Source organism: Acanthochromis polyacanthus, chromosome 9 (assembly GCF_021347895.1).
Source record: "Acanthochromis polyacanthus isolate Apoly-LR-REF ecotype Palm Island chromosome 9, KAUST_Apoly_ChrSc, whole genome shotgun sequence".
Lineage (NCBI taxonomy): Eukaryota > Metazoa > Chordata > Actinopteri > Pomacentridae > Acanthochromis > Acanthochromis polyacanthus.
Window position 1 is genome coordinate 16,950,825 of NC_067121.1, and position 120,526 is coordinate 17,071,350.

The 120,526-nt window shown below is 39.2% G+C and overlaps 1 protein-coding gene across 1 annotated transcript; it reads left to right on the top strand.

Annotated features, from left to right (window-relative positions):
- Nucleotides 1-17,255: 17,255 nt before the first annotated feature.
- Nucleotides 17,256-114,234, top strand: LOC110964492 (collagen alpha-1(XI) chain-like). Its single transcript, XM_051953671.1, is given in 68 exon segments — nucleotides 17,256-17,658; nucleotides 24,350-24,514; nucleotides 27,934-28,141; nucleotides 29,777-29,939; nucleotides 40,380-40,508; nucleotides 44,609-44,698; nucleotides 46,451-46,549; nucleotides 48,880-49,053; nucleotides 49,055-49,186; nucleotides 50,674-50,739; nucleotides 51,693-51,737; nucleotides 52,135-52,197; nucleotides 55,775-55,816; nucleotides 55,818-55,850; nucleotides 56,142-56,225; nucleotides 57,573-57,629; nucleotides 58,888-58,941; nucleotides 59,056-59,109; nucleotides 59,483-59,536; nucleotides 59,672-59,725; nucleotides 61,064-61,117; nucleotides 61,220-61,264; nucleotides 62,040-62,093; nucleotides 62,187-62,231; nucleotides 63,284-63,337; nucleotides 64,318-64,362; nucleotides 64,812-64,865; nucleotides 64,967-65,011; nucleotides 65,806-65,859; nucleotides 65,954-65,998; nucleotides 66,919-66,972; nucleotides 67,072-67,179; nucleotides 68,338-68,391; nucleotides 71,318-71,371; nucleotides 72,394-72,438; nucleotides 72,632-72,685; nucleotides 73,104-73,148; nucleotides 73,525-73,578; nucleotides 73,713-73,766; nucleotides 75,368-75,421; nucleotides 75,885-75,992; nucleotides 78,760-78,849; nucleotides 81,646-81,699; nucleotides 85,697-85,804; nucleotides 85,903-86,010; nucleotides 87,068-87,121; nucleotides 87,829-87,882; nucleotides 91,626-91,733; nucleotides 94,549-94,602; nucleotides 96,110-96,131; nucleotides 96,134-96,165; nucleotides 96,301-96,339; nucleotides 96,609-96,662; nucleotides 97,846-97,955; nucleotides 104,383-104,392; nucleotides 105,240-105,294; nucleotides 105,297-105,346; nucleotides 105,782-105,835; nucleotides 106,111-106,162; nucleotides 106,852-106,961; nucleotides 107,219-107,272; nucleotides 107,365-107,400; nucleotides 107,505-107,558; nucleotides 108,029-108,290; nucleotides 109,402-109,514; nucleotides 109,779-109,847; nucleotides 110,141-110,374; nucleotides 112,507-114,234. Coding segments are annotated over 68 exon segments (5,247 nt in total). The 5' UTR covers nucleotides 17,256-17,543; the 3' UTR covers nucleotides 112,654-114,234.
- Nucleotides 114,235-120,526: the final 6,292 nt, after the last annotated feature.

Here is a 120,526-nt window from a genome sequence, read left to right on the forward strand (position 1 = left end):
AACTCGGGTGTAAGCTGCTTTTCTGTGTTTGTTATGCACCCATTCATCCACACTTTCCTCATTCTTCCCAGATGTCCATTCCTTCTATCGCTGAGTGACGTTCCTCCAAATCTAAACGGAGGTGATCCAGTTTCTTGCCACGGGAGGAAATGAGCGTCCCTCCCTCCACTCCCCGTCCTCCCGGCTGTCGGTCTTTTCCTGGCTAAATCGCCATGAGGAAGGGATAAATAATTAAATTCCATTAGGAAAGTAATCTGTCAATGGGAGTGAGTGAGTGCTGCTGGCCCTACAAGGATGGAGGAGGCGAGTTAGCAGTCGTGGTTCCACATCATTGTCATAGAAAACTGAGGCAAAGTTTTGAAACGCTGCGAAAAATGAGTTTGCTTCCATTATCAGCTTTGAATGAAGGAACTTGGTTGTGTCATGGAGGTACAGAAACAAAACCGGCTGTTAGATAAAAACTCCCCCAAAGAAAAACAACAGTAGAAAAATGAAGAGAGGTCTTCGGAAATAGTTTCCAATTAGGCAAATTGAAATTATTTGTTAATGTGAGGTAAATCTTCAATACACAGTAAACACAAGAAAGGCACCCAGAGAGCGCAGCACTCCTCCAAGGCTGCTCATTTGTTGTGTCGTTTCCGAAGGTGGAAATCTTGAAAAAGTTCATGGCAGAAACCACGGCAACATAGAATGTGTCCGTGTAATATAGATGTACCCAGAGAGAAAATGACCTTCCAGGCGCGTGTTCTGCATGTGTACGTTATGTACGGATACCGAATCACGTGACCTAAATACACCCCTCAAACGCTTTAGGACACTTTCTCATTCAAATGAATGAGAACCCGTCTCAAAACTTTTGACAGGGGGTGTATGTAGCGGGCGGCGGGAATTAACTCCCACAATTTAATCAGTTGTTCCTGGTATCATTTCTGATGGATAAGTCCTGATAAGTCTATAAGGATTCAAAAACTGTCAGAAAATGACTCAGATTTGGGTCAAAATGATTCAAAACTGGTTCAAAACAACATGAAACTAGTCCAGATTGAGGAATATGCTTAGAAGTAACTTGAGATTTGTCCAAATGTACTCAAGATTTTGGCCTAAATTATTCAAAACTGGTTAAAAAAAAAAATCAATTTACTTTAAAAAAAATTATCCAAAATGACAAAGAAAAGCCACTTTAATGATTTGAGTTTCTATAGAGGTGAAAACTGAATCACAGAAAAGAAAAATGAGTGAAAAACACAAAAACTGCTGCTCAGAAAAATCAGAGTACGGCTCGTTTTTCTGACACATCAATTCAAAATGTAAATCGAAAAACATCAGAGAAGCTGAGCTGCTGAACGTGTTCATGTGTGGATATCTGGAGCTAAACAAAGACGAAGGTCACAGAACTCAGACGGCAAGAACAAACCCAGAGGTGAAAAATGAACAAGATCACGTGGGGGAAAAACCGTGCTGTCGTCTTCATTTTAACACAGAGTGGCGTGGCGGGGCAGAGGGCAGGAGGCTGGGAGAGGAAATACGAAGCAGAGAGGACAGGAGGAGGCCGAGAAGAGGAAGACAGAAAGGAGACACAGAGACGTGTGAAAGCGACAACTGAAGATGGTCAGAGGTCTGCAGGTGTGAGGTCGGAGAGGACAACATCTGCAACCACCAGGCCTCGGCCCCTTCTTGTCCCCTCGGGGCCACCGTACCTCCTAATCGGGTTACGTCTGACTGCAGATGCTTCTCATCAAGGAGCCAGACGCTGGCGAGCCGGCGACACATCTGCACATGAGGGCAGCTGGCTATTATTAAAAACTGGCTTTGTGATCTCATGATTCTCTGTTTTTGTCATTTTCTGTACAGATTTGCTTTACTCAGACTTTTTACTACCATTTTTTATCAGTCATTTTTGCACCACATTTCTGCAGGATTTGCATATTAGTTTCCTTGTTTTTCTTAAATGTAACTTCAATCTGGGATGAATCCGTACACATGTGCTGATTGATGTTATTAAAAGCTGACACTGATCTCTTGATTCTCTGTTTTTATTGTTTTCTGTATGGATTTACTTTACTTAGACATTTAAATACAGTTTTTTTTTATTGTACATACACATAATTTTGCACTTTTACTGTAAATACCAGTCGTTTTCCATGGTATTTCTGCAGGATGTGCATGTTAATTACCATTCTTTTGCACATTAGTTTCCTTAATCTGTAACGAATCTGCACATCAAGGCTGCTTGACATTATTAAAAAGTGGCATTATGATGCTACGATTCTCTGGATTTATTATTTTCTGTATAGATTTTTTTTTACTTAGACTTTTTAATGCAGTATTTTTGTTGTAAATATAAATAATTTTGCACTTCTTTTGTAAATTCCTGTAATTTTTGCACCGTACAGGATTTGCACATTTGCTTCCTTATTTTTCCTAACAAACATCTATCTGCACATCAGGGCTGCTTGATGTTATTAAAGACTGACAGTGATGACATAATTCTGTTTATTTTCTGGATAGAATCACTTTAGACTTTTTAATATTGTCTTTTAATTGTAAATACAAATAATTCTGCACCTTCATTGTAAATACCAGTCATTTTTGCACCATATTCTGCAGGATTTGCACATTATTTTCATATTTTGACAAAAATCTCTGTATTCTACGCTCCTGGTTTTAGTAATTATAAAAAATATAGAACTTTCTCTGACTTGATTCTGTTAAAAACAAAAAAATTCTGCATTCCTCCCTGCAACCACAAAAACAGCCGCTCAGCTGTGACCGACAGTCATGTGACAAAAATTCTGGCACGGAGACACACACTACAGTATGAGGAGACAAAGAGAACAAAAACAACACTGAAAAAAACAAAATGACACTAAACAACAAAAATGAGACTCAAAACGACAAAAACAAGACACAAAATGACAAAAACGAGACAAAACAGTCAAGACAAAATGACAAAAACGAGACTCAAAACAACAGAAACAAGATACAAAATTACAAAACAAGACACAAAACGACAGAAACAAGACACGACAAAATGACAAGACACAAAATGACAGAAACAGACACAAAATGACAAAACAAGAACACAAACAAAAATTACAAAAACAAGACACAAAACGACAGAAACAAGACACAAAATGACAAAAACAAGACACAAAATGACAGAAACAAGACACGAAATGACAAAACAAGACACAAAATTACAAAAACAAGACACAAAACGACAGAAACAAGACACAAAATGACAAAAACAAGACACAAAATGACAAAACAAGACACAAAATGACAGAAACAAGATACAAAATGACAGAAACAAGATACAAAATGACAGAACACAAAGACAAAACAAGACAAAACGACAGAAACAAGACACAAAACGACAAAACGAGACTCAAAACAACAGAAACAAAACAAAATTACAAAAAGACAAAACGACAGAAAAGACACAAAACGACAGAAACAAGACACGAAATGACAAAACAAGACACAAAATGACAAAAACAAGACACAAAATGACAGAAACAAGATACAAAATGACAGAAACAAGACACAAAATGACAGAAACGAGACACAAAATGACAGAAACGAGACACAAAATGACAGAAACAAGATACAAAATGACAAAAACGAGACTCAAAACAGAAACAAGACACAAAATGACAGAAACAAGATACAAAATGACAAACGAGACTCAAACAACAGAAACAAGACACAAAATGACAGAAACAAGACACAAAATGACAGAAACAAGACACAAATGACAGAAACAAGACACAAAATGACAGAAACGAGACACAAAATGACAGAAACAAGATACAAAATGACAAAAACGAGACTCAAAACAGAAACAAGACACAAAATGACAGAAACAAGATACAAAATGACAAACGAGACTCAAAACAACAGAAACAAGACACAAAATGACAGAAACAAGACACAAAATGACAGAAACAAGACACAAAATGACAGAAACGAGACTCAAAACAACAGAAACAAGATACAAAATGACAGAAACGAGACTCAAAACAACAGAAACAAGACACAAAATGACAAAAACGAGACTCAAAACAACAGAAACAAGACACAAAATGACAAAAACAACACACAAAATGACAGAAACAAGACACAAAATGACAGAAACAAGACACGAAATGACAAAAACAAGACACAAAATGACAGAAACGAGACACAAAATGACAGAAACAAGATACAAAATGACAAACGAGACTCAAAACAGAAACAAGACACAAAATGACAGAAACAAGACAAAATGACAAAAACAAGACACAAAATGACAGAAACAAGACACAAAATGACAGAAACAAGACAAAATGACAGAAACAAGACACAAAATGACAGAAACAAGATACAAAATGACAAACGAGACTCAAAACAGAAACAAGACACAAAATGACAGAAACAAGACACAAAATGACAGAAACAAGACACAAAATGACAGAAACAAGACACAAAATGACAGAAACGAGACTCAAAACAACAGAAACAAGACACAAAATTACAAAAACAAGACACAAAATGACAGAAACAAGACACAAAATGACAGAAACAAGACACAAAATGACAGAAACGAGACTCAAAACAACAGAAACAAGACACAAAATGACAAAAACGAGACTCAAAACAACAGAAACAAGACACAAAATTACAAAACAAGACACAAAATGACAGAAACAGACACAAATGACAGAAACAAGACACAAAATGACAGAAACGAGACTCAAAACAACAGAAACAAGACACAAATCACAAAAACGAGACAAAACTACTCAAATAAGACAAAGCAGGTGTCATGATATGAGCCTACAGGCCACTGTAGTGTCTGCGTCATCACGCACTTACGTAAACAGAACTGTGTCTGTTGTTGGCTCGCCTGTAACGTACCGCAAATGCTGCCCAGTAAAAAGCACTGTTAAGAAGTTAAGACGTCTCTTCCTTCATGTATCATCGCTGTACACGACATGGTGTCAGAAGTGGCCGACAGGACGCCTGCATAACGGAGCAATGGCAAAGTTCGGACCGCCAGAGCAGTTTGATTTTTCGAAGCCGGCCGAATGGACAATATGGCGCCGCCGCTTCGACCGCTACAGAATAGCCTCGAAGCTTAATAAAGACAGCGGCGAGGTTCAAGTAAACACACTTCTCTACGCCATGGGAAGAGAGGCAGAAGCCATATATGATTCGTTCATGTTTAGTGACAGCGAAGATTCAGAAGCAGACGAGGAAGAAGAAGGTACGGAGAGAACACGTTCAAAGTTGGACTACAGTAAAGTCATTCAAAAGTTCAGCGATCACTTTGTGCCGAAGCGCAACGTTATTCATGACCGCGCATGCTTTTACAAGCGAGTACAGAAGCCTGGTGAATCTGTGGAGGCGTTTGTGAGGAGTTTGTACGAACTAGCCCAATACTGCGAGTTTGGAGCCATGAAAGACGAACAAATCAGAGACAGAATTGTGATAGGCATATCAGACAGCGATGTGTCTCAGAAACTACAGCTTGAAACTAACCTCACACTCGAGAAAGCTATTCAAATAGCAAGACAAAGCGAACAGATAAAGCAACAGAACACCACTATGCGCGCAGACTGCACACTAGATGCAATGAAACAAGGCAGGAGAAGGTCCTATGATAAGAAATGGACTGCGCACAGCCAGCGAGGGAGAGCTGAGGACTGCGAGCCGAGTTCTACAAGCTGCACCCGCTGTAAAAGACAACACGGAAAAACTCAGCCCTGCCCAGCAAGAAACAAAAAGTGCAGGAAATGCAACAAAATCGGACATTTTGAGGTAGCTTGTTTTTCAAAGACTCTCAAGGAAGTAACTGCTGTTCCCTGTGAGCTGGACACTGATGATCAGTTTTTCATTGGAGCAGTGAACAAAGACACTGTTATTGAGCAACAAGGTACAGACGAGGAATGGTTGGTGAACTTACCTGTGAATGGCAACATGGTCGAGTTCAAAATAGATACAGGAGCCGACATTACAGTCATGACACAGGGTGAAGTTAAGAAGCTACAACACTGCCCCCGTCTGGTCGCTCAGCATAAGTCACTGCACGTCACAAGCCCAGGAGGAAAGGTACAATGCTCAGGCAAATTCCTGGCCACAAGCTACTACAAAGGACAAAAGTACAAGTTTTGGATAACTGTTATTACTGGCCCTTATGCACATAACCTGCTTGGTGGGAGTGTAGCCAAGAGAATGGGTCTAGTAAAACGAGTTGATGGCATAAACACAGAACTGTTGGAGGATGTTTTCGGGGACATTGGCCTTCTCAAATGTGATCCGGTCAAGATTGAACTTAAAGCCAATGCAGAGCCCTACTCCTTAACCACACCGCGAAGAGTGCCTTTTCCCCTTTTGCCAAAAGTTGAGGCTGAAATAAAACGTATGTTAACACTGGGGATAATCGAAGAGGTCACAGAGCCCACTGATTGGTGTGCCCCAATGGTACCGGTTGAAAAGAAAAACAGAGAAAGAGTTCGGGTGTGTGTTGACCTCAAGCGTCTAAATAATGCAGTCAGACGTGAAAGGTACATGCTGCCGACGCTGGAGGACATAGCCCCAAAACTAGCGGGAGCAAAAGTGTTCTCCACATTGGATGCATCCTGTGGATTCTGGCAGATCCCGTTGGAAGAAAGCAGCAGAAAACTAACTACTTTCATCACACCTATGGGGCGATTCTGCTTCAAGCGTTTACCTTTTGGGATTACGTCCGCCCCTGAAATTTTCCAAAGACAAATGTCTGAGCTGCTGAGGGGTCACGATGGTGTAGTAGTCGTGATGGACGACGTACTGGTATATGGCATGACAAAAGAAGAACACGATAAGCGTCTGAGCAGAGTTTTGAGAACTATCAAAGAAAGCGGACTAAAACTCAACAAGCAGAAGTGTCATTTTGCACGATCAGAAATACAGTACTTTGGACACATTATCAGCGCTGAGGGAATGAAACCAGACCCCGACAAAGTCAAGGCCATAACCGAAATGCCAAGCCCAACAAACGTGGAAGAGCTCAGGCAGGTCCTAGGCCTCATCAATTACGTGGGACGGTTTCTCCCAGATCTCTCAACCAAGCTCCATCCAATCACAGACCTGCTCAGGAAGGAGAGCAAGTGGACTTGGAACTACGCACAAGAGCAAGCGTTCAAAGAAGTGAAGGAGATGCTTGTATCAGCGCCAGCGCTTATGTATTACGATCCAAAAAGAGAGACTATCATTAGTGCGGATGCCAGCAGCTATGGTTTGGGAGCCACTCTGCTACAGGTACACGAGGGCAAGTTAAAGCCAGTAGCTTTCTGTTCCCGCACTCTAACAGACTCTGAGAAAAGATACTCACAAATTGAGAAAGAGTGTTTGGCAGGAGTATGGGCCTGTGAGAGATTTGCACGGTATGTACAGGGCATGGACAGTTTCCGATTACAAACAGATCACAAACCACTGGTCCCTTTGATAAACACGTACGATTTAGACAGAGCTCCTCCCAGGTGCCAAAGACTTCTAATGCGGCTTTTGAGATTTCAGGTGATTGCAGAGCACGTCCCGGGGAAGCAACTAACTGTGGCGGACGCTCTCTCCAGAAACCCACTGAGCAACACCAGCGACAGCAGTACTGATGACGAGGTACAAGTTTACTTGCAGTCTGTTGTAACGAACGCACCAGTGTCATCTCAAAAACTTAGAGAAATTAAAGCAGCCACACTACAGGACGAAGAGTTGGCAAAAGTCATCAGCCTAATACAAAAAGGCTGGCCACCCAAACGGTCACTGCATCCTTCTCTTCATGGCTATTATTCAGCACGCTCACAGCTTTCAGAGGCAGACGGACTAGTACTGTATCAGGACAGACTGGTCATTCCTGCAGCTCTCAGGCAAGATGTTCTAAAACGCATCCATGAGGGACACCAAGGACTAACGAAGTGTCGCGCCCGAGCAAGGATGTCAGTGTGGTGGCCACGCATCAGCATGGATATTACTCAGCTTGTTTCTACATGCAGATTCTGTATCGAAAATAAACCTTCACTAAGACACGAGCCTCTTCTCACTACTCCCCTGCCAGAAGGACCCTGGCAGCGCATTGCGGCCGACCTATGCGAGTTTGAGAAACAAAACTATCTGATTGTGACTGACTACTATTCCAGAGACATTGAGATTGGTCACCTGTCAAGCATTTCAAGTAGACAGGTCATCGGCAGACTAAAAAGTTTGTTTGTGAGATGGGGAATACCTCTGGAGTTAGTTACCGATAACGGCACACAATTCACTTCAGACGAGTTCAAGCAGTTTTGTGCGGAGTATGGATTCTCACACGTAACTTCCAGCCCGCACTTTCCACAAGCAAACGGGGCTGCAGAGCGTGCCGTCCAAACAGCAAAACATATCCTGAAACAACCAGACCCTCATCTAGCACTAATGTGTTACAGAGCTACTCCGAATACTGCAACTGGTGAGAGCCCAGCAAAGATAATGACAGGGAGACACATTAGAACCACACTGCCAATGCTAGACAACAAAATGCAGTTTGAGCCTGCAAATAAACAAAGCATTCTGCTAAAGGATGCTCAAACCAAATCATCTTACAAGTTTTTCCATGACCGCCATCACTCCGCTCGACCACTTCCCGAGTTACTTCCAGGACAGGACGTCAGAGTAAAGTTGGACGGAGAAAAAGTGTGGAAAACTTCTGCCAAAGTTCTCAGCAAATGTGATGAACCGCGCTCATATTTGGTGAAGATGGACAATGGGGCGGTATCACGCAGGAACAGGAGACATCTCCAACTCATTCCTGATCCAGATGTGCCACAGATACTACCACTGGAGGGCTCCCCAGTAAAACAGCCCAGTAGCCCTCTCAAAGCTGTCCCTGCTGAACAAAAACTGGATACAGGACAATCCAATGAGACTGTTAGACAGCCACAGCACTTAACACCTCATAACGCTGTGCGAGTGACCTCTAGGGGTCGAGCCATAAGAGTTCCCCAGAGGTATAAAGAGTGAGAATGTTAAGAAAAAAAAAAAGGGTTACTGTTGGACAGGAAAGAAAAAAAAAAAAGATACAGTTCTTTTGTTTACATTGCTTTGAAAATGTATGTTCTCATTGTAGCACTGAGGTAACTTTAATCCTAGCGTGTGCAATATATGTTAGTACTGTTGTACAAGTATTCTGAACGCAGTTATATTATAAAAGAAATAACAGAAAAGAGAAAATTGTTTCTTATGATAAAATAATCTACTAAGAAGGGGAGATGTCATGATATGAGCCTACAGGCCACTGTAGTGTCTGCGTCATCACGCACTTACGTAAACAGAACTGTGTCTGTTGTTGGCTCGCCTGTAACGTACCGCAAATGCTGCCCAGTAAAAAGCACTGTTAAGAAGTTAAGACGTCTCTTCCTTCATGTATCATCGCTGTACACGACACAGCTCAAACACCTTTGCTGCACAGGTGGTTAAATCTCACAGTTTTCTATCCAGAGCGATAGGATTGAGACATGAGGTTTTGAACTTTTCTTGTAAGTTAGAGAGAAAGACTGTTTGCATGTTTGCATTTATGTGTTTGTTCAGTGTATAGGCATTATCAAAAGGAGGACACATAGAATAGCTTGAATACAATATGCTTGAAATGTATACACTATCTGTGCATTGTATCTTCCCTTCACTCTATATGTGACATCCTGCTGCTAAATAAGTTATTTTCATAAACTGATTAGCCTGCACATTAAAATCAATGACAGGTGAAGTGTTACTGATGGGTGATCATGTTACAGTTGAATGTTCTGCTGGGAAACTTCGGTTCCTCAGTTCTCATTCATAAGGATGCTATTTTTTCATTTTTTATCCACCTAAACATTCTGGCAGTCCATACACACCTCCCCATGGCAACCCCACTTTTTTTTTTAAATACAGATTTTTACCAATAAAATGAACATAATGTGTTGAAGAGACCTGCAGTTAATCATGCCTAATGCTAAAGACAGGTTGTTCAGATTTTTTGTGTGAAATTGTCTATTCTATTACAGGTTTATGCCAAACTGCTATCTCATTTGTTGGTTGCTCTTACTTGTCTTTCTTTTACACTAGTGAGTAATGACTTCACAATATGAAAACAGGCAACTTTACAAAGTCTGAAAGTGCAAATACACCTCCGCAATTCTTAACAAAGTCCCACTAGGTGAAACTGTCTGGGCACCACATGTACCTTTCACAAACATGCCCAGACAAACATACATTCCACTCAGTGGTTGTGCGGTCTGCAGTGTCTAGAATGCATCCCTCTCCACCCCCATCCAGTCATGTGGTGCTTTCTGGTTTGATATTTCATAGTAATGAGCAGCTCTTGAGGCTACATCAACTTGAGATATGTAATGTGAGTGTGGTAGCACATGTCTGGTTCTAAATTTGTTCATGCTGCAGCTTTTGTAGGCATAAAGATGAAGGGAATCCTCATTCAAGCAGAAACCTGGGTTCGAAGTCTTCTTGTCATCCAGCTGAGGAAACTCTGAGCACCCACTGAACTTCTACATGCTAGAGGGTTGCTGACTTATATGTGGCAGAAGAAAATGAAAAGCGATTTTTCCACAGTCCTCAAGTGGAAGCATACTAAGTGACTAGAGGAAATTCTGCTTTACATCTAGACTGAAGAAGTTTCCATTACACTGTACAGAATTTCACAGAGCTTCATACTGATCTTTTTTTTACAGTGGTGGCAGGAGTGCCAACAAGTTTTACAGATGGTATCGCCAATATTTAGTGGTGTTACCGTCAAATATCAGTATATGAGCATTAGCACAAAAAGAGATTAAACGAGGATGTGTGAGGAGGAGGATGAGCCCATGTCATGTGTGTTTTGGGGACTATTTCTTTAGTAGAAAGAAAACTGTGGAAAACTTGTTCTCTGCATGAGGATTGCTTGGAACAGAAATGACGTACTTTGTGGTACAATCTTCAAATGATGTTCAGAAAACAACCAGATCTTTTCCACAAAATAAAATTAGATAGATAGCTTATATTAAGTCTAACCAGATACAACTGCCAAATGTGAAACTGTTTTCGTAAACCTCACCTGTTTGTTGTGCAATAAGCTTTTAGACGCAGAAAGGTATATAAAATTAAGATGACATATTATATGGTACTGCAGTGCATGTGGACTAACACAAGGGTTTTTGGCAGAAAAATATCAGAACTGAATTTAGTCAATTTATGGTACATTACTTTGGTAAAGCAGAGATTCTTTAGCAGTAATAGTGAACACCTCTATAACACACAGCTTGGCTTTCTCACTTACCTGGTTAATGTTGCCTTAAGGGTGAAAGCACGGGAAGAGGAACTTAGCTGTGCATAGCTTGTGCTGCGAGCTTTCAATGGGCAGTTTTGAAGTGTTTAGTTAGTTTGTGGAGTCAGTTGTAAACTACCAGCATTGGCACCACCCCAGTCTGCACAATTTACACAATGCATCTCATTCTTCTCTGTATTGTATCTTAGCCAAGGAAACTACTCTAACCATTCAGTTCCAAGTACATTTGTTTTTGCGTCGCCTGTCTCCTGTGTCTCTCCTGCCTTTTCTGCAGCACTTGTAGATGTGTTTGGAGCAAAAGGAGACTTAATTAGACTTGATTTCATTACTGCCCACAATACAGAATGTCTTTCATTGCTTGCTGCTACTATTAATGTAAAGATGTTGCTATGATAACCTTGCAGAGATAGTTTCCTCATAGCTGTGGCTGTAGCTTTATTATTCAAAAGTGATGTTTGTGATTTGTTGCAGTTTCCCCATTCTTATAAAAATCACTCACATTTAATATATTATTGGTTGCAAATCGCATAAATACACAGAACAATATCTCAGTATGCCTTCAAAGAGCTTTCTTTCTTGAACTGAAATGCCGCAACTCAAGTGACTCTAAATTTGCTGACATCTAGACTTGTCTACTGTTTCTGGCAGAAGAAGAAATTTAGTCTGAAACTTGAAAGCGCTCTGATTAAAAACTGCTTCCAGTAGAAAAACAAAGTTACTGGGCAACATTTTTAAGCCCTTTCTGTTTTTATAGCTGGTCTGGGCTGAACCGTGCATAGAGTAGAAACCTATTATAGAATAATTATACAATGTCATCTTGGTACACATTGGTAGTAAATGCATCAGTTGTAATCATATGCTTTCAGCTGCAAAGAGGGCAGCTCTAAAGCCAAGCCTTTTTGAAAATTGTAGACTGGTCCTGAAACAAGCATCTATAAGCAGACACTGGATGTCTGTCACTACATTTTGTCGGCTGACTGAGCCAGGCTGAAAAGGACAACTGAAGACTTTCGTTTCAGTTGTTCACATGTCTTCTCTGCCAATGCGGGCCTATTCAGATCAAACCAAACATTTTGGGCTACAGTCCCAGGAAATGACATGAACAAGAGGTTCTGACATTCTCTGCCAAACAGCTTGAAGAAAATAACAAACAAACAAAAAAAAAACAACCATCTGCCAGAAACCAATACCCAGCATGCTTTCAAGAAAGTTTTCTACTGCTGAGCAAGCACAAGTTCATCAAATTTTGTCACACATGGATATTGCAAATGATTGAAACAGTCTGTTAGCCACGGAGCTACTTCAGTCACACTTAAACAAGCATTTGACACAAGAGCCATCTTTTTTTTTCAGCAAATCTGTAGGCCAAAGTGATTGTTTTTCATCACTCATTCACCATTTGACTATAAAGGCAAGACAGCAGCTATAGTTTTAATTTCTCTGCCCAAAAAATTATGCCAGAAAAGCAAGTTACTGTATGCATCTCCAGGTCTATGTGCATGTCTCTAGCCCTCTAGCAACCTTCACTACTGGTTGTGTGGGATGGTTAGGCTGTGAACACTGGACACCTTCTGGCTCTGTCACCATAAAGCTGGCAACTGTGGCTCTGAGAGAAGGATTTCTGTGAAACTGGGTGCAGACATGCATTCCCTCCTCAAGATGACTTGTGACACTATGCTCTGACATTACATCTGGTGGCATCAGTATAGTCAAGTTATTCCTTTTTTTTATTTGTCTGATACATGGGTCATTCCAGGAAGACAAGTTATTCAAATTTCAAAAAAAAAAAAAACGTTCTCTTTTACAATTGTCTGCTACATATTCATCAATAATAGGTAATAAACAATCAAAGACTTGACTGACTCAGCTTACACATCAATGGTACCATTTTTGTTTCGTGTTTTATTTGTTGTTTGCTATCCCAACTCTAATCACAGAAGCAGGATTGCTAATCCATGCTAATGCTAGCTTTTTCTTCACCAGTAGAAGCTAGATATTTAGCTAGTTGTTACTGCTGACCACGAGGACAAACTTACAGATGGAAAAAAGTCAAAGAATTAGTCTTATCCTGAAAATATGCATAACAGGATTGCATGAGGGGGAGTGAGACATTCAATCAATGTTATGAAAATATGAAAAATAGAAGAGAGGACATAGCTTTGCTCTACCCATCCTTTTGGAAAAGTGTTTGATGATAATTCCAATGTATCATGTGATTCACTGTTTTGTCCTTCTTCTACAAGCTAAAAAGGGTATGCTTACAGGGTTGGGTGCATGTTGTGGGACACACGTTCCATGCATAATAGTTGTTATTTAAAATTTTATGTTGATTAAAAAATGTTCCCACATTACAAGAGTCACCAATCTAAAAAACAAACAAACAACTAATACCAAAAAAGGGAGTTTTAAATTTAATTTTAACTGTTTTATTTGAGATTCAGTTTGGTCACCAGGGAGGTGGGACAAGAAGAAAATGGTAGTTTCGGGGGAACTCTAGACTTATTTGGTATTTTAAGAAATATTTTCAGACATTCTTTTCTCTTGCTTTTTTTTTAGATTTGGTCTCAGGACAATCAGATTTACACAACAACCGCATGTTTTTGTATTTTTTACATGGATTATTTGAAATTTGATATGTGGGATGTAAAATGTCCTCCAATTCTGGAATGATCCACTTCCGTTTAGGACCTGCATCATAAATGTATTAACATTCACGTCAGAAACAAATGTGCTGTGCTTAAACACATTAATAAATATCAGCCTGACAATTTGGGCTCAAGGTTTCTTCCTGTTAAAATGGAGGGTTTTTTTCTTGACGCCATTGCCTTAGGGTTTGCTCTGGGGGTTCAGGCACAAGAGTTCTGTAAAGCATCTTGAGACAATTTGAATTGTAATTAGCACTCTATATATAAAATTGAGTTGAAGTGAGTTCAATAACACACTTAGCTAACATGAGAGACATGGAAAACTTTTTATCTGCTCAATATCAGAATGATACCATTGTCTCTATGTCATTACCATGCTGACATTAGCACCTGGATACCTACTTAAATATTTAAAGATTCACTAATATGGCTATGGACACTTAGTGTTGTTATCATTATCAGTACTTAGGTTCACATTAGTCATTTTGGCTAAAATTCACTTGACTTGACTTTGAAAGGATGTCTAGGCATGCTGAATGGTATTTTTTGGAGTCTCCATCCCTTTACTTGATCCAAACCATCACAGTTTAATTACTCACACCTGCACCATGCTGTGCAAAACTCTTCACTCCCTCAACACACTGAATATCTGCTCAGCCTATGGTTCTAATTTCTGCCTTGTTTAAACACATTAATACCAACAAATTTTCTGGAAATGTGTTTGGCTTTGTGTAATAATGGCTGTTGCACTGTTAAATCCATCTTTCATTGTATACAAGAAATAACAAATCAGGGGAGGAACTCTATAGCTACCACCTGTGGTTCCATTCATTGTTCCAGTCAGCTTTTTACCATTAATTTGTACCAGCCCTCAGAAGCCCTGCTGTCAGAAAAAAATAAAATCTTTTCTCCTGGAGGAAACTCCTACAGTCTGGAAAACATTTCATTTTGGCCATTGTGGCTTTTATATTAGCAAGTGGCCCATACCGGGGTTATTCAGACTCTCGTTTCACATTCTTATGCTTTCAGGAAACGTCTAAAATAACAGCTCCACCCCGTCGCTTAATTTGCATTTGGTGTGTTGAATTTATTTCAGTGTCCCTCCTCCTGTATCTTTTTCCTTTCCTATTCTTACAAGTTGGTTTTTCATTGGCTAAAATTTAAGAAACCAGACAATTCCCTTTATTTGCAGTGTTATTTTTTTGTGTTATTGTCCTTCATTTGATAAAGCCATGGTTAAAGGTGCTGCTAGGGTTCTGGTATCTGTAGGATACTGCAATGGGTCTAGTAATTGGTTTGTAGAGATGTGATGTTCACAAACGAGTCAGTGGTTTGAACGGTTCTTTTAAGTGAACACTGAGAACCGGTTCACAGTTGCGAGATGTTCATATGTGCTAATGGCCCATGATTTCTTCACGTCACCTGTCTGCCCCATGAGTCTGAGTTCACACTGCCTTCATGTGAACGACAAACGATATCGCTGAGTCTGCATGATCCACAGCACACTCCATTCACATGAATGCATTTATAAATGCAGCTAACTTAGAGGAGGAGGAGGAGTGTGAGTGCTGTCTGAGTCCAGCTGACTGGAGACTGGAGAGGAGCCACATTTACTGCTTTATCAGGGAGGAGGAGATAATAGCAAAGACAAAAAAAAAACATTAATGAGCCAGGAAATGTAGCAGGATTTGGATGCACTTTGCTGGGGACAACACGCAAGCTAGAGCACAATGCAATATTTGTCAGAAAACATCTCTTTCAAGTCCTGGTCAACAAACAACGTACAGTGCCATATATCATAGATATACACAACCGTTCAAAAGTTTGGGATTACTTAGAAATGCCCTCATTTTCAATGAAGATAATAATAAATGAATCAGAAATGCAGTCTGGACATTGTTAATGTGGTAAATGACTATTCTAGCTGGAAATGGCTGATTTTTAATGGAATATCTCCATAGGGGTAGAGAGTCCAATTTCCAGCAACCATCACTCCTGTGTTCTAATGCTACATTGTGTTAGCTAATGGTGTTGAAAGGCTAATTGATGATTAGAAACCCTTGTGTAATCACACTGTGAATAACAGTGTGAGTTTTCATGGAAAACATGAAAGTGCCTGGCTAACCCTAACCCTAACTTTTGAATGGTAGTATGTATATATATATATATATATATATATACACACACACATATATATATATATATATATATATATATATATAAAAACAAGAAAAGCACTCGGAGTGCAGTACTCCACCAACACTGCTCAGTCGTTGTATAATTTCTGATGGTTAAGTCCTGATAAGCCTGCAGCTGTGAATTTGCAATCATGTGATCATCAGCAGGCAGCTGATGTAGTGTTCACTTATTGTCATAGTTACAGTGATGCTGTGCTGCTATCTCATATTGATACGGAAATCCTTAACATATCCAGACTATAAGACTCATCATTGCCAAAATGTAATCAGGTGGTCCTTGTATTATTTCTGTCCTTTCCTAAAAATTTCATTCCAAACCCATTATTCCATTTTTGTGTAATGTTAGGCACTGACAGAAAAACGTGCACCGATTGTCACACAACTCCACCGCGTTCCTCGACGGAGGAACAATAACAAAAACAATGTAAACCACATAAGAACATTTTAAAAATATAAGAAAAACTATAAAAAATAAGAAATAAGAAAAATGTATATATGTATATAAAAATATAAATAAAACTCAATAGAGTATACAAAGAGTTCATTTGCAAAAACAGGAAACTCCGTTTTATAAATTTCCTGAAAACTCATTTTTTTATTGTTTACTTGAGATAATAATAATAATAATAATAATAACACTAATAATTTATTTTTTCTCTATTTTGTCATGTATTTTTCAACTGAGTCAAATCCACTCAGCTTCAGTTTGATTGGTATTATCACAAGTAAACAATAAAAAAAGTTTTCTGAAAATTTATCAAAACAGAGTTACCTGTTTTTGCAAATGAACTCTTCATATATTTGTGGGATGTGTCAGTTTGAATTACTCTGATCCACATCCATATTTCATAACTGCTACCAGAGATTGCTTGATAAAAAACAGATCCTCCTGGTTGACTTGTAAAAAAAAAATGAATATAACAAGGAGCCAGTCTTTTGAACGGCTCTTTGAAAGGAACGGCTCCTCAAGATCCGGCTCCCTTTAAAGAGCCAAAAATCCCATTTCTTTTTTCTCCTGGATGTGGTGATGCTCTGCTTCACTGTGTGTAGACCTCTTCTAAGGCATTGGGGGCGGGCTCCGAGACAACTTTCCCGACTGGTGATTTGATGAACGGAGGATTTTCCAGTGTCAGTATCCTACAGTCGGTTCAGGTTCAGAGTTGCGGCGTTTGTCCTGCCTCCTCACGGTGCGTTTTTCATGAAAACCCTTCACCATCAGTGAGAGAGCTGGGTTTAAGGGGGAGCGGATCTGAAGGGCCCAGTCTGGCTGATAGAGGCATCCATATACTTTTACACATGGCGCTGTAGTATAAGCACATTTTCTGTGGATTGTGGAAGGGACCTCATTTTCAAGAAAACCGCCCGTTTTCTGTACAGCTGCGGGCGCTCACCATGGAGACGAAAAGATGGACAACCAGGTGGAAAACGAAAAAGTGGCTCTGGGATTCAACGTTAATCTCCGTGGCCACATTAATTTTAATCCTACAAGCTGCCAGTGTCCGAGCAGGTAAGAAGCTGCATGTTGCTTCAATCACACCAGTCCCTCTGCCAACTCCAGGGCATCCCGGACTCTGAGAGCGTCCTGCAGGCTGGCAGACGGCCCATAGATGGCAGCAGGCGTAGCGACTGGCTCTTCACTTTTATTCCAATTAATGCCTGTCGACATCAGTTACACCCACCTTAACTCAGTTTATGCACACTTTCATTTTCTATGTTTGCTTTTTTACGCTATCCAAAACAATTTTCCATTTCTGTTTTCATTTTATGAGAATGGCTCCAAATTGTAGCTTTTCAAGTGTGCCACTGATTGGCACCAAAATGAAACGATATCATGCGACTGCAACCTCAGCCATGATTTAAGAGCCGTTTAATAAATGGGTCTGCTGTGACATCAAGGGTTGTTTCTCTAAGCCTTGTGATTGACTTTATAGCAGTTATATAGACACTTACATTATTCTTGAACTTTACTCCACTGCGAGTAATCTTTCCAAATTCCTTTTGGACCAGAAGTGATTTAAGCTTGGCACAAACAGACAGAGATGCCTCTTTTGTCTTTCCTCTGTGGGTAATATCTGCCATCCAGGTGCGGTCAGCGAGGAGAGGGGAGGAGGGGGCTGACAGCGTTGATATCTTTGACACAAATACTCTGCGTAAAAGGTGCGCGTATAGTCAGTGAGCAACAATGACGCTCATTAGTGATGCCAAAGTTGGTGTAATATACACTCCGCTGCATCGTATATGACCCTAATATGAACAGTGTGACAAGATCATTTTACGCACCTTTACACACGACATTTACGCACGACGTTTGATATTATAACCGGCAGGATACACAGAAAACATTCATATCTTTAATAATAAAAAAAAGTGAGGGCACTAAGAGCCCAATAGTTAAATCAAATCCACCAAAGCTGTAAAATTGGCACAACATATTCCTTTGTTATTTTAATTGATAAACCATAGGTTACCTTATTGATATCATAACTTGGCAGATGCCCTTCTGTAAATTCTAGTCCGCTTTAAATATTTATGTTTCGTGATGGATAATGGAAGCTTCTATGAAAACTGGGCTCACGACTGTGGAATTCTGGGAGTGAAATTCATATTCAGACCTGAAGGATCACCATCTTTCCACATTATCCAGGCTCCCACTGCTTCCAAGAAGGGGCGTTGATGGAAAAATAGAAAAAAATCAGGGCATTTTCTTTGCTTTATAAGCATATGTGGGTCACAATGAATTCTTTTATTATTTCCTTTGTCTGGAAAATCATAGGGACATCCATACTTTGTTTTTGCCAGGATAAAATTGTGTGAGTTAAAGCTGTGTGTCTATTTTGAACATTTTGCTTTTAATATTTGCAGTTTTGACGTCCCATTAAGACCAACATCATCCCTTGTCTTTAAGTACTGTGCATTTTTTTTGATACTTCTTCAACAGACGGCAAATTGCAGAGATGCAAAATTAAAAGAACATGAAAGCAAATACCACAGTGGCATGGTTAGCCCATTGCCAATCTTTCTTCACTCTGACAGATATTTAAACTAACCATAATTGCATGATGTGCTAGCAAACATTTGCAGGCTCTCCGATGTACTTTAATTGCCGACTATGCTGCCAACTCTCAGTAGATGGCAGTGACACGAGAAAGACCGACAAGACATCCCAAGATGCTGCTGCATGACCACAGAGCCACAGAAACATTAAGTCAGAATATCATAGATTTAAAAGCTAATCACAAATGTAAACCTAAACATCAAACCGTATGACTCTGTTGAGTTATGAGATGAGGAGTGCAGGAATTTTTGCCTATAGAACTGTAAATGGTATTTTAATGTGTTAGGGTGTACTGGTGAAATTGCTTTAATGATTTTAACAGAGTTTTCACATGTCACTACATGCTTTACTGCCTCAGGGGAAATCACTCTCCTTAGGAGCTTGTTAGCATGGCACATACTATATCACAAGTCCCCCAACAGCAGTCAGGAAGATGTGTCATTAAAAATCAGAGAGACTGACAAATTACCCCTCAGACAAGATTGTGGAGAGTCTGAAACTGCTTTGGTACCTTTGGCACGAGAAAACTGTCTCCTCTCTCTTGTGGTTTTACATCCTTATCATTAGAATATGGTGTATTTCTTTTTACGGGAGTAGTATGGGAGTCTTTTTGTCAGGATGTTTTGAGGGCATAGCGTGTTGGCTTGACCTCCTACAAGGCTGAAAAGTTTTTCAAAAGCTGTGCCTACTCATTTGGGGTCTTTAATGGTTTTTGGATATTGCCTGTTTTTCAGGGCTTCTGTGAAGAAATGGTTGTGGAAGGAGAGGGACTGAAAAGTCGGGGTGGGGGGTGCTGGTGGGTGGGTCTGTGTGTGTGTGTGTGTGTGTGTGTGTGTGTGTGTGTGTGTGTGTGTGTGTGTGTGTGTGTGTGCGCACGCGCGTCGGGGGTGGGGGTGGGGGGGTTCCTGGCCAATTCAGCACATCTGGAATATATGAGGCCTTGAGGTATGCAGTAATGCAGAAAGGCATTCTGAAACTCACAAAGAGACCTTTAGTCCAAGCTTTCTTTTTTTTCAACAACCAGTAGCTCTGTACTCAGGACAATATTCAGAAGAGCCACAGACTATTTTCCTTTTTATGAGGCATTTTGTGTGAAGTTTAAAACTTGGCATTTGGTATTTCACATTTCTACTATATTCTGTCTGTGCTCACGTCAGAGGTCAGACTGGCAGTCTGTCTATTGAATTGCTGTTTGTGGGGTGTCAGACATTAAATCTTTTCTCTCCCTCTCTTGCCCAGATGATAAACATTACTATGAGGATGACTTCTTTAGTTAGTTTAGTTTAGTTTAGTTTATTTCAGTCAGCATCCAAAACAACAAATTAACAATAAACAATTACTGTTGGGCAACGACTGAAAAGGCATAGGCTGAAGCACAGCTTATATCGCCTACCCTTATCACAACTTAGATTTTCACACTGAAAAAAATAAAAACAAAAATCCAGAGAAGAATTTTACAGAAGCTTACATTTTTGCCTTACAATAAATTTTTAAATAAGATTCCATTAACTTGGCTTTAAGCTTTCTCTAGAAATCAAATCAATCAATAGAAATCAAAAGAAAATTAAGTCTTTGCTTGATCTTCCAGTAGTGCAGCTTATTGGATGCTTATACTCTCACCAAATCAAATTCATAAACTGAGGCATCAAGTCGGCATAACTGACTCCACTCCTGCTCGTCACTTAAAGAGCAGCTCTTCACATGATCTAAGACTTGAGACAGGACCCTTGAGCATGTGCTCAAATCAAGAGGGTTTGATTCAGCTGTTATTTTTTTGGTCACAGGAGAAGCAGCTACAGGGATGAGGCCTTCTCACTTTAGTCTCATGTATGTTTTAGTTAGGGGGGTATAGGGAGTGGTGCCAGTGCCATAATGGTTTCAGCATGTGGACTTCTAGCTCCACCCATCACCCCCTACTGATCACTGAAAACGAACAGGAACTGTATAATCAGCACTTCCTCAAAGGGAAATGTTGTGAAAATAATGCATTTTCTGTAGATTAAAGTTGAAATATTTTGAGAAGAGGCCCCACAGAAAATTGTGGTAAACACAATTAAGGTTATATATTTTTCCATAAGGAAAGAACATATGATTGTTCCACTGAGTGGAAAGGGGTTACAACACTATTTCCTTAAATTTTATTTCTTTATATACAACTGTCACCCCCAGCATATGCTATTTTGGTTTGTCTGTGTCTTCTCCAAACGTTCCTCCTGGTTTTCCTCCTGGTTTAATGCAGTATTACAAGGCCAATGAGGAGATTTTCTCCTATGTAGATTTCAACAAAGGCTTTAGTCTGATCTCTTTAAATTATTTTCCCACAAAGCTGTCTTGCTGGTATCAAACACGAGTCTACATTTTCTTCTATAAAGACAGATTTTAACATTAAACATGTTATATTTTTGGTATTATAAGCTGACCGTTCAGACATTGTTTAGCATTGCAGGGCAATTGAAGAAGACTCAGCATGTCTCTGGACTCAGTGAAAAGACAAATTAGTGACAGATATGGGATGTCTGGAAACAGTTATGCTAGTTTTTTGTTATCATAGTTTCTTTAACAGTTATACAAGTAGCTTTTAATGCTTTGGGTGAACTAAGTTTGGCTTGGAATGGACATTTATTTGCTTGTCATTTTATTTTCTGCAGAATTGATGTGCAGAGGTAAAGTCTTTGTTTTTACTTCAGTATATACACTACCGTTCAAAAAAGAAATGTCTTTATTTTTGAAAGAAAAACTTTTTTCAATGAAGATAACATTAAATGAATCAGAAATCCAGTCTAGACTTTGTTAATATGGTAAATGACTATTCTCGCTGGAAGTGACTGATATTTAATTGAATATCTCCATAGGGGTACAGAGGACCATTTCCAGCAACCATCACTCCTGTGTTCTAATGCTACATTGTGTTAGCTAATGGTGTTGAAAGGCTAACTGATGATTAGAAAAATCGTGTGCAATTATGTTAGCACATGAATAAAAGTGTGAGTTTTCATGGAAAACATGAAATTGCCTGGGTGACCACAAACTTTTGAACAGTAGTGTACATTGCATTACAAGAATGTACAGATGATTTTAGATGCGGTGTACGTCATTAAATTACCAATTCCAGTGCTTACCAACATTGATAGTAAGCGATCAATTTATTGAACTATGCATCTTCTAAAAGAGGATGTAACTGCTTTTCCTCTCAGAAAGGAAAACTTGATTTCATAAGCAACACAATTCATTCTTTCTCATTTCACTACACTTAACTACATTTGCTATTTCTATCTACAATAACACTCTTAATGATCTTACATTAATGACCACTCCCTACTGTATTTTTGAACTAGTGCAGCCTCAGGCACACATGCATTAAGTTTAGATGACGTTGTACTGTACGTCAGCACTCCTGTTTATACACCGACCTTAAAGCATACCCTATTAGGTTTCCTAAATCCTCTCATAATCACACTGTAACTAAGGTTGTGCCTCGAGGAACTGGAGAAGGAGGTTTAAGAAGAAGAACAGTTTCACTAGGAGACAGAGTAAAATACTCGAATGCAGCAAGAGTTGGACAACAGCAGGACAGACAAAAAATAGGAAACAGGGAAACAGACCCAGTGATCAGTAGCAATGAGTTTTACCACCCAATAGATGCTATGGCTTTTTGGCTGTGGGGCTAATGGTGGAGGAGTGGAGGGGGGCAATTATGTCTGCTGAAAGGTTCTTAACAATTTTACTGCTTCTCTGCCAAGGCAGCTCATAAAGGAACAACTGGTTGAACTGACAGATTTGGCCAACAGTCCCTGAACAGGCGCAGGCCGTAATGTTTGTAATGTTTGATTTATTATCAAAACGCCAGGCTGATTACATTCTCTATTAACTGCTAAACTAAGTCATCAGTGTCCTATACAATGACATGCAAAATATGCACTAATAATACAACAAAAAACAAAAAATGTCAAGCAAATGTCATGCATCATGTTAATTTGTCTTTAATTATATATGTATGCATTACTTCATTTGGTTTAATCTATACTGAATTATTAACTTTCTTTATAGTAGCGCATACATCTAGCATGGTATTAGCAGTCAGTTCATTCTCTGCTTACATGATGCACTAAGCCTGTGTTTCCAGCAGACTGAGAATTACTTGACTTGTAAGAGTTGACTTTGAAATAATACCATACTGCACTAACTGTGATCTTTAACAGCTTGTGAATGCAGCATCAAAGGATAAATTTTAAATAACCTTAACTTTGATCTGCATTTTCACATACACTGTTTACAATAATATAGGCAGCAGTGAGATAACTTTATTATTTATAACAATTAAAGACTAGAAAAGCGCTCAGAGAGCGCAGTACTCCAACAAGGCTGTTCATTCCCCCATATGACATTGTCAAAAATGCAGCATTTTTTTTTTTTAGAAATGCAGCATTTGTTTATTAGTTATTGATGATCATAAATCATGACAACATATAATGTGGCCATTTTATATAGATGTACCCACAAACAAAATGACCTTGTGGTGAGCACAGGGATATGTATGTTATGTACTGATACCGAATTGCGTGACTTAAATATATAGCAGGCGGCGGGACCTGATGGAACTTGGAAACATCCCCACAATTTAATCAGTTGTTCCTTGTATCATTTCCAATGGATAAGTCCCAATAAGTCTGCAATGGCTGATTTGTAGTAGGACCACAATCATGTGATCGTTAGCAGGTAGCTAACATAGTGTTCACTTGTCATAGTTGCAGTGTTGCCACTATATCTCACAATGATACAGAAAACTCCGTGGATCCAGAATATAAGCCATATCATTGCCAAAATGTAATGACTTGATCCTTGTATCATTTCTGACCTTCCCTGAAAATTTCATACAAATCCATTCATCTATTTTTGAGTAATGTTGCAAACAGACAGACAGACAGACATACCAACGCCGACTGTCACATAACTCCACCACATTCCTTTGCGGAATAATGACAAAAACTATCCCCTCCGTGAAACCATTTCTTTCCTTTGGCAAAAATGCTGTTTGCGTGACAGCTGAATTCTACAAATAGCTCATTACTATGCAAATGTTATTTAATTTTGTTGCTCATGTATTGTTTGATAATATAATCTATTCACTGTTCTACTCCAACAGCAGAACCAGTGGATGTACTGAAGGTGCTAGACTTCCAGAGCTCTCCTGAAGGAGTACGGAAAACACCAGGCTTCTGCACAGTCCGGAGAGGATCCAAACCTGACATAGCTTACCGAGTGGGAAAAAAGGTTCAGATCAGCACTCCAACCAAAGAGCTCTTCCCAGGTAAACTCCTCCACTCACAGTTTATGAGCATTTTACACTAAAACTGAATCAGGAAGCTGTCTAAGTTGGTTCTTCCAGACAGAAGAAGAATATCTCAGTAATGTGCATGGAATTAAATTGTTCACAGGATTTCCCAGCTCATCTTAGTATCTTATGCTATATATGAAAGAACTCCAAAGATATGAAAATAGCAGAAAGTTGTAATGCTTCTGAGTCTTGCTGATTCCTCATTGTGCTGTTCAGGAAATAGCATTTTACATTATAGCCTGTGTCACACTCTGAGGATGACTGAATTTAATATAGTCAAAGTTTGTGAAATTAAAGGATCTCAGTGATGGAGGTTGCTGTCGTATTTGTATAGAAAATCTCATAAAAGCAGTTTGTGTGCAGGAACACTTATAAAATCTCACTGTAGGATAAGCTGTTCTGCCTTTATGCAGGACAAAGAGCAAATGAGGATGTGCTATCATGCTCACAACTGCAATGCTCAGTTGTTAAAATTAAGCACATATAATGGTGAGTTTATTACTTGATTAGAGTAAAATGCAAACTATAGGTGAAACTGATGGGAATGTCATTCATTTTACAGGGTTTATTCAGGATATATTGAAAGACCTGATAGCAACTTTGGATGAAAAGTCAAGGGATCATCAGGCTTATTGCATTTATTAAAATATTATGACATATTAACCAATAGTGGTAGAGATATTCTATTCTAGACCAAAGTACTACAGTGACAGACATCTCTGATGCCACACTGCTTGCATAGCACCTCAAACAAAGAACAGTTTAAATGAAAGTGGGACACTTTGATGATGGTTTTTGTTTATTTGTCTTTAACCACTTAATGGCAAAATAAAACATCCATCCCTCCATTCATTAACTATACACCGCTTAATCCTCATTAGGGTCGCAGAGGGGCTGGAGCCTGTCCCAGCTGACTTAGGGTGAAGGCTGAGGACACGCTGGACAGGTCACCAGTCTATCACAGGGCTACATAGAGAGACAAACAATCACAATCACATTGACGATGAACAATTTAGAGTTACCAATAAATCTCAGCATGTTTTTGGACTGTGGGAGGAAGCTGGAGTACCCAGAAAAAACCCACGCATACACAGGGAGAACATATCAACTCCATGCAGAAAGATCCCGGGAAGGCCAGAACCCAAACCGGGGATCTTCTAGCTACAAGGAAAAAGTGCTAACCACTGAGCTACTGTGCATCACTTTAGTGAAGCTCTTCACTACAAACACCTGTCTTCTACGACACAGTGCAGACTTTCTGCAATCAATTCTAAACAGTCCTCATGAGCTTCTGTAGTGTTCTGGTGGGCTCCAGGAGACCACTGGGGATAAGAGTCACTGTGGAGTATGAAATATTATGTAAACTCAAGCTGCGAGTTACGAGAGCTAAAACCAGATATTTGTCATTTGATATTTTGAGGAAACCCACACTTATTACAGAAAAATAATGATATGATTCCTTTTAATTATGTTCTGTGGGTTGATCTTGTCTGCTTAAGTGTCTGGTCCTAGGTTTGATTGTTAGCAGATTCAAGTACACATGTGGTTGCAGTAGTGAAATCTCAAAGAGCTCTCAGATTATATGTGCATTACTTGACTCCAAATCTGCTGCCTGACTATTGTTGAGAAATAAATCCATTCTTATTTTATTAGGATAGAGTGTGGTCAGAGGAATCAGCTAATCAAAATGTTCAGCAACTAACCACTGAGGATAAGACCTTTAACAGATGTAAATTTGCTGTTAGTTAATTTACAGTGTTATTGATGAAATATGAAAAAAAAACATGCTGTGTTACCATAAACAAGTATAGAATGTATAATGAAATACTAATCAAATTAATCAGTTCTTTCTTTCTGGGGCAAAATGCAAAAAAAAAAAAAAAAAAAAAAAGCCACAAATTGCTCACCTACTTAAAATGACTTGGCAAGAAAGTGTAGAGAGGTTTATTAGGAACTGAGTGTTTTGAAATAAATTGTCCCAGTCTGTGCAGCATTTGGATGGATTTCAAAGACCAAAAAAGTGCCAGAAACAGTAGTTTTAGGTATTAGACAGTACGTGTGTGTAATTTTTGGCTTCAACTGGCAGCACACCTTGCATTTTCTCGAAAGGAAATTTGAGGAATATAATTGGGTTTGAGAGGTGAGATGTTGGAGGTGCCCTGAAGTAAAGTGTCAAAAGGCCCTCAGTCAGAATAATTGGACTTTTATTTGATCAGTATTCGTCATTTTTTCATTGAACCAAGCTGTTCTGGTTTTAGAAATATGACATTTATTTGAGTTGTTGTATTTACATCCCTCATAAAATTAATGTCGCTGCATCACAACTATTGGCCTCTTTCAGGATATGCCAAGGTCTCTTTCAGCTTCCTTAATAAACCCTGCTACAGGCCCAGTCGTCTAGACTTGGGGGTTTATTGTGAAAAGAGAAGGTTGGAGAGCTAATAAACTTACCATTATTCCTTTTAGTCATTACAATAAAATTGCCCTTGTAATGACATTGGTAGAAGATGTGTAAAAGACAGGGTGTAAGATGAAGGGGAGTCTGCATGAGCACATATTGCTTCCCATTAGAATACTTTTTGTACAGGTTATGTGGAGAAGTTCTGTTTTCAAGGCAGTACAGCTGTAACATTTTGAGGAAGATGCCTTTGTCTGTCCTTACTGAGAGTCAGGAGAAGCATGAGAAGACTGATGGCATTTCAATGTCTGTACAGAAATATGAAGCACCAGTAACCACTTAGATAAATAGCTAGCCAAAAAACAAAAAAAATCTACTAGCACATCTAAAGCTATTTAAACAGTGTTTTAGATTTCATTTGTTGCATCTATACAAAAATAACACAACGGCAGAGTTATGTCATTAAGTTTAATTAAAAACACTGTGGTTATACTGCAGTTTCCTCTTGTGTAATTGAATTAACCCGAAACAGAGCATTGTTGTAAAACTTGTTCATTTACCATGATGAGTTTTTAACTACACTACCGTTTCGAGTGACTTAGAAATGTCCTTATTTCTGAATGTAAAGCAGTTTTTTCAATGAAGATTCCATTAAATGAATCAGAAATACAGTCTAGTTAATGTGGTAAGTGACTATTCTAGCTGGAAATGGCTGACTTTTAATGGAATATCTACATAGGGGTACAGAGGAACATTTCCAGCAACCATCACTCCTGTGTTCTAATGCTACATTGTGTTAGCTAATGGTGTTGAAAGGCAAATTGATGGTTAGAAAACCTTTGTGCAATTATGTTAGCACATTAGTAAAAGTGTGAGTTTTCATGGACAACATGAAATTGCTTAGGTGACCCCAAACTTTTGAATGGTAGTGTACATATCTGCTGATCTTCAATGAAATACCGACCTACATGCCTGCTGGTTGTTTCACCTTCAGGGGGAGTTTTCCCAGAAGATTTCTCTATCCTGTTTACCATCAAGCCTGGCCTCCAGTCCTTCCTGTTGTCTGTGTACAACCAGAAAGGCATTCAGCAGCTGGGTGTGGAGTTAGGCCGTACCCCCATATTCCTGTATGATGACCAGCATGGCAAGCCTGCCCCGGAAGAGTACCATTTATTCCGCTCCATCAACCTTGCTGATGGCAAGTAAGTGACTCTAGAAAGCTTTAATATACTGGAGGGCAGATGTGGGTGTCTGACGTTTTGGTCCTCTGGATCTTTGCTTTTTCGTATCCCATTGTGTAGTTAGTTCTTGAATTTATTATGAAGCTTGTGAGATCAGCTCAGAAACAAAACAGAACATTTTGAAGCCCATCTTGATCATTTTATCAAGATTTATAGGTCATATTTTATGCTTAACAAAACCAATCTGGTTAAAGTATTTTCTCAAGCACTCAAAACATGCTTCACCGATCTATCCTGGTGAACTGACACACAATCCAGCCCATTTATTGTCATCATATGTTTGTTTAGTCATTAATATCATTTGGAACAAGTCAGACAGTAATGACAAATAAATGGCTGGCAACAATTTATGACAGCTTTTGTGTTTCTGAATTATTTACTGCTGCGGTATAGTGATATGCAGTAATGGGCAGAGTCTTCATAGAATGCATAGTTGTCCAATGAAGCTGTTAAAGATCAGTGTTAAAAGTTGCCATCAATCATTCATATTAATGCTAGCTGAAAGGCCTTGAAGTTATTTCATGGGCTGTTTTTTGTCTCTAATAAATTATGTTTGGGGAAAAAACATTACAGTGTAAATCTACAGTAAAATACTAGCTTTCCGTTACAGTTTTGCAAATTATGTAGCTTTGACACAAATTAAATGTACCCATCCCTTTCTATATGAGCTTATGAATAAACCAAAGCTAACTCTGAACTTTGACACAAATTCTGCTCACATTTAATTTACTTAAACTCGAATTGAAATATTGAAATGAATTTCATGAGAAAATATGAATCATAGTTCTCAAAATTAAGCAAAACAAGGCTTGAAATATTTTATGTTTCATATAATGAATACGGAACATGTAAAAGTTTACCTTTTTAATTAACCTCCAAAAAAAGAAAGTAACATTTCCGCGACATTCAATTTTTTGACCTGTATTGAAATCTGTAAGAGAATGACCTACTTCTCTACTACTGCTGCTTACCTAATCATTTTCCTATTGGTTTATCATCTTAATTCACAGTTTCAAGACTTTTTGAATACAGCATGGTGTTTATTTCCTAAATAATAGTCCCATTTAAAGGAATATATGTTTTAGGGTGATGTTAGGTCATTGATTTCTCAGTCAGATCCATCCTTTGCTCATTACATCCAGTTCAAAAGAGGAAGATGGCAAATGCCAAAGTCGAGGCCTCTTTTATATACATTCTATGGTTTCTTTCAGCCCTGCGACAGACTGGCTACCTGTCCAGGGTGTCCCCTGCCTTCACCCGAGTCAGCTGGGATATGCTCCAGCAACCCCTGCGACCCTAGTGAGGATAAAGCGGTGTATAGAGAATGGATGGCTGGTTTCTTTCAGACAGAGTTAGACTAGCTGTTTATTTGTGCCTCAGGTCTTGGAAGCGATGCCAAGTTAACCAGCTGCTGCCTGTAGCTTTAATCTTATAAATACAAGAGCAGTATCAGTTTTCCCATCCAACTCCATACAAGAAAGGGAATAAGCATATTTCCCACAATATTAAACAATTCCTTTAGCTACAGCAGTTCTCTTAAATAGGAAGTGGAAAAGGCTTTTTGTTACATGTCTGACCTCCTCCTTTGCTCTACAGATGGCATCGTGTAGCAATCAGTGTGGAAAAGAAAAATGTTACCATCATTGTGGACTGTAAGAAAAAGGTGACCAGGCCACTTGCCAGAAGCGACCAGGCCGTCATCAGCACAGACGGCATTACTGTGTTCGGCACCAGAATCCTGGATGAGGAGGTCTTTGAGGTAAGACGGCTATGTGGAATCCTTTCTCATCTAACTTAAGCTGTCTGTGTTGTGATGGTTGTGGTGTGAATTGATTCAAAGGACGGATAGGGACATTTTGAAAAATGTGCTTATTTTGTTTATTTGCCAAGATGTGGTCTGTTGTGTCAATGTTAGCACTGAAGCAGAGGTTAGTGTGATACTTGTCATCATTGTACTGGCCGCCGAGAACTTGTTATGGTATTTTTACAGTAGTTAACGGTCCATGAAACTACAATTAAAGTTGTTTTATAATTCTGCCTGTGTTTGGGGGAGGTTAAAATCTACCAGCTTTTTAGGTGCTGGTAGATGTGAACTTTAGAGAGAGTTACTCTTGCACTATTGTCCTGCCAGTCTTGACTTTAAAGTAGGCTAACCCCCTCCTGGCTCTAGTTTGTTACTTAACATGCAAATATGAGAGTGGGAGCAATGTTTTTATCCACATTTGAAAGAAATTGTCTAAAAAACATTTCAAAGTGTGGAACTGCTGCTTTAATGCTTTCTTCGGTTTTTATGGGGAGAAAAACGGATAATACCGCTCAAACGTTTGGGGTCACTTCGAAATGTCCTTATTTTGGAAAAAAAAGCAATTTTTTTTCAATGAAGATAACATTAAATTAATCAGAAAAACAGTCTGGAAATTTTTGATGTAGTAAATGACTATTCTAGCTGGAAATGGCTGATCTTTAATGGAATATCTACATAGGGGTACAGAGGAACATTTCCAGCAACCATCACTCCTGTGTTCTAATGCTACATTATGTTAGCTAATCGTGCTGAAAGGTTAATTGATGATTAAAAAATACTTGTGCAATTACGCTAGCACATGAATAAAAGTGTGAGTTTTCATGGAAAACATGAAATTGTCTGGGTGACCCCAAACTTTTGAACGGTAGTGCAAATACCATCAATGCTATATTGGTAACTTTATCGCTGTCATTCCTTTCAACGGGTTTTTAAATTTGATGCATCTTTCTAAAGATTAAATTCATGATACCTCTGGTACTGATATCTGTGTTCAAACACTTTATTTATCTCCACTGTTTACACAGAAGTGACTTTGATAAATGCAATGAAGACATTCACCACTAGATCGAAACGATTGCGTTATGAGGAATTTGCAGAAAGCGTACCTACATGCCAGCGATTTCTTCATTGTTGTTTTACTTGGATATAATTAAAAGCATGTGGTCTTAGTCTCAATGAATCTCATTTACCATTGTAAAAAAGAACAATGTTTGTTTGTAATCCTTTAAGTCCAAATGCTTTCAGGGCAGACATTTTGTCTTTTATTAACTCAGCATATAGTGAAGGGTGAATTTTATTGGCAATAGAATAACGATATTGGCTTAGTGTACTTGGCAAGCGACATAGGCAATGTTTGTGATACGGCTCCTCGTAGAGTACGTTGTCCAGCAAGCTTTTTCTCTTGATGCTGCTTGGTTTTCCTAGAATACTTAACTGGAATAGGATAAACAGAATTCTATTAGTCTTCATTTGCCAATACAAGACAGTGAGTTATTTAAGCTGCATGTGTTTTCCCACTATTTGTAAGAAGATTTCATATTACTCCATCAATAGCTGTGGCTATCAGGTAAAACCAGAATTCCCTCCTGATCTGGTGGTTATTAGATCAGAGCTACCAACTTTAGCACTGGTAGTTTTGTGCTCAGTGGAAAATGTGAGTTGAATGGTAGCTGTGAAGACAATAGCCTCTCTTTGATGTCAGCATATGGAATGTTACTAACTAAAACAGCCTGCAAAATGTTTGCCTCCAGGTTAGAGATGAATTTCCACAGTGAAGCCACTTGAAAATATGATGCCGCTTCTATTTATTGTTTTTGGCAAGCTGATAAGGATTTTAAGCATACAGGCAATTAGAGCTGAGACAGTATGATTTACAGCTTTATTTTTTGCACATATCACATCTACTATAGTAAATTAAATTATCTTTATAGCAATAGGAGTGTTAGAATGAATGCCACAGTGATTAGTGTTAGTTCTGTAATTAAGGTAATTAAGATTGAAAAGGATAAAAGTAGACTTAGCATTTTCTGCAAGCCTTTTCTATTTTTAAACTTGTTTTAAGAGCAGCCATTTGGCTTTTGTGAGTGCTCTTTGTTTGAACATACATTACTCTAAATGGTATTAAATTACAGAGTAATTTGTTTTGCTCCTCTAAAATCCAGAGAAAGTGATTCCTTTTGTTCCACAAGTTTAAACTTTTTGCACATTGCAAGGTGGTTTTAATCAGTGTATCAGACAATAGCAGTGTTGCTGTGGCCCAGCTAGAGCTGCAGCAATATAGGCTGCAATTATTTCCACTTCATGTTTAATAACCATAGATCTGTTGATTGCAAAATTGCCATGTGTGGGAAAGCTGCACTGTTAATGGTAAAAGATCTTACTAACTGCAAAAGTGTTGGTTCCTATAGCAAAAAACAAAAACAAAACAGAAAAAAAACAGCTCTGCAAGTAGATGTGAGCCATATGTTTGGTTTAGGGTTTGCTTGTTGGATTATGCTTTGGCATCCACTCTAAATATACCGCTGTTGCAGGTAAATAACAATATGATTTCCTCGAAGTGCTATGGAAACTTTTGGAGCACTGCTAGCAGTATTATCTCAATAAACGCACTGTGGACATTTAAAGCATCTCTGCTAGCAATTTCTGGGAACACGTCTTTCAAAGCTTTATTTAAAAAAATGCGTTTATATCATTTTTATTTCATCCAATTTTACTTGGTAGCTGGTGGAGATGACATATTGACAACGACTTGCCAGAATAAAATAAAAGCTTGACTTCTGAGGAAAAATACTTTTTACCCAAGAGTTACCTTAGAACATTGATTCCATTCATGTAAGTGCATAAGTGTGGAGCTAGGAAGCAGTCAGCTCAGTTTAATATGAAGGCTGCAAGTAGGGGAGACCGCTTTTTCTGAGCCCCTTCTAAGAGCAAAAATTTGCCTTCTACAACCTCTAAAGCTCATTTGTTGAAGAATGTTGATTAATTTGTTCATAAATAGAAATGCGAACATAACAATAGTAACTTCGGGAGTGCAAATGAATAATCTGTTCATTTAGAATCAGTAACAGACCAAGCTTCCCCCTGAAACATCTTACAATACTGTTTAAATTGAAGTTTTGCAAGTGCTACAAATACTTTTTTTTTTTTTTTTTGCTGTTTCTCCCTGTTTCCACCATGTTCGAGCTTTAGCACCTCATTCCATAAAACTCTAAAAGCGTTTAAACTCTATTAGAGTGATACAAATCTACTCAATGAGCACCATTTCCCAAAATGATACACAGTTCCATTAAATTCAAATGTTCTGGTGCACTTGGCTACTATTAGATAGTAGACATACACTACACTACAAAAGTTTGGGGTCACTTAGAAATGTCCTTATTCTTGAAAGAAAAGCAGCTTTTTTCAATGAAGATAACATCAAATGAATCAGAAATACAGTCTGGGCATTGTTATTGTGGTAAATGACTTTTCTAGCTGGAAACAGCTGATTTTTAAAGGAATACCTAAATAGGGGTACAGAGGAACATTTCCAGAAATCATCACTTCTGTGTTCTAATGCTACATTGTGTTAGCTAATGGTGTTGAAAGGCTAACTGATGATTAGAAAACCTTTGTGCAATTAAATTAGCACATGAATAAAAGTGTGAGTTTTCATGGACAACATGAAATTGCTTAGGTGACCCCAAACTTTTGAACAGTAGTGTATGTCTTTTGTCACCTCTCAGCCTTTATGTCCCTACACCAAACCTTACCTACCTACTGTCATCTTTGAACTTCTGTTTGTTTAGTTTTTTAAAGTTTGTAACTAGGTCTTTCTTTGGGCCTATGTCTAAACCTAACTTGGTAGAAACATGGAGACTTTTTCTCTGGCTTATCTTCTAATGAGTAAATAGATTTGTTAATAAATTGTTATTCAAAATAATCTTGGACCTAAGGGATGTAGACATTGTGGTTGTTTTGCATGCCAAGCTTCGTTTTAATTACTGGTCATGGGGATAAACGTTTTCTCTAAAAGCTTATTTGAGCTGTGAGCACATGGCTACCTTACTGCAGTAGATTGCATAAGCAGGTGTCAAAGCTGGAAGCAAAGGGAAGAGTGAAGGCGAGGGGAAAATATGAGCAGTGTGTGCTTAGTCTTGGCTGGGATTGCACAGCTGTTTAGGAGATATGCTCCCTGAACGGGTCGCCAAATGTCTTCTTTTTTTTTGCTATTTCTTCTTTGAAATAAAAGTCACAAGATATTTGAAGTGAAATCATCTCCTCGTCTCAGTTTAATGCATATCTAATTTTTCAGACTTTAAAGGATTGGGTGGGATTCTTTGTTTGTGTTGAATGCAAGCCCATCTGTTCACATGTGTGCTGTTATTCACATGTATGCAGAAACAAAAGTGTGTGTGTGTGTGTGTGTGTGTGTGTGTGTGTGTGTGTGTGTGTGTGTGTGTGTGTGTGTGTGTGTGTGTGTGTGTGTGTGTGTGTGTGTGTGTGTGTGTGTGTGTCTGGGAGGAGGACAGCGGGGGAGAGAGGTGAAGATAGTTTGTTTATGTCTCTGTCATAACTGTGTAGAAGATCATTCCAAAATGCCGTCCCTCAAGCAGGACAGTCTTTGGCAGAGGAATCTAACGAGGGTCTGAAGGCTCTCAGACTTAAAGTGAATCAGTGTTTATGGCTGAGCTGGCAGGAAGAGGAACGCCATGGCTGTTTCTCATCTGCTTCACTCACTTTCAACCTCCTGTACTCGTCACAAAATGCTTCAGTTGGTGTTGTGAAATGGGAATAATCAGATTTAGCCTTAGTGTTCATGAGAATGCCATCAGTCAGTGCCTATGTGATATTTTGTGTTTCTGCAATACTTTTCACTCTGAGTGAGGCCTTTGTTTATCTGAATGTTTTGCCCCTTGCTCTTTGACCTTCACTAAATGGTCCCAACATAGCCAAGAAGTAATGGACCGAAGGTTGTTTTTTCTTTTAAACTTTTGCTGATGGAAAAGAACAGTGTGAGGAAAAAGATGCAATGAAAGAGAAGTGAACAATGGCAGGCAGACAAGGAAGCAGATGGTTCAAGCAGTTCAACAGTTTTGTGAGCTACTGGCAGGCGGAATGTTTTAATATTCGAAGGGTGCAAGATATTTGTATGCCCCCAGTGCTTGAAAAGAAACTTTATCCCTGTGCTGACCACAAAGGCTGCATTTGATAAAGCACTGGGAGAAATCTGGAGAGTATTATGCATTTTTCTTCCTCTGTGCTCCTTGGTTAATTGTTGTCCTTGTACAGTTTTGAAATTCCATCTGTCTTTTGGATCTTTCAAGATGTGCTCTCTGCAAAAGTCGGTTTGTTGTGTCAAGATTGTTCAGAGGTGTGTGCAAAGTACAGAACATACTGGAGTAAATTATGGCCACAAGCGGTTTATTTTACTGAGTATCTATTATAAAATCCAAAACATCTGCAGGAGTAACAGCTATGAAACTGCTGATTTTAGAAGGCATGGTCTGCCTTGACGGTGCCGCTAAAGGTTTAGTGACACAGACAGGTCAGGGTAATGATTTTATTAGAATTATTTCTTTAGTTCAAAATAGTCCAGTGGATTAAACAAAGTTAAAGCAATGCCTGTGGATTATCCCGAGTAACCCAAATAATGTCTTAGGAAAGACAAGATGTCAATATATACTATACAAACATATAATTAGTGATTATGGTAGCCTTTTTTCTCCATCTTCTGCATGTATTCATTTCTGTTTTATTGAGTCAAACTGCAGATGCTTTCGACACATTTCTAAATGTGTTTTCCAGGTGTATTAATATCCCCCAGCTGTTCCCAAAAGCAAAGCGCTCGCTACACCTGGCCACGAAAAATAATCTTTCAACTTCATAATTACATGTTAGTTTTAAGGCATGAGTAGAAACTATGCATCGTTTATGTATATTGTTGGGTAGGCCTGCAAGATGGAATCATTTGTGGCCCATTCAGCGGTCTATAAACCAAAGATATTCAATCTACAGTGATATACAAGAAAACAACAGAATATTAGGCATTTTTGCTTGAAAATGATTAAAATGATTTGTCAGCTGTGAATTGATTTCACAGCTGACAAATCAGTCAGTCAGTTAACCAGTGACTGATTGGTTAATTGACCTGTCAACTGACCAATACTTTGTTTTTGTGTTGATGCATTTGGCTACATTCAAGTCTATTTTAAGAACAATCAGAGATATGGGGATTTTTGTGGAGAATGGCAGATTTGTCCCTTGAATTTGTACCATATGTAAAACTACTGCTGCATAATTTAATGTTCCCAAGTGGCATTTCTGCTCGTTTGTATACAGCCCCAAATAATTCAATTCAGCTTAGTACAACTTAGTACACCCCTTCAGGCTGAGTACACACAGTAGATAGGAAAAAAGAACAGCTATCCCAAAACCATGTTTAGAGTAAAAGCATGGATGGTTTTAATTCTTGCCAACCCAGGCAAAAGAAGCAACCTGAGATGAATTTCTGCTCATCAGACTTGAAAAAAAAAAAAAAAAGTTGTGTCCTCCAGTAATCTATATTCTGATGTTGATAGAAGTATCTAAATCAAGTATGGTTTTAATTTTGGGGAGTGCAAAACAAACTACATTTTTGTTTATGCTTCCAAATTAGTTCAATAAAGGCAAGATTGGAAAATCCCTACATCTCCCGCCATCTCTGATCTGATGCCATCAGGGGCTGTATGCATCTAATCAAAATCTTAAGTTTTGAGGTCAACCATGTACCTAATATTTATAGATTAAATGCTTGTAATCAGATGGCATGTACTCGCCTCATCACAATCCCACCATATCTGTAAATCTCTGAGTGGCAATCAAAAGCTTGCATTTGAGAAATTTTATGGTCTGTTGAAGACTTGTAGCTCTGCCCACTATTAGTTGTTTATCAGTGTGCCAGTACTTTTCTTAAGTGATTTCTGCTCCTTGCGAGTCACAGTTATGAGTCAACAGGAATACTTCTCACACTAGACAATGTGGCCACATAGCCCAAAGAAAATCCAGCAGTGTCTTATTGCTGTTAAACCTCTTAGGGAAAAATCTAAAGTGAAATGTGGAACAGGGTTGTGTTATTTGAAAATAATCTTGTGTTTAATTTTTTTTGTTTTCTTGAAAGCAAATGGTTTGCCTGCGGGTAAAATATAATAGGCTAGACTTTACTTTTCTTTCATCAGTGTCTCATCTTTTTCAGTTTGTTCTTTCATGTGCTCAGACAAATGGTTGTTGTTACAGTTATGAGATGAAGGTTAACATGTGTTGGGGCGTCTTGTTTGTACACACACATGCACAATGCACAAAGACCCATTAATAGATTGATTGTAGTGCAGCCTAGACAGATGATTTATCCCATTATGTCTCTGCCAACTCTGAGCAAATCCAGGGCATTGTTGTAGATCATTCCTGTAATTCTTAGGAGAGACCTCAACAAATGCCAGAGAGATGTGCAATGCAACATAGACAATAACATCAACAAAAGAGATGCAGACAAGAAAGATGCAAAGTAGAGGAGGGACAAGGAATGAGAAAGCGATCAGGGAGTGTGGGAATGATTAAATCAGTGTCTGGCTTTATAAATGGGCCCAATGTGTGGTCTTTTCATGGTTTGTATGGCATTTTTGGATGCATATTTACTTGTTATTGTGAGTTTGTTGTTGCTTTCTGCAGTACCTTTGATTTTCCTTTACACACATACAAATTTAGCTTTAAATAAAAAAGTGAGAAAGAACGAGTTGAAAAATTGCTGTCCTTGCACACAGGAGAACACAGAGAGGAAGAAGCAGACAGAGATTTGTGTCTGTTTTTAAATGCCCTGTCTGTTTGGTACTTTGGCTTTGGGTCCATATGTTCCAAATTATAAAGAGGACGACATGTAGTAGTTGCAGTGCAGTCAGTGTCAGATCTGGTTGTCTTTGTAGTTTGTGTTCACTTAACAGGTACGAGGGAAACTCACCTACCACTCTTTTCACACCAGGAAAATCTGCACTGTAAAGATTTCCTGCCACTACTAGATCATTGAGACTATGGAATTCTCGCTATAAATTGCAGGAAGGTGGATCTGTAAGTGAATTATAGTTACATAAACCTGAATAGAGATTAAATCGTACAGCCATGGCCATAAGTTTGGACACAGCATGACTTACTATGTATGTTTTGATGTCTATTACAGAACATAACTAATATTTTTTGACAGCACCAGTTTAATTAGTCAACAAATCAACAAGGGATATAATATTATCAATAAATTCCAACAATTGGAACAACTTTGTTCCCAAAACATAATATTAGAAGAAAATAACAAAAAAAATGCTGTACTTTCACAACCGAATTTGGTAAAAATAACAAAATGACACCAAACTCTTTTGATGTTTTTTTTAAATATGAAACTTAATATAGTTCTCAGGAGTTGTGTACTGTATTGTAAGTGACAATTTTGTGGTATTTTCTAAGATTCACAAGCGTCATGGTACTTGTGTCCAAACTTATGGCCATGGCTGTATAACTGCTCACAACAGTAGATGGACTGAAGCTTACTGAATAGCTCTGCTTTAATCCATTTGTCAAATGTCTTTATATCTTTTGGTTGTTCTTTGGGTTTTTCAGTAGACTGTTGAAATATACTGGTCATGTATGGTGGAAGCATAGACCATCCATCCATCCATCCATTCTCTATACACCGCTTTATCCTCATTAGGGTCGCGGAGGGGCTGGAGCCTATCCCAGCTGACTCGGGTGAAGGCAGGGGACACCCTGGACAGGTAGCCGGTCTGTCACAGGGCTACATATACAGAAAACAATCACATTCACATTCACACCTACGGGCAATTTAGAATAGTCAATTAACCTCAGCACATTTTTGGACTGCGGGAGGAAGCCGGAGTGCCTGGAGAACATGCAAACTCCATGCAGAAAGATCCCAAGCCCACCCCGGGATTTGAACCGGGAATCTTCTTTGTGCAAGGCGAAAGTGCTAACCACTATTCCACTTTGCAGCCCAAGCATAGACCGGTGATTGTCTAATGTTTTCCAGAAATCTAAGCTTGTACAGATGTTGTCTCCTGTAATTTAATGCAACCTGCATATTTGTGCTTCTTCTTTAGGGGCCACCCTGATTGTGACCTCTCTTCACCTTCGCACAGCTTTTAGGCTATTTTTCCTGTTTATTTGTTCTTATTGTTTCTTAGTCCAGGTGGAGTCTCTAAAAGGTCAGCTGAGGTGTTTGTATGGTTGATGAGTGTAGATGACATTCTCCAGATCAGTGGCATAGCAGTTCCTGGTTTAGAGATTCCTTAGGAGACTATCATGGAAAAAGAGCCTTTGGATGATGGAAGGGTTGGGAGCGGGGATCTAATTTCCTTTTCCAAAGGCTCATGAAAAACAGACGGCCTCAGATAAGTACAGACCTTGCTTATTTATCTGCGGTGTAAGGGGACTTGCCGTCCCTAATGGCTGAGTGAGGGGAACTGTACAATAGTTCTTTTTAAAAGCTTACAGACTCCCCTAAAGCCTTGATTCATCCCATAAAGTTATAAGGAATTAATAGTCAAGAGACCACTGCCTCTGGTACTGTACAGCATCTGCCTTGTTGTTTTATTGTCAGATTTTATTATCACCATGCTAGTGCAAAGCTGGGGAAATCGAGCAAGAAGCAGTGAGTGCATACTTCATGGGTATTAACATTTGGTTTCAATTTGCAATGAAATAAACAAGAAATGGACAGTGTGAGTGAGTGATGTCTGGAGAATGTAAGACAGCAAGAAATTATTTGGAAGTAAAAGTCACGGTAATTTTTCTCATTAGCGGTTGTAAATGATTGACAGTTAAACTGTAAGTACAAAAAATGTCACAGAAATATAAATTTCTGTGACTGAACAGTCAAAAGTCAAAGCCTGCTATTAACAAAATATATGCAGAAATTCTCATTACAATCCCTCTGGAACATTTGCAATTATATCCAGTCAAGTGTAGCTATCAGTGGTTGAAAGCTGATGATTTGAGACCCAACAATACAGTTTCAAACAATGGCCTTGATTTTGAATCAAGCTGCTCATAGTGTTTCACTCTCAGCTGCAACTGGATGATGTTTGATCAGCTCTTTCTTGTGCCACTGACTAGCCTCTTCTCAGTAGCAATGGTGGCTGAAGCTCCCGGGTATTGGACACATTTGCCAAACCAAACTGGAAAAACCTAATTTCTCAGAAACTAAGCTGATATAAACAACACTGATGGCCCTATTGTGGACCTAACCTATGGTAATGTAAATTAGGAAAGAAAATTCTGACTTGGGAATTTGCAGTCAAGAAAAATGCTTCCTGTTTTGTGACTTTGTAGTCTGTGAAAACTGTTGACTTGACTTCTGCTGCTCTCTTCTTCCAGGGTGACATCCAACAACTGCTGATAGTGGCAGACTCCAGTGCAGCCTATGACTACTGTGAACACTACAGCCCTGACTGTGAAACCCCCAACCATCACGACACCCCCCAGGCCCAAGAACCTGAGGATGTGGTCAGTCTGTGCAGTATGTGTGTATGTGTGTATGTGTGTATGTGTGTATGGGGGTGGGTGGTGGGGGGGTCTGGGGGGCCGGGAAGGAGGGGGAAAAAGGAAAAGAGGACGAAGGAGTAAGGAGGATTTTACACATGGTTGTATTGGGGAGAGGGAGGGGTGAGGAGTATTTGTAGTGAAGGAATAAAGGGGAAAACAGGGAAGGAGCCAATATGGGAGTTTGAGATTTAGGGAGGATGACTGCAGGAATTTGGAAAGAGGCCTTCAGACTTGGATGTTTTTAGAAAAAGCTAGGAAGCAAAATAAAAGTAAGAGTAGTAAATGGGATGTTTTAATAGATCAAAATGAAGTAGATCAATATGAAAGATAAGGTGGCATAAGAGTCAAACTGAAATGTCAAATCTCACTTTTCCACAGGAAGTTTGCTGAATAAACTGTAGAATACTACACTGTTTAGTCTAAGAGGTTTTTCCTCTCATTTCCTCCTTATTTTGTTGTACCACTTGTGCAGTAGGGCCTTCAGGACAGAGCCAGACTCCCTTCTCTGGATATCTAGAAGCTTAGAGGAGAAAACAACACTTTGAGAGAGGAGCAGCAGAGACTCAAAAAGGTCATTGAGAAGCAACACCGAATGATGGAAGAGCTCGGCTCTCAGATTCAGGCTTTGGAGGAGCAAATATATCAGGAAGAGCTCTCAGGCTCTCAGAGAGGAAGTGTTGGCCACAGAGCTATACAGCACATTCTGAGTCATCAGAATATATATATATATATATATATATATATATATGTGTGTGTGTGTGTATATATATATATGTGTATATATATATATATATATATATATATATATATATATCCCCAATCAGCATTGACCATCAGCTAGGGTGAGCCCTTATTTCCCTCTAAAATTGGCCTGAAAGCGGTTCTATAGGGGCAGCTTTTGCATCGGAAAGTGCACAAAAAAGCTCTAAAATGTCTCTTTCTGCAGTGTTTCTACAGTGGAAAACACTTACAGACAGAATGAGTCAAGCTAACATCCACACATGGGTCTAATTGTGGTGATAGTAAATGAAGACACTGTCAAAACTAACTGCAACAGGTTACCAAAACAAGATGCAAAATACCAAAGTGAGATACAGTGTACCCTACGAAGTTTTCAGTTTCTTAGTGAAATCTAAATAGTTTAAAGTTTCACATTAAAGTGATAACTGAGGAGGTCAACAGGGTGAGTAAAGTAAATAAAATAAGGGACAATTTTAGGCTCAGGATTAAAAGTTGGATGGTAGGCATTGTTCAGAATCAGCCAGCTACACACATCACAATTCCCTATTTCCCAAATTCCATTTTGAGTATTTGCCTTACTTAAAACCAGGGCTTTTTCATTCTTCCAGAAATAAACAAGGACAAAATATTTTTGACGAATTACATTAACAGCTTTACAAATATCCCTCCAGGCAGAAGTACTCAGAAAGAGACAGATTTGTAAAAAGTTTCTATGCCAGCTTCATTCTGTCTCTTTCTACGCTCTGTGTTTTAATAGCTGTAATGTGCTCACATATGAAAATACAAATTTTATTGCCACTGGCTGCAAAACATCACTTGTTGCTTCTATGGCCTGATCTCTTAATTGAAATACAGTGCTTTGTGTTAAGGCTATACTTTTCTTTTTTCATCTTCATTTTTTTGTTATTTTTGCTAGTTCAAGCCTTTCTGCTGGCTGACATTTTCCGTCAGTATTTCACCAAATAACTGATGAGCTCAGACTGGAAACTTTTGTTTTTTTCCCTGCCACAAAGTCTGAGCCCACTTTGGAGTGGCCCCGTGATTTATATTACTAACGAGTTCTGCAGGCTCTGCCCAGACTCCCAGGGAAATATAAGCTTTTCCTTCCCCATCTAGGTTTCCAGTACCTGGAAAAGCAGACTTTAGATCCCTGTTTTTTTTTGTTTTTTGTTTTTTGTTTTTTTAAAGAAATCAGGAGCTGGTTCTCTATTCAAAAATATTGGCTGTACGGTAGGTACCAGTCCTGGAAAATATTGTTTCATCATCCAGTTACTTTTCAGTGACAACACAAGGAGCTTGTCAATTCTAAATGGAGAGCAGGGAGCAGTTTTGTTTCAAGAACACTGTAAATCTGGTTTACTCATCGTTGGGTTCTGTAACAGGAATGTTCTTTCTACATTCCAACTCAGTAATTTAACATAATTTACTCCTGCACAGCTAAAAAACAGGACAAATGACTGTTGTCAAAGGTTAAATCTCAAAGCAAACTGTTTTTTTTTCTGTCCTTCTGTATATTTAAGCTCAACCTTTACAATTCCGCAATTCCTCAAATGTGGGGGGACCATAGCCTCTGAAGATACTCCTTAGCTAAACCATGCTGCTTTTTCTGTCACCCAGTCCCATGTCTGCAGCTGGTTTCGAGGAGGAAGGAGGAACTTTTTCTCATGAGTGCACTTCAGTATTTACATCTTTCATCCAAGTCTGTGGTGAAGGCCTTCAGCTCAGCCAAGCCCTTCAAACGCCATAAATCTTTATAAATCTTGCTTCATTCTCCGCCTCTCTCTGTATTTTTCTCTGACCCTCTCCTTCGCTCCGTCAGTCTAGTTGGTCTGGCCAGGGCTGCTCTCTTCTATGACCTCTCTCTCTCTGGGCTGTTGAACAGAGACCAGGCCAGCATTGCAGCAAGCTGTGGAGCTCGTATTATTTTTATGAGCTTAGCAGTTGTCCAGGGACTAATATTTATCCCTGTGCTGATAGAGTATTGCATATCAGGAGCTAGTCTGTTAACTTAATCGACCTCGCCTCTGTTTTGACAGCATAAGGAAAACTAAAAGTTTTCTTACAAAGGACTGACGTGACTAAACTGAATAATACCATGTGGGTTTTGGGAAGTTTGCCAGTAAAGGACCCTCAACGTTGTTCAGTTAAAAAAGTAGTTTAACACGTAATGCACATTGTATTTTTTTGCTGAGAGTTAGATGAGAAGATCATTAGAAGTCTGTACTGTAATGATGAAACGGAAGCCACAAGATGGGAAGCTTGGCTTTGCGTGGTATAGTTTTGCAAATACGCAATTTTGAATTAATTTTTTATATATATATTTTTTTACATTTTACACGCAACATGAAATGTGTTAATTTGAGAGTTTTAGAGATTCTGGTGGACGGTCTTATTTATCTTAGGAGGTATCCTGCCTCGCTGTTTCCCTCTGCCTTTAGTCTAAGCTAAGCTAACAGCCTCCTGGCTTTAGCCTCATATTTAATGTCAGGATATAAGAGTAGTATCCATTTTCTCATCTAACTCTGGTGAAGGAAATGATCAACTGCATTTCCCAAATTACATACCAGCACAGTCAGCCCTCACATGGTGTTTTATATGATGTTTCCTGTCTGGTGGATCATTTTGAATTAAATCCCAATTGTAAATAGCAAATGTAAATTGCAACATAGCAGTCCAAATTGTCTTAGTGGAATGTTTGGAGGCCTTTTTTTAAAACATTGTTTTTCCATAGACAGTATTTTGATCATTTAATCACTTTTACTGGTATATTATAATAGTGGTTTTACCCCCTGCTACTGTATTCTGTATGCTCCGCATTATTTACCAACATGTAGTAACTCAAGACAGCTTGAGTTTTCTGTTTTAAAGCACCATTAATGAAAGCCGCGGGGCACAAATTAAGCAGCAGACACAGATAAGTTTTCACTGGCATCGGATTAACCCTCTAACATCCGGTTAGAAGCAAACAAGAGTCTTACTTGTCGTTTGCTTAGTTATACACATGAACGTCTCCCTTCTGAAGCTTGGGGAGTTTCAAAAAAGGGAAAGTATCAAGGAATGTTGCATTCATCCATATGCAAAATGATAAGGTTTTTTAATATGGATGTGAATTTTTTCCATATGTCATTGGACCATGTTATTTCTAAAATAACATGATGACACAACTTATTTTATTTATGATTTGGTTTAAATCTGAGGTTTAAACACAAGCTCTCATATGCCATGTAAATAGTGTGCAGTATGCCTTTTAGGCATTGTACTGCTTTATTTACATGAATGCACGAATTAATTGAATGTCCCCTGTGACTTTTTTGTTGCAGTACACTAACTATGAGTATAGTGACTTCTATGACTACAGTGAAGGAGAGGTAACCACTGATGCTCCCCCAAGTGAAGGAGCCAAGACTGAGGTAACACTTCACTAGTACAGTTATCATGGCTGTTGCCATGAATAACATATACATTGTTTGTCATTGTATCTTTGTTGTCCCTTCTTTCACCATTGATCTTATGTCATGACTACATGGCATATTGTTTTACAGACATTTCTGTTTACTTTACTTTTTCTCTTGTGTTTGATTTCCTAAATATATCTTCTTCTAAAACAGTAAGTCTCCCCTGATGTACACTCAACAAAAATATAAATGCAACACTTTTGTTTTTGCTCCCATTTTTTATGAGATGAACTCAAAGATCTAAAACTTTTTCCACATACACAATATCATATTGTTCACAAATCTGTCTAAATCTGTGATAGTGAGCACTTCTCCTTTGCTGAGATAATCCATCCCACCTCACAGGTGTTCCATATCAAGATGCTGATTAGAAACCATGATTAGTGCACAGGTCTGCCTTAGACTGCCCACAATAAAAGGCCACTCTGAAATGTGCAGTTTTATCACAGCACAATGCCACAGATGTGGCAAGATTTGAGGGAGCGTGCAATTGGCATGCTGACAACAGGAATGTCAACCAGAGCTGTTGCTGGTGTATTGAATGTTCATTTCTCTACCATAAGCCGTCTCCAAAGGCGTTTCAGAGAATTTGGCAGTACATCCAACCAGCCTCACAACCGCAGACCACGTGTAACCACACCAGCCCAGGACCTCCACATCCAGCATGTTCACTTCCAAGATCATCTGAGACCAGCCACTCGGACAGCTGCTGAAACAATCGCTTTGCATAACCAAAGAATTTCTGCACAAACTGTCAGAAACCGTCTCAGGGAAGTTCATCTGCATTCTCGTCGTCCTCATCGGGGTCTCGACCTGACTCCAGTTTGTCGTCGTAACCGACTTGAGTGGGCAAATGCTCACATTCGATGGCGTCTGACACGTTGGAGAGGTGTTCTCTTCGTGGATGAATCCGGGTTTACACTGTTCAGGGCAGATGGCAGACAGCGTGTGTGGCGTCGTGTGGGTGAGCGGTTTTCTGATGTCAATGTTGTGGATGGAGTGGCCCATGGTGGCGGTGGGGTTATAGTATGGGCAGGCGTCTGTTATGGACGAAGAACACAGGTGCATTTTATTGATGGCATTTTGAATGCACAGAGATACCGTGACAAGATCCTGAGGCCCATGGTTGTGTCATACATCCAAGAACATCACCTCATGTTGCAGCAGGATAATGCACGGCCCCATGTTTCAAGGATCTGTACACAATTCTTGGAAGCTGAAAATGTCCCAGTTCTTGCATGGCCAGCATACTCACCGGACATGACACCCATTGCGCATGTTTGGGACCCCCCCCAAATAAAACAAAACTGCACCTCTCAGAGTGGCGTTTTATTGTGGGCAGTTTGAGGCACACCTGTGCACTAATCATGGTGTCTAATCAGCATCTTGAGAGGTGGGATGGATTATCTCAGCAAAGGAGAAGTGCTCACTATCACAGATTTAGACAGATTTGTGAACAATATTTGAGAGAAATGGTGATATTGTGTATGTGGAAAAAGTTTCAGATCTTTGCGTTCATCTCATAAAAAATGGGAGCAAAAACAGAAGTGTTGTGTTTATATTTTTGTTGATTGTATTAAGGATAATGATATTACCCTAATCTCCCAAGTTATACCAATGCTGTGGAAGGATGTGCTGTACCAGAATAAACAACTGCAATTTCTCAAATCTCAAGTTGTCTTTATGTTGTTCTTGCTCTGATTTCAGACAAATGCGGGTGAAGACTACTACACGGGTGAGTATGACTACACCACAGTGGACGGAAGTCAGCCTGAAACTCCCACTGAGACTGCAGGACAAGGCCAGGTACTAAGGCATATTTTTAAGAAGATCAAGAGTTACACCTTTTGTTTTTGTCTGGAAGATGTAATATGAACCCAGTGACAACGTGTTTGATAACGGAGCTTCAGAAAAATGTCCTTAGAGCAATACAGTCATAAAATTACAAAGCAGTTTATAGTATAATTGTGGTTGATTACTTCTGCAGCAGCCCGTGAATGCACATACACACTAAAGGTTTCTGGCTACCCGTACGCCACATATGGAAAATTCATATTGTCCTGCCACAAGACTTAATACAAGGACTGGAAAAGGTTCATTGTACTGTGCCCTTGTATGCATTGCAAGGAGGATTCAACAGATTTCTTAAGAAGCTTTGGAATGATCATGAGACATTGTGGTAACTGAAAAATTCTGGGGACTATAACCAGTTTTTAGGAAAACCTAGTTGCAGCTGCAAATAATTGCCTGACAACCTCATTAGGTACTTTCATTTCGCATTTTTTGTGTTCAAGATTGTTGTGAAATGAAAGGTTTTGACCACAGAAATAGTGGATTACTTTTGCCCTGTGGATACACTTTTTATTATCATGGAAAATTCTCCGTTTAACTCATTTAAAAATGAACATCCCGATTTCTATTTTTAAATTACTAGTTTAATGGTTTAAAATTAAATGGCATCACCAGCAACAAAACATATTTTTATGACCGTTTTTGGTGGTTGAAACCCAGCAAGGCCCCACTAACATCAAACATCTCACGCCACCCCTTGATTTTCATGAGAAACCGCCTCCATCAAACAGAGTTTGGAAAAAACTAAAGCAGGAAAACTTGTCAATAAACGAACCATGACTGATGGAATCATTGGAAAATCAGTAGACAGACGCATGTCCTGTGTCTTTGCCTTACTCTCAGTTTACCAGATCCTGTCCTAATTTGTACTGAACTATCACATAAAGCTAGAGGTAATGAGGACCATTTGGAGATTCAACTAAAACAATACGACTATGTGCTCTGCCAGCCAAATGACTGCCAATTGCATCATGATGTATCCTGAGGTAAATAATGCATCTTCAATTAGCTTGAGACACAGGATCCTTTCAAATTGACAGGATGGGGCTAACCAAGGAAACTACACATATGCTGACCCATGCTGGAACATATGTCTGATTCCTGAGGTCTTTTATGCATTGGACCACATTTTAAGCAATGAGATACAGCCCATAGACAATTTACAAAGTACTATTGGTTGATGCTCTTGCTAAACATGCATTGTTCTTTAGTGTTGTCAGTAGTTGGCTAAACTCCCAGATTTGGCAATATGACTATTATGCCACCTAGACTTAGTTAGTATGTTATAGTTTGCTGCCCATTTGTGTTAGATTTGTGATATCCCATGTTATATACTGTGTAATAAGTATGATTAGAGATTTTTGCAAGTGTTGAGTCAGTAGGCTAAAAGATGTGCACTAGAAAGTTAATAGTTGAGAATTCAAGTCTTGTGTAGGTAAATGGGGAAGTTATGCCTGAGTTTTTCCTGTTTTGGACATTAAAGCTCTTTCACAGAATGTCTAACTTCTAATAATTCTTCCTAGTGTGCCTTCCATTACAATAAGATCCTACAAAGTGAATTTTGTCTTATTTATTTGATCTTTTTGTGTTGTTGTAGTGTCCTCAACTTAAAATTATTAAGGAAGATGATATTGTACACAACTTTATCATGACACTGATTGACGTTTTCCACCAAGCAATGCTTGGAAATCAAGGGACAATGGTTTCTGTGCAGTCACTTTTTCCTTGGCGCTGCAGATTTTGCACAAATAAGAATTTTCTTTTTCATTCTTAACATTAAGGATTATCACTTCGTTGGATCTTTAGCAGCTCTTCAAATGTGTATGTGTAAACATGCGCTTTTGGCTTTTGACTGAAATGAAAGCATTTATGGTGAAACTCATCCTTTATACTGTAATCTTAACATATTTGCTTTGAGGAAAACATCAGTGTGTCAATGAAAATATTTATATAAAATGCAATAATAGATGTTAATGTTTGCTACATATTAACAAAACATATGTGGACTCTCACATATGTGGAGTTTTGGATACTGTCCCAAATAAGACACGGTGGATGTGTTCACAACTAAGTTGAAACTTATTGAAGTTTTACTTAGTTGGGTCCAGTAATGTTGCTTAAACACAATGCTAAATACTAATGCTTTGACTGTAAAATACAAAAATAACAAATCATGTGAATCACTGAAGATGTTCACATGGGTGACATTGCACTAATCAAATCTCAATGTTCCCTCCTATCTGAAACCCTATGCCTGCTCTTTGCGATGCCTGGATTGATCCCAGAGTTACGAGGGGGAAATAGTGGATGATTACATCACCGGTGTGGAACAGGTTGGGGTGGACCCCACTGTTGCCGTGGAAACTGCTGTCCCAGTTGACCCCAAGGAGAAGGTGGAACCTGCTACTGATGTGTATGAGTTTAAGGAATATGACCTGAAGGAATATGACAACAAAGAATTTTTTAGAGAAACCATATGAGTACGGTGATTATGGTGATTACAACCCCACTGATGCCAAGCCTACACCTGAAACATATGAAGAAGAATTTGGTCCTGGCGTTCCAGCGGAGACAGACATCAGAGAGAGCAGTGTAAGTGGTGCAGTGGCTAGGACTGTGGTTGTGGAGAGTACAGAGTGGTGTTGGGAATGTGGAAAGATGGCAAAGATTCTGGTGACATTTGTTGATGGAGTGTGTGTAGCCTGTTTGTTATATCTAATGGTTTAGCTTGAAGAATTCTGCACATACAAGCACAAAACACACATGCACAAGCCAGCACAAACACACACCTTATCCTCCACGGACAAACAGATGTCGACCCAGCTGTCAGCACAGGCACACCCTCTATAACCTCCTGATCTCAATGACCTCAGCACGTTTTCAAAGACATGCCTCACCCTGGTTATCCCACCACTAATCTGTTTGGATTACACTACTTTTCAGAAGTTTGGGGTCCCTTAGAAATATTCTTGTTTTTGAAAGAAAAGCAGTTTTTTTTTTCTGTGAAAATAACATTAAATTAATCAGAAATACAGTCTAGACATTGTTAATTTGGTAAATGACTATTCTAGCTGGAAACAGCTGATTTTTTAATGGAATAGCTACATAGGGGTACAAAGGCCCATTTCCAGCAACCATCACTCCTGTGTCTTAATGGTACATTGTGTTAGCTACTGTGTTGGAAGGCTAATTGATGATTAGGAAATAAAGTGTGAGTTTTCCTGGAAAACATGAATTTGCCCTGGGTGAACGGTTTACATAGTGACAAAATCTTGCAATTTTTTTCCCCCAAATCCATCTCGATCCAAATCTAAAACCAGACAGAAATAGCTGAGCCAGTGTCTGTCATGGCTTGTTTCCAGGCCTCTTCTTTTCCTTGGGATTCCAGATTCTCAGGCATAGGAAATGACAGTCTCTATCTGGATGTTGGCTTGAGATCTGTCTGCTTTGCATTAATCTCAACAGCTCTATTAGTGATCTCCACTCTACAATCACAGCCCTTCTCTATGGCTTTCTCATTAAGTACCGGTTTCCTCTTTATGCTAACTGTACAGTCTAGTGAGGTTTGAACTCACTGTTGAAGTTAGTTTTTGATTCCTTTCATGTGAAGTCATTGTATGGATAGTGTCAGGTAACAACCTCAGCATTGGTGTTCTGTTGGATCTTTTTCTTTTTTTCTTTTCTTTTTTTTTTTTTTGCAGTTCCTGGCTTTAAGGACACCTTATAAATAGAAGTCGGCCCTAATTCTAAATTATAGCCTCTTGCAAAATGCTTCAGGAGGTTAATTTTTCCATCAGGAAGAGAAAAGGCTACTTTTCATCTTGAGAACTACCTAAATCACTCAAAGCCCACAGAACAATAGACAGTATTTTTCTGAGCTTTTCTTTGCAGTTTTGTTGTGTTTTGAAATAACCTCGGTAAAAGAGATGACAAGTGGGGCACAAAGCAAAACATCTGCTGCTCATTGGTCTTAGATTTTGCATTTTTGGCTTTCAAACCACTGATAGTGTGTCTTTACATGTAAACATCTGGCTTATTACTGTACAGAGGAACTCACCTGGTCTGTTTTATGTCCATAGATGGGTGGAGGTCACAGCTACCTGGGAGAAAAAGGAGAGAAGGGTGAACCTGCTGTCATTGAGCCAGTAAGTGTTTTAATTCTGTGATAAACCAAAAGTGGAATCAGTGTAAGCTATTTCTCACTGATTACTTAAGTTGATGCATTTTTATTCATAGACATTTATGAATCCACCTAAATTCATGTTATTAGCCAGGAATACTTCCAAGACTTCCAAACTTAAATATAGTACATGATGGATGTGCTGTAAGATGCAAGAAATACAGTTGTGTGTTTCCACAATGGTGTGTCTATATGTCTGTCTGGCTAGGCAGTATTAAAAAGCTATCTATTAAAAATTTGGTGTTTTTCATTTCTGTTATTTTAACTAGCATGTGGCATAAGTGGCATATTTTCCAAATTAGTATTGACGAGCTTTCATATTAACTTCAGTTGAATGCAATGATTTATAAGTCTATAAAAGCCCTGAATCAGGTTCCCTGCATATTTTCTGAGGAATGTGTTTTATTTTATCCATTCTCTTGAACAAATATGTACAGATATGTATATGCAGTCATTTGCATTGCAGTACAATTTGCAATGCAACTGAACAGTCATTATTTTTTTTCTTATAGCCAAGATTGTCTTTCCTTCTGGTGAGATTGAATTTCCATCTTTTATCTAAGGCTCATAGACTAAATAACCACTGTCTACACAAAATGCCGCAGAAATCTGTACAGAGTGTCCTGTACAATTTACCACTGCAGGCTGAACATTGACTGAAATAGCACCAGCAGTTAAGATTTCCCTTCCCATAGCATCTGTACCACCACAGGCTTTCATCCAAATGTTTGACCACACACATTATAGAATACAACATCAGATGGCAGCAGCATTGTTAACGCTTTGAGCATTTAGCTAAAAGTAAACCCCTTAACCTCAAACCCGAAGCACCAGTGTCTCATTTCCCCCAATCCTCTGTTGCCTGTGGATTACAGGCTACCCTATAATGCTACTGTATCCACTTTTTTCCTTTTTCAGGGGATGCTTATAGAAGGACCCCAAGGAGCCCCGGCCAAGCAGTGAGTATCACATTCTCCCACACTCCTGTCTGCCTTCACAGATGGAGAACAGCTAAAGAGGGAAAAAATGTCTTTATGGAAAGAGCGTCAGCCCTGATCGCCAGTGAAGCTTGAGTTTTGAGAGACAGTCAAAATGTGTATTTGTGCATGAATCTGTGTATGTCTGTGTCTCCATGTGTGTGAGTCCTTGACAGAAATGTGTGTGTGTTAAGAAGGGGTGGGGGGTCGTTTGAGGTATTTTATTTTGGGGCTTATTTTTTTTAAACCCATGTCTTTGCTTCTGTATTTGTTGGACTATGCATGTGAAGTTTTGGATAGATTGACTGTGGTGGAATGCTGGTTAGCAGCAGCTTTGTGACTATAGGCTAAGTGTGTGTGTGTGTGTCTGTGTCTGGTTTCAGGGTGTTCCTGGTACCCCAGGATTGCAGGGTCCCCCAGGTCCCCCAGGAGATCCTGGTGAAAGGGTGAGTGAAGTCTGGCCTCATTTCACAGTCAACTACAGATTTGTTTGAGGAGCTCTGTCACCCATTTTCACCCATTTATTAATTGTGAATGTTAATTATCAACCTACTTGCCAACCAAAGCACTTTTTCATACCGGAAATGATAAAACACACTGAAATGCTAACTTCAACCCTAAATTCCCCTGCATTTATTTTCCTACTGTCTTCTTTACTGGAAAACTGTGAAGTACCGTTTCATTGCCATGGAATGAATATTACAATTGGATGCAGCTTGCTACTGTGGCAGTAGGAAGGATTAATGCGGAGTAGCACGGGAAAAGGACATGCCCATAAACTGTCAGTATAGTAACTAGAAGAAGTTCTGAGGAACAGCTGTGTTGGTATGCTCTGGGACTGCTGAGAAGTGCAAGGAGTTTGCTGTAAATGATGCTATAGCCTAAACTAGTTAAATAATCTATTCTTGATTGACTGGTTGACACAGAGTAGGTGCCTGACCCCTCCAGAGACGCGATCTCAGCTTGTTTTAATGAAATGTTGTATTCCCTCGCACCTCTATCATCGTCCTTTTAGGCACATCTCATCTGTCTCAGAAGTTAATCATTTAATTGCCAACAAAAAAAATACCCCAACACGCTTCTCCAGTATAACCAACAGCCCCACCAGTACAAAAGCTTGTTGTTCCACAGGGTCAAAGTGATCAAAAATATTTTGTTGGTCCAAAAATCTCTCCCATTCCTTCCTTTCCTCCTATGAGAGACAGTCTTGCTGAGGACTGACAGAGGGTAAAAAATGCTTGTGGTTTTCCGTTGTGCAGTATCTGCCTGCACTCAGCATTTGGTCTGCACATTCTCTCATTATCACCCTCTCCCTCTTTCCACCCAAACACCACTTTCCCACCATGTAGGAGCATCATTAACATTAGATGCCACTGTGCTAATGATTCAGCAATGAGGGGAATATCTCCGCCACTAGAAAAGGCAGAATGGAACACATGGCATCAATTTGAACCAGTCTGAGATTGCTGGCCATGACAAGACTGTTAAGTAGATCCCGTTCCTTGGATGCAGTAGGTACTACTTAGGCTTGATGTTTTTCTCTCAAAATCAAAACTAAGCTACAATATAACGTAACTGTTCGTTATTGAGTATTTCAGAAACTTTGAATTTTGCTTTTTGTCTGTCTGAAATATCTCACCAACCTTGCTATCAAATTTGGGTACAGAAATTAATAGTCTTTCAAAGATTGAATCGTATGCATTTGATGAACTCCTCCAGCTTCTTTACCTCCAAAGGCTCAAAGTTGTTGAACACATTAAGATAATACTAACTAGAAAAGCACTCAGAGAGTGCAAGTACTCTGCCAAGGCTGTTCATTCCCCCATATGGCATTGTCAGAAATGCAGCATTTTTTAAAAATGCAGCCATTTGTTTATTAGATATTGATCGATCAGAAATTACGGCAACATAGAATGTGGAGATTTAATATCGATTCTTATGCATGTGTACATTATGTTCAGATACTGAATCACGTGACCTAAATATGTAGCTGGCGGCGGGAATTGATAGGACTCAGAAACACCCCACAATTTAAATCAATTGTTTCTTGTATAATTTCCGACAGATAAGCCCAGATAGTCCGGAGCAGTGGATTGTAGTAGGATCTCATCATATTGATCATCCATCAGCATCGCAGCCTGCAGTAGTGTTCACTTGCAGTCATAGTTACAGTGATGTCGTTCTAGCTATCTCGCAGTGATAGAATCTTAAAATCCATGGATCCATAAGTCCCATCATTGCCCATCTATCACTTGGTCCTTGGTATCATTTCTGACTTTCCCTGAAAAATTTGATCAAAATCTTTTTAGTCCATTTCTTGAGTAATGTTTGCTAACAGACAGACAAACAAATGAACAGACAGACGACGTGCATCGCCGATCGTTACATAACTCCGCCGCATTCTTGGCAGAGTAATAACCATTACTAAATACTTTAGGGTTTAGGGTTTATTATAAGAGTAAGACTATTGCATAAAGTTGCTAGCAGGTCAACATGCTGCAGTAGGCATGTAAAAAGCAATGCTTGCCTTTTTGTGTTGGTTATGCTAATGATAGGATTAAGCCAAGCACACCTGAGCCTCAGCCGGAGGCAGACAGAGTGCAATGAGGATGAGAGATACAACGGTAGACGGGGCAAATTACAGTTATAGTAGTTTATAATAGTTATAAATATAAATACAGCCCAAATTGATGAAAAGCCGCCAAGCTGTGTCTGAGATTTTCTCAAATTGTCCTCATAAACATAATTTCTCATTTCTAATTATGTAAGACAGTGACTTGCTCCTCTGCTGGCACTATTAGGCTACCATTTCCAACCTCACTTATGGTGAGAATTTAAGAATAGCAAAAGCCCTCATTTTTCATTCAGTGAACAGTTTAGTTTTGTTGAATTAAATGAACATTATAGCCTCATAGGGCCATGGCTGTAGATTTTAGTCTTGTAATAAAGTCAATTTCTTCTCCAGGCAATACCCTTAGGTTAGCTAAATGAAAATACATGCTTGCTTGTGACTGAAGTCCCTTTCTTATTCTTTTTAATACGATTGTCTGAATAGTAATTGTAGAATTGTAGAATAAACAACAGCAATGCAGACTGTCACAAAAGTATGTTCCCTTTGAAATTCTTGTCATAGATAAACAAGGGTTTGCTGTGAACAGATTAGTTGTTCAGGTCCTGCATTGTTTTCTGATGGAAAATATTTGACTAACTTATTAACCACATCGAATTAATTGTTTCAAGCAATGCTATGCACTGGTAGCCTAGCCGTGCTAGACAACCCATGGCAATGAATGTAATTCTCTGCCAGGGTCGGTCTAGTTACCCTCGGTAAGCCTCGAGGTTGGATGCTCCTAAAACTGGCCGACAAATCACCATGACGTGTAGAGTCAGAAGGCAGGCGTAACTAAGTGACGACAGAGGCGCGACGATTCTGACAGAAACAACCGGAAACAACTAGCCTAGCCACGCTAGACAACCCACGGCAACGAATTTAATTCTCTGCCAGGGTCCATTAGCACCGACTCTGAATAATCTTTCTGTTAACATATCTGTAATATACTTGACCTTCACCCATTGACTGTATAAATAAGGCTTCACCGAACTCCTGCATCCTCTGATTTCCAGCGCTCTAGGAACTACGTCAGCCTATTCATTGCGCTGATTGGTTGTACACCTACCCAATTGCTGCAGAGTGATTTGAAAGACAACCTTTAGCCCGCCTCCCTCCCTGTCGAGAGTTCCTAGACCCTTACGTCTTCAGACCTGGCTCTAGCGCGGCTAGGCTAATGCACTGGTATACGAGTTAAAAAAACAATAGCTAATGATTCGAGTTCATTACATCAAAGATGTCTTTGCTAACAATAATTCTGTATCACTGTAAGTTGTTTTGAATAGCATTGTTGTAGTTAATGACGATTTTATTTCATTTGGTTTGGTTGCTGACATGAGATGAAGTTGTATTATTTCGGCACACTGAGATGTGATGTCTTTGTATAAAACTCTGTCCTTCCTATGAATCTCCAGGGTCCTCCAGGCCGCGCTGGTCTTCCTGGTTCCGATGGTGTCCCCTGGGCCTCCAGGTACCATTCTGATGCTTCCAGTAAGTCCTTCTGCTTTCCACATGCCTATTGGACTGTCTGTCATATTTCTCTCAAATACTGTGCATCCTTCATCTAAGGCTCTAGCTCATGAACTCACCTCATTTAGTAAATTTACCTCATCACCAGTAGGCTAAAGGTTTAAAGGCTTATCAGAATACCATAAAGATTTGAACTCACACCCAGTTTGGGGGTGGGGGTGGCGGGGTGTTGGATTCAAAGTGTCACTCTGTAAAAATAACATAAGTGAATTTAATTTTTATTGTGTTTCTTTTGTGATGTGTTTCTGACAGTTCCGTGCAGGTGGTGAGGCACACAAGGGACCTGTGGTTACAGCCCAGGAAGCTCAGGCTCAGGCCATCCTATCTCAGGCTAGAGTAAGTATCAGTGGTAAATATATCCTCAGTGCACCAGCTTAAGTGTAGAGAACACTTTATCATGATTTCTGAGTCTCATGCACAGTCCAATCCTGCGGTTTACCTGAAATTGAATGCAACTTGATTGCAAAGTTGAAAATTTTAGTTTATATATTCTGTGTGACCAAAGTCACTTTAGTTGACCTAGAAATTGTTCTAAGTAATGAAAGGAGAAATCACCATTCACAAGTCCCACTCATCCTATAAATTGTCTAATTTCCTAAAGATATGGACCTGTTTCGAGTTGGGCAGTATATAAAGCCGCAACAGATGTTCACACCCACTCAGGGGTCCTGACAACCATAGCACTGCTGAAAAACAGGTTGGATTTTGAGGCTTTCAGCAAGGTGTGATCTATAGTCAGACACATGGAGGTCATTAAGTGCTGTACAAACACCGAAAATTCACACTTTCACAACACTCTGTGGAGCTGGAGGGTTGCCAAAACTGGTGTTTAGTTATGTCTAGAAAGCACTTGTCACTTTTCTATGTATGTTTGTTGCCAAAGGTTTAGCCCAAGGAAAGGAATGAACAAAATATACTGAAAGGGAATTGTAGGTGCGCAACATTGTGAGGCAGTTTTGTGTTGCGTTCGGTAGGCTCTGAACTGGATCACTTTGAATTAGCAAGTTTTGTCATTCAGTAATCACCCTTCAAATAAGTTCCACACAACTGTTTTGGCAGAGGCACGCTGTGGTCAACCATGAGCTGGAGCAAATGCGAGAATGTAAACTGTGAACAAGAACAGAGTATAGTTTGCCCACTGTAAGGTTCCATGTTTTACAGAGACTAAACGGGAAACTTTTTATTGATGTTTTCATGATTAATTGCACATCTCAAGCAATTAGTTGAACAATGTGGTGTCCAATTCAATACCACAAATTCCTGCTTTATTGCAGGAACTACATGAAGCATTTCAACATGCATGCCGCAGTCATTTTGTAATATTAGTATTACTAGCAATGCATTTCAACGGCTAGTTTTCATCCTGAGATAATCTATATAAAAAGACATTGAAATGAAGCCAACCTATGTATATGAATTAATAAAAGGTAGCCTCATCAGATCTAAAAGAGATGACCTTAGGATCATATCACTGGATGTTGAAAGACTGATTGCAGAGGGCCTTTTAATTTGTAGACATGGCTGCATTTCTAATGCAAAGCTTACAATATCCTAGCATCTTGTCTTAGAAGAAAACATATTTTCTGTTGAGTGCATGTCTAACTGATGCAGATATGCAGTATGCAAGAGTGACTCTGCAGTTAGTGAGTTGTTGTTTATGTTTTTTTTTTGTCTGATCCACAGCTGGCAATGAGAGGTCCTCCAGGGCCAGCGGGCTTGACAGGAAGATCTGGTCCTGTTGTAAGTAGCTGTTTAAACCCATTTACACATTAACACCAATACACCATTGGTCAGGCTTGCTGGGATCTTAGTAGTCGAATTTGCATGTTCTCCCTGTGTCTTTGTGGGTTTTTCCGGGAGCTCCCGTTTCCTCCAACAGTTCAAAAAATATGCTTAGGTTAATTGGTGACTCTCAATTGCCCGTAGGTGTTAGTAGGTAAGTTAGTTCAGAACTAATTCTCATTTTCAGTAACGACCTGGCCAACAACAAAACTGATTACATTTACAGCAGTTCACACAGTATTGCAAAACAAAAAGTGCTATCACTTGTAAAATAGAAAAGCTAAAAACAGATGATGTGGTCCTGAAGTGTTACTCTAACTGACTTTTTAAATGACGAGAGCAATACGTATGAGGGGAGTTGTAGGGATTATTGCAGAGAATTCCAGTCATTAGCAGCAGAAAACTGGAATGACTATCGACCAAGAGTGGTACAAGACTTTGGGAATGTTGAGGTTAATGAAACTGTTAGAACGAAGAGTACGGGTGGAGTTATGAATGGTAAGTAACTAGGCATAGCCCTGTGATAGACTGGGTGTCTCAGCATTCACCTTAAGTCAGCTGGGATAGACTCCAGTCCCCCACAGCATTACAGATGATTAAGCGGCATATAGATAATGGATGGATGGACATCAATCATCATCTTACACATTTCTTTGCACAATTTAAAACATTTTTTTTTTAGATGATTAAACTTGTTGTTGTGAGGCATTCACTTCAAAGCATTTATAATTTCTTCGCACACACTTGGTGCTGACTTACAGAACCATCACTCAGCAAGTGTGATTTTATTCCATCAACCGATAACATATTTTGAACGCTTAATAAATAAATACACAAAACTTTTTTTTTTTTTTACATATTACTACTTTTTCTCATGAACTGATACAAGCAGATGGTTTCGTTTTGTGTCGGGTGAGTCTTCCACATGAAAGCCCATGTCTTTCTTAAACAACAAACCAGTGGTACACCAATCCTGTAATTGCTGGACACCATAAAGATTGGTTGCACATGGGAATATGTTTGTGGATGTCTTTCTGTTGTAAATGCACAATCCAAGTTTCAAATGTTATATTTTGTGTGTTTAGATTTGCATTAGGGTTTTGTCCAACCTAGATTATACTCATTTCCACCTGCTGAGATGACAAAATATTGGTCTTCATTGAAGAACTCATCTTTCACTATATGTGTGTGTGTGTGTGTGTGTATTTTTTAATAGGGAGGTCCCGGTGCTCCTGGACTGAAAGGTGACAGCGGCGAATCTGGCCCACAGGTGAGAAGAATAAGTGCAATAAGATTTTTTTTTAATTTCTGTACATCGCAACATAAGCAACTAGTAAAATAAGATGTCTCTTTATACTGAAGCATTTATATATCCTCTCCATAGGGACCTAGAGGTCTTCAGGGTGCAACTGGTCCACCAGGGAAAGCAGGAAAAAGGGTAACAGTACTTTCTACCAAGCTCAACTATTACACTTTTCCTATTTTTCTAAAATATTTTTATTGATTAATCTTCTCTAAAGCAGCAGAAGAACATGTTTAAATTGGATGATTTCTAATATTTCACGCTCCAGTACCCCAACAGAAGATTCTGTGTGGTTTTCTAGCATGGCAGTGTTTCAAATAAGCCAGCAGCACCAAATAATTGTCTCTGTGTGTTGTTTAAATAATAATAAAAAGTTTACTTATCCATAAACTGCTTAGAATAATTCTAGCATATTTCCTGTGTTTTTTCTCCACAAGCATTCAAAGTGATTGATTATTTTCTCATGGGATTTCTATGTAACTTGACATGATATCTGCATGTTCTCCAGGGTCGTAATGGAGCTGATGGTGCACGAGGAATGCCAGGAGAGGCAGGGGCTAAGGTAAAGTATAGACTGAGTTTTCCAGAAAAAAAATGCCTGCTTTTGATACATTTCCTGGCAGTGATTGTTGTTTGAAAAAGTGACACCGACCATTGTGATGGATAAAGCTGAATGTTTGATGCCATGCTTTTTCAGGGTGACCGAGGTTTTGATGGCCTCCCTGGTCTTCCTGGAGAGAAGGGACATAGAGTAAGTATGAAGCAAAGAGTTCACTGAGTCATGCAACAAACATCACTAAAGACTTCTATCCGTCTCCAAAAATAGGACTCTACAGTCTGTTATTTCTAGATCTATTTCTGAATACTCATTGATCACAGTCACTGCTGCTCTCTACTCTGTCCTTGCAGCAGCATCCATGGTAAATAGTCTGCATTTACACTACCGTTCAAAAGTTTGGGGTCACCCAGGCAATTTAATGTTTTTCATGAAAACTCACACAGTTATTCATGTGCTATCATAATTGCGTAAGCGTTTTGTAATCATGAATTAGCCTTTCAACACCACTAGCTAACATGATGTAGCATTAGAACACAGGATTGATTGTTGCTGGAAATGTGCCTCTGTACCCCTATGTTGATATTTCATTAAAGATCAGTCATTTCCAGCTAGAATAGCCATTTACCACATTCGCAGTGTCCAGACTGTATTTCTGATTAATGTAATGTTATCTTCATTGAAAAAAACTGCCTTTCTTTCAAAGAAAAGGAAATTTCTAAGTGACCTCGAACTTTTGAACAGTAATGTATACAGTGCTTTTCTACCTTAGTGGTACTCAGAGTGCTTAATAATGTTTATCATTCACACAACAATGATACAGCTTTCTTGCAAGGTGCTTCCCTGCCATTGAGGGTGACTTGGAGCATCTTGCCAAGAGCACTTTGGCATGCAGCAACCTTGCAATTAATAGTGAACCCACTGCACCACCTCAACCACAGCTGCCCACAATAGATGCTGATGTTCAGAGGCCACCTTCCACACATCTTAATTATTCCCTGGTGCTGACAGACATGAGTTCTGAACCAGCAGAATTCTTTAGGGCATTTGACCCAGTTAAGAGAGGTGTGGCCAACTCACTTGAGCTGCCTTTAACCAGGCCCAGAGGCAAATGAGGAGTGCTGGGTTTAGTGTTTGTGAAATTTGGACAGAGAGCCAGAAAAAGAGAGGACAGAGATCACAGAGGAGTATTTCTAGCCAGGCTTTCATGCCTTATCCTATACTAAGTAATTACAGGGCCAACAGAGGTAGGCCAATCCCTATTGAGCACTATAAATTGTGGAAACCATATAGGTCCATGCCAGTTGTGGTGACTATGCTTATGGTAGATTAAAGGCAGTTTGTTGCCCATTTTTGTTGCTCACTTTAAAGCGTGTTGTGTGTGTGCTTTCTGAATTTTCTATATTTTTTCAAAAATGGAAAATTAGGATTCTTTTTTTTCTTAGCTGCAGACATCAGGCTCGTGAACTCTGTTGTGACCCTACCACTCCCAGTCTTTGCTGATATTCTTCTTTTCTGATATTTTGTCTCCAGGGAGAACAAGGCTCGTCAGGTCCTCCAGGACCTCCAGGAGAGGATGGTCCAAGAGTAAGTAACACTTCAGTCACCAAGTGTCCTACCCTGTTTACAGCTGTCTTCAGGATTACTCTGTATTCCTTAATGACCAACTAGTTTTGTTTCTAACTAAAGGGTGAAGACGGCCAGGTTGGACAAAGAGGTGTGGCTGGAGAGAGTGTAAGTACATTTTTTTCATCTGATAACAGTCAGTCATTACAGTGAGACAAGGTTGTTAAACTGAAGCCTAAAAATATCCCGGCAAAGACTTGAATATGAGAAAAATATGTCACTTGTTTTACGTGCTACAATAAGCCTTATACCCCATGCATTCCTCAAAAGGAATTTTATAAACTATTAAAACACATGACCTTGCCATCCTCTCTTTTTCTGCAATTGTAGCGACACTCCTGTCTGCAAAGGCTTTGTAATATTGACCTTGCCATGACAGAATGGCTTTGCATAACAGATCAGAAAGCAGACCTAAGAAAGGAGTTGTTCTGTCACTACCCATGAGAAACTGCCATAGTCTGCTTTGTGCTGTTCAAATGAACCACACAGTTTCATGAGAAGTGCTTTGCTCCCTGTCATTCTCCATATGGCACCATCATTTTAACAAAATGCTTTCATGGTATTTCATCACACACTGTGAAGAAGATGAAGGAGCAAAGTATGTGCACTGATTTTAGGAGTTAAAATTAAGATTTTAAGAAAAGAAAACTTTTGTGGACTCTGCATCTGCAGTTTCTATATGTGACCACATGAGGTCAGTCCCCCCCCCCCCCCTTATTAAGAGCAGTTATTGAGAATTCACTGCACAGAACTTACACTGCAACTAATTTACGGTTTACTAATATCATGTTTTATTTGCATAATACACAGTTTTACACAAAATTGTCATGAATCTGTGTTTAAGTATTATTTTACAGAGCTAACTTTAATTTGTGATATATAGGGCCCTAGAGGTTTGCTAGGACCTAGAGGGTCTCCAGGTCCTGCAGGGCAGCGTGTAAGTATGGCTTCTGTTACTTAAGCCTCATACTGCTCATCAGGTAGTTCTTGCTCAACACTGACTTTCATTGTCAAATCATGAACTTTTTAGGGTCTTCCTGGACTTGATGGGCAAGCTGGTCCCAAAGGAAACATGGTGAGAAATATTTGTGCTTTGATCTTTGAAAAGCAAAACAGAAAATCAGACTGTGAGGACACATTTGTCAGGACCACCTAAGCAGCCACTTTGTCATTGTGTTTGCCTTACTATGGGTCAGTGACCTTTAGCCTCTGTAGCATGACAAGAATGACAGTCCTAGCTCATTTGTTGGTTAAAGATTGCAGATGATAGCAGGGACTATCTAAACATTACCTCTCAAATGTTCTACCATGGATCACAAATACTGCTGACTGAGTGGTCTTGAGCTTGTGTAAATGGTGAAACCGAAAAAGCCTATGTGTCAATGACCCCATGCATTTATCTTCCTGGAAGTTCTTAGTGGGGTGGCTAAATGAGGTTAACAGGTTATCGGTCAAGACAGTTAGACAAGCCCACATGTTGTCTGTGCTCACTGAGGCTCTGAGCCAAAGAAAGAAAAGAAGCACATAACAATAGAAATATAGTGTGTTTCTCATTAATACCTTGAAAGTTGGTAATGATCTCAGATTCCCGAAAAATCTGAAGAAACTTGAAAATATCCATTATAGTAGAGCTTCCTAGAGGGTTTATAAAGCTGTATGTTATGTACACAGTCTAACATGTGGGTGTTTTTAAGGCATCTTTTACCTGATAAGAACATGTGAACTAACTCCATTTGGATCTGCTGTCAGGTGGTTTAAAATTCTCTGAATGGGTCATTTATCTAGTGTTTGTTGTAACAGCTGGAGAAGACTTCTCTGCAAGGGTCACATCTGTTGTTTGTATGTGTTTGGTTTGTGGAGCACTCAATCTCAGCAGGGATGCCAAACAAGTAACTATTGAGTTCGTTATTTGCCTTGCAACTTCAGAGGATTTGCTCCTTGGTGCCCTTATATAAATTATAGGAAGAATTGATTGTCTGAATTATCTAAATCTAAATTGTCTGAATTATCCTGTACCATTTTTTTCACTAGTTGGTGAAGCATATTAAAGCACCCAATAGAAAACATACAATGAAATCAGCATCAGCGACTGGAAATATTGATGACCTCGTTTTTCTTTATGCGCAGGGTCCACAAGGAGAGCCAGGGCCTCCTGGGCAACAGGGTCTGCCTGGTCCACATGTAAGTCTTTTTATTTCCTCTGTATCTATCTCTTTATTCAAACTGTTTCTGATCACTGTCTCGCTCGCTGTTTCCTTTCTTGCTCACTTTCTTGATCTCCCCCTTCCTCTTTTTGCTCCCTGCCTATCTGTTCTTCTCCTGCTCCATCCTCTTTGCCTCATACACTGTGCAACACGGAGCACTGTAACCTCAAATGATCATCTGTTCTCCTGTTTTCTTAATCAAAAGTCAAGATTTTTCTTTTGCTCTATCCACCTTGTGTAGCCTTCATTTCTTTGGTGCTGCAGTTTTATAACAAAACTCTTCAAGACGAGGAAACACTTGACAAGATTTAATTTCCATTATATCTCTACAAAGAAGAAATGCGTCCTTTCTCCTACTGAGATTTGACATATTGTGCTAATTTGATCGCATTTAGCCTAATTCCATGATCCATTTAGTGGCACAGTGACAAATACTCCATTTTGGAGTGATCTTTAATAGAAAACAGTACCTTCAATATTTTAGCCAGGGACAAAATGACCATTGCCAGGTAAGAATTTCAGTTGTGCTGATGCTCACAGCCTGAACAGGATGCCGTCATTCCTGTGGAAAGTATTAGCAGGAACCTATGCTGATGGTATACAGGCTGCATTATTACTTGTTCATTACAGCCACACCTGGCCAGAGGCAGGTTGATGCCTTCCAGTCAAAGCACTGGCCCACTGGAAAATAACAGCTTGTTTATTTTAGCTGTTATTCTTTTTTTTTTTTTTTTTTTTAATTTATCTATTGAATCATCAAGAAATCTTCAAGATTTAAAATAACTGTAGAAAGTAATGCACAGCACAAAAATTCACAAAAATAGATGCAGGCACCCTCAAATTGACACAAGAGGTGTTCTTTTACCCAAAATTTACCACATCATTTTTAATACCATGCAGGTCTACTTGTATATGGCTGACTGTTCTAATTATAGATCTGTTTCCATTGTCTTTCAGGGTCTTATTGGTCCTCAAGGTCCGATTGGGCCTCCTGGTGAAAAAGTAAGTACAGAGGGAATGCGATCACCCCTTCAGTTCTCCACCACTGCTCTGCTGCTTCAATAAGTGACTGTTTCAGTCAAGAACTCATAAGTGATTCTGCAGATTTGCTGCTGAGCTATAGACTTTGCTAAAGACAGAAGCATACATAAAGATGGACACACAGACTCACACACACTTTATAAGCTCAAGCCCTTACTTTGACTTAAAACATGTTGCTAGTGGTTCTATCTATCTATCTATCTATCTATCTATCTATCTATCTATCTATCTATCTATCTATCTATCTATCTATCTATCTATCTATCTATCTATCTATCTATCTATCTATCTATCTATCTATCTATCTATCTATCTATCTATCTATCTATCTGTCTGTCTGTCTGTCTGTCTGTCTGTCTGTCTGTCTGTCTGTCTGTCTCCTGTATTTATTTATTGCTTTCTCTTTGCAGGGACCTCAAGGGAAACAAGGCTTGGCCGGCCTCGCTGGTGCTGACGGCCCTCCGGTGAGTAACACATCTGATGTCTTTTTCATTTTTCTGTCTTGTAGACAAAACCCCGACTGACAATGTGATCAACTGTTAAATCTCTATAACTGCTTTTATAGGGTCACCCAGGCAAAGAGGGTCCTGCAGGCGAGAAAGGAGCAGCTGTAAGTATCATTTTGTTGGTAATTTGGATTCTACAGTGAAGAATCTAATCACAGTTGCTCTCAAAGCTTCATCAAAAGTGTTACCACCCAGGAAACACAGTGGGTCTGGCAGTTTTGACAGATTATTCAGTTTAGTTTTCATTTAGCCAACATAATGTGCCAGAAGGGTGAGCTTTAATGTAGCTGCACAATTAGGATGCAATCAGATAAATAGTATCAGAATGTAAATGCACAACGCTGACATACACATCTTGACTTGTGACTAGTCTTTTGTCTTATATGGTAAAATACAAAGGTCTGGTACTAATGCAAATTATATCATGTATTTATAGAGCTTTTATGGATTTAGTAAAGACATTTTTAATTATTGCCCCATGCAATTAGGCACAACGAATACTCTTTTTCAATAGTAGATGCACTACATGAGTATAATTATTGAACTCAACAGTTACTACTTCGCGGTTTAGGTTGTCAGAGACAGCATGACTGGGCTATGTATTTGTAAAAGACTGACTTCTAGTTTCCAAGTCCATGTGTTTTTTGTTTGTTTGTTTGCTTTGTCTCAGCTCAGGATATGGCCTGTTACAGTAATGAAAGTAAAAGATGCTACAAGATGACACAGTCAAATACTAGCTCTTTACTGTATCACATTTGTCCAGTTTTTGATCCTACCTACTTATTATAGAAGGCATTTCTCATTGACTTAGATTTTTTTTTAATGTATTTGTCAATGACTCCACCAATATAACACTTGATATGCCCTTTTTCTTCTTCTTTTTTTTCTTCTTTTTTAGGGTCATCCTGGTCCTATGGGATCCATTGGTTACCCTGGGCCTCGTGGTGTAAAAGTAAGTGCTGTTTCAGTCATACAGTGCAAATCTGACACAATAAATTTCTGCTTTCCCTGAATTTCGCTCTGACTATATTTTCCACTCTTATCAGGGCGCTGAAGGAATTAGAGGCCTTAAAGGTGGCAAAGGAGAAAAGGTAAACACTTCTCAAGCCTCTGCTTTTTCTGCAACATGGTTGACAGATGTCACTCCTCTAAAAATGGACCCATCAGAGTTGTAATTTCCCTCTCAAATGAGGCTTCCTTTTAACCCAGCTAGTGGAAAAACTCTTAAAGTCCCATCAGGCTGGCAGTTAAGTCCTCATGCCACTGAGCTGTAATGGACTGTGGAACATTAAGCTAGAATGAGCCTGTTTTGTTAGGCAGTTTCTCTGAAGATTAATCTGTTACCATTGTTTTCTTGGATTGTATTGGTTGAACTTAGCCTGTTGCTAGCTTTGTATAGATTTTCCAACTCCATTATTAGGAAATTGAATCTTTTCACAAGTGAGTATTTTGTTAAAGACCTCTTTCAATTGATACGTCTATCTTATGTATAATGCAGTTAAACAGGTATTTTACCATTTCAAAGTTACACAAAAAATGCATAAGCTTATGTTATTTATTATCTAGATTAGAGGTTTTATGCCTCACAATATGTCAAAAAAAAATTGCATCATTTCACAATATGTAGAGAACGCAGCTTTCATGAAACAGTGACTGGAAAAAATGCATTCTTGGCTTGTACCACTAGGTGTCAGCAGAATAACACAAGGAAAAAAGACAAAGAGACAGGGAAGCAACATTTCAACCCTTAAGTGAATGCTTCATTAGAATAGCCACTAGATGTCAGTATTATTCTTTAGGACTATTAGGGCTGAAGAAGGCCTAATCTTTTAGTAGTACTCCCAGACTGCCATGGTAAACCATCACCAGGGTTTTGCACTTTTATAATCACTCAAGTGCTCTGTTTTGATATTTAGACAATTAAGATGTGGAATATTTTTACTAGAGTTGATCCATCGTGTCTCATTCATACTCTCAACTATAAACGAACATTTTTGTCTTAAATCTCCAGGGAGAAGATGGATTTCCTGGCTTTAAAGGTGACATGGGCCTCAAGGGTGACAAGGTAAATCATCATCTATAAAGCGAGAATGAATGCTTACAGTTGCAGAGAGTGATAGGTAGGTTTACAAACATTCACTACATTTGTTCTCTCTATATTCAGGGTGAGGGCGGTTTACAAGGAGCCAGAGGGGAAGATGGCCCTGAAGGTCCCAAAGGCAAGTCAGGACCCAACGGAGAAGCTGGTCCCATGGGATCAGCTGGAGAGAAGGTAAATTATCATTTCTGCAAGGCCTGAAATGTAAAGCATTGGATTTTTATGATAAGAAAGGCCTTTATTTAGGCTAAAATTTGAATAATTAATTGCATGCGATAATTTTATATGAATGCAATTAAAATGTTTTGCAGAGCAGTTCAAGGTTAACACATATGTATGTAATTACTGTATATGATTTGTTTTTTTGAAAGTAGCATTGTTCTAAGAACAGTTTCTAATGAACTGAAAAGACTACAGAAGTTTATACTTCTGCAGCTGTCCCGATCCTCTTGAAGATTAGATTTTTGCCACCTCCCCTTAACTCTACAGCAGACTATTTCCAGTTTAAGTGGCCTGTGTTGCTAACTTTATTCGTGGAGGTTTTAACTTACTTCATAGTGCTGCAGTATTCATCCTCTAATAAACTGGTTTTAAATGGTCTTTTTCACAATACTTTATCAAGAATAAATATAAGTGATGTCTTCGAAGATAAATGATAGTTTTGGGTGATGTATCGCTTTCCCACAGCTGAAGGCCCTGTGCAACCTATTTTGCAGCTAAGTGACACCATTGAAAGCAAAGTAATAATCATGGGCAAGAGAAATTCAGATACAAGTAACTTCCTCCATTTTACTAAAAGTTTCACTAGGTATGCAGATGGGCTACTGTTAAATCATGCTGAAACAGACTAAACTGATTCCTCTTTGCAGTATGCTACTGCATATTGACAACACATTTCACATTTTGGTGACATTTTCAATCTGACTGCTCAGAATTTCTTTACCAGCACAGTAAACATTCATATTGTTAGCACCAAATGTCAGTGTTGGCTTCTTACGCAAATCAGTACATAAAAATATATGACTTGACTTAACTGGAAAAGCACCGGGAAGAGTTACATCAGATCATATGTAATTCCTGCTGACCTTACACCATCTGAAAAAATGAACCATAGGAAACTCACATGTAGGTGAAAAGGAGAAAAGTCAATGTACAGATGATGTCATATTCATAAACATGGTATTAAAATTTCCCCACACCAGAGGAAAAACTTGATGATTATAAGTTTATTGCTTTTTGCAATGCTTCTGTGAATTTTACTGCAGTTTCTAACAGCGTCTGGTGGCACAACGAAAATTTAACAGTTTTTTTTTTTTTTTTACTATATTTTAGGGAAAACTTGGAGTCCCTGGTTTCCCTGGGTATCCTGGAAGACAAGGCCCCAAGGTGGGTGATGAGAGTAAATAACATAATATCTTGATCAATCCAGTGAAATTTCTATTATACAAGCCCCTACTCCAGTGGGAGGGTAATGATTTGGGCCATGTTGAATGTCTTGGTCAGGGTCAGTTTTCTGACTGGAGACTGTTGACAATGCAGTAATGTGGCTTGTTGAAGGAATTTCGAACTGTTTACTCACTCCACTCTTTTTCAGTGTCAAACTGTTATATTTCTATTCTGTGTCTGCATCTGGGGCTGCACAGTGGAGTAGTGGTTAGCACTCTCACCTTGTAGCTAGAAGATCCTCAGTTTGCATCCAGTCCAGGGCCTGGGATCTTTCCGTGTGGAGTTTGCATGTTCTTCCTGTGAATGCGTGGGTTTTCTCTGAGTACTCCGGCTTCCTCCCACAGTCCAAAAACATGCTGAGGTTAATTGGTGATTCTGAATTGTCCGTAGGTGTGAAAGTGAGTGTGCTTGTTGTATCTATGTGTAGCCCTGTGATAGACTAGTAAGCTGTCCAGCGTGCCCCCTGCCTTCACTGTAAGTCAGCTGGGATAAGCTTCAGCCCACCCACAACCATAAGAAGGATTAAGCAGTGTATAGATAATAGATGGATGGATGGATGTATCTGCATGTTCTTCTGTCTGTCTTCATACAGAATCTACATATGTGTTGCCTGTGTTTACATACCCTACCAGACAAAAGTTCTTTTTCATTTGAATGAAACAGTGTGTCCAAACTTTTGACTGGTAGTCTATGTGAAAATATATCTTTATCTGTGTTGATTTCCTCAGTAACTCTCTAACCCTTCATCTAGGTCTGGCTAGTCTACATCCACCAATATGAAGCCACATGCCTTTTAAAATATGCTGGTCTGCTGACTAACCATTACACAAACACAAAGTCTAGCAGACTCCAGCTGTACATCATCCACAACTCGTAACTGGCATGGTCACCTGCTGTAGTCATCAGCTGTCCTCTCTCTTTAAGCTATAACTGTTGTCTAACATTCTGGCATCCCTTGCACCGTGGCACTGACCACTATCAAGATGTGCTGCAGTAGCTGGTTTCTCTCTGTGGTTGTCAGCACTGACACCTGGGCACTGATATGATGGGTCAGAAACACCTACTCTCACAACATCCAGAAAGGCAAATCTCCTGCTCTGACTGCAAATGACAGCAAAATCTGAGCTAAGCATGGCCCCAAAGCTAATTAGAGACTGTGACAAATAGACAGAGTGGAGGAGATACAAAAGAAATACAATAAGAATTGGGGTCAATGTGAAATTCCATCCATTCCAATAATTTATTACTTTTGAATAGAGTCTTTTTAACATTAGAATCAATTTGATGAGTAATAGCAATCATAGCAAAAACACAAAGGACACTGGTTTGTTTGAGTCCATAAATAATTATAAGCAAAGGCTGCCTCCAAAGGTTCCCAATAGAGTATAGGATCCTCTTTTTAGACACTATGTGCTTCAAAAAACTCTATTTGGAGAGACAATAAAGGCATCCTGACTTTGACATGGCATAAACTGTGCCCCTTGCTTTAGTGTGCATTTGAAGAGTTTCCTTCTAAAGAAAAAGGAAAGAGATATCCACAATTCAAAACTTGTTACACCCACTCTAACTTAAAGCAATGGTAACTTGGATGCTTTTATGGACCTACTCATTCTGAAGATACATTTTTTGGCTTCTGTTGTTTCCTAACAGGGCTCATAACATTGAAGAGATCATTCTGTGTTCGATTTTACTATGTGAGATAGAATTAAGTCAGTGCTATAAAATGTCACAATGTCCTTACGAGTAGGTTCAGGGTCAAAGTGTTGGCCCGTTGGCAGCCTTTATGCCACGCAATCAACCTGCGCATGAATCCCTCCACTGGCTGTGTTTTTGGCTGCTGCACCCCATCACTCTCTGTTAACAGCTTTCCCACACCGTTAATTCTGGAGCCATTTGCAATAGCTTCAGTGGACTGTCTTATCTCTGTGGCGCAAGTCAGGCTTGTCCAGTACCAGCTCTCCTTTCAGTTTGCCGTAACTGCACCTCTGTGAAAAACAAATTAAGTGGCATAGATCTGCCTTTCCTGCTGTCTCCACAATGCTGGATTGTTTACTTTTTGCAATTCTGCCCACGCCACCTTGTTGTGGTGCCCCTGCCTATACTGCACAGTATTATGCCTCATATACATATGCATATGAGCAGTAATGAGCACTAAAGACATGCATTGCATTTGAAATTATTTGACACTTAAAACACAGAGATGTGCACATGACCTTGATGTGCAGTGGGGACAAAAAATGTTTAATTTAAGTTGATTGTGTATATATTTATGCATCCTAATTCTGCATAAAGTGAAGCTGTATTGGTAAGCTGCTTGGTGCGCCTGTTATTCATCCAACAGTGATTTCCCTTCTAGTATTTGTTTGACTGGCACCATCTCCACTATCAGAAAGCACAGCCGGCAAAAGCCCAATAACTAAATTGCTGATGGGTATCAAAGGGGATCCGCTGTTTCCCCTTCCTTTGTCTTTATTTGCTCCCACTGCCTTTTTTATCTTCCTATTTTGCTTTCTCACTGTGCTAACAACACCTTTGTCTGTCTATGTGTCAGAAAGTCTCTGAGTGATGAGACGATTTCAGAGAAGCCTTAAAAGAAGGTGCTCATGTCTCTATGGGGACCCACAAAATATAAACTGTAGCCCGATGACACTTTGCTTGCTAGCATTTCAGTCTTTTGTGTGTGAGGATGTCACAGCTTCTCTTTTTATTAGCCTTGGTCAGTAAGGTGAAAAAGGAATCCTGTTCCTTCTCCTTCGAATCAGTGACATTGTTACTGGACAGAGACAACTTTCTTCTTCATACTGTCCATGTATTTGTCCTTTCTGTTGTTCCTGCTCTCTCACAGTATTCTCTCCTTGCTTTGCAGGGCTCCAATGGCTTCGTTGGATTTCCTGGAGCAAATGGCGAGAAAGGAGCAAGGGTGAACAAAATTTATTATCCTCTCTCCTGTGAAAGACATACAGACTTAATCACTGGGGGCTGTCCAACTGAGTACAGGGAGGAAAGTATAGCGAATATAAATACTGAAACGCAGCATAGTCAGTGGAGCTTGTGGCACAAGAAGTTTGGATCACCATTAACTCTAAAATCTACTTTGTACCTGTGAACTACTGCAAAATGCATAATTATCATTATTCCATGCACCAGACCTTGCTTGTACACAACTGAATAAGCACTTAAGTTTGTTCATGAATCCCAAAAAAATGCCCATGGTAGTACAATGAGGATCTCACTGTTTTAAAACCCCATTTGTAGTTGAACTACACTGCATTATCGCCTTCTAAAACCATTGGCATTGATCTACTGCTGGATGAGGGCTTTTTACAAAATTTATAAGACAGTTTTAGTGATCTGATTTTGTTGTTACATATTCATCAATGAGTTCTACTGATAAGGTCTGTCATTTAATTTCATCTTAATTGTACTGGATGAGGTTAAGGTAGGTGAAGATTTTCAGCATCAGACTCTGAACACCTTTTCTTTATGTTCCTTACTTTGTCGTGTGGACCTTCTACAAAAGATCACCACAAAGATCTAACCTTTGAGGGATAACTGACGACTGTATTCAGCTGTATTAACGGTAGTGCAGTTGTAAAGGGTTACACAATTAGGGAAGAGAGGGAGGGTTGAAGAATGATGGAGGTTATTACTGACAAGACAAGCTCGTCTGCGCTCTCAGAGAGACATTGAGAATCAGACACGCTAGGCCCCAGCATGCTGCAACTGACAGGTAGTTCAAGCTGTCAAGCGCCTGTGGGTAACCACTTACTGCAACAATTTGATTATTTATTTTTGTCCAAAAATGCTCAGATGTTCAAATCTATTTGGTATTAAGAGAATGGCTTTGCTTAAACTTCTGTAAAGAGATTTTACAAAGTACTGGCTGATGGTACAAAGTATGATTTTGTCCTAAATCAAAGCTTTTGTTTTTTTGTTTCCCAGGGAATTGCTGGTAAATCTGGTCCTAGAGGGCAACGTGGCCCAACGGTAGGCAATTTATCTGTCTGCCAACTCAGTCTGAGCCCTCCACATAAGTGACTGTGAATGAAAATGTCATCCTTTGTGTGGTTGTGTATGCGCTTTATGCTTTTTTGTCTTTTAAAGAAGATATTGAGATTAGTTACCATGCTGTTTTCTTTACCCAATGATTGCTGTATTGTTTTATATACAATAAATATAGGGTCCACGTGGTGGGCGTGGTGCTAGAGGACCAACAGGAAAGCCCGGTGCAAAGGTAAATGCTTAGACCATTTGAAATTATAATGGTGGGGCTGTTGATAACTCATGTATCTATATTTTTATGATTATATACAGAATCTGCAAAAAAGTGAAAAGAACATAAAATCAGTACGCTGAATGTAACATTTAACTTTTATGTGAATAAAAGATAATGGCAGGTCATGCTCACATATTATACAACATATTACACATAGCTAAGTCTCTGTGTGTGTTGTAAATCACATGCAAATGTAAAAATATATACAAATCAAATTATGGGTAATTCTTGTGTGATAGAGCATGTGGATAAATGTGCATATACTTTATCTATATAAATTCAGCATCAGGGCTAGCATACATTTTTTTCACCTTCCACACTCTGACAGTTTTGACAAAGTTCACAATGTTTCTCTGTGCCTTTTCTCTGTCCTCAGGGCACCTCAGGCAATGATGGACCTCCCGGCCCGCCAGGAGAGCGAGTTAGTATTTGATTTTGTTTTTATCAGTCCCTCATGTTTTGTGCACAGAGCTAGTGACAGCAGACGTATCTCAGGTGCATTGTGGATTGTGAATTGCAGTTGTTTGTCTCATCTAAAACAGAAGTGCTGCAGCTGCTGATTTCATTAGCTAAGTAATTTCAAATTAACAATCATGAAAATATAATTTGTCTTTTGTTTCTTTAACTTCTATACATTTTTAATAAACAGAGTATTAACAGTGGCATTGAGATAGGGAGACATTTAGTTGGATGGATTTGCCAACTAAAATCCAGTTAAATTCCAGTTAGATGTACCATGTGGTGTTTCTTTTCCACTCTTCTTTGTGATAACTTCATTTGCTTTCTTTTCATCTAAGGGACCTCAAGGACCACAGGGACCAGTCGGTTTTCCCGGCCCCAAAGGCCCTAATGTAAGTCGCTGCTGCCAAACTGTGTGAGCTGGCACCATCCACAACCATGTTGACACTTCTCATATAAGCTTTTCAAATATTAATACACATTTTATGTCTTGATTTTGATGAACTGTATACCTTTTCACCTACAGGGCCCAGCAGGGAAAGATGGGTTGCCTGGTCATCCTGGACAGAGGGGAGAGACGGTGAGTGAGTCGTTTTGCACATGAATCCATTATGCCCTGCCATTATACCCTGGACATCTTGTCTTTCAGCCACTCAGATAGGTATTCTGGTTTAACTGAGCAATGGTAAAGTACAAGTGAATTTCACTAAGCTCAGTTGAATTGAGTTGTGTATTCCATGCTTTGTGTATTATTATAAGGACTTGTCTATTATAAATTTTTTCATAATTACCTGTTTGCTACAAAAAACTAAATAAGTAAGACATAATAATAGAGCATCAGAGATGGAATAAAATGTATTTAAAATGCAAATCTCTTTTGAACTGAGGAAATGACTGAGCTCTTTTGATTGTCTGGGGACGCTTCTTTTTGAGTACTGAGGCCAAAAAAGAAAGCTAAAATACTGTCCCTCTTTGTTTTTACCCTGAACTATGGGCCAGTAACTCATGTTAGTTTTGTTTTTGATTAAGTGTTTGATAAGCTTTGATAAGCACCTGTTAAAACACCTATCTTGTTAGCTTTATAATTTTGGGGAGGACTTGTTGGTAAACAAGAAAAACACTCAGAGATCACAGTACTCCGTCAAGGTTGTTCATTCCCCCATATGGCATTGTCAGATATGCAGCATTTTGTTTTGTTTATTGATCATCAGAAATCACTGCAACATAGAATGTGGCCATTTAATACAGATGCACTCAAACACAAAATGACCATGTGCTGAGCACAGGCGTGTGTTATACATGTATATTTTATCTACGGATACCAAATCGTGTGATCTAAATATGTAGCAGGCCGCAGCAACTGATGGGACTCGGAAACACCCCCACGGTTTAATCAATTGTTCCTTGTATTATTTACGATGGATAAGTCCCGCTAAGTCAGCAGTGTTCGATTTGTAGCACTGTCTCGCAATGATACAGAACTCCTTCACAAATCCGTGGATCCACACTATGACTGACAAAATCTAATCAGTTGGCCTTTGTATCATTTCTGACCTTCCCTGAAATTTTCATCCAAATCTGTTAGTCCGTTTTTGAGTAATGTTGCTAACAGACAGACAGACAGACGGACAGACAGATGTCGATTGTCACATAACTCTGCCGCGTTGCTTGGTGGACTAATAACCATTTGCTAAATGCTTTCAGCTTGAAGTTGCTAGCAGGGTAACATGCTGAGGTACTTGTTCCTCTGCCACGTTCCTTGGCGGAGTAAAAAGATATTTTATAGGTGTAAGACCAATGCTAAAGGAAATATTCCGATACTTTATTTCAGTAAAAGCACCGGTACTGCAATAGAAAAGCAAACTAAAGTCCTACAGTGAAAAAATCACAAATATCAAAACTGTAGTGCAGCAAAAAGTACATTTCTTCCACTAGAAATAGGAGATGGATGGATTAAATATACCTACATACCATTTATCAATTTCTGAAAGCATTTACTTAAATTTATTGTTGTACTGCAACATACCTAAAGAAAAATGTTTATGGCATCAGCATACAGACACACAAGGCATTGATTTCTGCATGCCCCAACCATTTACATACTGCACAGGAGCAAGAAGACATGACACTTCTGTGACACTACCTGTGTACAAACGTTAATGTCCATGTTTTCCTCTGCAGGGCTTCCAAGGAAAGACTGGACCTCCAGGACCTGGAGGGGTGGTTGGACCACAGGTACACATACAGCAAACTACATGATTATGTTTAGGTTCCACCTCTTCAGTAGTGAATAAATTCTGTGTTTATTGTTGGTGGTAATAATAATAATGAAACACCGAACCTAAACTACAAACCTGTAACAACAGCTGATCCTAAAAGACGATACCTGTATGCACAGACTGTAATCAAGATGCATTAAATTCTCCTGAAAGTCTTTGAAATCCTAAATGTCTTTGGTGAGATCTTCTATTTGTACAAAATACTGTAGATGATTGCCAATTATGTTCTCCTAAATGGGTGAAAAAGTATGATTTACTGTCACATTTGAGGTGCATGTACAATTTTAATGTAAAACATAGAGATATAATGTTGCTGTTCATCAGCCATACTCAATGTAAAGACACAGGCCAATGTGGACAGTCCATATATGTACATTTAAAGCACATTTGCCTTCATGTGTCCTTGTTGTCCTTGTTAGGGACCAACTGGAGAGACAGGGCCAAGTGGAGAACGAGGACACCCAGGCTCCCCTGGTCCACCTGGTGAGCAAGGTCTACCTGGAGCTGCTGGAAAAGAGGGTGGAAAGGTAAATGAGCATGCACTTTAGATGTTTTTCAAATGTCACCAGACATGAGTATTTACATTTATTATAACAGGGTTTATTTTGGCTCATCTCTCATTTTTCCTATATTATCGAGAACCACAGTGTAGTGATATTGCCAAGGGAAAATGATGAGGTCTTTAACTATTGAATTTCCGGGCGCCTGGATAATTCCTTTGCTGCATGTCTTTCCCCCGCTCTTCTGCCTTCTTTCCTGTCTGTCTCCACTGCACCTATCAAACAAAGCTGTAAAAGGCCAAAAAATAACTTTAAAAAAATATGAACTTCCCAGTAGTGCATTTCTCAAACTAATAGTTAGTAGGCTAACTGACCATGTTGTTTGCTTGACTTTGCACTATCTGTGCAGCTGTGATACGTGCTCTGCTACATGTACTGCTGACAGTACTAAGAGTGTTGAAGCCAATGCATAATCTACTAGAGAAACCACATGGGGGTTTTTCAGGGATGTACTTTTAAGGAAGAAAAAAAGGATTCCATAGTAGTGCATCTCAGACAATATATATATATGCCAATACAAAATATATGTGACATGTCATATCAGCTGAAAATTCAGCCAAGTGATCTGGAGCAGGCTTGGTTTGTAATATTACAGTTTTTTTCGATTGCTAACACGCATTGGTCCAAACTGAAGCCACATGTTCAAAACTCTTAACAACTCTTAACATGGACTTCTGTTTGCAAAACAGAAGTCCATGTGGACCGAACTGTGAATAATTTTCCATTGCTTTTACACAAAATGCATTCAGTGACCACAGTCACCAAAATTCATGAACTCTTTTCTCAGTTACTAGTTCACCAGCTGCAAAACACTAGACTTTTACAGCATATTTTCAAATGCTAACACACTGTGTTCAAAACTGTTAAAAACACAATCAGAACAGAATGATGGGGAAAAACATGGGGAATTTCTGCTGCAGCCACATTGAAATCTATGGAAAATCATTTCAAAATATTGACAATAAAAATAAATAAAAACATCATGTAATTCCAAACACAGCAGAGTGTAGTTGTCAGCTGAAAATTGATGATGGTTTGCTTTTACATACATCTCTCATTGGCCCATACAAAACATAGCGACTCATTCCTTTTTTAGATGACCTCCATATTCAACTTATGCCAGCAGTGGAGATTGGTCAAAGGGCAAGAAATATTACATTTGTTGTTGTGTGGGACAATGTAGCATTCCACCACTCTGCTGCAGTGACTGTGTGGTTCACTGAACATCTTAGGATGTCTGTGCTGTTTTTACCTCCATACTCACCCTTCTTGAACCCCACAGAAGAATTGTAAGTATGGAGGTGGAAAGTTTATGATCACTCTCCACACAACCAGCTCTCCTTGCTGGATGCAATGAATGCCGGGTGTGGAGATATTTCTCCTGAGGCCTGCCAGGGGTGGATCAGACACTCAAAAAGGTTCTACCCACAGTGCATCAGAGAAGATCTAAGATGTGACGTGAATGGAAACATGAGTCCAAATACAGACAACAGGGGATGAATGTTACAGTTTACATGTGTTACTTACTGTTGTTGGTTTTTGAGTTTTGTCTCTTGATTTCTATTCTGCTCTGTGAATTCTGAGATTCTGCTTTTTTTTTTTTACAGTAAACTTTATTTTTTGTAAGGTCCCAAAGTTTCATGCAAAGGCACAGAGAAAATACGGCAATGTTGTTGAAGTAAATTGCTGCATTCCTGATTCGTTCTCGTTGCAATATATTACAATAATTTAGAACACTCAAATGCAAAGATCTTATTTTATAATAAAATACTGATTTATCTAAAAATAAATCATTCAAACTTGAAAGATTAAACCTTTATTTCATGTACTGCTCTCTGTTGTTAGTGGTTCAGTGTGCTCAGAGTGACAGTGTTTGTTTCCAAAGTGAGACTATTTGCTAGTGTTGTGATTGACTGAGCTTATTTTGAAACATGAATGAAGTGTTTTGTTGGTGGGAAACTGTTTTGGGGATGAAATTAACTATTTAGCTGAGATGCATGATGGAAATGTAGGCTGTGTTAAGAGTTTCGAGCATGTGACTTCAGTTTGGACCACTGCTTGTTAGCAATTGAAAAAACTTTATTAACAGGTTGAAAACAAGCAAGACATATACAGTTGTTACCAGCAACTGCTGTATATTATATCAATCAATTAAACAGATATGGATTTTTATTGAGATGTAATTTTTTACATTGTCCTTCGAGTATCCTACTTCAAAATACATACTTGCACTTTTTAAAATGATTCTCAGAGCTCTTTAAGACTTTATTTTTCTGTTTCTGTTGACACTTGCTCTTTACTGATTACTTTTTTTTGTAGAAGTGAACAAGATTTCAGAGTATGGCAGACGTGTATATTGGTTCCATAGTGTTTAGGAAAATTGAAATACATTGGTACACCAGCAAAACAACAACAGCAACAACAAAAAAAACCCACTCATGTTGCTTTTGTTTGGTGTTTGTTACCCTTTTTAATTCTGATTCTGTTATTCTAAATAGTTGTTTGTTAAAAATGGGAAGCTCTATTCTTTCTTTTCTCTTTACCTCTTAATCACTTGCCATTCCAACATAGTCAGGTATAATTTTAGCTGTTACAAACAGATCAATCACTATAATTGCTTTTCTCTGCCATTCTCACAGACTCTCCTCTTTGTTTTTCATCTAAAGCAATCCTGTGTTTAATAATGACCGGATGATAATGTCAGATTAGTGAATTGTTCTGTCTCCTTCTGCAGGGTGATCCAGGTCCTCAAGGTCCTGGTGGCAAGTCAGGACCTGCAGGCCTGAGAGGCTTCCAAGGGACTAGAGGTCTTCCAGGGGCCATGGTAACACACTGTTTATCCACAGATTTACACACTCATGCAAACATATTCACATGTCCACATAGAAGTGTGTCATCCCACATCCTGAGCATGCACCCAGCTGAATTTAGCTCCAAAACCCAATTACCAGGCTAACAACCTGCTGTTAAACCAAATGTCAGGCTTGGCTGTGGACCAGACTAAAAAGTGCAGAACTGGCTTACATAGAATTAACAGAGACGACTAAGCCAAACACAATATTGACATATTTTATCATCGTCAATATCAGCAATTTTAAAGCTGTAGGTTGTTGCTAATGTGGCTTTGGCAAAGCATTTAAGTCATAAAATCTCTCCCTAATGAGCTATAGTCTGCATTTTATAAGCACCTATTTCTTGGAGGTACATTAGTACTAGATCTTTTCCTTTAAGGAATTCTAGTTTTGTTTTCAATCAAAGAATCAGTCAGAGCCTTTTGATTTTGATTCAGACCCACTACTTAGTGGAGACATCACATGTACCTTACCTGCTGAGTGACCCAAATTAATTCTCAGAAGGAGTAGGTGTGAATCAGAAAAAGTTCAAGGTGAGGGCAGTTCAGTGTTATAGGCTGACTGAGGATCAGCCTGAGGGACTGTGGCTGAAGCTCATTTCAAGGCTGACCATTAAGAGAGCACACGACAGCACTGCCTAGACTTATTACAACCGTTATGTTTGTCCCATGTGTACAGAAGGATGGCTTTCTTTTTATAATGGCAGCACGCATACACCGTGAGCAAACACAGACATCCACCCACTCTCTCTCAAATTGACCTCATATAGTACCACATGCACACTCATGAGTGTATCTACCTGTTAGATGAGCAAAACCTACACGTCACTCTGTTTGCTGAGAGGCTGCAGGTAAACACATGCATGGGCTGCACCAGTAAGCATACATACAGTTTATTTTTCTCTTTTCGGTAAGCAAAGAAAGATGCGCACATACAAATACACACACACACACAGACACAGACACACATGGATAAACACGTACACACACACCCACACACACACACACACACGTTTGTACTTCTATCTTAGTGAGGACATCCATAGGCGGAATGCATTTCCTAGAGCCTTACCCTAACCTTAACCATCACAACTGATTGCCTAAACTTAATCCTTACCCTAACCCTAACCCAACCTCAATTCATACCTGTTCTCTAAAAACAAGTCTTCACCCTCAAACATGGCTGTTTCAAAGTGAGGACCGGCCAAAATGTCCTCACTTTGTAAAAATGTCCTCACTTTGATAGTTAAATGCAGAAAATGGTTCTCACAATGTAGCAAGTACAAGTACACACACACACACACACACACCACATACGTATACACACACACACACACACACACACACACACACACACACACACACACACACACACACACACACACACACACACTTCATTCCATCACTCAGTTTTGAAGAAAAGCATAGTGGCGATACAGGAGCCAATAAATAACTTTTTGTGTGTCCAGCAAAGAAAGATTTATCCAGTCTTCTAATGCGCCATGGTGAAATGTGAATGCCAGGGAGGTGGAGCGCCTGCTTGGCAGCCTCTGCACCCCCTGGCTCTGTAGGAGCCTGTAAATTAGTTATTATAATGAAAGTCTTTACTGCCTCTGGTGAACTGTGTTTTCCATATGCAGTCTCAGCTTCCTGCTGCTATGATTCAGCACAAGCATCACTATTCAAGGACCGAGATCTTAAAGAGATGACAAGGGGCCCAGAGATAGATGGACTAAACCTGAACTTGCTGCCCACCGAAGGCTTCAGGACCTTGTCGTCTCTTTCCTTTTTTTCATTTCCTTTGAAGCTTGTGTAATGACTCATATTGCATTAATAATATAAATATGCATACAAATTAGACTGTATCATCATTAATGAAGTAACAGATATTTATTTCTGGTGGAGAACTGAACTGCAGCCTAAATATATGTTTTGAAAACTTTCTTTTTCATTAATGAGTATTTCTATGCAGTGACATTGTATTTCTGAAATTTGCAATTTTAGACAAGTCTCATCACTGAAACCCTGCTCACTGAGATCATAAACAGAATGTAACAGGGATTGCCTAATTGTTTAAAGAATAATTTAAGACTGGGCTGAAAAGTACTGTTTTGGTGCCTTTCACAGCTTGCTATTGAAAGAGTTGATACAGTTATTTTTTTCATTTATTAATTACCTACAGTATCTCCTTGGGCACCTATTGATTTCTACCAATCAAGAAAATTTAGATTTTATCTGCCTGTGTTTCAGAGTCTTCCACTAAGATGTCTGCTAGCTGAACATGATAAATGGAATTATAATCTCAGTGTCTTTTTACTCAGTATTATCCAGAAACCTCACTGTGAGTACTTTTCATAGGGACTATTTCTTAAATAGAAATTACGTTTAATCATTTTTTGGCATTGATAGCAACACAAACTAATTTCCTTTCACTTCCATTTTACTGTTGCAGAAATCCCACAGCAAATATCGCAAAACTAGACAAATAGCCAAAACTGGTGGCATTAGTAAATTCAGTTAGAGGGTAGTGAGACTGTATGTTTGGTCTGTTTTGATCAAGTTGCTGGTTCCTACGTATCTGTCTGGGTCCAAGTCCTCTATATATTCCTGCTCATACCCACATATGCACATAGATCCATACACACATGCATAACACATACATTAACATTTAAAGGCACATTTGACAGCTGTGATTACTGCTCTTTGAATAGTTTTGAGTGGTGGCCCCCAGTGAGCGAGATCTAACCCTCTCTTGTCCTCTTCTTTCAGGGTCCAGCTGGCTTAAAGGGAGGAGAAGGGCCTCAGGGTCCCCCTGGCCCCATCGTAAGTAGCCTGTTACTATGGTTACCTCATCTCTCTTGCCACAGAGATTGCAGTGAAGTGACTTGTGCTTTTGGAGAATGGAGTTGCACATGCTGTGCACAGCTTCATTCTCCGGTCATTCAGCTGCATGTGTGATGTGCTGCTGGATGTATCTGCAGAATATGCATAAATATCATCAAGCAAGTGTTAATTTTTCTAACTGTAAATCAATAGTCATTTTGGCGGTGATTTTATTTCACTGTTGAGCAGGGGTCACACTCCTAACAGCATTGCTTTGAGGGGTGACATCGTCACCTCACAGCTCAAAGGTCCTTCACTCTAAGTCAGCTGGGATAGGCTCCAGCCTCCTCACGACCCCACAGAGGATAAAGTGGTGTGGAGATAATGGATGAAAACACTGACATTGCTTTCAAGAATTCCCCAATCACTCCTGAATAATCAAACTGAACAAGTTCCATCCCTGTATCTTGATTATGTTTTCCTCACATTTTGTAGCTGCAACTCTCGTGTCACAGATGAAGGAAACTTTTATTTACCCTGTTTATTTGAGAAAGGCCAGTACTTTTAGAGAACCTTTTCACTCAAATGGTAACACATGTAATGCCTTTGTTTTTTCTTTAGGATTAAGTCTTCCGATCCTTCTTAAATCACAATAGAGGATGTTCGCTTACATACTATTGTTGCCATATATACTCTATCATATCAGACTTCCTCCTACATAGTTTGTGACCCTGAAAAGAAGCAGGAGTGGCAGTGTAATCCACTTTTTTTCCTCTCTTTGTCTCTGAGCCCCTCAGTTAGCTATATATGCAATGAAAAGCCTCAGGAGCTCCGGCGGTGATTCTGTACAGAAAGCTGACTGACAGGCAGCTTTGAACTGTCTGACATTTTGTTCAAGCGTTAAACGCAGGCTCCCGATAATTGCCCCTGCTCACCAGCGACAGAGCAACACCAGATTAGATGTCAGCGGATATGCAGAGCATGGATGAAAAGATGATGAAAGTGAGAAGATGTGGTGTCCTCTGAATGAGTGAAACCATTTCCACTTCGAAATGAGATAGTTTTCTTAAATTGGCTTGAAAGTGAGCCATTGGCTGAAAACATGTGATAAACTGTTTTGGTAGTGTTTGAAAAACTCCTTAAAAAAGAGGTTGGTGTGCAGTGCCCACGCACACAAGAGATCTGATATTTTCCTCCATCGATTTTCTGCCAGAGATTGAGCTGCTGTTGTGCTTCAGGAAAGTCTGTGAGTGCTGTGTGTGTGCGTTGCTTTTTCATAGTCTTTTAAGAGGGTTATGTGTGTTTCAAAGAGACAAAGAAAGAAAAGCACAAAAGAACGACAAGAAGGATGAATGCGACAAATCGCAGGCTTCGTGTATGTGCATGTTTTTGCGTTGCACTTTTGATTTCTGTCCGGAAAATCACACGTGCGGGGGAAAAAACATGGGTAAAATGAGAAAAAGGGAAACAGAGAGAAAGAACTTATTTCAATCAAAGAAACCGTGTGTGTGTGTGTGTGTGTGTGTGTGTGTGTGTGTGTGTGTGTGTGTGTGCCCATGTTTTTGCTATATTGTGGGGACCAAATGTCCCCACAACTGTAGGAAAACCGAAAATTATGTCACTTGTGGGGACCTCATTTCGGTCCCTACAAGTTTAAACAGTGTTTTCTTGGCCATGTTGTTGTTACTGAAAAAAGTAAAAGTGCAAAAACGTTTCTTTAGGGTTAGCCATTGTTTTGGTTAGGGTTTGGTTAAGGTTAGGGTTAGGGTAAGGGTTAGGGGTTAAGTATGAATGGAATTCAATGGTATGTCCCCACAATGATAGCAAGACACACACATGTGTCTGTGTGTGTGTGTGTGTGTGTGTGTGTGTGTGTGTGTGTGTGTGTGTGTGTGTGTGTGTGTCTCCTGGTGGGTCGGTTGGCAGGCTGTGGATGACAGTTTGGAGCTGTGTGTGTGTGTGTGTGTGTGTGTGTGTGTGTGTGTGTGTGTGTGTGTGTGTGTGTGTGTGTGTGTGTGTGTGTGTGTGTGTGTGTGTGTGTGTGTGTGTGTCACCAGCAATGTCTGTCATAAAATGGGCCAAGCATATGAGTGCCAGGTGGCATCTCACATCAGCAGCTGAATCAGTGTGTGTGCGTGTGAAGCTTTGGTCTGTACACATTTTCACATTTCATTTTGTATGAAAGCAGCCTAAGACCTTGCCCATGTAGGAAGACGGCATAATGACCAACTGTTTAAAGATGCAGTCACAGTTTATGTGATTTGATCCTCCTACTCAGTGATGAGCGCACACCTGTGAATAGTGAAGAACAGGACAGAGTTCTCAAACTAGTGAAGGTCTGAAGCTGTCAGCAGGGTCAACTACAATAGATTTGGATTTGATTATTGTTGTTAATCATAGCTAATACTTTTGTTAATTGTTGGTAAAAAAATTAAATAAAAAGGTTACACTGACAGTCAACAAGTAGGACACACCTTCTCATTCAGTGGTTTTTATTTAATTATTTTCTATATTCAAAGAGCGCAATACGCCTCCAAGGCTGCTTAGTCGTTTCATACATATCATTTCCAACGGCTGAAATCTTGACAAAAGTCGAGGCAGAAATTACAGCAACATAGAATGTGGCCATTGATGCACAAAATGGGTCAAAAGTGACCCAAATCCAATGGAAAATGGGTATCTCCTTACTCACGCTGCCATCCAAGGGTTAATATAGATGTACCTACAAACAAAATTACCTTGTGCTGAACAGAAGTGTTTGTTATGCATGTGTACATTATGTACGGATAACGAATCACGTCACCTATATATGTTGTGGGCGGCGAGAATTGATAGAACTCAGAAACACCCTCACAATTTAATCAATTGTTGCCTGTATCATTTCCGACAGATAAGCCCAGATAAGTCCGCAGCAGTCGATTTGTAGTAAGATCACAATCTGGCAATGATACAGAAATCTGTAACAAATCGCGGATCCAGACTATAAGCCGCATTACTGCCAAAATCTAATCACTTGGTCCTTGTGTCATTTCTGACCTTCCCTGAAAATTCCATCCAAATCTGTTATTCCGTTTTTGAGTAATGTTGCACACAGACACACAAGCCTGTCCTCAAACCAAAAACGACCACATAGGTTGTCTGTACACGCCCGTATTACGACCCAGTGTTACGTTTTGACTATGCGACCTCTGGCGGTTGAGTAAATATCGACACTCTGGAGTCGCAGGTGAAACGTCATCATGAACAAACTTTTATCTAACACTATCCCTGTCCCTATCCCTAACCATAACCTTAACCATAACCCTAAAAACGTGTTGGGAAAGTGAGAAAAAAGCCGTTTTGCGGCGGAAAAGCCGTTTCGCGAATTAAATCCCGTAATGCGTTCGTTTTCCCCGTAGGGGCGCAAACGTTCATACGACCGCATAGGTCGTATTCCGGTGCACGGTGCAAACGACCGATGCGGTCGTATGAATTGGAGGACAGGTTGGACACACAAATGTACACCGGTCATCACATAACTCACATTCCTTGGAGGAGTAATTGTGTTGTAAACTAAAAATTGATAATTTAATATTAATCTACAGTTTCGAAAATAACACAAATAAATTAAATGTGAAGATGTGTCCAAACTTTTGGTTGGTAGTGTATATTCTATATTTACAAATATGTGCTTAAAAATAACAAATATTCTCTAAAGTTTTGTGTCCTTGTGCAGAGGGTAACATTTACAGCCAACTTTTTATGTCTATGAAGAAGCCTGTCTATTCAGCTATAATTAGCACTCTTCACATTGTTGTGGCAGTACTCAGTGGAAGTGGTATTCGTTAAAAAATTTCTTTTTAGACAGCTCTTCGTATGAAGTCAGTCTTTTCATGCTTCAAATTAGACAAATCACACTGTCTGTGGCTTTTCGCCGTTTTTACCTCTCCTGGAGGAAGCTGACTTTTCTATTTTCTTCCACATAATGAACTAGTGACTGATGGGTGTTTGGTGACAGGGTTCTCCTGGAGAGAGGGGTGCTGCTGGCCCTGGAGGTCCCATTGGTCTGACAGGACGTAATGGCCCACAAGGACCACCCGGTCCCGCTGGAGAAAAGGGAGCTCCTGTGAGTTTTTATGTTTAACATTCACACAATGAAATGCTTTTTATGAGTTCCAAATTTTTGCAATACTTTCTAATGAGTATAAAAAATATTCTTTTTAGGGAGAGAAAGGTCCTATGGGTCCTGCTGGCCGTGATGGCATTCAAGGTCCTGTGGGTCTTCCTGGTCCAGCTGGTCCGCAGGGTCCCCCTGGCGAGGACGGTGACAAGGTGGAGTACAGTTGTAATACTAGGAATCCTTTATTTAAATATCCATGTCACAGCTAGATATGGTTCAACTTAAAAGCATATAAAACATTTAGTAAAAACTAATTGCAGATTGAGATGTCTTCAGAGTTCTGCTTCAGTATCTGTAACTATCAGCTCCTTCCTTAATGAGATCAGAACTACGACAAGGTCTTCTTCAACACAAACATATGATTCTGATAACATCAAGAATACAACACCTGTCATGTCTAAGAATGTCTTTAGAAATGTAATGAATGTCAGATGTACTTTGTATCTTCTAACTTTGTTTCTGTGGTATTTTTTTATATTTCACTCGTCATGATTACAAAAGGCACACCATGATTATTACACACCATGATTATTTTAAGGCTTTTGCACTGTTGTTACAATAAACACATATTCCAATGTCATACAAGCACACATATCCTAATATACAGTACATATATAGAAAATGCCCCTCATACCATACATGAACAGATATGTTTTTTCAGTTACTCTGCTTACCCTCAAGCTCGTTGTGACAGAAAATCATATCCCTGATAGAGTAAATTGTCCTATCAGGGACAATTTATTCTTTTGCATTCCGTCAACAAAATAAGCATGCTCTGAAAGCGTTAAAATATTTCTAAATCCAAATAGAGAAACACATACTTGTACAAAAAATGCCAATTGTTTACACAGCCTGTTTACCCACAGGCCAGCAAATCTCACATCCACAGCTGATACACTGAACCACAGATCTGCATTTTTACATTTGTAACCATCACACCTCTCCGATCCCGGTCACGTCTTCCACCACACCATTTTGTCAATCATTGTGCCAATGGGGTTAGACAGGGAGCCAATCAATTAATTGCAAACACTCGCCCAAGGTCTTTGTGGGCCAATCAAATTAGAATCTCTTGAGAAATATTTACTGCCTAATCATGGTAAAGGTGACACTTTAAGATATTGGACTTTGACTTAAGGTGGGAGGCAAGATCTTTTTTAAGATAGGGAGGAGAGATGTGAACTCTGCTGTGTTTGTATTGCACTGCAGGGTGAAGTCGGCGGGCCTGGACAGAAGGGAAGCAAAGGAGACAAGGGTGAACTTGTAAGTCTGTTTTTATTCTCTTTCTATTAAGTTTTATCGAACAGTTTCAAGGAAAGAAATGACTCTTCAGCTCCACCGCAGTTTTGTTCAATGAAGATAACATTAAATTAATCAGATTGTTAATGTGGTAAATGGAAACTAGCTGGAAATGTCTGATTTTTAACGGAATATCTACGTCAGGGTACAGAGGCCCATTTCCAGCTAGCATCCCTTTTGTGCTCTCATGGTACATTGTGTTAGCAAATATGTTGCAAGGCTAATTGATGATTAGAAAACCCTTGTGCAATTCTGTTAGCACATGAATGAAAGTGTGAGTTTTCATGGAAAACATGAATCTGCCTGGGTGACCCCATACTTTTGAACAGTAGTGTATGATCTATGCTAATTGAGCAAAGAACACTAATCTCAGATGCTGATGTTTCAAATGAGGTGAATAAATAATGTGCAGCATACAAAATACAAACTGAGGTTCTTATACTCTTAACTAAATGATCACTTTGGTTCCAATAAAAATACCAGTGCTCTGTCCTCATCTGAAATGTTGTTCATTTGAATGTTTTAGTCATCACAAGCATCACTTAAAAATAAATAAAGAAACTGAATTCAGATTTTCTTTCTAATAGAAATGCTTTCAAGGAGACTATTTGTGAGGATGCCATGTTTCTGCTAATAGTCAGACCATAAAACGTTGTCACTTCTGTTTGTAGGGTCCACCAGGTCCAAGCGGTCTACAGGGCGTTGTTGGAGCTCCTGGTCCAGCCGTGAGTATCACTTTATCTTGGTATCTAATGTCAACCTTATCAAATATTATTATGCAGTCGGAGTTCCTTTTTACTTGCAATGAAGTCATTTTCAGGAATAAAACATGAAATGAAAAGAGAACTGCAAATGCCTACTTGGTAACCCTCCCAGACAAACATTCAGTGCAGATATTATTTTCCAACCTGTATTTGGCAGATACTGAATTTTTAAAAATCTTTTTGTCCAACATTTCTGATGCTTTCAAAATGCAAGTACTGTTCTCCTGTCAGCCCCTGATTATCATAGTGGCTTTTGGGTATGAACAATGAAATGAGAAATCAAGTTTGAAGTATTTATTTTAATTCAAGGCCTTATGAAGGCAGCAAAGCTAATCATTCTAATCAAGAATTGGAATTATCCCAAACGCCTGCTGGCAGAGATTTTGAACTAGTCATCTACAGTCCTGCAGCCTAATAGCAACGTGACAGAATCAAGTCTGTTTCGGCAGGGCTTTACCCTATTTTCTGTTTGTTTTCAGCTATTGTCCAAAAACAGCAACATGTTGTCATTAATACAACTCATTGTATGTAGGTTTTTATTTTCTCTAACCACTCCTGCCTGGCGTTAAGTTAATTGTTCTGTTTGAGTGTTTAGATAGATTGGAAAACTGGACAGTGGGCTCATAATAGTGCTTGGTTGGAGACCACTGTTTCAACAAGGTAGCATGATTTAAATATAAAATGTTTTATTCCCCACATGGACAGAAATTAAGTACTGTTCCTTCCTGGTCAGGGACACAAAATTCAAGCAGTATTGCCTTTTACTGTTAGCTCTGCATTCCTTTGGCAGCAGCTCCTGTTCATTTTTAAAATCTGCATCCTTTTATCGTAGTCATTTTAAACAAATTTCCTTTTAATCATAACTTTTACTTTCAGGGTACACCACAAAGACTTTTTTCATCAAATTTGTTAGCAACATGTCCTTCAGAAGAACATTTTTCACACCCTGTAATTAATTACCCTGCAATTAGAAATTTGGAATTAGTGTTGCTTTGGAATTCACTCATGGAATTAGACTTGTGACCTTCCATTTACAAAATAATCTCGCAACCCACAACAGAATGCCTTATTGCTAGTCATTTCCATGTATTACCTCATATGGCACCAGGACAAGCTGAAAATACTACCTTGTATGCAGTAGAACATCCTCCTCTCGTCCATCTCATTAATACAACAGGGAAAGTCCTGTTTCTACAATAGCTCATGGCCTGAGGGCAACTAACAGCTCATTGCTGTAAATTATCAGGCCTTAACAACCATTCTAGCAAAGATTCTGCATTTGCAGTGCTCTGTGGGGGCTAGAATAGACCTGGTGAGACAGATTTCTGTGAGCAGGTAGTGCACCCGAGCTGAATAACAAATTATTTAACAGTTGTTTGTCTTGGTGAGTCAGTCTGCTCATGTGTATTCATATCTTCATGACTGAGTCCTGACTCGTGCGGTGTAGTTTCAACATTATGTCTTTTTCTCTGTTATTAGCGCTTTTGACTTTAGTAAAACACTGCTTTTTCTAGCAAAAATGAATGCTCCAATTTCCCTTTCAGCTGAGGCTTAAGATTTACAGCAGCACAGTCACCAGTGTTGTTGTCTTCAAGAAGCAACTAGGGTCAAGCATTTGTAATGAAACAGTCTATGGCAGAGATGTATTGATCTTCATCAGGATGTGGTAAACTCCCTTTCTTGCATATCAAATGTGTTTTTATGTAGCACTAACTGATAAGGAGACATAAATATGTTATAAAAATAATCTGTGAAATATCGCTTTTCAGGAGAAAACACAATTTTCTGATTTAAAATTTGTTTTTACACAATGTAAGACAAACACAAAGCCCACAATTGCCACTTTGATTTATTTAATGGACAATCTAAATATATGTTCAGTAAGATGAGTTTTAAATTACATCTCCATGAGCATGTGTGGGATTTTTGCAGGTATAAGCATACTTTATATCCATAGGTACAATATAATAGTTATGATGAATCCTATTCCATGCAGTTACACAAGCTACAGTTCAAATTTCAAACAGATCCATACAAAGGCTACTATGAAGTGGTTAAAACACATGTTCATAGTTAGCAAGTGTAAGTCCATGAAATTATATACACTTACTTACAATGATTAAATAAAGCCCTGAACAAAGCATTTTTCATATCAACATCTCAAGTGGCTTCTCTCTTAGATCTTTAATTCACAAATAAAATAAAAAATAAAATAAAATACAAAAACATATTAACTTTGTACAAAAATGTTTCCTTTTCACTGACACTGCTTACTCAACTTTACTGATTAACAGTGCTTGGACGCCATCAAAACTAGATTGTTTATACAACCTCAAACAGGAAGTGAACAATGAAAGTATATTTTTTTAGCAAACCACAGCAACAATTTCAACTTTTCCACAATGAACAATTACATTCACAGTAGAAGTTTCCATTTGTAATCTTAATAAAGGCTATCAAGTAAATTTCTGATCCATCTATGATCCCTTGAATATATAACATTAAACAGTGTCAGACCATTCAGCTAATCATGACATTGGGCAATTAGAGCTTGGCATTTTTGCGACCGTATCTTTCACAGGCTTTCTTCCATGTTGGTGCACAGATCCTTCAGGCCAAGGGCTGCATTGCACTGTTTCATGCATCAAGATGAGCAACAATAGCGGTGCAAGTTGTGCATGCAGTGTTACGATGAATAACAAATTACCCACAACTGAGTTCAAGACTATTGAGATTTTGTTTCTATTTTTGGTTAAAGTCTCTCCAAACTTTAGTCCACCTTGTCTCTGAGTCTTTGTCTCAAAGCTGCACTCACGCTACCTGTAATCACCTAACATTTCCTTCTAAACTGCTCTGCATTCAGTACCAGTGCCTGAGGCGGCCTACATGTCCCAGGGCTCAGCGAGAGTTCCTCAAGCACTTTCAAGTGCTGACATGTGTTTGAACTGAAAACTCCTCATCTGTCAGCACTTCACTCGTTCCCCGTAGTCTCCCCTTTCTATCCTCTGTTGCCCTGTGCACCTCTGACTTCATAGATGAAGTCAGCATCTTCCACATACACTGTTTACCATAACCCTGTGGCTGTACTGTACTGTATCTGGTGTTTCCTTATGAGAAGCTGTGGTAGGATGGTTGCTGTTTCCCCAGGTAGCCCAGCAGCACAGTTTGTCAGTGGCTACAAAAGTTGCCTCACTCTTGTCCATTTTTGTTTCAAGTTTAAAGTTCCTCGGTCCCTTTTCTTTCAAGTAATAAAATAGGTTTGCCCATTTAGGTTGGCTTTAATGGTCTTTGAGTGTCAAATGTTTCCCCGTTGTCTGCTTACAACTTGGCCCTGACATATCCTGTTGATCTGTCCAGGGTGCCTGTTTAAAAAACCTCCAGCATCACAAGTCTGAGCTGGAATATGTGGGTGTGGAATTCTGATGGATAGATGAACCTGTTAGAAAAATGACCTTCATAATACACTTTCAAGTACTGTAACTGTCCATCCTAATTTGTGTTGGAATGTGTGCATTGACCTACCCTCTACCACATGAGCTTAGATATACTCTATAACCTTGAAAAGGATTAACAGTTTAAAAAGAAGAGCCAGGAAAAATCCCATTAGAAAAAAAAAGTGTCTATGGAGTTGCTCTTGCTGAAGCTCTAGCTAATATGGATCAGAATAAAGGTGTTTGAATTTTGTGAACTTTAAACTCCCACAGGGCAGTGATGGTGAGGCTGGTCCTAGAGGACAGCAGGGTATGTTTGGCCAGAAAGGAGATGAAGGTCCCAGAGGATTCCCAGGTCTACCAGGACCTATTGGATTGCAGGTAAGTCTACAGCACCCTATGCATCTTTGAAACACATATTAATTCTCTGTATCTCATTCTCGAAGCACACCCCAACCAGGTCACGTTGAACATCGCCTCATAAGTATACACATTTGTTTTCTTCTGTCAAAATCATCAGGAGCAAAATGACTTCCTCCACACCCCTTAAACCGACAACATTTCATCTTTCCTTACATCATTTACATTACATCAAAACAAAGCATAATTTATTAATGCAGCCTCGACTCTTAATGGCACTTTGTATTGCTCCTGGGCAAATAATCCCCCCCCCCCCCCCCCCCCTTCAAGGACTTTCCTTAGCATTGACAATGCTAAAAATCCATCACCATTGCAAACATTTTGCATTTGGCATTTTGCCGTGGCGTTAATGGTAGAAGGGGGGACTGCTGTTGGTTTTTCCACTCACACTGCATCATTATCATGCAGTAAACCACTCCCCTGCAGCTCCAAATAAGAGACCAGCTGCTGTGGTAGCCTGCATTTGATCGGGTCTTTTAATCAATGCATATTATAAGTTCATTCATCTTTTGTAAATATGTCTCATACTGGACATATTATGATACACATGCATTTCTTAGAGGGTTTACAGAAAAGGGGGAGCAACTCTGAAGCAGGTAGGAAGTTGGGACTTTGTTCATAGGATGGATATGCTTGCTTTGCTGAGTGTGAAACCCATGACCTTCACAATGTTGTTTTTAGTCACCAGGACTCCCTATAAACAAAAACATAGGCTTTGTATATTAAAGGTTATGAAGGAGAGTACTATTTGATTGATTTATCAATACTTGGCCTGCAGTTGTATTTCTACTTCAGTACACACACTGATGTATGGCTATTTATTTCATTTTTAATGGCAGTAGTTTATTGATTTTTCTTGGAATCACGCACAAAGTATAGCACTCATTTTTGGTATTTAGTAATAGTAATATCACATTCTTCAAACTGCAAATGAAGAGTTGACCAACATTGTGTACCCGGTCTTCAATTCAGTCCACTCAGATAAGATAAAGTTTTGGTGCCTACTGTTTGATAAGGTCACCAACATGTTTGCACCTATTGCATTTACCAGCTGGTATGGAGTCGTATCGATTGCTGGTTTCCATAGTTTCTGTTGTTCAGCAAAAGATCTGTAGTTCTGCTTAGAGATACTAAATATGTATATTTTGGGTGTGCTTTTACCATATGTTAACTGTTGAAAATGTTGTCCCACAAAGCCCTATGTGCTACTGAGATAAAGAGGGAGCACTATATTAGTGTTGCTTTACTCTACTTTGCACTGATAAGCTCTGCTTTCCACTGAAACTGCAACAGAATGAAATGGGCAAAAGTGCAGCTCATTGGCTCATTTAAGCTGATGAGCAGAAGTTGACGAAACTTGCTTTGGTGGCAAATAATGAAGAAATGCCACACTTAAGAATATCTCAAAGTCAATTATCCAAGGACTCAGTGAGGATGAAATTTGAGCGAAGTCCCGCTGGTCAATAGGGCCAGATAACATTGTTATTAGGTGCAATTGGCTTTTAATTGGGCATAATGCACTCCATCTCCACTCTTTTAATTATGTTGGCTAAGCTGCCCTTCAATGGATGGCAGCAGCCACTGCGAGATCAGCACTTCAATGCAATTATCTGTAGCATTAATGATTTTTGACTATGGGGAATGAATAGCTTCAGTCTGAGAGCCTTCATCGTTTGGGGCTGTGTTTGGTGTGAAATATTGCATTTATTGCCAAGTGGGTGACTTCTTTAGATTAAGAGGTTAAAATGGGGACATACAGGAGAGTAAATATCAGATTTGATTGTCATAAAATGTTCCTGTAGTTCAAGGCCGTGGTGGAAAATAGAAGGAAATGTAGCAAAACATTTATTGATTTCCTCTGCCGTGTGCTAAGCAGTAGTTCTGTGTGTTTTTGTGTTTGTATACAGTGTTTGTTAATTTAACTCGTAATACACCTATATTTTCCTTAATTTTCCTGTAATTAGAACATATATTTTACAAGCAAGCATAACAAGTCCACTATTGATCAACAGTCCATCACTTTTGAACAATTTACAGGAAATGAGTTGACACTTAATTTATTTTTCCGTTCTCACAAGCCTCATGCTTTATTACTGTGACTAAAGTCCCAGTCAGAATCAGTTATAAATTAGCCTTCTCCATCATTGCAAAGATACAGTAAATCATGAAAAGTGGACTGAAAGTACACGTTTTGTTGCAGTGACTGATATCCATGTCAGTGTAGTTTTACAGTAACTTATCATTACCACTGCTTTCCACCCACCTATTGATTATGCATACTCCATCATTGGAGTTAAACTAGCACAACACATAGTAACTGCAATTATGCAGACAGACAATAAGTTACAATAGCATGTGAGAGCTTGTTCATTTTTTTGTCACAGAGAAACCTTCCCAATGTGTATTCAGACTGTTTCAGTCAACCTGTGCTGTCCCCATTGTTTTCACTTCCCGTGGACATAGATTGATGGAGTTTCCAGCCTGCAATTTACACAGGCTGATTATACCCAAGCCTCCCATACCCTTTAATTACAATAGTTTTCCTTTTGACTAATTGTGTGTTTACACCCAGGGGTTCTGCTTGTATTAATGTATTCTCCGTCACATTGCATCCTAAAGCCAACTATTCAATACACATCACCTGAAAGTACCTGTTAATGAGCAGCAAAAATGTATTTATGCTCCCGTCAGAGATTTTCGAATGTAGTTTTGTCTCAGGTGCTGTTGTCACATAACCTTTTTTCTGTGCTCTGAAGAACATTTGTCTTCTTCGCAGGGTTTGCCTGGCCCTCCTGGTGAGAAGGGAGAGAATGGAGACGTTGGACCAATGGTAAGTGCAGCTTTTTCTGTGACTTTTCAGTGTTACAGAGATTCACATTGTTTTCACGTACCCAGTGAAGTGGGAAATTGCTCTGATTGTTCTGAAGTTACTTTGGTAACTTCTCCAGCGACATGGCAGATCTTCTTGTTTGTGGAAGATGCATTGACATGAACACTCCACCTGGTGAAAAATGTGTATTTTGTTTCTGTACAGGGTGTTGGTTTTATCTACTTATTATTTTTCACTGTCAATATAGTACTAGCAGGAGTTGAGTAGTCAGACATACAAGTACTGCATGTTCATATTTGGTACTGGAGTTTTTGATTTGCTGACTTCAGTTCATATAGGGTTCCAGGACAACAAATAGACAGTGCAGCTTGTATTTTTTTTTTCTTTCTATCTGTGTCTGACAGTGTTCGTGCTGTTATATTTTGGTTTCGGACTTTGCAATGAACTCAGCCATATCTGATTGAGATGATTGAGTCTGCCATGGAATTTGCATGTTCTACCTGTGCATACTTGGATTTTCTCTGGGTACACTGGCTTCCTCCCACAGTCTAAAAACATGCTGAGGTTAATTGGTAACTCTAAATAATCTGTAGGTGAGAAAGTGAGTGTGATTGTTTGTCTCTGTGTAGCACTGTGATAGACTAATGACCTGTCCAGGGTGTCCCCTGCCTTCACCCTGAGTCAGCTGGGAGAGACTCCAGAGATTGAGGATTATTATTATTAGCATAGATAATGGATGGATTAATGTTTTGTTTTTTTTCAAACGCTAGCTGTAGAGAGGGCCTTCTCACATTTCGGTTCTCCTAGACACTTGAAGAGGAAGTGGAGGCAAAGAGCATTGAGCTAGTTGCAATGTTCAGCCCCACTGCTAGTGTCACTGCCAAGAAGCAACAAGACACGCTGCTTCACTGACCAACTACCAGGGGCCTATTTCACAAAGCAGGTTTAGTGAAAACTCTAAAGTTTGTTAACCCTGAAATGAGGAAACTCAGAGTTTCCTGTCTCAGAGTAGATCAACTCAGAGTTGAGGATTAAACCCAGAGTTTGTTAAACCTGCTTCATGAAATAGGCCCCAGGAGTCTTCAGAGAAATGTTTCTGAACAAGATAAAAGCTGCATATGGCTGTTGTATTTTGAATGACATTATTTCCAAAATAATGACACTACTGAATTTATGGTCAATGAAAGCAGTGGTTCTGACATGTCTGCTGCTCACATTACAATCTACAGTGGTTGTTACTGCAGATTACATTTAGATTTGATCTATCTTTATTGTCACTGAAAAACAAAACCACAAAAATGTGGTTTAAGCAGAAATGCAAAAGAAGCAGTGAAGGAGAATAGCTTTAAGGGCAGACTGTGGAACATATTGTATCTAAAAGATGTATTATAGCACCAAGTGATTATTTTTGTATTTACTTATTTTCATTGTTAGGGCAGAGCACAAATTTGCAAGAAATCACGTAATACTGCACTATCCTAAACATAGTTTCCATTCTTTCGGACAGGGTCCACCTGGTCCTCCTGGTCCAGAGGTCCTCAAGGTCCCAGTGGAGCCATGTGAGTTTGTATTTACTTTCTTCTCTGTTAGGCTCTTGCTGTACTTAGTTTTTTTTTTTTTTTTTTTTTTAAACGGTGTTTATCAAGAATACATCTCTTTAATACAGTTTTCTTACATAATGTTTTGGTTTGTCCACAGGGTGCTCAAGGTCCTCCTGGAGGTATTGGAGCAATGGAGGTGTTGGTGAGAGGTAGGAGCCAAATATGTCTGGTGACTTTTGACACACTGTAAAGTATTTTCCGACTGGAAATGCATTTCTTATTTCGTTTGTATGTTAGCATGAAAACAAGTTCTTACTATTTGAATTTTTTTCACCCTTTCAGAGACACTGTCATGCCATGTAGACAAAACATTGCAGTGTCAAGCTGATTGTGTTTGTTTTATGTATTTGCAATAATAGAAATTAATAATAGATATTTGGCATATTTTTCACTGTGACATCACAGGGAGAAACTGGTGAGGCTGGCAACCCTGGACCACCTGGAGAGCCTGGTATTGGGGTAAGTACCAGTATCATAGGTGCTCCTTGTCTCACTTCAGATAGCATGTTTTTATTTTCTAAAATAAGAGAATTGATCATTTATCGATCTGTAAGACAGTATTTTAAATGCATGGTAAGGAAAATGACTCACAATGACAGCCTTTACATGGATTCCTCCTGTATATAATTGTAGCTGTTTAAATGGTCTTTCTGGGAATATTCTTGAGTGTAAGCTAATTAACTTTCGTTTATTTTTTGACACTTCTGCTGTGGGGGTTGTTCTACCTCTGAGTATTTTACCTCAGATAACTTCAGGTAGATGCACAGCAATGCTAGCAACCAGAAGACTTTTCAGCAGATAATTAGCTCAGCCACATTTGGACTCCACTGTTGGCGATGTCACTAATCTAACATCCTGTACCAATCCCGGCATTACAGCAAAATTCAGAATATCTCAAGAGTTGTTTTGTATGACAAAAGCATCACAATGGCATGCAGTGTTTTTGTTGGGGTTTTTTAATACAGCATTTGTATGGTGAATCATTTACATGTTCATCACCTGCATCAATCCACATTATACACATAGGGATCTGTTTCATAATGTAGCATACTTTATTAGATTTCATATCTGCGATTATAAGAGTGCCATCAGTACAGGCTATCAGTAGCCATCGCTTGTGTAAAACCAAGGATGCCTCTCCTTAGCTGTGGGAGTGAGCCGCTCGCCCTCACTGAATTTCAGTCCATCAGGTTGTATTGATGCATCCATCTGCTGCTTCGTATCTGTTACAGTGATAGATAGACCCAGAGTTCTACGTCACTTTGAGGTCAATTTCAAAGGTGCCATGCTGACATTGACGAGAGAAGCTCTCAACTCTGCTGGACCAATTAATGATTCCTGGGCTTGTAATGCTGGCCCTCAGCCCTAGCCATTGCTTTAGGACACTATTTGTGCTTTTATTAGACTGAAAAGGATACAGAACTTACCATTCATTGGAATGGAAATCTGATTTTCATGTGAAACTTTGCGATAGATGATTTGAAATGTAGTCCAAAGCTCTTTAATGATTTATTTTCTCTTCATGCCAGTTGATGCCTGTTGGAGTGACATATTTGATAACGCCTTCGTCTTGTGCCACATTTGGTGTCCTATTGTCAATGTGGTCTTTATGGTGACAAGACTGGTATGTATTTTTCCTCAGGGCCTGAGAGGAGAGACTGGTGAGAAAGGAGAAACTGGCCCCCCAGGAGCTGCTGGACCCTCTGGAGGCCGTGGACCACCTGGAGATGATAGCGTCCCAAGGGTAACCCTGTATGTCGCTGCGCTGCTAACACCACGTTCCGCCATGACTGAAGCATTATAGAGCTGTCATCCGATAGCCATAATTGTTTCACATTTTTTTCCGTCCAACTCTGTCCTTCTGCCAGAAGTGTGTTTGACACAAGTGTCAAATCTAACCTCAATCTTGCTGTAGGGTCCTGTCGATTTCCCAGGAGACCCCGCGTCCCCCTGGTGAGGCCTGGTGCTGGTGTATAGTGCCTGAATTTCTTCCCCTTGTCATATCCTTTATGTTTAGATATTGCTCCATTTAATTAAATATGCATCAGTAATTATGTTTGTGAGTGTAAGTAAATAGTTATAAAATAATAGAAGAATCCAACTTATCTAAAAGCAATAAAAAGGCCAACATAGCTTGATTGTTCGTTTTTACTTTGTATGTTTAATTAACATCTTTTTTCTTGTGTCAGAGAAAACTTTTTCATGTGCCATAATATTGTCCAAGCTGTGTCCACATATGATAACAGTTTATTGATGTTGCATCTGACTCACTTGTGTATTTTGTTTAGGGGCCTTGATGGTTTAACCTGGTGACAAAGGGGATGATGGAGAAGCTGACAACCTGTAAGTCTAACATGATCTTAACTTAACAGACATACAAACCAAAAGTCATCTGGTCACATTCTGCTGCTAAGGAATCAAGCAGGATTTGTGCATAGATGTGCACAACAACTAGATAATGCTGAATATTTAGATTTAGCAGCATTTTGTTTCAGCAGTCCTTTAGTTCTGGTATTTTTCAATAATTTTAAATTCGAGAAGAAGTAGCAGAAAGAGAAGGAAAAAAGGAGAGATTAGATTTCCAGCAGTGCCATTTTACACAGCTTTGCAGTTTCTTGGCCTGAATTTTAAGTTTTAGTCTTACCAAATGTGAGAATCTGAAGAGGTGAAGTATATATACGATGTTATTTGGTGACAGGGGTCTGAAAGGGACCACAAACTTGTAACATGTAAAAATAGATATTACTTTTTGGAAAAGTAGAGATATTGTAACCAAACACTCTCAATTTTTGTGAAGTGGGAGTTAAATGTTCTGTCTACTCTGCTTTAGGGGCCGCTCCTTAGGTCCATTACGGCTGGTGAAGCTGGGAGCTACCAGGACCTCCTGGCCAAAGGGTGAGTCCATTTCCAGAATGATGCATCGAGTTGATTGCTTCTGTTAGTGTCTCCCAGCATTCCTTATTTTTAGATTCACAGCGCTCTACATGCTCAAGCTACTTTATTACCCAATGTAGTGTGATGCATATTTATGATTTGTGATTTATTTATGATCATATGCTTAAGTTTGAATTGATCTCCATGTGTTTAACAGGACATTATTTCAGAAGTTAAACTGATGTCTAGGGTAATCAGTGATTGCAGACAGGGATCATCCTGTAAGAGAATATTGACATATTGTCAATTTACTGTCAGTAATATGAAAGTTGTCAGACTGACATTATTTCAGAAGTTAAACTGATGTCTAGGGTAATCAGTGATTGCAGACAGGGATCATCCTGTAAGAGAATATTGACATATTGTCAATTTTACTGTCAGTAATATGAAAGTTGTCAGACTGCGGTGGCTGCTCGTGTCAGGAAAATTTTTTACTTCAATTTCTGCCACTCAGTGCTATTTTCTGTCACAACAGAATTGAACTGAGACTTTCATTTCATGAGCGTAGTATTTTTATGATGCCTTCCAATTACAGTCATAATGTTTTACAATTAACAATAAAGCATGCCATTAATGTACCATATTAAAGCCTTCTACAGAATGGCAAAGAGAGAGAGAGAGAGAGAGGAGACTTTCATATTTGAAGTCACTTCGGTTTCTTCTTTTATTACTTCAGCAGAGATGTTGTTCAGGAAAGTTTAACTTACCCTCCAGAGCTTCAGTATCAACCGGCCCTGGTACTGTCTGTATATTAATGCAGACAGTGTGGCCATACATTACAAACTCTTACCATTTCCTCATAATGTAGACGATGCGCAAACACTGGAGTTTGGTGCTTGGGATTATAATAAACATCTGAGCAAAAATAGGCCCAAGTACATTTACTAAAGTATTTAAGCACATATTTATTTATTTTTTTATTCATTACTTTCTGTATGTCTGTGTTATGCTACTTTATCCTTTTACTTCGGAAGGCGTACATCTCAGGAAAGAAATATTACATTCTTATTTTTATTTTAACGTCCCACTTACTGTTCAGATTTCATGGTTATTATAAATCGGTAGCTTTATCGAATAATAACACTTATGAATGCTAAAAAGTAAGGAGGCAGTGTTTTCCAAACCTTCAGGAGTCTGGTTTTTTACCCCTGGACATAATTGTATGTAACAGGTTGTTTGACAGTAAAGCCAAAAGAAATAGATGTTTTTTTCTGAACTTCGTAGGATTAAACTTGAATGTTATATAAAATGTTTCAAAGCCTCTAAAGTTATTCAATACACGGGTTTGTCAGAAAAAACAATGTTCAGAGATAAGTGAGAACGGAAAAACAATCAAATTTGTGTGGCAGAATGATTTTATTTCCTTCAGCTCCCCTCAGATTTAGACTGGACCCTTTGTAGTGGCCCACACCCTAGGTTGGGACCCACTGATCTGAACTACTTTACTGTATGAAGTAGATACATGTAAACTGATCTTGAACATTATACCAGCTAGGGATTACAAGCTTATGGATCAGTGATCTATTACATATACAGTCAAGTTATCAGACACAGGGACTATTTTTTCCCAATTCCAGTTCTGATTACTTTAAATTGTTGGCTGATTAACTTTTCTGTGTTTGTATAGGATTACTGTAGCATAATCTGAGACGAGATCCAAAATACCAACTGTAGTGTGCACCCACTGCCAGAAAGGCATTAGTTTACCATGTTTTCAATTTAGTTATATGGCTTGAACTAAAATAGAGTTCAGATGGTTGATCATCCATTTTAAATTTGGTATGGTAAGCAGCTTTTATCCCAATTCTGTTTTCCAAGGTTAGTATGCAGGTGACAGAGGCTACAGAACAAATTAGACCCAGTTCCATGTCCATATTAATGGACTTTGTGATATGATTTTCTATCCTTCACCAAAGTAATTCTGGGTTAGTCTCTTTCCCAATATCTCCTCGAAATTGACTCAGTTTTTGTGTTCATTGATGCATGTGGCTGCTTGACTACATTAGCACGCATACACGCATGCGTGCATACCACATCCCTGCACACACACACATTCATTATTGCACATACACAGTTGCCAGGGCTCATCACCTACGCTGCAGACTGGTGGCTTTTGTCTATTTGTCTATTTCATTATGTTTTAATGGCAAATGTCATCCCACAAGGTTATGAGAAGATATTGTTTGGTGAATATGCTGATAAATTTTTATTTTTATATCAGTATGTTGGAATGTAGGACAATTTGCTTCCATTGATGTCTTCTGACCCCGCATAACCCTCTGTTTTCAAGGCCAGAGCATACTTCAGCTGAATAATAGTTGGTACATGGAACCCCTGCCTGTCAGCAAATGCTAGATAATTCATTACCTGTCTGTGTTTCTTTAATATGTTTCTGCCACATTTTTGACATGATGGAGTTTATCGTTGTTGTTACAGTTAATTTCAGTGGTAAGTTTATTTTGAGAGTTCACATTCAAATTTCTAATAGTTTGTCTTTTAGGACCTGCTGACCTGAGGTCAGGAGGCAGACAAGTGAAAGGGATCCAAGGTAAGTGAACATCACTGGATTTTATCAGTCACTAGCAACTTTTGAAATGAATGAGGTTCTTGTTTAGTTTGTATGATTATATGGAGACAGAGAACAGCTTTAAAGCAGCTATAGTCCATATCTTTACAACTACATGTCAAGCCAGAAAGCACCCAGAGCGGAGCACTCCGTCAGTGTTGTTCAGTCGTTGTACGATTTCCGACAGATGAAATCTTTAAACAATTCGTGGTCCGCAGTGGGCTGCACAGTAGTGGTAGCACTTTCGGCCTTGCAGCAAGGAGACCCCGGTTAAATCCTGGCCTGGGATCTTTTCTACATGGGAGTTTGCATGTTCTCCTGTGCATGCGTGGGTTTTCTCCGGGTACTCCGGCTTCCTCCCACAGTCCAAAATGTATTGAGGTAAATTGATTATTCTAAATTGCCGTAGGTGTGAATGTGAGTGTGACTGTTGTCTGTATATGTAGCCCTGCGACAAACTGGTGACCTGTCCAGGGTGTCCCCTGCCTTCGCCCGAGTCAGCTGAAATAGGTCCAGCACCCCCCACAACCCTAGTGAGGATGAAGCGGTGTATAGATGATGGATGGATGGATGGATGGATGGTCCGCAGTGGTTGCTGTGTAGTAAGATCACAATCGTGATCATCAGCAGACAGCTGACGTAGTGTTCATTGTAGTCATGGTTTCAGTGACGCCGTGCCACAATCTTGCAGCGATACAGAAATATTTAACAAATCCGTGTATCCAGACTATAAGCTGCATCACTGCCAAAATCTAATCACTGTTCTTGTGTCATTTCTGAGCTTCCTGAAAATCCATCCAAATCTTACAGTTTTTGAAAAATGTTGCTGACAGACAGACGAACCAACGCCGATCGTCACATCACTCCAGTGCGTTACTTGGCAGAGTAATGATGATGTGCAGTGTGAACAGAGGTTCTCATGCTGATGAACATCCAGAGATTATTTCCACGGCTTTACTGAGCTGTACAGTAACTTTCAGCTAATTTTTTTTAGCTGTGTTGGTTCATTCTCATTACTCTGAGTGTTGGTTTTAGCCACTGGGATCAGCCAATTAAATTTAGAAGCAACTAGTGGTGAATGTAGATCATTCTAATACATTACAATATATATGCTCAAGAGACACATATTCCAGTCACAAGTTGGTAGAGACCTAAAGCAGAGCAAGAAGATGTACTACTATGTGGCCACAAACACAGCCCTCGTGAATGATAATGTTGCTCTGTAGCTGCTTGTAACTTATGGATATGAAAACAAGCTGTTTGCTAACAGGTCTGTCACATCAATTTAAATATACACTACTAGTCAAAATAGTAGAAATAAAAACCATGCAATGGTTTTTATTTACTTGTATATTTTCTACGTTGTAGATTAATACTAAAGATTAACATTTTTTTTTGTTTACAACATATTTCCATTTGAATTCTTATATTTCTACAATGTAGAAAATAATAAATAAAAGCCATTGAATGAGAAGATGTGTCCAAACTTTTGAGTCGTAATGTAGTCAGCGTCAAATTTATTCCTACAGTACATTTGAAAATGAACATAAGGTAAACAAAGAGATTTACAATTATATCATTGTTGTGTCATCAGATTGTTTCCACTAACTTCAAGTGAAATTTTTAAATGAAATATTGGCATTCCAAAAAAGCATTCAAACAAAACTAGACATAATGTCTGAAACGGTACGAAGATGTCCATTCGGTAATCTGAAGGACAAAGCAACATCTTGCTCTTGTGTCCTGTGTGCTACAAAAAGTAGAAAAATCAAATCTCAGTAGAAGCTGTTGAAGTTTCTTCAGGCCTTTAACAGATTGATTGTTTTGTTAAAATCCATAACATGCTAGTGTTTGTACAATCAAAAAGCATCAAAGTGGGAACAGTGTTTGTAAGCCTTAAAGAAATGTTGTCTCCAAATCAGATGGTTCAAAGGAATGCACAGACAGAAAACTCGACAAATCTCAGACTACGCCTCACTATTTCTTTTGTTCTTTGTTGTTCGCCATCTCTCATTTCTCTTCTACACATTCTCAGACAGGCACATATACAAAGTGCACATTCCGTCCACATCGAGGTAAAGGATTAGAGTTGATTTGAAGAGACAAGACAAAGCCTGCATGGTGATCCTGGAGTGTCAAATCCAGGCCTAATTGGTTGTCAGAACAATTTAATCCCCTCCTCCTATCATCCTAGTCAATATGACATCTCTGAAACTTCAATAGACAAAAACTTGCTGTATCTGCTCAGAGACAATAGATGAGACCTGGTAACATTTGATCTGTTTGGATGTTGCAAATCCTCAAATCCTTCCAATCTGAGCTTTCGCTGTAGAAAACATTGGTGGGTAACAGAGTGACATTTGGAGACAGAATTAGTTTAATTATCAAGTCAAATAAAAGTATTGTCAGTAGAGCAAAGACATATTGAACTTCAATCAAAATCCGTGTAATGCAGGGCTGCCACAGTGATCTGTGGTTAGCACTGCCGCCATGCTGCCAGAAGTCGCGTCCCTGCCTTCCCAGGATCTTTCGGCATGGAGTTTGCATGTTCTACCTGTGCATGCGTGGGTTTTGTCCAGGTGCTCCGGCTTCTTCCCATTGTCCAAAAACATGCTGAGATTAACTGGCAATTCTAAATTGTCTGTAGGTGTGAGTGTGATTGTCTCTATGTGTCACCAGTGATAGGCTGGTAACTGTCCAGGGTGTCCCCTGGATAGACTCCGGCCCCCGTGACCCTAATGAGGATTAAGTGGTGTATAGATAATGGATGGATTGACATATAGTGCAGGAACCATACAACAAAATCCTGTGTCCTGTGGAGTTTTGGCGGTTTATACCACTATGGAGTTATGCTTTTAAGACCACCTCCTCATTTTGTTTGCATCTGCTGTGGTGAACATAGAGATGGGGGACAAATTAAAGAAAAAAAATACTTTAAATGCCTTAGTAGGTGATGGGGCACCACCTGAAAACAAAACAGCTTCAGTGCGTCTTGGCACTGGCTCTCCAAGTCTCTGAGCCGTTAACATCATTTCCTAAAAGTTATGAGCAGTTTGTGTTTTGATCATGGTGTAAAGAGCACTCTGAAGTGTAGTTCCAAGATTTTGCATAGATATTCAACTGGTGACTCTGGAGTCTCTAGGACATGATTCTCATACTCATCACACCATCCTCTGACCTGTCACGCCCTATGGATGGAGGCATCCTGGAGGGAATGTTTCATCATAAGATGAAAGCGATCACTTATAACAACTTTTTAATCATTTGCACAAGTGGCCCCAAATATGCCAGTAAAATGCCCTCGACGGCATAACAGAAATTTCAGCAGCATAAGAAAGCCAGCCAGTCCCTTCACTGTAGGACTTAAGGATTAGGTTTTCCCTTTAATTGTCACACGTCAGCATGTATCTTCAGTGACACACATGTTTGATGTGAAATAGAATGTAAACAGAACTCCACATGGTACTTTAAATACCTCATATGGACCATGAAAAGGAGTCATTTTGATTTCCTTTGCAATGTTCTTTCTTTTATAGGGAGAAGCTGGAGCGGAAGGGCCCGTTGGGAAAACTGGACCAGTGGGACCTCAGGGTCCCCTGGAAAATCTGGAGCTGAGGGTCTGCGTGGAATCCCTGGCGCTGTGGTGAATAAAAATTAAAATCTTTAGTTTTTATGCCCCATGTCAATGATAGTGTCTCAGAAGTTTGAATGATTAACACATGGTAAATGGTAAATGGTCTGTATTTATATAGCCGCTTTACTATACCTGCAAGGTACCCAAAGCGCTTTACATGATACATCACATTCACCCATTCACACACACATTCACACACTGATGGCAGAAGCTGCCATGCAAGGCGCTAACCACGACCCCATCAGGAGCAATTCAGGGTTAGGTGTCTTGCTCAGGGACACCTCGAACACGACGGGGCGAGGATCGAACCGGCAACCCTTCGGTTGCAAGACGGCCACTCTACCCACTGAGCCATGCCGCCCCAATACATCAATGTTTATTTAGTAACTACATGATTATAACATATTATTAATCAAATACTGTATTTGTTTTATCTTATTTCAGGGTGAGCAAGGGCTCCCTGGTGCTTCTGGTCAAGATGGCCCTCCTGGACCTATAGTAAGGCATTTTCCCCCACCTTCCAGTTTAAATGCAAATCTGCAGCATAAACTCACAGCACGGATTTATACATCCAAAACTCTGTTAATCTTAATGTTAATATTGTATTGTTGGCCCAAATCTTGTTATAAAAGTGTGATGATACATGCTTTTTAACCATAACATGACTGGCCATTTAAGAGACAGAGGTTTAAGGTATAATGCCGCTGTCACTGTAAAATAATGTGAAGAATTTCACTGTTACTGCTGCTTGACAAGCTGATTTCTCATCATAGGGACCCCCTGGACTTCCTGGTATGAAAGGTGACTCTGGATCCAAGGAGAGAAGGCAAGACATTATTATGATGCTAATCTCAAATTGCTTTTTTGTGTATTTCTCATATCTGTTTATATACCTTATCTGAAGCTGAGGAAGTAAGCAAACATCTAGATCCATTCCCTCTATCTCTTTGTTCACTCTCTCCTAGCGAGATCATGAAAGGTTTTGCTCTGTGAGGAGTTTTCCACGCAATGATTTAACGCAGTGAATGAATATGTATAAGTCCCATAATGTCATTGTCGTAATGGTTATTGGTTTAATGCCAGCATGCAGTAGTCAGAAGCAGATGGCCATAATTCTGCCGAGCGGCAGGTGCTGAGACAGACCACAATTGTTAAATATAATGACCACAATAAACAACTAATTATTTATAGGCAGAAATAAGACAGTGTTTAAGTGATGTCGGCAGACATTGTGCATAAATCTGCCAGTGAATATTTGTTCCATTTTGAAAAAAGGCGTTCAATTACCGCAGGTGAACAATGATGACCTTGCCAGGTCATAACTGTAAATGAGAAATTGTTCTCAACTGAGCTTGCCTGGTAAAAAAATAAATAAATAAAAAAGGTGATAAATAGATAGATAAATAGAATTTAAACTTTTATAGATATGAAAATTACTGTTTGTCAAATAGATAATTGTTCTATAAATTTATTTTGGTGCTTTGGTCCCTGACTTTTTCTTTTCCACCTGCTCCAGGGTCATCCAGGTCTAATCGGTCTGATTGGACCTCCTGGTGAACCTGGAGAGAAAGGAGACAGAGGTCTGCCTGGTCCTCAGGGTGCTTCAGGTGGCAAGGGTGATGCTGTAGGTATTATGTGTAATCATCAGAGAAAATATTGTCTGTTACATGTGTGCAGCCTTGTTAATTGTTTTGTCCATTTTATATGCATGCATTTGCCGTATTCGAACAAATAATCAATGATGAAAAATACTTTGGTATTTCATTTGTATGTCCCAATTCTACAACTGCAACAAATTTTCAGCAGATAGGAAGATGAAATGCATCTTATTTTAGACTACAGTACTCCGTGCTGATTATTTCATCTGCTGTGTGTTATTAGGGTGCTGGTGGTTCCCAAGGTCCTCTGGGCCCACCTGGACCTCCTGGAATTTCTGTAAGTTGCACTTTTTGTCTAGCAAGCGTGTCTTTTCACCTTCTCTTACACAGCTGTTGTTCATCTTTTATTATTACATTATTTATCCTCAGGGTGCACAAGGACAGAAGGGATCTAAGGGATCAACTGTAAGTTATTTTTCTTTATTTTAGATGTTTTGCTCTCATTCTCTGAGCACTCGGCGGTTGATAAAAATAGACTCCTTTTTAAAAATGTCATTGTTTTCTGTCAGGGTTCAGCTGGTCAGAAGGGAGATCCTGGACTGATAGGACCACCAGGACTACCTGTAAGTTTACCTGCCATCGCATTTAAATAGAGCTCACCATTATAATTTCACACATAGCATTCTATGAATGCACCAAATTTGCAGTAACAATAGCATTATGCTTAAACAATACTGTGCTTAACAGTGTTGGAAAAAAATCTTAGTAACTGTTGTAATAAAATATCCATTGAAGTTTGATCCTTTTTTTTTTTTTTTGCTATGTTCATTGTCAATTCACTGTCTTTTGGTTTTGACCAGTTGGTCAGACAAACAATATGAAATTCTTACCTTGGAATTTTGACATTTTTGAAGAATTGTTAATTAATTAATTGATTGATTAATCAATTGCCAAATAATAACAACAATAAAATCAGGTTGCAAGTGAATTACTGACCCTGTAGTCCTACCCTTTGACAGACAAGTCTACATAGTCAAAAGTGTGTCAATAATAATAGAGATAATCCGCCTGACCCTTTACCGCTGTGCTACAGGGTCCACCTGGTGATGTTATCCAGCCACTGCCCATCCAGCAGTCCTCCAGAAAAACCAGACGGCAGGCTGAGATGCAGGGAGATGAGGCCTTGGCTGACTACGGCATTGATGGCATGGGCATGGAAGGGATGGAGGATGTTTTTGGATCTCTCAATAACCTCAAACAGGACATTGAGCGCATGAAGTTCCCAATGGGCACCCAGGACAACCCTGCCAGAACCTGCAATGACCTGCACCTCAGCCAGCCTGACTACCCAGATGGTAAGATCGAGACAGACGCTTGTATAAAAAGAAATAGGCCACTAGTTTCTGGTTCAATATTTTATTACTATTTTTTATTAGAATTATACAAAAGATATGTTTATTAATAATAAGTCCATGTATACATTATGTATGGATACCGTGAGACCTAAATATATAGCAGGTGGAATTGATGGGACTTGGAAACACTCTGACAATTTATTCAATTGTTTCTTGTATCATTTCCAATGGACAAGTCCCGAAAAGTCCGCAGCAGTCAATTTGTAGTAGGATTGCAGTCGTGATCGTCAGCACGCAGCTGATGTAGTGTTCACTTGCAGTCATAGTTACAGTGACACCATGTGGCTATCTGGCAATGATACAGAAATGTTTTACAAATCCATGGATCCAGACTATAAGCTGCATCACTGCCAAAATCTAATTAATTGGTTCTTGTGTCATTTCTGACCTTCCCTGAAAATTTCATCCAAATCCATTCATCTGTGTTTGAGTAATGTTGCTAACAGACAGACCGAGATAGCGGCACAGCGTCACTGTTACTGTGACAACAAGTGAACACTCCATCAGCTGCCCGCTGACAATGACATGATTGCGATCTAACTATAAATCCACCACTGCAGACAATTTTTTAAAAAGATGTTTTCTGTCGGAAATCAACAACTGAGCAGCCTTAGCGGAGAACTACGCTCTCTGAGTGCGTTTCTTGTTCACACTGTTTTTGTGGGGGTTTTGATACCAGTTAGGGGATTGGTCAGTTGCCTGATCATTGTTTAGCTTTTATAGCTCACTGAACCCATGATTTAGTCTTTTTTGTAGCAACAGAGTCACCGAGGCATAATGATGATAACATTTTTTCTGCTTTCCAAATTGATAAATAATCCCATTATATTAGCCAAAAATAAGTTGTATATTTTTTTTTTCATGAATGCTGTAATAATTAGGCAGAATCCATCAACAGTAGAATGCCTGGTAAATAGATTGCAAGTAGGTGCGTTTAGAGATAATTGGTCAGTGTTTTTCAGGATGGCATGAACAAGTGAGACACAGCATGAGTCAAAGCTGTTCTTCATCCCACTGCCTTGGCTGTGTCTTATGGCTCTGTTTCTCTCAGGTGAATACTGGATTGATCCCAACCAGGGCTGCATTGGAGACTCCATCAAAGTGTTCTGTAACTTCACAGCAGGTGGAGAAACATGCATCTACCCAGATAAAAAATCCACAGGAGTAAGTAATCAGCAGTATTATCACCTGGTTATATACAGCATTAGACCATTAAGGTCATTTAAAGCCAACATATTCTGCCATTTTGACAAAATTGCAAATGATCTGTTTTAATCGGTAAAACCTACTTATTGGGTTTTTCACTGAGGTTAAAAAGCACATGTAAGAGCATCTGCAGCTATTTAACGAAAGTCTCGATACAGCATTTACATGAGTGGCATATTTATATCTGTCAATAATTTAATTATTTCTTGTTATTTATTATAGGTTAGAATATCTAACTGGCCCAAGGAGTCTCCAGGTTCATGGTTCAGTGAGTTTAAACGTGGCAAAATCGTGAGTCAACCCACACAGCTGCTTATTTTCTTTTCTATTACCTCCCAGTAGACACACACATCCTTTTTAGATAAGTTTTTCAATTTTGCTCCCTTATCACTTTGTCTCATTTACAGTAACTCATTCCCACCCATCTCTCTTTTTCCTACCCTGCTTTCCCCTGTCATGTATCTCTCTCCTATACCCGTTACATCCTCCCTTTTCTCAATTTCTTTTCTTTCTTCCTCTTCTCTTTCTCCAACCCCTCCATCTGCTCCACCTTCCGTTTTCTATTTTTCTCTATCTGTCCCCAGTTGAACTATGTTGATGCGGCAGAAAACACCATCAATACAGTGCAGATGACCTTCCTGAAGCTGCTGAGCTCTTCGGCACGACAGAACTTCACCTACATTTGCCATCAGTCTGTGGCCTGGTATGACGCCAAGGCTGACAACTATGACAAGGCACTGCGCTTCCTGGGCTCCAACGATGAGGAAATGTCTTACGACAATAATCCCTTCGTCAAGCCGCTGATGGACGGCTGTTCGGTAAACACTCATTTTCTAACTTTCATTTTGCAATTAAACTTTCTCTAAATCCCATAAAATCCCATTAATCCTCACAAATATGCAGACTGTTATAGAGAAATGTCATCAAATAATGGTTATACCAGACAGAATAGCATCGGTACTATCAAGTACCAGGTCAATTGTTAGTATGGAAGCATTTTTCAGTTTACAAACCATGACTAGGCCGCAGCATTAGCTATTTATAAATCACATATTTCTTTCAGAGGTCCTTGATAAGCTGTCAGGAAGCACATGCCAGTGTCAGAATAGTAATCAACAAAATCTGGCTGCATCTTCATAACTGAAGGATTGTTCTAAGCTTTAATGAATTTGGTGATGTGTAAATTGGTTTCTGGAAAATATTTGTCACATCATTAAAAGCAATTAGTTATGCATACATGGAGTCCATGCAATGCTACAGGCTGTTATATATAAACCCAATAAAAGTAATGCTAATGCTAATGTAAATATCCTAAAGCTAATGCAAATATCCTAATGCTAATGTAAATATCCTAAAGCTAATGCAAATATCCTAATGCTAATGTAAATATCTTAATGCTAATATAAATATCCTAACGAACTTGCAAATCTAGGTGTGACTTTGTGTCAGGATGTAAATTCTGTAATCAGATATGCATTGTGTTATCTTTGTAAAACATATGTTAAAATCTTCCCACTGAGCATCACTTTTAAACAGTTTTTTGAAATGTCAGGTTAGCTCATTGCTTTGATTAGTCAGCCATTAAAATTGGTCCACTGGTCTAATAGAAGTTTTATCAGTTAGTTTTACCACAGATAACTGGCACCTAGACAGCTGCTTGTTTGGTTAGCAGTGTGGTAAAGTGACATTTAGTAAAAACTCATTCTTTTTTTTCCAGAACCTGTTTATGTAGTTCAACTTCTTTTTAACGTATTAATGCATTCATGCCCAGTTAATATTTGCCTAAATCACAACAAGGTTAAGTCTGAAGATAAGAAGTACAGAAATAGATATCAGAATTTTACATTTCCTCATCAGATTTAAATTCCTGTAATAAGGTAATTGAATATTGTTATGATGGAGACTACGGAATGTCTCACTTTGGCTGATTGTTTTTCTTACACTTGAATATAAACATGTTTGTATGAAGTGACACAGCTTAGTCTGAATATGCTAAATATTCAAATATGATATCTAGCGCTGCAGCTACAGATTATTTTCATTATTGACTGGTATTTTTAAGAATTGTTTTGCCAGTAAAATGTCATAAATCACTAAAAACAATGTTAGACATAAGAAAAACATGACAAATGAAAATCTCCACACTCTGTGCCCTTGAAGCAAGATCTTTAAGATGTTGGTTGATAAATGCAGCTCTGCACTAGTTCATACTAGCACACAGTCAGGCCAGACACAAGGTTCTATTCTGTCCTACCATTCTCACAGTCAGTTTACTTCTCTCCATTAACATGCCTTTTAACCGAGGCAGCATTCATTCATTCTTCCCGCTCTGTGCTGCCACATCGCTGCTGCTTCAGCCTTCACCAATTATCAACCTTCTCTTCCTTCCCAGCCTCTTCCTTTTTATAAGAAAGATCTGTGCATGTATAGATTTGCTTACCATTCAGACTGTAGCCTTTCACAACACTGTCAATATCAAGCTCTGCTGGTGGTTTTCTGATCTCACAGACTGTCTGTGTCATGCTTGCACAGATCGTTCCAGAGCAGAGTCGTCACCAAAAACAAATGCATGTCAATCTGAAATAAATGGTTAAAATTTGATGAAGTGTCCTGTCTGAAATGACTTTGAATGGTTGTCATATCTTAGCATACTATTTTTCCGTCAGTCTACTAATCCACTAATTGGTTCAGTATTAATGTGTGCCAACAATAAAGTCCTGAAGACAGGCAAGACATTGAATACAACTGCCCGTGTGTCTGTCCATCCATCCTTCTCCTGCTGAAAGTGATGGATGTTATTCTCCTGGTATTTTTAACTACAAATATGAAAAAAACAAATGTCTGTTTTATATTGTTTTTATTTACTATCTCCTCTAAAGCACTGGTGGAACTGTACTTGGCCAGCCTTATGAACAACCTATCTGTTTTCATTTGCTCTTTCTGTTTGCAGCTGAAGCAGGGCTATTCAAAGACAGTGATGGAAATCAACACTCCCCGCATCGACCAGCTGCCCATCATTGACGTCATGCTGAATGACTTTGGGGACTCCAACCAGAGATTTGGGTTCGAGGTCGGCCCCGTGTGCTTCCTCGGCTAGACACGCCCCTACTCCCCGCTGAAGGACAGGGTCAAAGGGTATATATTAACACCCACATGCTGAGATCTGTCAACCTTTACCTTCTCTCCCCGCGAAGCAAAAACCTGTGTTTTCTTTTGTTGCCAAGAAGATCCACTCAAACCTGGAGAAGAAGAGTGCCCCCAGGCCCTGTCATGAAAGCGTTGACCAGGGGAAACTACTCCTCGCCCTTGTAGGGCTTGAATCACATGACTTTGACCAAATAATGGGAGTGACATCAGGAAAAGGACATTTGATGCTGTGGCGGACAGTGGCGCACTTTCAGCAACAGAGAGAGGATCCACTCACCCTAAGCCCCATCCTCCCTTGTCCTTTTCTTCCCACCACACCTCCCTCTCTGGATGCTCCAGGTGCTGCTCTGAATACAACCACACAGGTGCTTTTGTGCAGAATCACAAAACACTCAAGGTGCTATAAAAAGTGCTTTTTGATAAAACTGTAATTATTATTATTATTATTATTATTTTGTACAATATGGTTTCTTTCCGAATCCACTCTAAAAACTTGCATGTGCCCCAGCTCTTAAAGTTGAATTAAATATTTGGTAAACTATATCAGAATAAATCCTATAAATATATTTAATGTCTTTTAAGAACAAATTTGATCTGAAATATTTTGTCTTTTCAAAACATTTATGACGTACATTTGATAGAAGCTCCAATTTGTAAGTATGAAAGAATTATTTTGTAAATAATATAACATCCATAATTTGATCTTTCAGAGGATAAAAAAATAACAACAGAAATACTACAACACAACTCTAACTCATAAAGCATTTTGCATTTCTTTCATGGCAAACCAAGTTGGTATGAGCATTAGGAAATTAAGCCATAGTAAAATGAGATAGTAATATAAATATTCTGAGAAAGGGCTTATTCTTCCAGACACAACTTCAGTCAGATGTTATACCTCAGTTTCTTTTAAAAATGATGGACATATTTAACTCTTCAGCCATGTTTATATCTTTAGAAGGCAGTCAAGTTTGAACATTATTTGTGGTTTCTCGTTTAGAAAGAAAAATAATTTTTGTGTGGTTAAATTTTTCCAATTGTTCTTTTTGAATTCACAGAAAAGCCCTGTTGATGTTTTCTTTGTAACAATGAACAACATGTTTTCGTGTGCCTTGAATTGTTCATTTAAAAATATTAAAACTGGATTCTGAAAAATGTTGGGTTGAATGTCTGTATTGTTGGCTGTTTAAGTGCAAAAATAAGTAGTCCTCTCTTTGTGATTCTGCGCTGCCTTATCCATATCACCTTACTTTACCATGATAATTTAAGATTAGGAGGATTAGTGTTTCCGAGTGTTTGGGTTCATGTGATTGATTCTACCGAGCCCAAGCACTGAGGTTTTTTTTTTCCAGCTTTATTCCTCTGACTCAGATTTGATTTTGATCAAGATCTGTTTGCATCCCCACCTCTTTAGCTTAAAGCTATGATCGCAACAGCTTCAGAGCCGCTTTCAAACCTGTGTAATTACAGCATGTTTACAATGTGTGCAAATGAAATAAATGTTTGGTGCTTTGCCAAATGCACATTGCGATCGTTTGCATTCACTTGCAGATTAATCTGTATTTATAGCAAAAGAAATCGATAAAACTTAAGTACTGTCACATAGAGAAGGCAACCTGAGAATTTACCAACATTGGACAACGCTTTCTAAGCTGTTAATAATGCTTCCTAATTGCACCACTGACTTCCCCGTTGAAAATACAGTCGGACCACATATTAAACAAAGAATCTTTCCAGTATTTGCCTCTAAAAAACTTTCCCCTGAGGTCATTATCATACATCAATATTCTGTTACAGGTTTTAAGACCCTGTAGTCAAAAAAAAACCTTGTGCTACCTGTGAGTATGACTTGTCAGCATTCAGTTCAATTCAAAGCACAGCCACTGTCAAGATGTCCACTTTTTTGCAACTACATCAATCAGATTGTATATTAAACAACATTCTGTGTCATTTCACAGAGTTCAGATCAGAGAGAAGACCTGCAGTAGAAAGCACTTGTTTCTCATATTTTGTGTGATATATTGTGATTCCCATTCTCTACTGTGAAAGGAAAGGCTTGCAAAGATCACATGAAGTGCAATTTATAGCACATTATTTTGAGATAATAGTAGCTCAAGCTACTGTGCTGCTGAAGCAAATGCAAATTGGCAGTAATTATGCTTTCTATCCCAGGGAGTTTGTCATTTTTGATAATGAAGAATGTAAGCCATCAGACACATTTTACAAAGTAAATGTGACAAAAACAAACAAGAAAAGACCTCTGAGCTTGCATTGTGATAAAGGGGATCTTTTTAAACTTGAAAAAAATGTGCCAAAAACAAAAACATGAAAATGTAATATATTTAGTAAAGGATGCATTTTTAAATGTGATACAGGTTTAGGTTATGGGGGCACATTGCCATAAAGAAGCAAACACTACATGCGTCCTTGTTTGACAAATCAGTCAGAGATTTTATCTTTTTTTTTTTTTTTGCAGTAACACATTTTAAACTACCATGCCATGACAGTACATCTGCATTTAAAGTGTTTCTCAGTGTTTCGGACCACTGCTCTCTTGGCACTGTCACTGAAACTCCTCTTGATGTCTCTGTCATGAAAACTACCTAAAAATGTCATGGCTGGCTTTGTATGCTGTAATCAAGTGTTATTACTGTGTCAAACCCAGCAACATACCGTTGCCTGCATTTGTGTTGAAATTCCCTCAGCTCCTGTCAGGTTGGCCAGACAGATCCTTACAGCAGACTGCAAGCATTTTGTCATAAAGACATATGTTCATGATATTTTATGCAATATTGTGCAACCTTTTTCACAGCCCTTTTAAGAACAATCTCTTAGACAGATGAAATTTCTCAAGTTAACCAGTTATTTACAAAGTACATTTAGAATATTGTCTACCTGTTTTCATTTGTCAGCTAAATACAAATTTAAACCTCTCCCTCAAAGCTTCATCATCTCACATGCCTAAGACTTCTTTGTAGCCTGCGATATACAAAATAATCTGTCAGATTTCTGTTAGGTTTCTTAAGTTTGGCTGCCTCCTCCAAAACAATTTGCACTGTGCTGTATGATTCATTCCATCTGCTGATTGAACCCTGTGTGTAATTCTCAAAACTGAATGACATCATCTTGTTTTGGTCAGTAGAAGTACAGCCATGGAAAAAATTATTAGACCACCATTGTTTTCTTCAATTTCTTGTTAACCACGCCCGACGGGTACATCGACGGGGTTATTGCATTCGGTGCGGTATCTGGCTGGGTAAGTATGTATGTATGTATGTATGTATGTATGTATGTGGCTATGTCCGGTCCGATATCTCTGCAACCGCTGAAGTCACGATAATCAAACTTGGCACATAAGATCTAAGTCTGATAAGTCTAAGGTCCCCTGCTCAGTTGTGGAGTTACAGGTCAGCAGATCAAGTAGGGAGGGAGATACGTACAATGATCAAAATTGATACATATTGCATCAGTTGTAGGAGGACAGGGGTTTTCGCCAGCAGAGGGTGTGGTTCTGCCCTCTACTGAGGGCTCATCTAGTTCATTTTAATGTCTGGTACAACTACCGAGAGATACATTTGTTTGGACAAATGCAATGATAACAACAAAAATAGCTCATAAGAGTGTAGCCCAATAAGGTACAGTCAATTCCAACCATTTTCAGTACAAAAAATTGCTAATATTTTATTTGTAAATAAAAGTATGACGAGAAATACAGGGAATATTGGACGCGCATCGCGAGGTGCATTTCTTCGAAAACGACCTATTCGTGGATTACATACCGACTTCAAGACATGTTTTGGACAAAATATGTTACTGGCTTGTTTCGTCTGGATGTCCAAGGTTGGATTATGGCCGTTTTTTGTGGATTATTTTCATCTGTGTGTAATAATGAACCCGCAAATGTGAGTCGCGCTGTGTACGTTAAAGCCGTGTATAGAGAATCCTGATCTTGTTCTTGAGAGTTCAAAGCATCGTCATCTCGGTCATCCTGTAGGTTTTTTGAATCTTCTATGACTCGATACGCTTTTTTTGGTGTCAAACCAACACTGAAGTTCAACAGCAGAAAAATACAGGATGGATATTGGTTGTTCGTCGGACAAATGTGTTTATATTACCCGCTGTGGTAATCACATCTGAAAGTGGTTTATACCGGCAAATTCATGAGAATCTAAGCTTTCCATCAGTGTATAATGTTTCTATCATCGAGTTGGCAGTGTCGTTCTATTTCGAAAAATGCTTATGCAGATATCAAGACGAATGCGGGCCGCTGAACCTTAACGGGTTAATTGAAGAGCTGATATCTAGCCATTTTCCATGGTTTTCTTGATAACTAAAATCACTTAAGTTCTTACATCAATAGCTATGGCATTGTACTGCCAAAAACGGTGTTTTTAGGCATTCTATGTTTTCTTTTCTGTCTGTTTTGGTCACATGATACACACAGGAGTTAGTGCTTGATTGCCAACCATTGTTTTTTGATGACTGCAACCATGTGTCTTGACATGCTGTCCACCAGCTTTGTTCTGCTGTTGCACAAATTCAAAGAAATTTGCTTTGTTTTGAGGCTTGTGGTTCTCCATTTTGTGTTTGATGATTTTCCACAGGATTTCAATTGGATTTAGATCTGTTGATTGAGGAGGCCAAGCCGTGGCTTCAATGTTTTGGTTCTCCATCCAGGTTTTAACCGACCTTGTCATGTGGCAAGGGGCATTGTCTTTTTGGAAAATCCAGTTGGAGGCAGGAAGGACTTTTCCAGCTGATGGAAGAAGACTGTTTTCAAGTGTAGCCCTGCACTTGACCTGGTTCATTGACCCTTCACACAATTGCATTTGCCCTGTTCCACCCATATTGAAACAACCCCAGATTGTCACTCATCCACCCCCATGTTTTAATGTAGGGGCAAGACAGTCTGGTTTGTAGGCTTCTCCAGGATTCCTCCTAACTAGTAAGTTGGCTGGAGTGGGCATCAACGGAAAACTGGATTGGCTTCTTCCATGCCCTGTGTGACTTCAGATCAGCTTCAAGCAATCGGTTTCAGACCGTCCTTGCCGTACAAGTCACAGTTCTCAACAGTACCCACTCATTTTTAAGGCCTGACGACAATTCCTGACACAGGAACGGATGAGTGCATGTTCATGTCGTGGGATAGACAGACGTTTCCTGCCGTGATCAGCTAGCAGTTTGGTAGTACCATGTTGGGCTTGTTTTTTTTGTGTGTGTGAGTCATGAATGACTGTCTTGAAGATCTTCAGTTTTTTCACTACCTGTCTTTCACTCATACCAATTTCCAGCAGTGCCAAGATAGCTGTCTTTGTGGCTTTACATAATTATTTTGTTCTAGGCATTATGTGAGAGCTAAAAACTTCTGAATTGTGCTGAAGCTTGAATGTAAAAGGGAAACCACTCTAGGCTTTTGCATGTGCTGTGCTGCTTATGACATGAAATGGCCTTATATATACCCTAGGAATCCAATTAAAGTTAAGCATGTCAAATAAGACATAAAGTATAATGTAATCAGCTGCATTTTTTCTCATGTTCATTGTATTCTTCAGGTAATATAACTTTAGTGGCACCAGGCATAAGAATGAACAAGAAATTGAAGAAAATAAGGGTGGTCTAATACTTTTTTCCATGATGATGAGTTCAGGTTCTGTGGCAGATGGCTAGTCATCTCCATCCATTCTCCATACACCGCTTTATCCTCACTAGGGTCGCGGTGGGTGCTGGAGCCTATCCCAGCTGACTTGGGCGAAGGCAGGGGACACCCTGGACAGGTCGCCAGTCTGTCACAGGGCTACATACACAGACAAACAATCACATTCACATTCACACCTACGGGCAATTTAGAATAATCAATTAACCTCAGCATATTTTTGGACTGTGGGAGGAAGCCGGAGTGCCTGGAGAAAACCCACGCATGCACAGGGAGAACATGCAAACTCCATGCAGAAAGATCACATGTCCACCTCAGAATTCGAACCGGACTTGCTGCAAGGCGAAAGTGCTAACCTCTACTCCACTGTGCTGGCTAGCCATCTTTTTCTTTTTTTTAAACAATATATGATCAGCTGTTTTTCATCCTGAAGGACAGAGCAACATGTCTGTCTATTAAATACTGATAGGATCAAAATAAAGAAAGAAAAAACAAGAAAGGCACTCAGAGAGTGCAGTAGTCCGCCAAGGGTGCTCAGTCGTATGATTTCTGATGTATGAAATCTGTAAAAATTTGTGGTCCGCAGCGTTCAATTTGAAGTAGGATCACAATCAGGTGATCGTCAGCAAGCAGCTGACATAGCGTTCATTTGTTGCCATGGTTACAGTAACGCCTGCCGCTATCTTGCAATGATACAGAAATGTTTAACAAATCTGTGGATCCAGACTATAAGCTGCATCACTGCCAAAATCCAATCACTTGGTTCTTGTTGTTTCTGAAATTCCCTGAAAATTTCATACAAATCTGTTTTTGAGTAATGTTGCTAACAGACAGACAAACCAGCACTGATCGTCACATAACTCCACAATGTTCCTTGGCAGAATAATAAAGCTTCATCCCGATCAGAGCACTCCAGGCTGTTGCTGTGGTAAAGGGCTGCTCACTCTAAACTTATCCAACTCACAAAACTCTGCCTATACCCAGCTAGTCACAGCCAATCTGTTGGGATGCTTACTTTGGTCAACATGCCTGAAAAATCCTGTCAAAAATCCAGGGCTGCTGTGGGCTACATCCACATCCAATGACAGGCATTTTCAAAGAGAATAGGGCATGAGATTTTTTTCTGGTCTACACTGAGGAAGTTTTAAATTGTCTATTCAGTGTTCTTACACATTCTCTCTACCCATTTAATCCTTTCCAGGGTCATGAACAGCTGGAGCCTATCACAGCATGCATTAAGCCAGAGGACAAGAAAGTTTCCATTCTGTCTGAGCATAGTGAAATGCACATTTAAAGTAACTCACAATTCAGAATCTCTGATATTTAGTAGGATGGTTTTAATTAGATAAAATATAGCCCACACACACAATAAACAAACAGAAGGCAGTGTGAGTCACCACAATACCTTCATTAGTGTACATGGTGTTTTACTTCTAAGACTTTCTATACTGTCTTCATAGTACACTGCAATGTTATCGTCGCTTTCTACTGTCAGGTTTCTCTTTGTCACACATTAAACATTCTAGCGTAAGTATTTTGTCTTTGCCCTACACCTTGGATGCTTTTGTTTCTAAAAATATTGAACCACTAAACATGTAAGTGAAAGAGGTAAAAAGGAGACACAAGAAAATGCATGTTGAGGCAGCAGGCATTCAACAAAATGAGACATCCTTGCTTCAGAGATGTCATTTCAAAGCAGCAGCAGTTAAACTGTATGTGGGGCACAGATGTCCATTGTTTTGTTATAGCCATAGACTGTACAGTTATGGTCTACTGCTGAATTTTATGATCTCTGTTAGATGAGCATAGCAGTGTTCATGACAACTAAGTGTATATGTTTACTGATAATTCAATTGAAAATGTGGCCTATTGTGACAAGAATGTATGAAAGTAGTACATGTTCATGCCTTTAATTAAACACACACACACACACACACACACACACACACACACACACACACACACACACACACACACACACACACACACACACACACACACACATCAAAGGCTGCACAGTCCCGGTCTTCACGAGATCTTTCAGCATGGAGTTTGCATGTTCTCCCTGTATATGTGTGGGTTTTCTCCAGGTACTCCAGCTTCCTCCCACAGTCCAAAAACATGCTGAAATTAATTGGTAATTCTAAATTGTCTGTAGGTGTGAATGCAA